Below are 109,392 nucleotides of genomic sequence, written 5' to 3'. Positions count from 1 at the left end.
ATAGCCAACCAGCTGCGTAAACCAAAAACTAAAGGTACAGCTGTCATTCTTGTAAACAAATTATAGTGTTTAAAAAAACATGCTTTTTTTTGGTAAAAATAAATGTAACTGCCAAAAACACTGTCAATGAGGTAATTCCCTTAGTAGGGTGCGTCAGAGGTCTGCATGTGGGAGAACTCAGAGCTCAGAGATGATAGACAAGTTTCCCACTAGTAATTACCAGTTATAGGGCTGTTCAAGACTATTTTTCCCAGTCGTGTGTGGTAAATACCACCTTCCCACTTGAATGCAGCATAAATAAGGCTACAAATACATACACATACAGAGCCTTCAGAAAGTATTTATACCCCTTGACTTATTCCACCATTTGTTGTTGCTTTTTTCTCACCCTCTTACACACATTACCCTGTAATGAAAAAGTGCAAACATGTTTCTTAAAAAAAAAGCTAATTTATTGAAAATGAAATACTGAAATATATTATTTACATGAGTATTCACACCCATTTGCTATGACCCTCAAACCCTCAAAACCCCAAATTGAGCTCAGGTGCATCCAATTTCCTTTGATCATCCTTGAAATGTTGGTACATCTTGATTGAAGTCCATCTGTGGCCAATTCAATGATTTGGACATGTTTTAGAAAGAAACACACCTGTCTATATATGGTCCAAAGGTTGACATTGCAGGTCAGAGCAGAAACTATACCATGAAGTCCAAGGAACCGTCCGCAAATCTCCGAGACATAATTGTGATGAGGCGTATATCTGAGGAAAGGTATAAATCTATTTCTAGAGTGTTGAAAGTTTCCAAGAGCACAGTGGTCTCCATGATTGGGAAACTCTGACTAGAGTTGACCGTCCGACCAAACTGAGCAACAATGCTAGAAGGACCTTGGTCAGGGAGGTGACTAAGAACCCAATGGCAACTCTGACAGAGCTACAGAGTTCCTTCGCTGAGATGGGAGAACCTGCAGCAGTAAAGTTTCTACAGCACTTCACCAAGTTGAGCTTGAGTGGCCAGACGGAAGCCACTCCTGAGAAAAAGGCACATCACAGCATGCCTGAAGTTTGCAAAAAGGCACGTGAAAGACTCTGACATCAAACAAATGTGAATTTGGCCTGAATGCAAAACGCTATGGTTTGGAGAAACCAGGCACCCATCTAACACCATCCCTACCGTGAAGCATGGTGGTGGCAGCATCATGCTATGGGAATGCTTTTCAGTGGCAGGGACTGGAAGACTGGTAAGGATAGAGAGAACAATGAATGGAGCCAAACACAGGTGAATCCTTGATGAGAATCTGCTTCAGAGTGCAAACAACCTTAGGCTGGGGGGCGAAGATTTACGTTCCAACAGTACAATGACCCCAAGTATACAGCCAAACAATGCTGGAATGGCTTCATAACAAGAATGTGAAAGTGCTTGAGTTGCCCAGCCAAAGCCCAGACTTCAATCCCATTGAAAATCTGTGAAAGGACTTGAAGATTGCTGAGAAAATATGCAAGAAAATATTTGAGAAGATTTCCAAAACCAGATGTGCAAAACTGATGCAGACATACCCAAGATGACTCATCGCCGCCAAAGGTGCTTCTGCAAAGTATTGACTCAAGGGTGGAAATCCTTATGTAAATGAGATATTTCTGTATTTAATTTTCAATCAATTTTCAAATATTTCTAAAAACATCTTTTCACTTTATCATTATGGGGTATTGTGTGTAGATGGGTGAGAAAAAATATATAAACGTAATCCATTTTGAATTCAGGGTGTAACATAACAGAATATGGAATAAGTAAAGTGATATGAATACTTTCTGAAGGCACTTAGGCTGTTAGGCGCCGTTAGGTATCAATTGCTTCATAATACCATGAATCCACATTGTTAATAATACATGGTCACTGCCATAATAATCGTTTGAAAGCAAGCAGAAATTTGATCCCAGTGGATGATGTACAGACTTGAAAATTGCTTTTGCAAATTAACAACTCCTTGATGCAGCCTAAAGTAGATACAATACAGTAATCCTATATGTTTCTCAGGAGTAGGCAGAGAGGAAGAGAGGCAGAGAGAGAGAAAGTCAAAGAAAATAGTTAGGTGGAAAGAGAGAAGGGAAAGGAAGAGAGAGAGGTGGGAAGAGAGAGAGAAAAACCAGTGCATGCAGCAGAGGGAAAGAAGCAGAGCTCTGGTGGAAAGAGAAAACATTGATCCCCAATTTAATTGGCTTCACACCACCAGTGTGTCTTATGCCCACAGGCTAATAAATAAACCCTCCAATCTGGCAACCGCTGGCTCTCAGTGTGCAGTGTTCCCCATTTATAATACATAATGTTATTTTTTATTTTAAATACAGATCTCTTCTATAAACTAGAAATAGAAATGTGTTTTCAAACTAGCCTTGACTTCTTTGTGCATAAAAATATCAAAGTCTGGTTTTCAAACATGAAATGTCTCTTAATCTTCTTCATTTGGTTTTCAAAGTAAACCTATTTTAGTATCAATAAAAGGTATTTGATAAATGCATGGAAGTGAAAACAAGAGCTAGTAACATAAGCATTTCACTGCACCTGTGATAAAATCTGCTAAATATCTGTACCTGACAAACATTTTTTTATTTGATTTGTGAAGTAAGACCTTCAACTGGCAATGTCATTTTTATTTCTCTCTCTCTCTCTCTGAATTGTTCTCTCTTTCCCCAAAGGTTGTCATAACAGTTGAGGTTCATGATGTTCTGAGAGAGAACCGAGGTGCTTTTCTACCTTCAGAGTATTCTCATCCTCACCTCTACTGTTAAAATAATTATGCCCTTTCGAAAAGTGCATAAATAAAAATGTTTTCATGTAGGCCTACCAGATCTTGGAATTTTAACAGCAATACTGAGAAAAAATGTCCAGTATTCTGATTTGAAACCCTGTATCCAAGCCATTGGTTGCATCCCAAATGGTACTCCATTCCCTATTTAGTGCACTACGTTTGACCAGGGCCATTGGAACTGGTTAAAAGCAGTGAACTATATGGGGAATAGGGTCCCATTTGTGGCTAATCCATCTTTTAGAATATTCATGCGAGTCATCCCATTCAATCCCTATTTCTTTGGCACACTGATAGTTCAGTAGTTGATATTTGTTAGAAGCGTGTTTCACACATCAAGCTCACAGATAGCAACAGGAGGGAATCAGTGGAGGCCGCTGAGGGAAGGACGGCTCATAGTAATCGCTGGACTGGAGTCACTGAAATGGTATCAACCACAAATAAATCACAAGTCCATTGACTAAATTCCAAACATCATTATGAGCTGTCCTCTCCTCACCAGCCTCCACAGGAGGGGATGCTGTGCATGTGTGTCCTCTGCTTATCCTAATGCCCTAAAATTCAACTCTGGACATCAAAGCTAGTTCCACTGTTTTTTTGTATCGTTCCCCTCTAATCAGGGACTGATTTAGACCTGGGACACCAGGTGGGTGCAATTAATTATCAGGTAGAACAGAAAACCAACAGGCTCTGGACCTCGTAGGGTCAGAGTTGAATACCACCAGTCTATATATTCTAGTCACCCAAACCCTTCTGGCCTGCTATATTGAACACGGTAATGATAGAAAGAGATATTGACCAAATTCAGAGAGAGGGAACTGTTAGATGTAATAAAAGGCTTCCAAACAAAATGCATTTTCTTGGATCGCCTCCCATCTGTCCCAGTCTGATTGGGCTTCATTCATTGCGGTGAAGATGGATAAAAGCACATCTCATTTCCCAGCGCGGAGGACTTGGCCAAGGCCAGCCAAACTGTTCCTTAGAAGCTGTTTCAAAGTGTAAGTCCTGGCCTCTGCACACAATTTAGCGTAATTTAACTTTGATTTAGTTAGTTCAATGGATGGGCTTTGCCAAAACAGAGTCAGATACTGTATGTTCAAATATACTGGATGGAGGGATGAAAAAGGAAGATTGCACATTAGATTGAACCTACTGACTGTGCAGTGCAGTTCTAAAACACATGAACTCTGTAGCCAATATATAAACACTATTATAAACTGGATGGTTTGAGCCCTGAATGCTGATTGACTGACAGCCGTGGAATATCAGACCATATACCACAGGTATGACAAATAATATTCATTTTATTATGTTGGTAATCAATTTATAATAGCAATAAGGCACCTTGGGGTTTGTGGTATATGGCCAATATACCACAGCTAAGGGCTGTATCTGGTGTGGGCTGTGTGTAGTGGTTAGCAGTTCTGATATGAAGGTTTGGCTTGGGAAGGTTTTTTCACCTGGTCACGGACAGCTTATGTGTTTTCCACAAGAGAAGGGAAATGGTGAGAGGAGGAGAGCGTGTAGATGCGAAAAGGAATTATACAATGACCAAAGTGATCAGAGGTGTTTGTATGTGGCTGCTATGAAAGTGTGTTTGCGTGTGATCAGAGGTGTATTCATTCTGCCGATTCTGTTGAAAAACGTTTCTTAAACGGAAGCAAACAGAACGAAAGGGGGATAGCCAAAAGTGCAAATATGTCATTTAATATGCCATTAATAACACATTTTAAAAAATGCAATTACTTTTGTATTAGCTTATTATTTGTTTGATTATATAACTACAGTTAGAAACTTGAGGAAATAACATGTTCACTAGTCTAGTAGTGACGCAGTAGTGGAACAAGATGTTAATAGTGATTTTGGTAACACTTTATTTGGATAGTCCATCTGTAGAACCTTTACAGACTAGCAGTAACATTTAAAAGAGGGACTCCCGAGTGGCGCAGTGGTCTAAAGCACTGCATCGCAGTCCTAGACGCATTACTACAAATCCGGCTTCGCAATCGGGATACCCATGAGGCTACGCACAATTGGCCCAGCATCGTCCAGGTTAGGGGAGGTTTTGGCCGGCTGGGATGTCCTTGTCCCATTGCACTCTAGCGACTCCTTGTGGCAGCTGGGCACATGCACACTGACTTCGATCACCAGCTGTATGGTGTTTCCGCTGACACATTGGTGTGGCTGGCTTCCGGGTTAAGCGAGCAGTGTGTCAAGTAGCAGTGCAGCTTGGCAGGGTCGTGTTTTGGAGGACGCATGGCTCTCGACCTTAGCTTCTCCCGAGTCCGTACAGGGGTTGCAGCGATGGGACAAAACTGTAACTACCAATTGAGGAGAAAAATAGGTAAAAAGTCCCACACAAAAAAAATACATTTAAACAAACTATCTCCTAGCCCTAACCTTAAATTCAATAGAAAGGAGAACCACTTACAATGTAACACACAGCAAATGTATGTTCTTATGGAAAAGTTAATCAAATAGTTACAAGTGACAGAAGTGAGAAACCGTAAAGCAATTCAAATAGCACCCTAAAGTGGTTATCCACTAAGTGGAAAAATCATGTTAATTAACTCATTTAATTTCCATGTAACTTGAAAATGAGACAGAATGTCCACAGTCCATGATTAGGATAAAATTAGAAGGATTGGAAAGGTAGAAGTTTTATGATAGCCAGACATTCTTGGTACCCACATAGCCCATGCACCATCTCTCCCTCAGTGACTGTAGACTAATTTGATAACGTTTTTAGGAAGGTACATTTTTGTTTTTATTGTATTGTTGTCGATTTAATAAATAAAATAAAAATACAAAGTTTGGACACACCTACTCATTCAAGGGTTTTTCTTTATGTCAATATTTACCAGGGTGATTGAGCTTTATGGATAAGAGCCAATTTATGCTTGATCCAAAAATGTGGTAGAGGCGCGGTACGGATAGTGTGACGGAATATTGTGTAGCCTCTGGAGGCACGCGAAGGCTCAATTGAGCTCAGTACCGCCTCACTGTGCTTCTCTTAAATTGTGTAACAATGTGGAGGGCTCCATATAGCTTGTATTGACATGACTGGTTGACGGTAGGTGGGGGCGGGAGGTCCTGTATAAACACAAATTCACTTCCTTGACAACAGCTCTGCACAACTAAGTGCAAGTATGAATGATTGCCCTGACCGCTGCAGAGGCCATATCACCGTAAATTCCGCACGGCCAATGCAGACGTCGGATTGACCATGCAGAGCCTTTTTTGGTGGTGCACATCTGTCTGTGCCTAGATGATGGTTTTGACTAGATGGGATGCTGCTAATGTCACAAGTGACTTTTCCTAGCATGTTTGGATAATTTACGCAGTAGGTTAGAGAATTAACGTAGCAGGTTAGAATAATTAGTTTAAGGTTAGGACAAGGGTTAAGGTTTGCTAAAATTATAGGTGACGTCTAGAAGGGTTGTTGTTAATGTGAAAGTGACGAGACCCTAGATGATGGCGAGGGCTTGCTACCGCAGCCAGCACGGTAGCCTCAAACAGGTGCAAGGTTAGAAATCAAATCGGCGCCGGATTATAGACGGAATGTAGTTTACAATATTTTTACACTATTTTATACAAAATTATCAAGCAAAAGCCTGGCTAGCCAATATTTTAGCAATATACTATATAATGACCAGTGGTGGAAGAAGTACCCACCCAATTGTCATACTTGAGTAAAAGTAAAGATACGTTAATAGAAAATTACTCAAGTAAAAGTGAGTTACCCAGTAAAATACTACGTGAAGTAAAAGTTTTAAAGTATTTGGTTTTAAATATACTTAAGTATCAAATGGAAATGGAATTGATCAAATGTACTTAAGTATCAAAAGTAAAAGTATAAATAATTTCAAATTACTTATATTAAGCAAACCAGACGGCACCATTTCTTGTTTTTTTAATTGTATGGATAACCAGGGGCACACTCCAACAGTCAGACATAATTTACAAACAAAGCATTTGTGTTTAGTGAGTCCGCCAGATCCGAGGCAGGGATGTACTCTTTACATGTGCTTGAATTTGACAATCTTCCTGTCCTTCTAAGCATTCAAAATGTAAGGGGTACTTTAAGGTGTCAGGGGAAATGTATGAAAAATGTACAGTATTTTCTTTGGGAATGTAGTAAAGTAAGTTGTCATGAAATAAAAATAGTAAAGTAAAGTACAGATACCAAAAAAAAACTCCTTAAGTAGTACTTGAAAGTATTTTTACTTAAGTACTTTACATCACTGATGATGACCATGGGTTCTGTTTGCTCTGCTGTTCTGAACTAAGTGTATTTCCAATAGGCCTAGATGAATGTCCTCTTTTTCTTCTCCCAGTAAAATGCTAATTAGGTTTAAGATTAGGCTAATTTGTGAAAATAACGGATATAGTGATGTTTTACTTCTTCGCTAAAAGCAATGGTTTATTAGCAATCTACCATGATTAATCAAATAAACATGCCGCAATTATTTTCCGTCTTAAATCAGATAGGCCTACTAATTTCATCAAGTAAATTGTTTTAGGCCTATTAAAATCCGCATATTAGGAATAACTCGAATAGTTTGATCATAATTTCCAGGTAAATCCCTTTTCATTAGAATGCGCTGGTTTCATTACTTTACTCGATGCGCAGCCGAATTTAATGACTTCTGACAAGTGTGTGCCTCTCTCCAACACTTGGCTCGTGCGTCCGGTTTGCGTCTTTTGTTGGTGATGGCAAACACTGAAAAGAAGAAGCTTTTCCCCTTTTACCCTCCACCGCTAATCCCGTCAGTGAAATTTGGTCTCATTTCTTCTTGTCTTGCTCTGACAGGCATGTATGCGCTCCAATTTACCCTCGTCATGGGGGGGGCTCTAATCTACTCGTCCGGCGGGGTTTGATCGCAGGCCTGCCCCCTCGGTTCAATGAGACGCTTCATTAAATTTAATATGAGGAGTGTGCCAACAACTGTCAGGACCTCCTACCACGTGTTGCTGGAGCTCGCCAACTATCCAACTCTGAGACCACTCTACAATATGTGTGTATTATTCATTTACAGATTTTTGAAGAGGCAGTTGCCAGACTAAGGAAGGCGTGGGTTACCGCAGTGCTGATGTGCGCAGAGAAAATAGGGCCACATCGCTTTAGTGGACAGCGCTAAATCGGAAGAGATTATACACATTGCGTTTGTGGCCTGCCTGTCCGTTATCCTACTGTTCATTTAGCTTTTAACATAAATAAGTATAAATACATGTGACCCAAGGTTTTCCTCTCTCTCTCTTGTGAGCATAAGGCTACACCCTTGAATTAAATGATCCAGCCTACAAATCCATTTGTGACTATGTAAATGAAGGCCTATGATTTCTCCTAAAAGTCTACTATTTCATAAAATCTATATTTTCCCATGGTTGCAATTATGAAAACGTTGATTTTGGAATTGGTGGGGGGGGTATTAGCATATAGGATAAATCTTAATAAAACTTCTAGACAACGAGCTCCAAAAAAGTGGCCTGATCGCTCTTCTGCCCAGAGCCCAGCCAAGCCCCATGCGCACAGCGATCACTCAGATGGACCTAATCCACTTTTGATGACCTTGGTTAATAAGACTTCCTGCTGACATTATCAAAGGGATCTAACTCTATTCATTACGCGCACACGACCCTTGCCACGCCCATAGCATCCTCACAAGCTCTGGCGTTTGTCAATAAATTCTCCCCTCACACCAGAAACTTTTTTAAAACCACGGGTCTAGAAGTTCAGTTACGTCTGCACTGTTGAATCTATACCCTAGTCAGGACAATGCAACGCCGCAAAAGTCTATTTGCGCCATACATCTCCAGAAACGCAGACACTGTTGCGGATTTGAAAGTGCATCCTATAGACCTGCCACATGGAGCTCTTGTGCAGACCAGTTGGATAGAGGAGAGAGTAGAGCGCAGGAGCGAATGTGACACGTGCGCTATTGGGGAACTCAGGTTGCCAGGGCTCGGATCCGTCGAACAGGACAAGAGCACCATCGACAGAGCGCAAAGGCGGCGGCGCATGGCTGCAAACGCCCGGGAGAGAAGGAGGATGCTCGGCCTCAATGTTGCCTTCGACCGGCTCAGGAGCGTTATCCCTAACCTGGAGAGCGACAAGAAGCTGTCCAAATCAGAGACTCTTCAGATGGCGCAGATATACATATCGACGCTCAGCGACTTGTTGCAGGACAGGCCCTCCGTAGCGGAATTCAGCACCACTGAACTTGAGAGCACGGCGAAAGTGGACACGGCCCCAACGGGAAGGTCAACAATGAACTCCACAGAAGACGCAACTGTAAAGCTACCTAGGCCAGGTACATACAATAAATGTAGAGACAGTGGAAACGTGATGCGCGCGCCATTCGAAGAACAGAAGACAGAGCTGCGAGGGTTTATGAACCCGTGGGAGAGAACTAGTGGCACAAAATAACTGATTGTATTTGTTTTTTTAATACAAAACATGTTGATTCTTGTTTGAAACCTTATGTAGATTATCTGGCTGAAGTAAAAACATATGTACGCATCAATATGAGCTTTATCGGCTTCGGCTTCTTTCGCATGTCTGAAAGTTATAGGGGCAGTTTATGGTCTGTAAAAACGGGCAATAGATTATTCCAAAACATGATACAAACGTACAGAAGTGTACAAAAATACAAAAAATATCAGACACGGTATACTGAAAGTAGCAATTTTTATTCTAGTTAAAATTATATACAAGTAACCAAAGACATTCTTGAAATTGGTACAAAGATCATGTTCCTGCATTTGGCTTTGTATACCTTTTTAATCTGACTTTCAAATAACTGAGAAATGCTGTATAAAATAAAAATAGGATTGGATTCAGAAAAGTAGTCTACAGTTTCTAATTTCCAATAGGCAATATTTACAAATGTATTTACATTATTCCATTCATTTCCAGATTTGTGAATAAAGCTCTTGTAAACTTTAGAAGTGTTGAAATAGCTTAGACAGTACTGATGAGGGTGTGTGTCTTAGCACAGCCATGAGAAACAAAACAACACGGAAATACACACCAAATGAGAATAAATGCAACTTTACAAAATTTAAATCTTAGCCTCAACAACCACAACATCCAAGGTAGGATAAAATTATATTAGTTTTATGGGAAAAATCTATGGGAAACAGCATATGACCAATGCAGTAGCTGACACTGTTCTAAAGCCGATAGCAGTCCTAATCTAGCCTGAAATTAACAAAACTGAGAGCACCGGTTATGAAACTTAGATGGCGTATGGGTACAGAAACCACTAGAGGCTCGGTTCATGAATAGTCATCTTATCAGTTCTAGTGCTTAATTTTAAAAGTTTGAAATGCTATAAATATGTTAGGCTTCCAGTCCCGTTGATTTATTATGTTGAAATTAAGAGAACCTCAAAGCAATTGAAACATTGCAGAGAAAAGGGGACTGTTTTTTTATTTATTCAAAGACAGAAGTTGTCCTGGCGAGATTGGAAACCAACAATTTGTGAAGTGTTCTACAGCCTTCAATTGGTAGGTGAAGCACTGTGGTCATTCAGACTAAGAGAGGCTCTCCGGTCCAAATTCAAAGACACAAACATCCATACTTTCCTGTTGGCCATAACTAATAATGATGGGGGTTAGAAGAAGATAAATTATGTAGTTCTCGTATGTTAGTGAACACTACAGATGGGGACCATTTCAGGTCTGTCCTTGAAGAGCTAGAATCTCTGATAATATTGACTTGGACAGACCGAGAGGTGAGGGACTGACCAAACTAACAATTCTGTCTCACCTTCACCTCTTTGTGCACTTTGAAAGAGAACTCAAATTTATTAGAAACTGGACAAAACACTGGTTGAATAAACGTCGTTGCCACATCATTTCAACAACAACAAAATATATGTGATGACGATGAATCAACGTGGGAAACTGATTGGATTTGCAAAAACTCATCAACGTATTTAATCTATTGTTCGCCCAATTTTGAACCTAAATCCAATGACCTAGTGAAATCTTTTTGATTTCACATTAGTTGATAACTCAACCAAATGTAACAGATATCCGTTAACGTCTGTGCCTGGTGGGTTCGACACTCAACTACAAAGAGGTTTTTAGAACACAAAAAAGCAGAACAGTCGTGAAAGCAATACAATGGCATCAGTGCAGCGGGTCAATGGGGCTCTGGAGGCTTTCAGCATTTCAAAGAAGGCTGAGAGCTCTGGCTCCTATTCCAGTTCTGTGGGTCACTGCCCAACTCTTTCTATGGATTCAGAGGGGGGAATTCAGGCACTTCGATGACAATTGAAAGTTAACAGAGGAAGAAGGCAGGGAAAGAGCCATCTTTTACAGCAGACAGAAAACAAAACCCAAAACAAAGGAGGAAATTATGTCACAGTCTGGCCCTTCCACAAAAACATGTCCAGGCAGATAGCTGTAATAAGGAGGGGAAATATTGATTTGGAATACAAGGAGTTTTTATATAAATGTACAACCTGAATAGCACAAGTGGGGAAATCAATTAAAGAAAAAAAATCATATTGAATGAATATCAATGCGTCAATCATAAATTATATTTTCACGAGGGAACAGAAAAACCCAACATTGAGAACAAAGTCAAGAATTTAACGGGAGTTTTTTTAAATTTACTTCTCTGGTTATTCAAAGCAGACGTCATAACAATAGGAGAGGTGGAATGCTGAAACAGTGCTTCAGGCCTCACGTGTGTGTGTGAGGGGAGACCATCACAGTTTGTATAGTGAACGTGGGGATGACAATGATGGGTGGTCGTTATTAGCAGGCTGTGTGGGTGGTCTCTGGAGTAGGGTCCACCCAACTGTCCTGGTCTCTGTGTGAGGCGAGCAGTAAGTCCCCAGTGTGAGCCCTTTCTGCAGAGCCAGGCCTCTAACAGTGCTCTAGATAGTCAATGACCCGAGAGATGGACTTCTGCCCTGCGGTGCCCACATCACACTATGGAGAGGGGGGGGTGAGTGAGAGGGAGAGAGCAGAGGTCAGTTACCACACACTGAAGCACTCTCCACACAACATCCACACAACATTTAAACATAAGGCTAAAGGAACCAGAGAGGGATACTACTCATGAGCCTGTACAAGCTCAATGTCACAAAGAAGAAGCCACAATAAAGACATTTAAAAACAGACATTTTGCCTCCCGAGTGGCACTGCATCGCAGTGCTTGAGGCATCACTACAGACCCGTTACGTCCGGGTTAGGGGAGGGTTTGGCTGGCCGAGATTTCCTTGTCCCATCGCACTCTAGCGGCTCCTTGTGGCAAGCCGGGCACTTGCAAGTCGACTTCGGTCGCCAGCTGGATGGCGTTTCCTCCGACACATTGGTGCGGCTGGCTTCCGGGTGAAACAAGCATTGTGTCAAGAAGCAGTGTGGCTTGGCAGGGTCGTGTTTCGGAGGATACATGGCTCTTGATCTTCGCATCTCCCGAGTGCGTAGGGGAGTTGCAGCAATGGGACAAGACTAACTACATATTGGATATCACGAAATTGGGGAGAAAAAGGAGTTTTAAAAAAGTTATAAAAACTGGCATTTATTTTTTTATGTGAGAGAACTTACTGTAAGATTCATGAAATTGAGGAACTTCTTGAGCATTTCTGTCATTATTGAGAAATCTCCTTTGGGCAGGCTTTCCCTCACAGTAGTCACATTCATCTGAAAGAGAAGACTATGAATCAGCATTGAAACCTTTGTTAGTTCTACTCATGTCCAATCTCTGATGATATTCAATCACAAGACTGGCCACCCGACACTCACTCACAAGACTGGCCACCCGACACTCACTCACAAGACTGGCCACCCGACACTCACTCACTCACAAGACTGGCCACCCGACACTCACTCACTCACTCACAAGACTGGCCACCCGACACTCACTCACTCACTCACAAGACTGGCCACCCGACACTCACTCACTCACTCACTCACTCACTCACAAGACTGGCCACCCGACACTCACTCACTCACTCACAAGACTGGCCACCCGACACTCACTCACTCACTCACTCACTCAAGACTGGCCACCCGACACTCACTCACTCACTCACTCACAAGACTGGCCACCCGACACTCACTCACTCACTCACTCACAAGACTGGCCACCCGACACTCACTCACTCACTCACAAGACTGGCCACCCGACACTCACTCACTCACAAGACTGGCCACCCGACACTCACTCACTCACTCACTCACTCACTCACTCACTCACTCACTCACTCACTCACAAGACTGGCCACCCGACACTCACTCACTCACTCACTCACAAGACTGGCCACCCACACTCACTCACTCACTCACAAGACTGGCCACCCGACACTCACTCACTCACTCACAAGACTGGCCACCCGACACTCACTCACTCACTCACTCACAAGACTGGCCACCACTCACTCACTGGCACTCACCACAAGACTGGCCACCCGACACTCACTCACTCACTCACTCACTCACTCACAAGACTGGCCACCTCACTCACTCACTCACAAGACTGGCCACCCACTCACTCACTCACAAGACTGGCCACCCACTCACTCACTCACTCACAAGACTGGCCACCCACTCACTCACTCACTCACAAGACTGGCCACCCGACACTCACTCACTCACTCACTCACTCACAAGACTGGCCACCCGACACTCACTCACTCACAAGACTGGCCACCCGACACTCACTCACTCACTCACAAGACTGGCCACCCGACACTCACTCACTCACTCACCACTCACTCGCAAGACTGGCCACAGACTGGCCACCCGACACTCACTCACTCAGACTGGCCACCCGACACTCACTCACTCACTCACTCACTCACAAGACTGGCCACCCAACACTCACTCACTCACTCACTCACTCACAAGACTGGCCACCCACTCACTCACTCACAAGACTGGCCACCCACTCACTCACTCACAAGACTGGCCACCCACTCACTCACTCACAAGACTGGCCACCCACTCACTCACAAGACTGGCCACCCACTCACTCACTCACTCACAAGACTGGCCACCCGACACTCACTCACTCACAAGACTGGCCACCCGACACTCACTCACTCACAAGACTGGCCACCCGACACTCACTCACTCACAAGACTGGCCACCCGACACTCACTCACTCACTCACAAGACTGGCCACCCGACACTCACTCACTCACTCACTCACTCACTCACTCACTCACTCACTCACTCAGACTGGCCACCCACTCACTCACTCACTCACAAGACTGGCCACCCACTCACTCACTCACTCACTCACTCACAAGACTGGCCACCCACTCACTCACTCACTCACTCACAAGACTGGCCACCCGACACTCACTCACTCACTGACACACTCACTCACAAGACTGGCCACCCGACACTCACTCACTCACTCACTCACAAGACTGGCCACCCGACACTCACTCACTCACTCACAAGACTGGCCACCCGACACTCACTCACTCACTCACTCAGACTGGCCACCACGACACTCACTCACTCAGACTGGCCACCCGAACTCACTCACATCACTCACCACCACTCACCAGACTGGCACCCACACTCACTCACTCACTCACAAGACTGGCCACCCGACACTCACTCACTCACTCACTCACAAGACTGGCCACCACACTCACTCACTCACTCACAAGACTGGCCACCACTCACTCACTCACAAGACTGGCCACCCACTCACTCACCCACTCACTCACAAGACTGGCCACCCGACACTCACTCACTCACAAGACTGGCCACCCGACACTCACTCACTCACAAGACTGGCCACCCGACACTCACTCACAAGACTGGCCACCACTCACAAGACTCACACTCACTCACTCACAAGACTGGCCACCCGACACTCACTCACTCACAAGACTGGCCACCCGACACACTCACTCACTGGCCACCCGACACTCACTCACTCAGACTGGCCACCCGACACTCACTCACTCACTCACAAGACTGGCCACCCGACACTCACTCACTCACTCACTCACTCACTCACAAGACTGGCCACCCGACACTCACTCACTCACAAGACTGGCCACCCGACTGGCCACTCACTCACTCACAAGACTGGCCACCCGACACTCACTGGCCACCCGACACTCACTCACTCACTCACTCACTCACTCACTCACTCACTCGACTGGCCACCCGACACTCACTCACTCACTGGCCACACTCAGACTGGCCACCCACACTCACTCACTCACTCACTCACAGACTGGCCACCCGACGACACTCACAAGACACTCACTCACTCACTCACAAGACTGGCCACCCGACACTCACTCACTCACTCACACTCACCACAAGACTGGCCACCCGACACTCACTCACTCCACCACTCACTCACTCACTCACTCACTCACAAGACTGGCCACCCGACACTCACTCACTCACTCACAAGACTGGCCACCCGACACTCACTCACTGGCCACCCGACACTCACACTCACTCACTCACTCACAAGACTGACCACCACTCGACACTCACTCACTCACTCACAAGACTGGCCACCACTCACTCACTCACTCACTCACTCACAAGACTGGCCACCCGACACTCACTCACTCACTCACACCAGACTGGCCACCCGACACTCACTCACTCACTCACTCACTCACAGACTGGCCACCCACTCACTCACTCACAAGACTGGCCACCCACTCACTCACTCACAAGACTGGCCACCCACTCACTCACTCACTCACAAGACTGGCCACAACTCAAGCTCACCCACTCACTCACTGGCCACCCGACACTCACAAGACTGGCCACCCGACACTCACTCACTCACTCACTCACTCTGGCCACCCGACACTCACACAAGACTGGCCACCCGACACTCACTCACACCCGACACTCACTCACTCACTCACAAGACTGGCCACCCGACACTCACTCACAAGACTGGCCACCCACTCACTCACAAGACTGGCCACCCACTCACTCACTCACTCACAAGACTGGCCACCCGACACTCACACTCACTCACAAGACTGGCCACCCGACTCACACTCACTCACTGGCACTCTCACTCACAAGACTCACTCACTCACTCACTCACTCACTGGCCACCCGACACTCACTCACTCACAAGACTGGCCACCCGACACTCACTCACTCACTCACAAGACTGGCCACCCGACACTCACTCACTCACTCACTCACTCACTCACCACAAGACTGGCCACCCGACACTCACTCACTCACAAGACTGGCCACCCGACACTCACTCACTCACAGACTCACTCACTCACTCACTCACTCAAGACTGGCCACCCGACACTCACTCACTCACTCACTCACTCACTCACTCACTCACTCACAAGACTGGCCACCCGACACTCACTCACTCACTCACCACCACCACTCACCACAAGACTGGCCACCCGACTCACTCACCAAGACTGGCCACCCGACACTCACTCACTCACTGGCCACCCGACACTCACTCACTCACCAAGACTGGCCACCACACTCACTCACTCACAAGACTGGCCACCCGACACTCACTCACTCACTCAGACTGGCCACCCGACACTCACAAGACTGGCCACCCGACACTCACTCACAAGACTGGCCACCCGACACTCACTCACTCACTCACTGGCACCCACTCACTCACTCACTCACTCACTGGCACTCACTCACTCACAAGACTGGCCACCCACTCACTCACTCACTCACTCACACTCACCACTCACTCACAAGACCCACCCACTCACTCACTCACTCACAAGACTGGCCACCCGACACTCACTCACTCACTCACTCACAAGACTGGCCACCCGACACTCACTCACTCACAAGACTGGCCACCCGACACTCACTGGCCACCAAGACTGGCCACCCGACACTCACTCACTCACTCACTCTCACAAGACTGGCCACCCGACACTCACTCACTCACTCACTCACTGGCACTCACTCACTCACTCACTCACTCAGACTGGCCACCCACTCACTCACTCACACAGACTGGCCACCCACACTCACTCACTCACCACTCACAAGACTGGCCACCCACTCACTCACCACAAGACTGGCCACCCGACTCACTCACTCACCACTCACTCTCACTCACTCACTCACAAGACTGGCCACCCGACACTCACTCACTCACTCACTCACTCACAAGACTGGCCACCCGACACTCACTCACTCACTCACAAGACTGGCCACCCGACACTCACTCACTCACCACTCACTCACTCACAAGACTGGCCACCCGACTCACTCACTCACTCACTCACTCACAAGACTGGCCACCCGACACTCACTCACTCACAAGACTGGCCACCCGACTCACTCACACTCACTCACAGACTGGCCACCCGACACTCACACTCACTCACTCACAAGACTGGCCACCCGACACTCACTCACTCACTCACAAGACTGGCCACCCGACACTCACTCACTCACTCACTCACCACAAGACTGGCTCACACCCGACACTCACTCACTCACTCACAAGACTGGCCACCCGACACTCACTCACTCACTGGCCACCCACACTCACTCACTCACTCACACTCACTCACTCAGACTGGCCACCCGACACTCACTCACTGGCCACCCGACACTCACAAGACTGGCCACCCGACTCACTCACTGGCCACCACTCACTCACAAGACTGGCCACCCGACACTCACTCACTCACTCACTCACTCACAAGACTGGCCACCCGACACTCACTCACTCACTCCACCCGACACTCACTCACTCACAAGACTGGCCACCCGACACTCACTCACTGGCCACCCGACACTCACTCACCACAAGACTGGCCACCCGACACTCACTCACACTGGCCACACTCACTCACTCACTCACTCACTCACCAGACACTCACCCGACACTCACTCACTCACTCACAAGACTGGCCACCCGACACTCACTCACTCACTCACAAGACTGGCCACCCGACACTCACTCACTCACTCACTCACTCAGACTGGCCACCCGACACTCACTCACTCACAAGACTGGCCACCCACTCACTCACTCACTCACCACAGACTGGCCACCCGACACTCACTCACTCACTCACTCACTCCGACACTCACTCACTCACTCACTCACTCACTCACAAGACTGGCCACCCGACACTCACTCACTCACTCACTCACTCACTCACAAGACTGGCCACCCACTCACTCACAAGACTGGCCACCCACTCACTCACTCACTCACTCACAAGACTGGCCACCCGACACTCACTCACTCACTCACAAGACTGGCCACCCGACACTCACTGGCCACCCGACACTCACTCACTCACTCACTCACTCACCACCACTCACTCAAGACTGGCCACCCGACACTCACTCACTCACACAAGACTGGCCACCCGACACTCACTCACTCACTCACTCACTGGCCACCCGACACTCAAGACTCACCCGACACTCACTCACTCACAAGACTGGCCACCCGACACTCACTCACTGGCCACCCACTCACTCACTCACAAGACTGGCCACCCGACACTCACTCCACCCGACAAGACTGGCCACCCGACACTCACTCACTCACTCACAGACTCACCCACTCACTCACAAGACTGGCCACCCCACACACTCACTCACTCACTCACTCACCAACACTCACTGGCCACCCGACACTCACTCACTCACTCACTCACTCACTCACTCACTCACTCACTCACTCACAAGACTGGCCACCCGACACTCACTCACTCACTCACTCACTCACAAGACTGGCCACCCGACACTCACTCACTCACTCACTCACTCACTCACAAGACTGGCCACCCGACACTCACTCACTCACTCACTCACAAGACCTGAGCACCAGAACCATGCACCAGGACTACCTGACATGATGACTCCTTGCTGTCCCCCTGACCGTGCTGCTGCTCCAATTTCAACTGTTCTGCCTTATTATTATTCAACCATGCTGGTCATTTATGAACATTTGAACATCTTGGCCATGTTCTGTTATAATCTCCACCCGGCACAGCCAGAAGAGGACTGGCCACCCCACATAGCCTGGTTCCTCTAGGTTTCTTCCTAGGTTTTGGCCTTTCTAGGGAGTTTTTCCTAGCCACCGTGCTTCTACACCTGCATTGCTTGCTGTTTGGGGTTTTAGGCTGGGTTTCTGTACAGCACTTTGAGATATCAGCTGATGTACGAAGGGCTATATAAATACATTTGATTTGATGTTCTGTGGTCAGAGGCGCTAGAATGGCCGTTCCACTCAGCCATCCATCTCTGATGCGGTTCCTCCATTAAAAGCCGTATTCAGTTAGTTTAGGCTAAAACGTAGGAATTCAGTCATTGGAACTGGTCCAGTCCTTCTAGTGTACCCAACTAGTTATTTTGTTTGATATATGTTTTTGTTTTATTACAGATGACAGAGTTAGCGAGTAAAAGTTGGAGGGCACTGAAAGAACAATGAGCCGGGTTTGGACCCATTCTGGCAGCAGTATGTATTCTACAGGCAGTGCCTTGAACCGCTAGACCAGCCAGGCCACAGTCATTTTGTTTTAAGACAAAAGTCTTGTTTAAAGTCTGAGGCGTGACCTTTACGAGATAGAACACAGAGCCCTGTCCAGATAAAAGCTATAGCCTGGGACTGGTACAGGTTTATCAGAGAGGGATAACGTCCATGGCACATCAATCACAACCTAACTGCCCTATGGGAGACTCAGCGAGAGAGAGTCCATTACTGCAGATGTACTGAGCTCTCAAGGCATCATTGGATCGCTAATAACATCTTCAAAAGAGAAATAGCCATTAAAGCCAGAATAACATTATCACAGCTTTTATTTTCCTTTTCCACAGTCGGGCCGTGAAACCTTTAAGATGGCAATTTTGAAGGAAACCATTGATGGTCCCTGAGAGAGGCTTTAAAATGACACAGATGACGGATGTTTATTGCAGTCGTTCGAACGAGCCATCGCAGATGAGTCAACTTGTCTAAATGGTGATGTGGGTATTTGAAGTGAACGTTGGGTACATGAGGAAACGACAGTCTAGTTTAACATGCATAATGGGGTGACCTCGGCACTAGCTATGCTCTACACAATGGATTAGTTCGCCTTACCTACGTTAAGATAAATGGCCAAAATGTCATGTACAGTGCATTCAGAAAGTGTTCAGACCCCTTGACTTTTTCTTTTCCACATTGTGACATTACAGCATTATTCTAAAATTGATTATTTCCACCCTCAATCTATCGGCAGACTCAGTAGCCTCGGTTTTTCGGATGACTGCCTTGCCTGGTTCTGCAATTACTTTGCAGACAGAGTTCAGTGTGTCAAATCGGAGGGCATGCTGTCCGGTCCTCTGGCAGTCTCTATGGGGGTGCCACAGGGTTCAATCCTCGGGCCGACTCTTTTCTCTGTATATATCAATGATATTGCTATTGCTGCGGGCGATTCCCTGATCCACCTCTACGCAGACGACACCATTCTATATACTTCCGGCCCGTCCTTGGACACTGTGCTATCTAACCTCCAAACGAGCTTCAATGCCATACAACACTACTTCCGTGGCCTCCAACTGCTCTTAAACGCTAGTAAAACCAAATGCATGCTTTTCAACCGTTCGCTGCCTGCACCCGCACGCCTGACCAGCATCACCACCCTGGATGGTTCCGACCTTGAATATGTGGACATCTATAAGTACCTAGGTGTCTGGCAAGACTGTAAACTCTCCTTCCAGACTCATATCAAACATCTCCAATCAAATCAAGAGTCGGCTTTCTATTCCGCAACAAAGCCTCCTTCACTCACACCGCCAAGCTTACCCTAGTAAAACTGACTATCCTACCGATCCTCGACTTCGGCGATGTCATCTACAGAATTGCTTCCAACACTCTACTCAGCAAACTGGATGCAGTTTATCACAGTGACATCCGTTTTGTCACTAAAGCACCTTATACCACCCACCACTGCGACTTGTATGCTCTAGTCGGCTGGCCCTCGCTACATATTCGTCGCCAGACCCACTGGCTCCAGGTCATCTACAAGTTCATGCTAGGTAAAGCTCCGCCCGATCTCAGTTCACTGGTCACGATGGCAACACCCATCCGTAGCACGCGCTCCAGCAGGTGTATCTCACTGATCATCCTTAAAGCCAACACCTCATTTGGCCGCCTTTCGTTCCAATTCTCTGCTGCCTGTGACTGGAACGAATTGCAAAAATCGCTGAAGTTGGAGACTTTTATCTCCCTCACCAACTTTAAACATCTGCTATCTGAGCAGCTAACCGATCGCTGCAGCTGTACATAGTCTATTGGTAAATAGCCCACCCATTTTTACCTACCTCATCCCCATACTGTTTTTATTTATTTACTTTTCTGCTCTTTTGCACACCAGTATCTCTACCTGTACAAGACCATCTGATCATTTATCAATCCAGTGTTAACCTCTTGCTCCTACCCGACACGCAGGCGTCCCATCTAGACATCTGGAAATGCAAATGCGCTACGCTAAATGCTAATAGCACTCGTTAAAACTCAAACGTTCATTAAAATACACATGCAGGGTACTGAATTAAAGCTACACTCGTTGTGAATCCAGGCAACAAGTCAGATTTTTAAAATGCTTTTCGGCGAAAGCATGAGAAGCTATTATCTGATAGCATGTAACACCCCAAAAGACCCGCAGGGGACGTAAACAAAATAATTAGCATAGTCGGCGCTACACAAAACGCACAAATAAAATATAAAACATTCATTACCTTTGACCATCTTCTTTGTTGGCACTCCTAGATGTCCCATAAACATCACTATTGGGTCTTTTTTTCGATTAAATCGGTCCATATATAGCCTAGATATCGATCTATGAAGACTGATCAAAGAAAAAAATAGCGTTTTTTAACGTAACGTCATTTTTTTAAATAAAAAAAGTCGACGATAAACTTTCACAAAACATTTCGAAATACTTTTGTAATGCAACTTTAGGTATTAGTAAACTTTAATAAGCGATCAAATTGATCACGAGGCGATGTATATTCTATAGTTGTACGTCTGGAAATAATGTCCGGGTAAATCTCAACCAAAATATCCGGTCGGAGACCGGAAGAAAGGCGCTACCTTGTGTCCGTTTGACCAAGAAACAAATCGTAGGCAAATGACAAGACTGTTGACATCGTGTGGAAGCTGTAGGTATTGCAACCTCGGCCCCATTTAATGTGGTTCACATTCAACAATGGGTTCCAGTGGCGCATGGATATATTTGAGCATTTTCAGTGATCAGATTTTCCTGCGCTTTTCGATGAAACGCACGTTCTGTTATAGTCACAGCCGTGATTTAACCAGTTTTATAAATGTCTGAGTGTTTTCTATCCACACATACTAATCATATGCATATACTATATTCCTGGCATGAGTAGCAGGGCGCTGAAATGTTGCGCGATTTTTAACACAATGTTCGAAAAAGTAGGGGGTAGGAGTAACAGGTTAATCTGCAAAATTGTAATTATTCGCCTACCTCCTCATGCCTTTTGCACACAATGTATATAGACTCCCTTTTTTTCTACTGTGTTATTGACTTGTTAATTGTTCACTCCATGTGTAACTCTGTGTTGTCTGTTCACACTGCTATGCTTTATCTTGGCCAGGTCGCAGTTGCAAATGAGAACTTGTTCTCAACTAGCCTACCTGGTTAAATAAAGGTGAAAAAAAAAATGTAATTATTTTTAAATACACAATACCCCATAATGACAAAACAAACACCGGTTTTAGACATTTTGGCTAATGTATTAGAATAAAAAAAATATCACAGCACCTTTGGCAGCGATTATAGCATTGTTGCAAGTCTTCTTGGGTATGACGCTACAAGCTTGGCACACCTGTATTTGGGGAGTTGGTCCCATTCTTCTCTGCAAATCCTCTCAAGCTCTGTCAGGTTGGATGGGGAGCATCGCTTCACAGCTATTTTCAGGTCTCTCCAGAGATGTTCAATCGGGTTCAAGTCCAGGACACTCTAGGACCTTGAGACTCGTCCTGAAGCCACTCCTGCGTTGTCTTAGCTGTGTGCTCAGGGTCGTTGTCCTGTTGAAAGGTGAACCTTTGCCTTAGTCTGAGGTCCTGAGCAGTCTCAAGCAGGTTTTCATCAAGGATATCTGTACTTTGCTCCGTTCATCTTTCCCTCAATCCTGACAAGTCTCCCAGTCCCTGGCACTAAAAAATATCCCCACAGCATCATGCCACCACCACGCTTCACTTTAGGGATGGTGCCAGGTTTCTTCCAGACATGACGTTTGGCATTCAGGCCAAAGAGTTCAATCTTGGTTCCATCAGACCAGAGAACCTTGTTTCTTATGGTCTGAGTCCTTTAGGTGCCTTTTGGAAAACTCCAAGCGGACTTGTCATGTGCTTTTTACTGAGGAGTGACTTCCGTCTGGTCACTCTACCATAAAGGCCTGGTTGGTGGAGTGCTGCAGAGATGGTTGTCCTTCTGGAAGGTTCTCCCATCTCCACAAAGGAACTCTGGAGCTCTGTCAGTGACCACCGGGTTCTTGGTCACCTCCCTGACCAAGGCCCTTCTCCCCCGATTGCTCAGTTTAGCCAGGTGGCCAGCTCTAAGAATAGTCTTGGTGGTTCCAAACTTCTTCCATTTAAGAATGATAGAGACCACTATGTTCTTGGGGACCTTTAATGCTGCAGACATGTCTTGGTAACCTTCCCCAGATCTGTGTTCAATCAATAGAATTTATCACTGGTGGACTCCAATCAAGTTGTAGAAAAATCAGAAGGATGATCACCGGAAACAGGATGCTCAGTCATAGCAAGGGTCTGAATACTTATGTAATTAAGTTTTGTTTTGAATTTTTATAAATGTATAAAAATGTATATAAACCTGTTTTCAATGTCATTATGGGATATTGTGTGTAGATTGATGAGGAAAACAAATCATTTAATCCATTTTAGAATAAGGCTCTTAACTTAAAATGTGCAAAAAGGGAAGGGGTCTGAATACTTCCCGAATGCACTGTAAACTGTAGCCTAAAGTCTGCATGTCTAATGAACGAGGCCAAACTAGGTCTATACGACCCATTATGTGATGTGACCTTGTCTCACTGCTTCAACATGAAGTTGCTGCATCGGTTCAGGGTTCGACAGTTGTGTCGAGAACGGATCAATGATTTCACTGTTATTATCGACATTCGTTACGTTTCTTTATTCATCTCTCATCTCGCCTGTTGCTTGTGTTTTTATCATTTAAATTATTTTCTGTAAAGTGTGTTCCCGATTTGAACGGCAATTTAAATAACAGTTTATTTGATTATGTAGAGCAGCCATGCCACTCAGAGCTGGCAGTGTGAGTGTCAGGAGTGCAAGGAGAGTGTCCTTACCGGACTCCCCTGACAGAGACAGCCCAGTAGCAGTGCTGTGTAGGAGGCCACTATGCTGTCCTCCATGTGCTTCCCAGCATGCTGAAGAGCTGCAGCAGGAAGGGATGGAGGGATAAAGTGTCAGCCACCAAAATATTAATAGAATAACCAATACAGCTCATAACCTATAATCCAAACATGGGTTCCTCTGAATCTCTTTTCAGAGTTACCTAGATGCCATTATGCATCTATTACATTACACTCAGTTAGTTATATTTTATTGATTTATTTTGCATTTATTTAACCAAGTAGGTCATTACCTTTGGTAAGGTCTATCTCCTCATTCTCTTCCTCTTTCTTGGCCTTCTCTTTCTCGCTGACGGCATTGGCGTTGTTGTTCTCCGAGGCCACCCATTGGATCTCGCCACCAGACTCCTGCCACTCGCCGCTCTGGTCCAGCTTGGGCTTGGGCACATCATTGATGAAGTCATCCGTCTCCGCCTCTGCCGCTATGGCCGCTTGCTCCCGCTGGAGGAAGAGCTGAGGGCACAAACACAAATCAGGTCAGAAAAGGTCACACGTACATGTAAACCAGTAATCAACCCACCCATAAAAAAAACAATCAAATGTTATGTCACATGCACCAAATACAACAGGTGTAGACGTCACCACAGAATACTTACTTACGAGCACTTTCCCAACAATGCAGAGTTAAAAAGTTTTTAAAAATGTAGAAAAGGGAAATTGTAACAATAATGAGGCTATATACAGTGGGGCAAAAAAGTATTTTGTCAGCCACCATTTGTGCAAGTTCTCCCACATAAAAAGATGAGATGCCTGTAATTTTCATCATAGGTACACTTCAACCATGACAGACAAAATGAGAAAAAAAATCCAGAAAATCACATTGTAGGATTTTTAATGAATTTATTTGCAAATTATGGTGGAAAATAAGTATTTGGTCACCTACAAACAAGCAAGATATCTGGCTCTCACAGACCTGTAACTTCTTCTTTAAGAGGCTCCTCTGTCCTCCACTTGTTACCTGTATTAATGGCACCTGTTTGAACTTGTTACCAGTATAAAAGACACCTGTCCACAATCTCAAACAGTCACACTCCAAACTCTACTATGGCCAAGACCAAAGAGCTGTCAAAGGACACCAGAAACAAAATTGTAGACCTGCACCAGGCTGGGAAGACTGAATCTGCAATAGGTACGCAGCTTGGTTTGAAGAAATCAACTGTGGGAGCAATTATTAGGAAATGGAAGACATATAAGACCACTGATAATCTCCCTCGATCTGGGGCTCCATGCAAGATCTCACCCCGTGGGGTCAAAATTATCACAAGAACGGTGAGCAAAAATCCCAGAACCACGCGGGGGGAGCTAGTGAATGACCTGCAGAGAGCTGGGACCAAAGTAACAAAGCCTACCATCAGTAACACACTACGCCGCCAGGGACTCAAATCCTGCAGTGCCAGACGTGTCCCCCTGCTTAAGCCAGTACATGTCCAGGCCCGTCTGAAGTTTGCTAGAGAGCATTTGGATGATCCAGAAGAAGATTGGGAGAATGTCATATGGTCAGATGAAACAAAAATCTAACTTTTTGGTAAAAACTCAACTCGTCGTGTTTGGAGGACAAAGAATGCTGAATTGCATCCAAAGAACACCATACCTACTGTGAAGCATGGGGGTGGAAACATCATGCTTTGGGGCTGTTTTTCTGCAAAGGGACCAGGTAGACTGATCCGTGTAAAGGAAAGAATGAATGGGGCCATGTATCGTGAGATTTTGAGTGAAAACCTCCTTCCATCAGCAAGGGCATTGAAGATAAACGTGGCTGGGTCTTTCAGCATGACAATGATCCCAAATACACCTCCCGGTCAACTAAGGAGTGGCTTCATAAGAAGCATTTCAAGGTCCTGGAGTGGCCTAGCCTGTCTCCAGATCTCAACCCCATAGAAAATCTTTGGAGGGAGTTGAAAGTCTGTGTTGCCTAGCAACAGCCCCAAAACATCACTGCTCTAGAGGAGATCTGCATGGAGGAATGGGCCAAAATACCAGCAAGTGTGTGAAAACCTTGTGAAGACTTACAGAAAACGTTTGACCTCTGTCATTGCCAACAAAGGGTTTATAACATAGTATTGAGATTAATTATTTGGTCAATAACACAAGTTTTTTTCCACCATAATTTGCAAATAAATTAATTAAAAATCCTACAATGTGCTTTTCTGGATTTCTTTTTTTCTCATTTTGTCTGTCATAGTTGAAGTGCACCTATGATGAAAATTACAGGCCTCATCTTTTTAAGTGGGAGAACTTGCACAATTGGTGGCTGACTAATACTAAATAAAAAATATTTTACCTTTATTTAACTTGACAAGTCAGTTAAGAACAAATTCTTATTTTCAATGACGGCCTAGGAACAGTGGGTTAACTGCCTGTTCAGGGGCAGAACGACAGATTTGTACCTTGTCAGCTCGGGGGTTTGAACTTGCAACCTTCCGGTTACTAGTCCAATGCTCTAACCACTAGGCTATCCTGCCGCAGCAGTGTAGTATCTGAGCGTGGGTAGAGTTCAGTGAGTGTGTATAGAGCCAGTGCAAGAAAGATAAAAAGGGGGTCAAAGCAAATAGTCTATGTAAGGGATAATCAACGAGGGGCTAGGATTTCTCTGGAAAATAATGAACGGTGTGGAAGGTGTGTTCCACGATGAGCTAGCGGAGAGATGCATTATTTTCCAGACAACGCAGAGCCCCAAGCTGATTATCCCTTTTATACCATGGCTATAATTTAACACATTTACTGCTGTTAATGTGTTTATTTTGTTCAACATCCACTGAAGTAGCTAGCAAGTTTACTAGATAGCGACAGTAGTTGCCTAGACAACCAAAACCAGCACTAGCTATTATGAAAATCTAATTCAACAATGTTTTCAATTTGACTTTTGTTTTTCAAAAGCTGCTCAAACAGAGCATAGCCATTGAATTCTACCATGCAAATAAACCATGTGTTATAGGGAAATAATGCACGCTCTAGAATGCACATCAAGCCAATCAATATTCAACAATGCCATGGTATAAATCCATTTATAAACTGGGTGGTTCGAGCCCTGAAGGCTGATTGGCTTACAGCCGTGGTATATCAGGGGTATAACAAAACAATATTTGCGTATGTAACCAGTGTATAATAGTAATAAGGCACTCTGGATCTTCCTGTGGCGGTCCTCAATGAGAGCCAGTTTCATCGTAGCACAGTTGGTTTTGGCGACTGCACTTAAAGACTCTTGAAATGTTCCGGATTGACTGACCATGTCTTAAAGTAATGATGAACCGTCGTTTCTCTTTGCTTATTTGAGCTATTCTTGCCCTAATATGGACTTGGTCTTTTACCAAATAGGGCCATCTTCAGTATTCCACCCCTACCTTGTCACAACAACTGATTGGCTCAAATGTATTAAGGAAATAAATTCCACAAATTAACTTTTAACAAGGCACAACTGTTAATTAAAAAGCATTCCAGTTGACTAACGCATGATGCTGGTTGAGAGAATTCCAAGAGTGTGCAAAGCTGTCATCAAGGCCAAGGGTGGCTACTTAAAAGAATCTCAAATATAAAATATATTTTGACTTGTTTAACACATTTTTGGTTACTACATAATTCCAAATGTGTTATTTCATAGTTGTCATGTCTTCACTATTAATCTACAATGTAAGAAAACAGTACAAATAAAGAAAAACCCTTGAATGAGTAGGTGTGTCAACTTGACTGGTACTGAATATATAACTCCAATAAAATATATTATTCTATATCTATGCCTATGAGATCGCATTATTGCTCATTGAAGTGTATGAGATCTCAATACGACCTATGAGCCCACAAACACCCTTCAGTTCTCTAACCCACCTGCACCAGGGCAGCGATGGCAGTGAGCGATCCTTCTGTCTTGAGCTCCTCTTTGTCAGCCACCAGGACAGAGTTGAAGGGAGCTCCTCCATCCATCGCCATCTCCACCAGGCAGTAGCGGTTCCTGGCACTGTACTCCACCAGGTTGATCAGCAGGCCCAGCCCCTGGAGAATCATCACACGTCAAACTAAAGACATACACACATACCTACACACACACACATACCCCCCCCACACTCATACCCACACTACACCCCCCCCTCACCAGTACTCGGATGTCGAACCTCCTCTCCTGAGGGAGGTACTGTGGGACCCGGAGCACACAGTTCAACGATGTCATCATCATGTCCTCCTGCTCGCCTGTCTTCGTGCTTCCCCATTCTACACACACGGGGTAGGACACAGTCACTATGGGGCCTCATCAACAGTTATGTGCAGAACACATTTTGGAAGCCGAATTTCTTTAGGGGTCAAATTAAAAGCATTAACACACTTCTGTGAATGAGAGGCGAGTGCTGCCCAGTGCCCAAGATGGTGTAGGTATGCTTATGTCCTCAACCATAATCATATACGACCACCACAGTGGCATTGGCACCGTCTGCTCATTCTGTGTCCAGATGATACTGTGTGAGCCACGGAGTGTGTGTGTCTCTATATTCAAGTGTGTGTGTGCGCACGCTTCACCATTGTCGTGGGTGAGGTTTAGCAGCACGCCGATGATGGCCCTCATGCAGTCCTCCACGGCTTTGCCCACATTGCTGTGGCTGGCGAAGGGCAGGGCGGTGCCCGCCAAACACAAGGCGCTGTTCACTCCCATCTCTCGGCTATAGCGCTGGATCATCTCCTCACAGTGCCACAGAGCCCTGTCAATAACCCCACACAGGGAAAATTGATTATTCATTAGTTTATGTACCAAGGACCAAGGAAGCACCACAGTATTGAACCAGAGGTAGTCAGCTATATAGCGCACTTCCATTTACGGCCCCTTACGTCCACTCAAGTTTGAAGATTCTCATATTTCAGCATTGAACTTTTAGCCTTCTGATGTTGTGCTGGGAGATAATAGCCTTAATATTTGATGGGAGGATTGTTTGGCTGACAGACTGGACTGAAAGGGTCTGGAAGACAGCTCTGGAGGGACTTGATACTGAATTAAACACTACCACAACGGCAGTGTGTGTCTGGCAAATAAGCTTCAAAGATTACTTCAGAGCAACAATTCTTCCTATTGGGTTTATGTATTATTCAGACAACGCGGGAAAAGCTAGTGCTTGTAAAACAATGAAAAACTGGTATGAAATTATTTGAATGCAGTAACACACGTTTACATTGTGTCTCTTTACATATATAGTGGGGTCCAAAATGATAGACTCCCTTGATTAAGATGAGACATAATGACTGTATAAAATACACAATTCAAATACTGAGCTATATTACATGCAAAAAAAGGGGGACATTTTGTATACTAATACAATTGCCTAGATAGAGAGGAGAGAATTTATAAAAACATTTTTTTTAATGGTATTGGGTCAAAATTAGACACCCCTACAGATTCTCATCAACTCGTCAAATGTTTTGTATTTGATGTCATATTCCTAGCACCCAATGACTGCATCAAGCTTGTGACTCCACAAACTTGTTGGATGCATTTGCAGTTAGTTTTGATTGTGTTTCAGATTATTTTGTGCCAAATAGAAGTGGTAAATTTGTCATTTTTGATTAACTTATTGTAAATAAGAATAGAATGTTTCTAAATCCTACATTCGTGGATGCTACCATGATTACAGATAATCCTGAACGATTGGTGAATAATGATGAGTGAGCAAGTTAAGAGGGTCAAAGGCCATTACCCGCCAGAAACGCTAACCTCTCACCATTACCAATAACGGGAGGGTTAGCATGTCTTGGTGGTATCACCTTTGACCCTCCTCATGCATAATTCTTCACAATATAGCTCAGTATATTGGGGGTATATATTTATTTTAAATACAGTCATTAATGCTCATCTTTATTAAGGGTGTCAATTTCGGACTCCACTTTAGACATACGCCTACACCATTAGGAAGACAGCATCCCCGACAATACATTTTAAAAAAAGAACGAAGGGTGAATTTAACCATAACGAAAGGTTAGCAACAGACGTGCATGACTGCAGCATGGCTAACCAGCAGCAAAACAGCATCATGCGAAATAAAAACAATAATGAGATTTGAAATAATGGGGGATCATCCGTTAAGGCAGAGAGGAGAGCAGAGGCAGAGTTCATATATTATTTGGGGGGCTGTTAATGAGGGCCTCTGCGCTGCTGTGTACTGCTGTGTGGCTCGACCCCTCCAATATCTCCCCCGGTAATCGAATTAGCGCGGCCGGCTGAATGCGGCTAATGATGCTGCTGTGTGCCATGTCAGAGCAGCTCTTTGTTGACCCAGTCGGAGAGGCCTCCTGAATGGGGGTGCAAGGATATTTCACCAGGGGTGATGCAGGGGTTAGCAACCTGAGCAGAGCGACCAAGGCCCTGGCTGCAGGCAACGAACCCTGCCTGGGACAGGGCTAATTCTGTTATAAAGACAGAGAACAGTGGCTGTGGTGGGACGAGGGATGGAGGGGTTGGGGCACTGGAACGATTGGGGGGTGGCTGAACCATACGAGGGGAGAGGCAGGGTATTGAAAGGGAGATGGTAGGTAAGGCAAACGTATACGGGGCGGAGTTAGCTTTACAGACTGGCATAGGAGCAGGACGAGGGGGGAATGCCGTGATTGACAATGTCAAAACAGAACCCAACACACAGCATAATGAAAACTGACATTTCCCAATACAGCAGCATACAGACACTTTTGCACATTAATTACTCTTGTAACACAATGTAGTGTCGGTGAGTCCGGTGCATTTCTGTACCCAAAGAAGACTGAATTGTGTGGGTGTTAGTGGCCCACTATATGGCATGCATCCAAAATGGCACCGTATTCTTATAAAGCGCAAAACTTTTGACCAGGGCCCCTATGAAGGGAACAGGATGACCCCCCTCAACCTCATGACCAGGGCCCATATGTAGGGAACAGGATGACCCCCTCAACCTCATGACCAGGGCCCCTATGAAGGGAACAGGATGACCCCCTCAACCTCATGACCAGGGCCCCTATGTAGGGAACAGGATGACCCCCTCAACCTCATGACCAGGGCCCATATGTAGGGAACAGGATGACCCCCTCAACCTCATGACCAGGGCCCCTATGTAGGGAACAGGATGACCCCCTCAACCTCATGACCAGGGCCCCTATGTAGGGAACAGGATGACCCCCTCAACCTCATGACCAGGGCCCCTATGTAGGGAACAGGATGACCCCCTCAACCTCATGACCAGGGCCCATATGTAGGGAACAGGATGACCCCTCAACCTCATTTATTTATTTTTTATTTTACCTTTATTTAACTAGGCAAGACAGTTAAGAACAAATTCTTATTTTCAATGACGGCCTAAGAACAGTGGGTTAACTGCCTTGTTCAGGGGCAGAACGACAGATTTGTACCTTGTCGGCTCGGGGATTTAAACTTGCAACCTTCCGGTTACTAGTCCAACGCTCTAACCACTAGGCTACCCTGCCGCCCCTCATGACCAGGGCCCCTATGTAGGGAACAGGGTGACCCCTCAACCTCATGACCAGGGCCCCTATGTAGGGAACAGGATGACCCCTCAACCTCATGACCAGGGCCCCTATGTAGAGAACAGGATGACCCCTCAACCTCAATGAGATGCTGTCTGGCGATACAGGTGATAAATGCAATACACAGTCTGGAGTTTAATGCACAACCCACAATGTGTGTGTGTGCGTGCATCCATACAGACCACTTACTTGGCTGAAGAGCAGATAAGCTGGGAGTCCTTATAAGCGATCAGGTAGCCCTGGTTCTCTGGGTTGTGAACAGTTACCTGCACAGAGCAACAACAGAGTTAGAGGAAATACAACACTTTATCTCAAATCAAGTGAACGCATTACTGCACACAGAGCCCCTTCTAGAAGACTCCCACTGGATTCACTGACTGAGTTGATCAATAAGTGCAGGCTTAGTGCCAGGTTTGCGCACACACACACACACACACTAATCTAGCCTCAGCAGACCTGCAATCTAAACCTTCACTCTGTACTCGGACTGAGATTGAAACCGAGCACAACTGTAGGCTTAGGAGGCATGAGCAGCTGTTACTAAGATCAATATTTTCCATGGATACTTTATAAATGACATTAAATAAGCTCTATGAAGCGCTGAGCGGGGCCCCGATTAGGAATCCAGCCTTCTGGTGGCCAGAAGTGTTGTCCAAGACATTAGTATGTGTACTCACGCTCTCCAACACCCGTAGACACCTCTCAGCTCCCCACAGTGACGCCATCAGCTTCTCCTCATCATCCTCGTGGCGCAGGTTCTCCACACATTCTTTTACTGCAGAAACAAGGAAAGTCGGTTCAACCACAACCACCTAAATCAGGTAAGAGTTCGACCAAAACAATGGAAACGCCACATCATGGCCACGTCCGCCCTTGGAGGATAGATCCAACATCTCATTGCCTGCCATCAAAAGTTGCCTACATTTAGGCTATTCTTTATTAGTGATTTTTAAAAAACAATATTATTTTGGACGATATCATAGCAATACTGTAACTCAATGTAAAAAACAAATTCCTAGGTAGCGTTGGCTAGTGCTAGTCGGTTGTGCCTGCACCAAAACACCGGTATTTATCATCCTATAGCTTGTTCTCAATCTTTTTAAATAGTGAGCCAACATGTTTTCAGCACTTTTATTTCCATGACTGACCAAAATGAAATATATCCTGCCCTCTCATCTCTGCAGCATACATAGTGAGCAATATGTTTGGAACATCAAATCGTAGTATCGAATCGCAACACATATAGAATCATGTGAATCTCAATACATATCGGCATCGAAGTATGGTAATAATATATTGTGAAGTCCCTGGCAACTCCCGGCTCCATTGTTTATATGTGTATTTCACATTACGTTGGGGTAAAAATCTGACTATAATGCTGGTATGGATGGCTCAGTCTCCATAGCAACAGCTCCGCTTGGGCTGCTCTGCTCAATGAAGAGACAGAAGAGAGCAGTTAACGACTTGTCACTCAAAACTCCGACAAAACTCAAGGAACATTTTCTGTGAAATAATCTCCCTCTATATTACACAAGGTTGAAGCACTTATTGCATCATGTTCTGATCTTAATGAGACATGAAGATATCACTTAACCAGAGCAACTTGAACATACCCTACCTGGCCCTAACCTGCTGTATAATGTCAGGGTCCGTTGGGTTCGGGGAGCAGAGCTCTAATGTCAACCCCAATACGTTCATATCATCACCACCAATCAACTGCATTACACCTAAGAACGACTTCCAGTGGTGTAAAGTACTTAAGTAAAAAATTACTACTTAAGTCGTTTTTTGGTGTACCTGTACTTTATATTTGACAACTTTTACTTCACCAAATTCCTAAAGAAAATAATATACCTTTTACTCCATGCATTTTCCCTGACACCCAAAAGTATGTTACATTTTGAATGCTTAGCAGGACAGGAAAATGGTTCAATCCACGCATTTATCAAGAGAACGTCCCTGGTCATCCCTTCTGCCTCTAATCTGGCAGACACACTAAACACACATGCTTTGGTTGTACGTTTTTGGAGTGCGCCCCTGGCTATCCAAAAAAAGAAAATCACTTAATGTAAGAAATGTTTAATTATTTACAATTTTATTTGATTACTTAAGAATATTTAAACCCAAATCATTTCACGCTAGTAATATTGAGTCATTTTCTAATAAAAGGTATCTTTACTTTAAGTACGACAATTGGGTACTTTTTCCACCACTGCCGATGTCTATATCATAGCTATGCCACCAGCTTATCCGAAGAGGAGTTAGCATTTAGCAAAAAATGATAAATCTGAAAATTACAACTTAGAAATATTATGGAGTGAAAACAGCCAAATTGGATTTTAACCAGACTGTGGGCGTCTAACAACACAAATACAGTGGCTTGCGAAAGTATTCACCCCTTTGCCATTTTTCCGATTTTGTTGCCTGGAATTAAAATAGATTTTTGGGGGTTTGTATCATTTGATTTACACAACATGCCTACTACTTTGAAGACGCCAAATATTTTTTTTATTGTGAAACAAACAAGAAATAAGACACCAACACAGAACTTGAGCGTGCATAACTACTCACCCCCGCAAAGGCAATACTGTAGAGCCACCTTTTGCAGCTGAAAATCTCTTGGGGTATGTCTCTAAGCTTGGCACATCTAGCCACTGGTACTTTTGCCCATTCTTCATAGCAAAACTGCTCCAGCCCCTTCAAGTTGGATGGGTTCCGCTGGTTACAGCAATATTTAAGTCATACCACAGATTCTCAATTGGATTGAGGTCTGGGCTTTGACTAGGCCATTCCAAGATATTTCAATGTTGACCCTTAAACCACTTGAGTGATGCTTGAGCAGTATGCTTAGGGCATTGGCCTGCTGGAAGGTGAACGTTCATCCCAGTCTCAATTCTCTAGAATACTGAATCAGGTTTACCTCAAGAAATTCCATGTATAAAGCGCCATCCATCATTGCTTAAATTCTGACTAGTTTCCCAGTCCCAGCCAATTAAAAACATCCCCACCGCATGATGCTGCCACCACCATGCTTCACTGTGGGGATGCTATTCTTGGGGTGATGAGGTGTTGGGTTTGCGCCAGACATAGCGTTTTCCATGATGGCCACAAAGCTCAATTTTAGTCTCATCTGACTAGAGTACCTTCTTCCATGTGTTTGGAGAGTCTCCCACATTCTTTTTGATGAACACCAAATGTGTTTGCTTATTTTCTTCCTTTACGCAATGGCTTTTTTTCTGGCCACTCTGTGGAGTGTACGGCTCAAAGTGGTCTTATGGACAGCTACTCCAATCTCCGCAGTGGAGCTTTGCAGCTCCTTCAGGGTTATCTTTGGTCTGTTGCCTCTCTGAATAATGCCCTCCTTGCCCGGTAAATTAGTTTGTGGGCAGCCCTCTCTTGGCAGGTTTGTTGTGGTGCCATATTCTTTCCATTTTTTAAATAACGTATTTAATGGTGCTCCGTGGGACGTTCAAAGATTCAGATATTTCTTTTTATAACCCAACCCTGATATGTACTTCTCCACAACTTTGTCCCTGACCTGTTTGGAGAGCTCCTTGGTCTTCATGGTGCCGCTTGCTTGGTGGTACCACTTGCTTAGTGGTGTTGCAGACACTGGGGCTTTTCAGAACAGGTGTATATATATACTGAGATCATGTGACAGATTGCACACAGGTGGACTTTATTTAAACTAATTATGTGACTTCTGAAGGTAATTGGTTGCACCAGATCTAATTTAGGGGCTTCATAGCAAAGGGGTGAATACATACGCATGCACCACTTTTCCGTTTTTAAATTTTAATTTTAAAACAAGTTACTTTTTCATTTCACTTCGCCAATTGACTATTTTGTGTATGTCCATTACATGAAATCCAAATAAAAATCTATTTAAATGACAGATTGTTAGTCAATAAAATAGGAAAAACGCCAAGGGGGATGAATACTTTTGCAATGCACTGTAGTGACAGATTTGATTAATATCCACCTCATTTGACCAGCTTTGTTTTGAATAGGCACCAATCACTGCGTCCGTGTTCTATCCTCCAACAGTCTGTGTTCCATTGATCTCTTATCCCCATCCATTCTGGTATCGCTGAGCCAAAATGTCAAACCAGCTACAACTCCTTTTAAGAACATTGTTTCATTGTGTTATGGAATAGGTTAGGTAGATGGCAGACTACAGCTTACTACCACTTCCACACTCCATTCCCCCTGGTGCCAGCAGCAACCATGTCCAGACGTTGATAAGCACTTTAGGTGCTGCCAATTAGGGTGATCGTGACTAAGTGTCCAAGCTGTGGGTTTGTTTGGTGGCCATTTCATTCGATGTTCAGTCATGCATTGCTCTGATTCTGGAAAATGAAGGAAATTCACATGAGCACCACAATGTCTCCTCCACCCATACTCTACCAAGGTTTCCCAGCACACAGCTTTGACCCACTACAGTAGCTATGTTAGTCTATTGTACTTCAAACAATGTGTAGGCAGGTTGTGTAAGATAAACGGTCTCAAACCATTGGTCTCTCAAGTCTCCACCGTTCTCTTCTCCGTAGAAGCAAGACGTGCGCACTCGTGTACACACACACCACACTTCCAGTCTATAGCCACTCAACAAAGCTCTTTTAAGAGCAATGTAATAAGTGAAAATAAGCACAGACCGTGTGTGCACTGGTGTGTGTTGGGGCTGGGAGCAGGGTGTCAAAACTATACACTTAAGTGAATGGTCAAAATGTCTCCTCCGAGAGGCAAACCCAGGACCTTCAGATCTCGGTGACATTAAATGTTACGCTACAAACCCTGTCATGAACGAGTTATCTTGAAACTATTTCAAAAGGACAGTCTGGTAATGACAGGAAGCTTTCTGTTCATTCACGCAGTACTGAATGAATGTTGATTTCTCTTGCTTGGTAAAAAATATATATATATTTTTTTAAAGTCTAAAAACAGTTGTGTTAAAAACAGTCACACAGCCAACCAGGTTACCATGCATGGCATCATCCTTTGAATACGCACCGGTCACGCAAGCAAGCAATGTTTGTGTTGTTTAACCTGGATGCACTCCCACCCCAAGGATACTTTTCACTTCGATGGCAACTTCAGGTTTTAGAGAACACATTGAAAAGTAACTTGACACTGATAGTCAGCGCAACACGTGGATTACAATGACATTAAGAAAATTGCATTGACAGAGGGAGTGTACTGAATCAATGCATAAGGTAAGGGATGTATAACATTAGCTAGCTACATGGCTAAGCAAGCCAAATTGACCAGTGTATGGAGTAACGTTAGCTAACGTAAGATGAACAACACCCTTTGCGTGTTTTATACATTAGCAGCGTGGCAGTTCCCAAAGTTTGGTGTTGACTATGAACTTTACATACTTTAGCTAGCTGGGTTTTGTGGAAGAATGTCAAAATACAGCACGCGTTAGAGCCTTGTTGGTTTCTAGCTAGCTAACGTTCCTGGCTCATGTTAGTTGGCTACCTTACTGGCAATATAGCGAATATCCTTGGCTGCTCTTATTTGTGTTTGTGCTTTGATTACATGCAAGTGTCAAGGCCAACAGTTGAAACAGATGACTTCAGCCATGTGAAAAACCTTCCATAGCGAAATAAAGCTAGCTTCCTTTGCTTGTAGCTTGCCTCTCATCCAACTGGTGTTAGCTAGCTAATAGCACTGTTGCTGCGTAACCCAACTGCTTTCGTCCGGTTTTCGAACTCAGTTTCGGCTGAAAAGACCTTAGCATTGTCAGAAATGCCTTAGCATTGTCAGAAATGCTAAACAAAGGTAGCACCTCAATTGGTTCTTAAAGACAGAAATGAGCACGTAAGGGATAAATTATACATTTAATAAAAACTATTACACCTACAAACTTAGTCAATCTAAAAAAATGAAATCCAATGGTAACTTTACGTACGCTACATTCTCGTTTTAATTCAAAGTCTAGAATTTGAGCTAAGCGAGCGCAGAAAATACTAAATTGCTCCAAGTCTGATGTGTGGTTGTTGGTAACAGCCAGATTGCTCATGACGAGAGGCTGTTGGAAGTGTGTGTTGCGTCACTCCAATTCAATTGATTTGCGAATATTCAACATTGGGTCATATTGGCTTAGATAGGGAGATTTGAATTTGACATGCCATATTGAACATTAGTATACTGCCACAGTGATTCCACCATTTGGGATCTCCTTGATTTCCACACAGGTAGTCATGAGTGAGCTTCAACAGGGCTGTCTGTATCCAGACAAACATAATGAAAAAGTAACACACATCAAATACTAATAATTTTTTGTCATACCAACAATGCATTTTGAATCTAATTGAATTGTCAGCTCCTAGGATCAGGGGAACATCCCTTCGGGGTGTTTAGCCTAGACACAGAACAAACAGTTTCAGGGTAATGTGGTGTAGGTCTAGCTCACCTTTATCCACTATGTGGTCCAGACCTCCCAGAAGCCTTAGCTCCTCTTTAAACCAGTCCCCGGCCCGCTTGGAGGTCAGTGATAACAAGGTCTCCATGGCTAAATGCCCCGTCTGCGTGCTCAAACACAGGGAGTAATGAAAACACATTTACATCACACATACAGGGTATAAAATGGACATTACTGACCGTGATTCAAAGAGGCCAACAATGACAGACAATAACAGGAGGAGAAACAGGAACAAAAATATGACTTCCTTCCTTCCAGTGAAGGAGGGTGCCAGGAGAAGCTAGTTTGCATGCAGGTGGCGTTTGAATCCAACCAAAACAATACTGCCGTCTCTAATTACATTGTCGATAAAAATAAGCTTTCTAACACTATTAAATATTTTAAAGCAAACTGTTGAGCTCAAACGATAAGAGAATCTAATGATTAATTCAACATGGAAGCTAACAGTCAGAAATATAAAGAGTGCTTAAACGAATGAAAATAAGTTTGAGGCATTGAGGTGAATGGTCAGTCTGCTCTCTGAAGAATAGGGGCTGCATCCCAAATGGGACCCTACTTTTGACCGGAGCCCGATGGGCCCTTATCAAAAGTAGTGCACTACATAGGGATTAGGTTGCCATGTGGGACACCGACTACAACATCAGCAGAGAGGATATTTATAGAGGATGGGAGGGGAAAAAGACAGACATCAAAAGGCCCTGTCATTACGTCAGACGTCCAAATTAATCAGATCAAACTGTTTAAACTCTGCAGTTTGCCAGACCCAGTTCAAATACATGATTTCCATTGGCTCTACCGTGCAAAACCATAGTGTCAGAGTCGACTGTTCATCCATTTCCATAAGGGGATAGGTCACCATTTTTAAAAAAAGTATACATACAGTATCAGTCAAAAGTTTGGACACCTACTCATTCAAGAGTTGTTTTTTTAACCATTTTCTATATTGTAGAATAATATTGAAGCCATCAAAACTATGAAATAACACATATGGAATAATGTAGTAGCCAAAAAAGTGTTAAATCAAAATATATTTTAGATTGTTCAAAGTAGCCACACTTTGCCTTGATGACAGCTTTGCACTCTCTTGGCATTCTCTCAACCATCTTCACCTGGAATGCTTTTCCAACAGTCTTGGAGTTCCCACATATGCTGAGCACTTGTTGGCGGCTTTTCCTTCACTCTGCGATCCAACTCATCTAAATTGGGTTGAGTTTGGGTGGTTGTGGAGGCTAGGTCATCTGATGCAGCACTCCATCACTCTCAATCTTGGTCAAATATCCCTTACACAGCCTGGAGGTGTGCTTTGGGTCATTTTCCTGTTGAAAAACAAATTACAACCAATCTGGTTTGCGCTTAGTGGGACTGGTGTGTTGCTGCAGAATGCTGTGGTAGGCGTGCTGGTTATGTGTGTCTGGAATTCTACATAAGTCACAGACAGTGTCACCAGCAAAGCACCCCCACACCATCACACCACCTCCATGCTTCACGGTGAGAACCACATGAGGAGATCATCCATTCACCTACTCTGTATCTCAAAGACAAGGCGGTTGGAACCCAAAAACTCAAATTTGGACTCATCAGAACAAAGGACAGATTTCCACCGGTCCAATGTCCATTGTTTGTGTTTCTTGGTCTAAGCAAGTCTCTTCTTCTTATTGGTGTCCTTTAGTAATGGTTTCTTAGCAGCAGTTCAACCATGAAGGCCTGATTCATGCAGTCTCCTCTGAACAATTCGGCCTGATTGAGTCTCCTCTGAACAGTTGATGTTGAGATGTGTCTGTTACTTTAACTCAGTGAAACACTTATTTGGGCTGCAAATTCTGAGGCTGGTAACTCCAATTAACTTATCCTCTGCAGCACAGGTAACTCTGGGTCTTCATTTCCTGTAGCAGTCCTCATAAGAGCCTGTTTCATCACAGCGATTGATGGTTTCTGCGACTGCACTTGAAGAAACTGGAAATGTTCCGGATTGACTGAACTTCATGTCTTAACGTAATGATGGATTGACATTTCTCTTTGCTTATTTGAGCTGTTTTTGGCATAATATGGACTTTGTCCTTTACCAAATACACTACCGTTCAAAAGTTTGGAGTCACTTAGAAATGTCCTTGTTTTTGAAAAAAGCACATTTTGGTCCATTAAAATAGCATCAAATTGATCAGAAATACAGCGTAGATATTGTTAATGTTGTAGATAATGACTATTGTAGATGGAAACGGTTGATTTGTAACCAAATATCTACATAGGCGTACAGAGGCCCATTATCAGCAACCATCAGTCCTGTGTTCAAATAACACATTGTGTTAGCTAATCGAAGTTTAGCATTTTATAATTGATCATTATAAAACCCTTTTACAAATATGTTACCACAGCTGAAAACAGTTGTTTTGATAAAAGAAGCAATAAAACGGGCCTTCTTTAGACTAGTTGAATATCTGGAGCATCAGCATTTGTGGGTTCGATTACAGGTTCAAAATGGCCAGAAACAAATACCTTTCTTCTGAAACTCAGTCTATTCTTGTTCAGAGAAATTAAGGCTATTCCATGCGAGAAATTGCCAAGAAACTGAAGATCTTGTACAACGCTGTGTACTACTCCCTTCACAAAACAGAGCAAACTGGCTCTAACCAGAATAGAAAGAGGTGCACAACTGAGCAAGAGGACAAGTACATTAGAGTGTCTAGTTTGAGAAACAGACACCTCACAAGTCCTCAACTGACAGCTTCATTAAACAGTACCAGCAAAACACCGGTCTCAAAGTCAACTCTGAAGAAGTGACTCCGGGATGCTGGCCTTCAAGGTAAAGTACCTCTGTCCAGTGTCTGTTCTTTTGCCCATCTTTAATCTTTTATTGACCAGTCTGAGATATGGCATTTTCTTTGCAACTCTGCCTAGAAGGCCAGCATCCCGGAGTCGGCTCTTCACGCCTATGTGAATAATCCATTAAAAATCCTTTGTTTCCAGCTACAATAGTAATTTAAAATATTAACAATGTCTACATTGTATTTCTGATCAATTTGATGTCATTTTAATGGACGAAAAAATAGAAAAATCTGCTTTCCTTTCAAAAACAGAGTCCAACCCTACCTTGTCACAAAACAACTGATTTCCTGAAACGCATTAAGGAAAGAAATTCCACAAATTAACAAGGTATACCTCTTAATTGAAAAGCATTCCAGGTGACTAAGCTGGTTGAGAGAATGCAAAGAGTGTGCAAAGCTGTCATCAAGGCAAAGGGTGGCTACTACAAATATATTTTGATTTGTTTAACACTTTTTTGGTTACAACATGATTTAATATATGTTTCTTCATAGTTTTGATGTCTTCGCTATTATTCTACAATGTAGAAAGTAGTAAAAATAAAAACCCTTGAATGAGTAGGTGTCCAAACATTTGACGGGTACTATCTATATAAAACTGTTATTATAAGTCATGTTTTTTTGTTAACGGTTACAGATACCTCTTGACTGAGGGCCCCCCAACAACGCAAAAGAGACAGGGCGGCAGGTAGCCTAGTGGTTAGAGCGTTGGGCCAGTAACCGAAAGGGGTTGCTAGATCAAATCCCCGAGCTGACAAGTTAAAAATCTGTCGTTCTACCCCTGAACAAGGCAGTTAACCCACTGTTCCTAGGCGGTCATTGTAAATAAGAATTTGTTCTTAACTGACTTGCTTAGTTAAATAAAGGTTAAATAAAAAAACAGGAGGACAGAGGGTTGCAGCTAGCCTCCATCCTCTAAGCAAAAACCAGGGTCGTATTCATTAGGGAACCAAATGGAAAAAGAACAGACAAACCGAGAAGGACCACCTGAACTTGTCTAGTAGGAAACAAAAAAAGTGTGTTTTTCATTACATAACATTTGTAGTTGCCTATGAATATGACCCAAGGAGGACCATCTCTACGGAAGACCCGTACCCTGATGTTCTCCAGGTCCAGGTGCTTGTTGTGCACCGTGTCGCATAGCTTGCGGATCTTCTCCTTGACCTTTGACATCTCCTTGGTGGTGAGCTGGTCGTCCTTGGCCACCGAGTGGTCCCCATCCAGCTCCAGCAGGCGGATCATCAGGTCTAGACTGGCCCGGTCCAGGTCCATGTTGAGTCTGTCTCGGCTCAGTATGTACATCAAACTAGCTGTGCACAGGGACAGGTTCTAGAGGGGGGAGGACAGAGAAAGGATATGTGAACCTGATATCCTGACTTTTTAAAGTGGTGTCCACTGATCTGACAGAAACCAAGTCAAGTCAGCCACCATCTCTGAAGAGGCAGGGGGCTTTACTTACCGGGTGCTGTGGGGCGTCGTTGAGTGTCTTGAAGACCTGGGCCACCTTCCCCCTGGCCCTCAGATGCATCCTGAAGCTGGGCATGGCACACCTGGTGGCCAGGCTAATGACACTGCAGGAGAGGACAGATAAATGCTGTTTTATTGAATTGAACAGAGAGGGAAGGGTCACTGCCACTGCAAGATCATCAAGCTCTTTACTGCCATGAATCATTACCTTAACCATAATGAAGATGCCAAAGAATGTGACCCTGTATCAGCAGTTAGTGGAAACTAGTCTTACCTAAGGCAGCGTGTGTTGAGGGGCTGGCCACTCTTCAGGCCGGTGGCCAGGTACTCGAAGTCGTCGGTGAACTCCTGGTTCTCTCCAAACTCCACCACGTCGTTGAAGTGCTTGACATGCTGGACTACCGTGTATAGCTGGGACAAAGAGTTGTTGGGTTCATCAAATCACATAACGTAGGTACTAGATCGAGCTTAGAGCCCAGTCCTGCTATTCCCAGCATCAGAGCTATGCACCCACCAACCGCCTGCCTTGTTGGTCAGGAGCCAAGACCACAAACACAAGACACAAAATGAAACTGCAGATGGAATTTAAAGATGTGAGATGCCCATTACACTGCTCCTGCCTATGGAACTGCCCACACTGCAGTTCCTGGACGAGCTCACACTGCTTAGCATGCAAGACACCGCTGTAATAAGATAAATAACTACAGATGGTTACATTAACCACTGTTTAGCGATTCAGGGATCCTGCAGTATTGTCTTATAGGAGGTATGGAGTAATCGATACACAGCCTCAGAATTCACTGATTCGTTTCAAGAGGCTATTTCTAAATAAGATGAATTACACCTGACCAAACAAGATATGTCTGATCATTATCCTTTCAGTTGAATTGGTGCTTTTGTTTAACTACATTTTCAACATTGTAAACCAGGTCCCATATTCATTAGGTGATCAAGGATCAGGTCGTCCTGTCCAAAAAAAACTTATTCATTATGATCTGGAAGGCAAAACTGATCATAGATCAGCATGTTTAATCCAAGATGATTGCTACATACAGCCCCAGGACAATCGCTTGTGTTCTTATAGGCTGTACTTCATAGATACTGAGTTCCAGACACAACCTGTGTTCGAATACCCATACTGACATACTTAATGAGTATACACACACACACACACTAACTACGTATGAATTAGTTAATTTTAGTATACTGTAAACAAACGATATCCTTTCAGTTGAGTGTACTAGCGCTACACCTGTCTCCCAGAAGTTGATGCTGTCGCTATGCAACCTCTTGTTAGCATAACAAATTACTAGCTAGACATTTTACAACTTTGGGTGCATTCTTCAATTCAATCTGGAGTGCCAGAGTGCACTCTGGGCATTAGTAAATTCATCAGTTACTCTGAGCTCTGGTACACTCGAGAGTGACGAGAGTGCTTTGAAATCGGAGTAGCTAGCCAGAGCGAATTTACGAAAGCACCCAAATGTCCATTGAGAATACACAACTACACCACTTAAGAATGACTGGAATAATCAATAAACGTTGGGTAGTTAGTTAGATAGCATATAGTTAATATACTGGCAAGTTAAATGCATTAGTAGCAAACTAACGTTAGGTAGCTAGCTAAAATACCGGTACATACTGCTGTAATGATATGCTATGTGGCTAGTAACGATAGCCTAGCTAACAGATTGTTAACAAACATAACGTGTAAGGTCATTTACTTGAAAAGTCATTATTTTATTTGTCAATTATTTACAGCAAAGAATTTGTATCGGCTCTCGTTGGACTTCAGCTGCATATTTTACGCCGTTTTCTGAAGAATTACATTACAGGCCCTAAATACATGGAAATAGTGTCCACTGTTAGTATACTTCCTATTTTGGCAAATTTAATACGACATCCCGGAACTTTTGGCATTCTAACTATATCCATTCTATGACCAATAAGCATACTACATACTAAATTTACCTCAAATAGTATGGTTAGTATGAGTACTCGAACACAGCTACAGTGATGGGTTGCCAGGTAGAACAGAAGCTCACCTCCTTGTGCTCTTTCCTACATTTCAGTGCAGTGACGATGTCCTGGTAGGGCTCAGTGGGGAACAACACAGACTTGATGACTTTGGGAGGCGGGCATGGCGGCGCCTTGAACAGGCCATCGTCTTTGTGAGAGTTAGTAGAGTCCTTGCTGCCCCTGCTTGACTGGCTAGCCTGGTAGATAGAACGAGAAAGAAATGAGAGAGAGAGAAACACGAGAGGATAAGGAAGGTGTGTGTGTATGTGTGTGTGTGAGAGAGAGTGAGAAGGGCAGAAGTAGAGAGTGGGTCAGAGGGAAACAAGCAGAACCACACAGCCACCTGCTCTCAGCTCAGTAGACGGCGCTGCTGCTGATTCATGCTATTGAACACCAGCCAACAGCCTCCTGCCCCTTACATAAGGCCCAGTAAAAAACACTCAGTTTCACACCACACAAAGGCTCCGAGTCTCTTCTAGCAGTTTGAGGGAAGGCAAGGGAAGAGAGAGTTAAAAGGACCTGTAATATATGGCTAACATTACGGATAAGGAGGAGCGTTCAGAGCCGTCCTAACATTATCGGTAAAGAGAGTTCAGAGCTGTGATGCATTTTTAAAAGGATAATGAATTCCAGGAAATGGCACGGTGCCACACATGCATCTAATGACATATGGAAAATGAATCAGACGCATGGTGCACCCTAAAATAGCACCCGAGTGCACTATAAAAAGGGAATAGGGTGCCTATTGGGACACAACGTGAAGTAGAGTGGACTTAAGGTGGTAAACCACAGTGAAGAGGCCAACTGGAGCATCGTTTGTGGTGGAGGGAGGGTGAGAGTGAGGATGGAAAGGGAGTGTCGCATGGAAGTAATAGGTCGAGGGCATGGAAAATTGCATTAGTGTTCACCATGTTGCTGGTACTTGAACAGAGAGAGCAAGAGAGAATGAGACAGAAAATGAGAGTTTGTGGTGCAGTGTTCACCAACTGCAGAAATCTCATACCTCTAGCTAGCTGGATAGGCAGGCTGATGGGAGTGCCAGGTCTAGTATTTGGCGTGACACCCGTAACTAGGGTGGTGATTAGGGGGGGGGTACTCACGGGTGCAGTGGTTGAACGGAGGAAAGGTGGCGGGGGCAGCTCCTCTGGCTCTCTGTTCCAGTGTCTGGCATTGTACACAGCTTTAGTGGGAGACTACAGGTGAAACAGAAAAACACGAGGTAAGTCCATCAGGTTACTTCACATTCCATCACAGTTCAGCCCTTCCTGCTAGAACAGTGTTACTTAGAATACATCAAATGAGTATCATTGATCACCACACACGACAACCCAACTGCAACAATATGCTGTGTTTAAAAACAACTAAGCTGATTCAAAGTATAGTCAATATCTCCTAATTCGAGGTGATCTCTGATACTAGACGTGATCTCAATGTCTTGGAACATAGCACCTCAATTCACTCATCAAAGTAGAGCAGGGGTTCCCAAACTGTGGTGGCCCGTGACCCCATTTTGATAAACATTTCTTCGTGACCCCACCATGTCAAAAGAAGTGATGTAATTTTTTAATTGGGACTATGCCAGTCTATTACAAATCAGTCTGATGGTTCTTCTGACACTACTTTCATTTGAACAAAATATTGTTTGAAGGGACTGAAATGCATCAGAAAGGTATTGGGAAGTACAGAAGATCATCAGCCAATGATGTTGTATGATTTTCTATGTAGAAAACAATATAATTGATTATGTTATTTTTCCCCCAGTCTGATTTAGCACCTGGTCTTGTCCACTCAATTCTAACAGCTTGTGGGCATTGTAGAGGGAAACATTACGCATCAAATCAAATTAAAATTAGTCACGTGCCAAATACAAATGCTTACTTACGAGCCATTAACCAACAGTGCAGTTTCAAAAAAAAAATACAGATTAGAAAGTATGTACGTGTTCATTAGAGTTTTATCTTTCAAAATATTTTGTAGCATAAATTGTTCAAAAGAGAGCCATATTTGTAGGAAGAAAACAGAAACCGCTGTTCACTATAACCGCATCTAGCGGCTACCGGAGGTGACTGATGTAACCCCGGCTCTATGAACCAAGGACAACTTTTGCCTCGCACCCCCATTTAGAGAGAGACGATAGAGAGAGAGAGAATATACAGAGAGCGGATTGGATACAAGACATCAGCCTTTGTTGGTTCTTATAACAAAGAAGCCCCAGGGAGAGAGAGAGAAACTAAATGAATGCCTATTAAACCACCAGAGGCAGTCAGGACTGCTCAAACAGCAGGACTGACTGGAGACACCAGCCAGCGCTGTGTGCATACACACACAGGCATGGGTATGCACACAGTCACACAAACCTCCTCTCTGCTTAAAGGGAGCCTATTGGCTCAGCCTGTTGCTGGGATATTAATAATGAATCAAAGAAAAAGGAGAAATAGAACAGACATTGTTGTCTGAGGACAGAGCACTGCAGGAAACAATGAACGGAGACGTTCATTTAGGCCCTCTACTCTTAACAATGATCCTAATCAAGAGGACACAGACAGGAAGATTCTACGCCCACCCCGCACCCCACCCCCATGGGAGTGTGAGCTCATGACAAAAGGCATTTTCTGTAAACATGGGCAATTATCGGTCACACACACACACACACACACACACACACACACACGAGAAGGTCAGATACAAGGAAATGAACACTTGAGCCCTCCCCAACACTGCCAAATTAAGTCATGTTTGACCAAGGCCCTCTGAGACTAGTGCAAGTAAACACAGACACAGACACTTAGCAGAAGACTGAGGAGCTGTCATTTACAGCTGTAGGTGGGGTTCAATTAAACCATTCAACCAGCCATCAGCTGTTGTGCTCCAGGACCACTCAAGCCAGTAACAGCAGCCCTGCTCTGGTCTTATGAGAGATGGGCAATTCCATGATAACAGAAATATGCTGAGACTCCGATTTGTCACTTTAAAAAAAATGTATACCAATCAAAAAACATTTAAATCAAAGTTTAAACCATAGAACAAGGAGTACTTTTAACAACTTCCACCACTGAATATTTTACAAAAACATTTACAGGAAGAACTGTGCAGATACAAAGTTTGTCAATTGTCCAAAGTAGTCTTTGTGCATGTAGTTGTATGCTTTGTTAAACTGAAATCAATCGTTTTTGTTTGGCATACATTGAAGTGAAAAATCGGAATCCCGGCTTAGTGATTCCGATACCGTGGAACACACCACACGCAAACATACTTGTATGATTCATGACCACACCGTCTCACACACACGCGAATGCCGTTAAACCTCAAATGAGCCTCAGATTTAAAAGCTGTCGTTAAAACACCAAAACAAAGCTGTGAAAGAAAATAGAAAAAAATCCACCTAATGTTCCTGCCAGCCATCAGCCAACCCAACCCTGGAAACCAGTTAGTTTTGTTAAAGACAATCACAGAACGTGTGGAAACAGACAGAGGGCATTACTATGTATTAATCCAACATGACAACCTACACCACACAATACTTGTGACCAGGGCCCCTAATGTACTTCATATGTAAGGGAATAGGGTGCCATTTGGAATGTACACTACCACCAGCAAGGTATCTGACGAGATTATTGCCTTGTTCTCTACCGTATTCAGCCCAGTCTTCTACGCCATGCTGTCGGTGAGCCACTGAAGTCATTAAGCCAGAGTGAGAATGATTATGATGAGGAGTGGGGGAATGCTGGGACTTTAAACACCTGTGCATCTCTACCGAGGAGAGAATTGGGCTTGACACTATAAATAACCTGTGGCGCATTCTTAGGGTTCTCTGCAGGATATTTTAACATGGTGATATGCCGAGAACGGCGTAACTGCCATATCCTGCAATATAGAGCAAAAAGGCCTTAACAAGACAAAAATATATATATATTATTTGGGGAGAATCCTGATTCTAATTGAATTACTTTTAACCGTCTGAAATGAGTCACTACCAACCATCATTAACACCCACAATGTTAAACCCCGTGAGGAGAATAGCGCTCAATGTAGGTAAAAAAAATGTTCTGAGTCTTCCTGCAATCCAATGCTGCTGTTTTAAAATCGGGCCAGCACCACCCACCCAACCAACATGCATCCTGTTACCGACGCCTGGCCTGCAGAAATCATTTTCACGGCGCAACGAGAGCACACAAGCTTTCAGGTTCAAACTGTTGCATGTATAAAAATGCCCAACATCCATCTTGAGCACAAACATTGGAGCTCAAAGCCAATCCAAGAGAAGGCAGGAGCCATAAGCCTCTCCTTAGGCAACAGGCACACAAACAGGAAGAGAGGTTGGTTCAGCAGAACCCGACACAATAACAGATTGAAAACCGGAAGAGGAATCCTAGAAAAATCTATAAAGCAATAATAGCAAGACTTTTAGGAGAGATATGGGCCAAATCACTGCCTGGGGACAACCACCAGGGAGATAGAGAAAAAACAGCCAAGTTAACTAGAGGACAGAGTGAGGAAGATGGACAGACAAAGAGAGTTGAAAAGAGTGTGGGCAAAATGAGAGAGTCAGTAGATGTATCATATCCATGATTAATGTAGGAGAGCCAACCTGGCTCAGAGTCTAGAAGTGTGCTGTGAACAGTGGGGAGGGAAGGGCCCTAACCAGCCTGACAGAGAGCTACTCAATAAACACAACACACTCACTGTTCAGCCACATCCACTCATCCAGACTGGAGCAGTGCTACGTGCCCATATACAGAACTGACATGAATTAGTCAGAGACCACATGATAATGATGGTGGCCATTAAATCAACCTCGAACATCTGACAGCCGACATCAACAGATTGGCATACAGGCAACTCTACGGTAACAGAATGATGCGGAGACGCCGATGTTTCGCTTTAAAACGTACGTCAAACCAAACTCCGGCAGGGTAGCCTAGTGGTTAGAGCGTTGGACTAGTAACCGGAAGATTGCAAGTTCAAACCCCCAGATACAAATCTGTCGTTCTGCCCCTGAACAGGCAGTTAACCCACTGTTCCTAGGCCGTCATTGAAAATAAGAATTTGTTCTTAACTGACTTGCCTGGTTAAATAAAGATTTAAAAAAATAAAAAATGCACAAGGCACACCGAAAATTCGACAAAAACACATTTACTTTAAGCACAGTGCAGATGAAAAGCTTGGTTACAGAATGAAGGCACAAACAGAGAAAACCGTCATTCTGTTACCAAACTTTGCATCTGCACTGTTCTTCAAGTAAATGTGTTTATTTTCAAATTCAGTGGAAATTGTTATAAATCGTCCTTGTGCATAGCATGTTAAACTTTACAATCATTGGTTGTTGTTTGGCATACATTTTAAAGAGACAAATACAGAGGCCCAAAATGTACATACACAAATAATGCATCAAGCACAACTGGTTATGCAGAATGAAAGAGGGAATTGTTGGATTATTATGCAAAACAGCAGCATTTTTTCTGTCATTTGTAAGCAACCCGCATGAGAAGAAGATAGATTGTTATGCATCCAATTCAAATCAGTTTTTTGTAAGGGTTCTTTAGTTACAGGCTATGCCCCAAATGGCACCCTATTACCTACATAGTGCACAACGGGGCCCTGGTCTAAAATAGTGCACTATATAGGGAAGCGTGCGCAATTCAGGACATGTCCATGTAAACTGCATGCGCCAGAGTGCCACTTCACTACCCCTGCAGTTGGGCCAGTCGCAATAGAAAACCCTGCCTTTTGATGACTCATGAATAGCCAGGTCCTTTTGGAGGGCTATTGTTTTTCAAATGAGTTCAGCGCTTTTATTATTTTACTTGCATGGAATACATTACAGGGCTATGTATGAGGAATCTCTGAGCAGAAAACACCTCCAAAGACTTGGAAGGCACCGTGGCACTCCACAGGTTTGTAGTAGCCCGATGAGAATACACCTAAAATGTACAAGTTGCCTTCACAAATAATGACTATATGAACAATTGTATGACCTATAACCTGTACTTAACAACCTCAACACATAAAATGTGTCTGATTTTTCCACAAAATGATTTCACATTCCATTCTAAACATGGCCTTGCTCTTAAAGATCAATAGTGGAGCACTTACAGATGAAGTACATTAAGCGAGATTGGAGAACGGGCATTACTGGTTCTCTGGATGAATAAAAAAATAAAAGAAATGACCGTTGCTAGGTATGCAATTCCAGCTAAATGAGTGGAGTCCCATAGGTGGGGGCACTTCACACCCATTAGTACCTAGGAGCAGAGACTTTCAGTGACAGCTCTCATCGCTCCATTCATCCACATACAAATAATCTAACAAGCCAAGCCGTTTTGGCCTGGCATCTCAGCAGCTCATACAGAGTGTAGTCTACTCATTCTCTGATGAACGTTCTGGGTCTAGTTCATTGGGCACCAAACAGACTGAAACAGGGAGGGAACTACCTGACCATGTCCAATAAAAAGAGCTTTTTTGTTTTCCGCTGGAAAACATTTCACTGAGATGTGTCGCTGTGGCCTGATGAACACGATCCTGGACTTGAGTGCAGGGAGGGTTGCCATAGAACACTTCTTACCTTTTTGGGGCCGCTGAAGATCTTCCTATTGGTCTCCTTGGATTTCTCCACCTGTTTTGCCTGAGGTCTCCTGGGCATCTCTAGGCCCACAGAGGCAGAGTTGTCCTCTGGGAAGTCCATCACATCTACAGGGGACACGCCAAAAGGTGTGTTAGAATAGGACGGGAACATCACAGTTCATTACCAAGTCCATAGAACTACATAAACAGAATCCTACCGTGAATTATAAGATCTGTGACGAAGACATTACTAGCCTAAATTGTTTGAGTATAGTAGATTTACATTTGAGTCATTCAGCAGATGCTCTTATCCAGAGCGACTTACAGGAGCAATTAGGGTTAACTCTCAAGAGTCGATGTTCGTGCCCCGCGGAAATCTAATTAGCGTCATTAAAAAAATCCACATCAAAATCCGTCAGGTTAAGCTAGACGTGTGTTTTTTATTTTTTTAACATGGGCTGCGTCTCAATCCACTGCGCTCGCCTGACGTCGGTACAGATGATTGGCCAACTTCTGTCTGTAGCGTCCGAACAGTTTGGGCTACACACTAATCCCTCTATGGAAAGGTGAGTCTCTCACGAACATGTCGGTTGTTTTGCTCTAGGATGCCCACAAGCCTCTGAAGACAAGTCTAAAAGGTAGCCAGGTATCAGTTTTAAAAAATGAATGGAAGTATATATGGAGATACTTTAGGCACTAAACTAAGGGGTCAATACATGTAGTAAATAAATAAATAAATGAAGTATTTCCCTCAGATATAAGACAAACACTCCCGGACGAACTTCCTTTTGCTTTTTTTGTGACCGTTTGTCCAAATGTACAAAGCAGTTATTCAATGCATTTCTATGGGCTAATAGCAGTAAAGTCAAATTCAAAGGTTCAAAATATTTTGACAATTTTGTATACTTAGAGCAGCCCTAAAATTCGAAATCAAATCACTAAATGATCGTTGGTAACACAATTCCTTGTTGGCTTAGTAGAAACCCATGTTAGCTTTAGCAAGGTGTACACGACACGATTTTGGCCACAATTTATACTCAACAAAATATAAAAACGCAACAAAGTTATGAGTTCATACGGAAACCAGTCAATTGAAATAAATTCATTAGGACCTAATCATTGCATTTCACAACTGGTAATACAGATATGGATCGATTGGTCACAAATACCTTAAAGGTAGGGGAGTGGATCAGAAAAACAGTATCTGGTGTGACCACCATTTGCCGCATAAATCGAAGCGCGACACATCTCCTTCACATAAGAGTTATTCAGGCTGTTGATTGTGGCCTGTGGAATGTTGTCCCACTCCTCTTCAATGGCTGTGCCATGGTGCTGGACATTAGAGGGAACTGGAACACGCTGCTGAACACGTCAATCCAGATCATTCCAAACATGATCAATGGGTGACATGTCTGGTGAATATGCAAGAAATGGAACTGAGACATCTTCAGCTTCCAGGAATTGTGTACAGCAACATGGGGCTGTGCATTATCATGCTGAACATAACGTGATGGAGGCAGATGAATGATACGACAATGGGCCTCAGAGGATCTCGTCAAGGCATCTTTGTGCATTCAAATTGCCATTGATAAAATGCAATTGTGTTCATTGTCTGTAGCTTATGCCTGCCCATAACACCACACCACCGTGGGACAGTCTGTTCACAACGTTGACAGCAGCAAACAGCTGATGCACATAACGCTATAAACATGGTGTGCGGTTGTGAGGCGGGTTGGACATAATGCTAAATGATCTAAAACAAGGTTGGAGGTGGCTTAAGGTAAATAAATAAACATTAAATTATCTGGCAGCAGCTCTGGTGGACCTGCAGTCAGCATGCCAATTGCACACTCCCTCAAAACATGAGACATCTGTGGCATTGTGTTGTGACAAAACTGCACATTTTAGTAGTCTTGTCCCCAGCACAAGGTGCACCTGTGTAATGAGCATGCTGTTTAATCAGCTTCTTGCTTTGCAAGGTGAATGGATTATCTTGGCAAATAAGAAATGCTCACTAACAGGGATGTAAACAAATTTGTGCACAAAATCAGAGAGAAAGCTTTTTGTGCTTAAAGGAACTTTTCAGGGATTCAATTTCAGCTCATGAAACATGGGACCAACACTTGGTGCGTTGATATTTTTGTTCACTGTAGCTGTCCCAGACAAGTGGGATGCTTGTTTAATGCGAGCGGTTCAGAGACGCAATCTGAGGAATACCAATCTCGTCTTCGAGATTACAAGCAATGTTATTCAATTCAAAATGTTTGCTAGATATTTCAACTCCGTATGGCAAGCGTGAATGTCTGAGAATGCTTATGCTACTTGAAAGTTGTGTAGTGTCCACCAGGCTTTAGAAGTGTGTGTGTGTGTGTGTAGAGAAATCCATGTTCTTGAAATTGACCTTGACTGAGTCTGCCCTGTACCGATGCTGGTCTGAGTGTGTGTGTGTGTGTGTTACTACTGGCCTCGTCTGAAGCCCTGTGCCTGACCTGAGTGGCTGCTGGTCCGACTGTCCAGCTCCTCGCTGGCGGACAAGGGGCTGTCCACCCTCATCTCCATGGCAGCAGCGGAGGCAGCATAAGCTGTGGCTGCAGCCGCGGCAGCCCTCTTAGCCTTCCTCCTCTCTTTGGCCTGGGAGCCCTCGTCTTCGTCGCTGTCGCTGCCGCTCATATCGTCAAAACCAAAATACTTGATCTTGTAGTTGGAGCTGCCGGATGCCACAGGATCGGCACTGGCTTCCTCCTGGGTGGCACCACGGCCCGTTTCGTTTTCCTCAAAGCCAAAAAAGTCCAACTTGGTGTCTTTCTTGGTCTTGCTCTGTGTGGGTCTGAACCTGGTAGAGAGAAGCAGAGAGAGAAGTTAGAACAACCTACACATATCCAATGTCTGAGCAGGTGCGAGATATTGAAGGATGCATGTTAATCAGGAAAAAATAAAAATCCAAACACACATTTGACAGCATAGCCTATACTGCAGTGTGCAGATTATTCCCACAGGGGGAGAGAAACATACCTCATTGTTATGACTCAGTGAAGGGAGCAGAAATAGCCAAAACATCATAATCTAACAACAACAGTGATTATCCCAGTCTAGCGGTAAGTAGGTAGGTAGCAGTAGGTCACCTGGTGGGTTTAGCTGGTGCTGGTTCGGTCTTCTTCCTCAGGCGGCCAGTCTCTCCCTGGTCTGTCAGGGGGGCAGCCACGGCGGCAGCGGGGGTGTATTCCTCCATGACCCTGTCCTGAATGGTGACGTTAAACACCGACAAGCAGGACGGGTGAAGCACTGTGAAGTCTCTCGTCCGCCCGCGGCCCGCCGGCTTGCTGCTGTTCTCTGTATTGTTGGTCTCGAGAGGGCCAGATCCGGGCCCACTACTGAAGGCTGTACTGGTGCTCGTACTACTGGTACTGTCAGAGTCCCCGGCCTGCTTGCCTTTGTTGGGCCGGCGGTATGTCCGGCAGTGGGTGCTGACCCTGAGCAGAGACTGGGAGTAGTCCTGGGACTCGGAGGGCTCGATCGGGATCTCGAAGTGCCCCAGGCCCACAACGTCACTGGGAGTGGGCTCTGTGGAGGTCTTGTCCTGCCTGGCCAGACTGAGACCATAGCCCCACATTGACGAAGGGGGGCTTCTGGGGGGCTCTGGGGTGGGGGAGGTGGGCCTCAGACCCATCACTGCGTCCCAGTTGTCGTAAGAGTCCTTGGCCTCGCTCTTTAGGGTGGTGGTCTGCGCAATAGGCTTCTTGTCACTTTCCGAGGCGTTGCAGTACCATGAATAGCTGTGTTTTTCCACAGTCGCACCCTCGCTGGACCAGCAGGGTTGGCTTGGCTTGACTGGGGGGGGAAAGGCAATCTATTAACACAGTGTATTAGCACCACATTTAAAAGTGCAATATGCCGAAATCGCTCCGGCATTTCCTGGTTACTAAAATTCTAATAATAAGAATAATTTCAGTTTGTGACACAAAACAAGTGTTTAGAACCATTGTACCATCTAAAACGCTGTGAAATATATTTTTGTATTATTTAAAAATAAATATAATTCAGATGTTTGAAGGTGGCGTACAAAAACGAAAGTAAAAGACGCAAAAACTAAACATAAGAGAATAATAAAAATAGCACACATACAGTGCATTCAGAAAGTATTCAGACCCCTAGACCTTTTCCACATTTTGTTACGTTACAGCCTTATCCTAAAATTGTTTAAAAGAAATACCTACACACAATACCCCATGAAGAAAAAGCAAAAACTGGTTTATAAATCTGCACAAATGAGTTAAAAAATAAATTAATGACATATACATAAGTATTCAGACCCTTTGTTGACCCTCAGTAGTTTGTTGAAGCACATTTGGCAGCGATTACAGCAGAGTCTTGTGTACGACGCTACAAGCGGGAATTTCACCCATTCTTTTCATTAGATCCTCTAAAGCTCTGTCAGGTTGGATGGGGAGCATCGCTGCACATCTATTTTCAGGTCTCTCCAGAGATGTTCGATCGGGTTCAAGTCCGGACCACTCTAGGACATTCAGAGATGTCCTGAAGCCACTCCTGCTTCTTGCCTGTGTGCTTAGGGTCGTTGTCCTGTTGGAACCGCTCTGGAGCAGGTTTTCATCAAGGATGTCTCTGTACTTTGCTCCGTTCATCTTTCCCTCGATCCTCACTACTCTCCCCCAATCCCTGCCGCTGAAAAACATCCCCACAGCACGATGCTGCCACCACCATGCATCACCATAGGGATGGTGCTAGGTGTCCTCCAGACGTGATGCTTGGAATTCAGGCCAAGAGTTCAATCTTAGTGTCATCAGACCAGAGAATCTTGTTTCTCATGGTCTGGTAAGAAGGGCGGGGGTGTATGCTTCATGATTAACAACTCACGGTGTAATCGTAACATACAGGAACTCAAGAGCTTTTGTTCACATGACCTAGACTTCCTCACAATCAAAAGCCACCCATATCTCCCAAGAGAATTCTCGTCGGTTATTGTCACAGCCGTATATATCCCCCCTCAAGCCGATACCACAACGGCCCTCAAGGAACTTCACTGGACACCATGCAAACTGGAAGGCAACATTTATTAGAGCTAGGGATTTAACAAAGCAGGCGTGAGAACAGGGCCACCTAAAATCTATCAGCATATTGATTGTAGCACTCTTGCGGGCAATAGACTGGATCACTGCTACAATAACTTCCGCGATGCATACAAGACCCTATCCTGCCCGCCCATCAGCAATTCTGACCACGACTCCATTTGGCTCCTCCGGTCCTATAGGCAGACACTCAAACAGGATGTACCTGTGATGAGAACTACTCAACGCTGGTGGGACCAATCGGAATCCACGCTTCAATGTTGTTTTGATCACACGGACTGGGAAATGTTCCGGGCAGAGATTAATATCTATTTAGACTTTGTGAGTGAGATTATAAGGAAGTGCATTGGAGATGTTGTACCCACTGTGACTATTAAAACCACTACCTTCCCGGAAACAGTGGATCGATGGCGGTATTTGCGCAAAACCGAACACACAAACCACCGCATTTAGCCATGGAAAGAGGACTGGGAATATGTCTGAATACAAACACTGTAGTTATTCCCTCCACAAGGCAATCAAAAAAGCTAAATATCTGTATCAGGACAAAGTGGAGTCGCAATTCAATGGCTCAGACCAGAGACGTATGTGGCAGTGTCTACAGGCAAATACGGACTACAAATAGAAAACCAGCCGCATCAATGACACCAACATGACACTTCCAGACAAACTAAACATCGTTGCCCGCTTTGAGGAAAATACAGTGTCCCCGATGCGGTCCGCTACCAAGGAGTGGGCTATCATTCTCCGACGTGAGTAAGACATTTAAACGTGTTAACCCTCGCAAGGCTGCCATCCCAGACGGCATCCCTAGCCACATCCTCAGAGCATGTGCAGACCAGCTGGCTGGTGTGTTTATGGACATATTCAATCTGTCTCTATCCCAGTCTGCTGTCCCCACATGCTTCAAGATGGCCACCATTGTTCCTGTACCCATGAAGGCAAAGGTAACTGAACTAAATGACCATCGCCCCGTAGCACCCACTTATGTCATGAAGTGTTTTGTGAGACTAAGGATCATATCACCTCCACCTTACCTGCCACCCTAGACCCACATCAATTTGCATACCTCCCCAATAGGTCCACAGATGATGCAATCACCATCACACTGCCCTATCTCATCTGGACAACAGCTCAGCAATCAACGTCATAGTACCCTCCAAGCTCATCACTAAGCTTGAGGCCCTGGGTCTCAACCCCGCCCTGCGCAATTGGGTCCTGGACTTCCTGATGGGCCACCCCCAGGTGGTGAAGGCAGAAAACAACATCTCCACTTCGCCGATCCTCAACACTGGGAGCCGACAAGTACTCCCTGTTTACCCATGACTGTGTGGTCATGAACGCCTCCAACTCAATCATCAAGTTTGCAGACGACAACAGTTGTGGGCTTGATTATCAACAACGAGACAGACTACAGGGAGCAGGTGAGGGCACTCGGAGTGTGATGTCAGAAAAACAACCTCTCACTCAACATCAACAAAACAAATTAGATGATCTTAGACTTCAGGAAACCGCAGAGGCAGCACCGCCTATCCACATCGACAGCGCAGGAGAAGGTGGAAAGTTAAGTTCCTTGGTGTACACATCACGGACAAACTGAAATTGTCCACCCACACAGATAGTGTGGTGAAGGCACAACATCACCTCTTCAACCTCAGGAGGCTGAACAAATTTGGCTTGTCACCTAAAACCCTCACAAACTTCCACAGATGCACAACTGGGAGCATCCTGTTGATCTGTATCACCGCCTTGTGCAACTGCACTGCCCACAACCGCAAAGCTCTCCAGTGGGTGGTGCTGTGCACAAAGCATCATTTGGGGAAAACTACCTGCCCTCCATGACACCGACAGCACCCGATGTCACAGGAAGGCCAAAAATATCATCAAGGAAAATAACCACCCAAGCCACCATCTGTTCACCCCACCAGAAGGAGAAGTCTGTACATGTGCATCAAAGTTGGGACACGGAGACTGAAAAACAGCTTCTATCTCAAGGCCATCTGACTGTTACACAGCCACTAACACAGAGCGGCTGCTGCCTTCATACAGACTTGAAATCATTGGCCACTTTAAAAATTGGATCACTTGTCACTTTCATAATGCCACTTTAATCATGTTTACATATCCTACATTACTCATACGTATATATTGTACTTTATACCATCTATTACATCTTGCCTATGTTGCTCGGTCATCGCTCATCCATTTATTTACATATTTTTATTTATCCGTTATTTTACCAGGTAAGTTGACTGAGAACACGTTCTCATTTGCAGCAACGACCTGGGGAATAGTTACAGGGGAGAGGAGGGGGATGAATGAGCCAACTGTAAACTGGGGATTATTAGGTGACTGATGGTTTGAGGGCCAGATTGGGAATTTATATATGTACACATACTTACTCCAACCCTTTACCTAAATTTGTGTGTATTAGGTAGTTGTTGTGGAATTGTTAGATTACTTGTTAACTTCTTCGATATAGGGGGCGCTCTTTTAATTTTGGGATAAAAAAAACGCTCCCGTTTTAAACAAGATATTTTGTCACGAAAAGATGCTCGACTATGCATATAATTGACAGCTTTGGAAAGAAAACACTGACGTTTCCAAAACTGCAAAGATATTATCTGTGAGTGCCACAGTACTGATGCTACAGGCGAAACCAAGATGAAATTTCAAACAGGAAATGCCCCAGATTTTAAAAGCGCTGTGTTCCAATGTCTCCTTATATGGCTGTGAATGCGCCAGGAATGAGCCTACACTTTCTGTCGTTTCCCCAAGGTGTCTGCAGCATTGTGACGTATTTGTAGGCATATCAATGGAAGATTGACCATAAGAGACTACATTTACCAGGTGCCTGCTTGGTGTCCTCCGTCGAAATTATTGCGTAATCTCCAGCTGCGTGCATTTTTCCATTTGCTTCAGAGGAGAAACCCAACTGCCACGAATGATTTATCATCGAATAGATATGTGAAAAACACCTTGAGGATTGATTCTAAACAACGTTTGTCGATATTATGGAGTTAATTTGGGAAAAAGTTCAGCGTTGTAATGACTGAATTTTTTCATAGCCAAACGTGATGAACAAAACGGAGCGATTTCTCCTACACAAATAATCTTTCAGGAAAAACTGAACATTTGCTATCTAACTGAGAGTCTCCTCATTGAAAACATCCGAAGTTCTTCAAAGGTAAATGATTTTATTTGAATGCTTTTCTTGTTTTTGTGAAAATGTTGCCTGCTGAATGCCAGGCTTAATGCTATGCTAGCTATCAATACTCTTACACAAATGCTTGTGTAGCTATGGTTGAAAAGCATATTTTGAAAATCTGAGATGACAGTGTTGTTAACAAAAGGCTAAGCTTGTGAGTGAATATATTTTTCATTTCATTTGCTATTTTCATGAATAGTTAACGTTGCGTTATGGTAATGAGCTTGAGGCTATGATTACGTTCCCGGATACGGGATTACTCGACGCAAGAAGTTAAATATTACTACACTGTCGGAACTAGAAGCACAAGCATTTTGATAAAACTCGCAATAACATCTGCTAACCATGTGCATGTGACCAATAGAATGTGATTTTATTGGATTTGGGTGCCTTCTGGCAAACTCCAAGCAGGGCTGTCATGTGCCTTTTACTAAGGAGTGGCTTCTGTCTGGCCACTCTACCATAAAGGCCTGGTTGGTGGAATGCTGCACAGACGGTTGTCCATCTCCACAGAGAAACTCTGGAGCTCCGTCAGAGTGACCATCGGGTTCTTGGTCACCTCGCCGACCAAAGCCCTTCCCTTCTCCCCCGATTGCTCAGTTTGGCCAGGCAGCCAGCTCAAGGTAAAGTCTTGGTGGTTCCAAACTTCTTCCATTTAAAAAAATGGAGGCCACTGTGTATTTGGGGACCTTCAATGCTGCAGAAAGGTTTTGGTACCCTCCTCAGATCAGTGCCTTGACACAATCCTGTCTCGGAGCTCTACACACAATTCCTTCGACCTCATGACTTGGTTTTTGCTCTGACATGCACTGTCAACTGTGGGACCTTATATAACCAGGCGTGCCTTTCCAAAGCATGTCCAATCTATTGAATTTACCACAAGTGAACTTCAATCAAGTTGTAAAAACATCAAGGATGATCAATGTAAACAGGATGCAACTGAGCTCAATTACGAGTCTTTGAATAGTTATGTAAATAAGGTATCCGGTTTTTTTAATACATTCAGAAAAAGGTCTAAAAACCCATAAAGATTAAGCAAAAACAGGTTATTGTGTATAGATTGATAAGAAAATTATTTAATCCATTTGAGAATATGGCTGTAACAAAATGTGAATACTTTCCTAATGCACTGTAAAACAGATCTACCTCTTTTTAAACTTGCTACCAATGAGAATGACCGATCGATAACTCACATTTTTTTATGTGAATTTGGTAAAGTTGCCCAAAAGTTACATATTGCTGTTTCAAGCATTAAGCAGTTAATGTCTCTGACAGTTGTAGCATACAGCAGATAAATTCAAGCCATCTTGACGCCTGCCACACTACGACATGGGTGCCATTATGAGAGAGTGCTAACTAAGTGCTAGGGCTGTGAGAGGACCAGCACACCCTGGTAAAGCTTTTGGCACAACGCTGAAAAAATGCTGAGTCAGAAAGTGTCTCCAACTCTGTTGGTCTAAGTCACCACAACATCAGGAGACTGGGTTAGCCTACACGTGATGACAGTGTGGACATTGACTACACTGGCTCTTGTAATTATTTACGTGCATTTTAAAACCTACTGGGTGGGACAATAATGGCTTGCTAAACAACTATACTGGCAGTTGAGTTCCAATAGGTTGCTACATACCACTTGCATTCAGATTCTGGTATATACCCCTCCCTAAGGAATGTTTAGGCTCGCTACGCTATATGACTAGGGTAATGGTGCACAAAATATACCTTAGGACAAGGTTCCCCAACTGGCGGCCCGCGGCTGAATCTGGCTGATGATCCTTGCCTTCGTCTCCTCCCTAGGATAATTTTTGACAAGTTCCAAACTAATCCTTCCAAGGCTCGGAATCCCAAAATCAGTTACAGAAGATAGACGGTTCATCACTGACAAGAGCTGACACCTCAGTCCAAAATGTCCATAGAATTCAAAGTTCTTCAACCAAGGGAATTGAAGAGATTCATTCTCCTGCACTTCTGTATACTTTTTAGCCAGTAGTTCTGAAAGTAGCACCCATGAGGCAAAGGTAGTCCTCAAAAATTGCATACGACATTACATATGTGCACCACATGCAAACAAAATTGAAAAGCTGTCTAACAAAAAAAAATCCCGAAAAGAGATACTTTGGCAATGAGGCCATATATCTACTTCCCCAGATTCAGATGAAAATGTGGATACCACAGTGTCCAGTATGAAGAAAGTTAGAGGTAGTTTCACGAGCCAATGCTAACTAGTGTTAATACAATTAATTCCAGCCATTGCGCTAATGCTAGTTAGCAATTGCGCTAGTTAGCAACTTCTTAGTCCTAGCGCAATTATCCACGAGTTAATCTGACTCTGGGGAAGTAGATAAATGGCATTGCCAAAATCCCAATTACCCCTTTAACTGAGCTTGGCATATCAATGAGAAATATCCTATCACAAGAAAGATAGTAAGTAGACATCCTACATCTACACTTTACTTCAAAATAACTTGGGTTTTGTCATTAATTCAGGGTGGTGTGGTTTTTGCTGAGCATGCCAAGACATTTGATGAACAGGTTGTTTTGAATTACCCTTCCACCTCTGTAAATCTAAATATCTTTTTAATGGGAATGTTTGTTTTTTTAGAATCTTTTGCACTAAAAAAATAATCGGACTGAGAAAATGCCTGATTAGATTTCAATCAGAGCCTTAACAGGCCTGGTTTATTATGCAGTTGGTACTTGAGCGATCGCTGTCTGGACACACTCTGAATGCAAAGACAATCACGCCATTGTCGCTAAAGACTGAGCACCTCGGAGTTAAAGTTTTCCAGATCCAACTAAGCTTTTCAATAATTAGCCACATAAAAAAATGGCCGGAATGCTTTGCTTGATGAATCCTTAAACGAGGCTCAATAAGTATTAACATCAGTCTGACCGCAATTCCCAGCTGTGAAAAGTTTCCTTTAACCACGGATCTGCTCATATTGATTTATCCGCAAGACAAACAAGTAGAGTTTCTATGCCTGGACAAGTGAACACTGGGCCTTTGAGGATATCCTGGGTTTGTGTAGGAATGTGGCAGTGCTGTTGCTAAATGTGCCAATGAGTAATACTTTCAGTTCAGTTTTCAGACTGACAGAACTTTTACTCATCATGTGACTAGCGCTAACTTGCATGACAAAGGATATGCTTGTGGCTATTGTTCCATACCTGAGGCTGCAACTTCAATGCCTACAGAAATGTGTCAAACAAGCCCATTCTCTAAGTGACTCAAAGCCTAGACAACTTCCAGGGCCACTGATTTGAATGACAGAGTCACAGAGGGCATACAGCCATATGGAGGAGTGACAAATGATGTGATAGTGTTTTTGCAGTGGACAAGGGCACACAACAGCAGGCAGCATTGCATTGAAACGGGCCCGTAACTAGAGCAATAAGTTGCTGCCTCTGGCAGTAAATAACATTCAGCGTGTCTGCTTGGCAATGCGGAATACAATCAGAACCACCTGCCATAGAGGAGATGGCCTCCTAAAACGAGGCTGTACCCGTCAAGTGGACCGGTTTCGTATTAGAGAAGAGCATCAACATAATGCAGACTGTAAATTTTGATGGGTTTGCTTCTCCCCAGCGAGTGCTTTGGGTGTAATCCACAAGAGCCACCTGCTAGGCTGACAGTTGGTGCCCATTATTCCAGTCCAGAGGGTAAGCTAAACTCACTCCTGGCAGCCTGTTGAAGCCTGCTCCAAAAACACACTGCCAGATTAGATGTTTTTCTGTTCCAAGATTTGGGCTATCAAAGTTTTCCCAAAGTCAAAAGCTTACAACGATGATTGTAGAGTTAAATTGCTGTTCAATTTAAATGACTACTTGTCTGAATCCTAAGGTCAGCTACCAATCTGCTGTCTAAATCAAATGGCTGGATGACATCATATGGTCCGAAATTAACAAGACGAATTGCAAGTGCATCCTAACTTAATTTAGCATTTTCCTTTTGTAGACTCACTAGCACAACTAATTTATTCTTTACAAATCTTTTACTATATTGGATTACTAATATTGGATCACTAAAGACCATCAAAATATTTGGTACTCAGTCCTATAACTACCTTAAAAATAAATGTACATGAAATCAATGACAGGAAATAACCGTTTCAATAATTATAACCGAAGTTGGCTGACACGGCACACAACATTTGATCTTACCAAATGAGTCCGCCACATTGCAAGCAATTTATCCCTTACACCCCCTGGAAGCAAAGGTCTTCTGGCCCAAGATTTGATTCTACATTGGATTAGTAGTCCTACTTTGCAACACGAGGCTCCTCCTACCTGTTGTGGTGGTGGTGGTGTTGAAGAACCTGGCTGTGTCCTCTGTGACCCTCAATTGGCTTCTGTCACTACCCATGCTAGAGGTAGCTTTACTGGGAACAAGGCTGCTCTGCTGGCTGCTCCTGGACTCCAGGCAGAAGCCTGGCCTCCCTGCCTGAGGCGGCTCTGCTGATGCCGGCTTGGCTGGGGAGGCCTTGGCGTGTGGGAAGCGAGAGGTGACCGTCTTGGACTCATCATCGCTGTCAAAGCCAAAGGGATCCTCAGAGATCTCATCTGAGAGTTTGGGCCTCTTGGGCTGCTCTGACACCTCACTCCAATGGCCCGGGCGCTTGGAGCTCACCTTGGCCTTGTATGTCGTTTCGCCCCATTTGGTGCTGAGCGTTGCTCTCTTGTTGGACAGGACCTCATCAAACTTGGATGATGATGATCCATCGCCGCCCTTACGGCTGTAGGTTTTACCAAATCTCGATGTCATTGTGGCATCTGTTTCATATTCTCTGGGACGGACACAAAATATAAAATGCATTAGTTGCCGTCATCATAGGCCATTTCTCATCAACGCAATAACAATATTGTGGTTGAAATGTACTTTTACTGTAATGGAGGGCTAGAAGGGAGCACTCTTTCCTCTTGTCTAAAACAAATATCCTCATGCTCCAAGGCAGTGATTGGGGACATTGCCATGTGTAGGGTGCCCTCTTTCAGACGGGACGTTAAACAGGTGTCCTGCCTGTGGTCACTAAAGTGCCCATGGCACTTATGGTAAGAGTAGGGGTGTTAAACCCAGTGTCCTGGCTAAATTCCCAATCTGTCCACCTAATCATCCCCAGCTTCCAATTGTCTCATTCAGCTTCAAATGGGCATAGAATACAACCTTTGTGTCAACTAAGGACCCCTTACACTTCATGTCATTGTGTTGAGACAGCCTGCAGGACCAAAAATTGTGTGAATAATAACACACAGCTTTAACTAGGGAATCAAATGTTTCCAAGTGAGGTATGCTGCATTTTCTAGTTTAAATATGTAGTTGTGCAGTAAAAGTTAGTGGGATCTTTATTATCAGCCTGAGTAAACTGAGACTACTGCCGCGTTAGCATACTAACCGGAACTAGAAAACTCGGAAATGTCTGACTTTCTGAATCGTTGAACGCAGCACGTGTATGACTACAACCAGTTAACAAGTCGCAGTTTCCTCGTTCCGATTAGCACTTTAATGCAGCATCAACTGCTCTGGATGTGGCTAACGCAAATGTGTGTACAACTAGCTAATGTTAGCAACAATACACCACAATTAGCTTAGCCATTATACAGTTAGCTAGCTAAATCAATCTGCCGACGTTATTGAAGAAAATATAGGGTGTCTAGCAGCAGTACATAGAAGCAACGTTAACGTTATCTAACTAGCCTCGATAATATCATGATATTGACCTAGGGAGTTGTAGTATTAATTTAGTGTTGATACCAAAACAGACCCATATGGCGAGCTAGCTAGTTGCAACGTTAGCTAGCTAACCAACTTAGCCATTAACGTCGTGTGAGAGTGCGCTGGCTAGCTACCGTTAGCTAAATAACGCAAACGCCATCTGCAAAAAGTTAAACGTCCTGTGCGTTGTTCATTAATATAATAATAGGTGGCTAACACTAACATAATTTAGTCATCACATTATCGTTGTGGCTAGAAAGTGAGGAAAAAACAATTTAGCTAGCTAAGTATAGTAACGAAATAGCTACTTGGCTAGTTAGCCATCAGGTTAGTATCAACAGACGAAACATGATTGACGAACATCCACTTTTCACATTGATTTGAAGGTTTAAAGTAGTTTGAAAATCACTGTATATTTCATAAAACGTAAGTGAATACAACCATACAACAGCCTCACTTACTAGGTGCGCGAAAAGACCGAACCACTCAACAACACTCCGAAGGCGTCCGCTTCCCGCAGCAGATTGGGCCTCCCTTACAATATAAACAAGGCTAAATTGCCTGTCGTAATGAAAGCTAGAGGACAGTCAACAACTACACAAAGTCCTGTGTTTTTTGTGTAACTAAGTTATTTTGATAATGTTGGTTTTACGTCTGATATATTCCTTTTTGAAGCTATCTCAAACTCAATTGTCTCCTCTTGTGTTACACCGATGGCTTGCATTCGGGTCCCCCCTCCCTTTCGCTTCCAACCGCACTGTCACCTAGCCGCTAGTACACTGTAGTCCAATCAGGAAGCTACATATTTGGATGTGACAGTGAACTAGCGCTGCGAAGCAGTATTCTTCGTTGTGATTGGTTCAAAAGCCGACAAGCCCAAACACCTTCGCATTTCATTGGACTGTTGGTGAGAGGCGTCCTCTTTGGGGGGTGTCGAAGCCGTTCATATATCGCTCATTCAGTGGTTGAAGCTCCTGGAATGTAAATAAATGTGCAAACTGAAGGCAAGTTGTGTGCTGAAATGAATAATACATCAATCAATAAAATTGCATTTATATTATACATCTGACTAGGTGCTGGCCAATATCCCAAAGGAACAATTAGCCAAGAAAAACAAAAGTTGAAGACCTTGAAATAAATAAATTAGGCCCAAATCTATGGATTTCACATGACTTGGAATACAGTCTGGATGCAGTTTATCACAGTGCCATCCGCTTTGTTACTAAAGCACCTTATACCACCCATCACTGCGACCTGTATGCTTTAGTCGGCTGGCCATCGCTACATATTTGTCGCCAGACCCACTGGCTCCAGGTCATCGACAAGTCCATGCCAGGTAAAGCTCCGCCTTATCTCAGTTCACTGGTCACGATGGCAACACCCATCCATAGCACGCGCTCCAGCAGGTGTATCTCACTGATCACCCCTCAAGCCAACACCTCCTTTGGCCGCCTTTCCTTCCAGTTCTCTGCTGCCTGTGACTGGAACGAATTGCAAAAATCGTTGAAGTTGGAGACTTTTATCTCCCTCACCAACTTTAAACATCTGCTATCTGAGTAGCTAACAGATCGCTGCAGCTGTACATAGTCCATCGGTAAATAGCCCACCCAATTTACCTACCTCATCCCCATACTGTTTTTATTTATTTACTTTTCTGCTCTTTTGCACACCAGTATCTCTACCTGCACATGACCATCTGATCATTTATCACTCCAGTGTTAATCTGCTAAATTGTAATTATTCGCCTACCTCCTTATGCCTTTTGCACACAATGTATATAGACTCTTTAAAAATAAATAAAAATCTGTGTTATTGACTTGTTTATTGTTTACTCCATGTGTAACTCTGTGTTGCTGTCTGTTCACACTGCTATGCTTTATCTTGGCCAGTTGCAATTGTAAATGAGAACTTGTTCTCAACTAGCCTACCTGGTTAAATAAAGATTAAATAAAAAATATAAAAAATAAACAGATATACCTCAGTTGGTCACAGATACCTTAAAAAAATGGCCTCACAATGGGCCTCACGATCTCATCATGGTATTTTTGTGCATTCAAATTGCCACCGATAAAATGCAATTGTGTTCATTGTCCATAGCTAATACCTGCCCATACCCTAACCCCACCACCACCATGGGGCACTCTGTTCAAAATGTTGACATCCGCAAACTGCTCACCCACACAATGCCACACATGTGGTCTGCAGTTGTGAGGCTGGTTTGGACATACTGCCAAATTCTCTAATACAACATGGTAGAGAAATTAACATTCAATTCTCCGACAACAGCTCTGGTGTTGTCAGAGCTTTCCCTCAAAACTTGAGATATCTGTAAGTTCTGTTATTGTAAAGTGTAAACGTCTAGGAGCAACAACAGCTCAGCTGCGAAGTGGTAGGCCACACAAGCTCACAGAACAAAATGACAGAGTGCTTCTACATCTGCATTGCTTTCTGTTTGGGGTTTTAGACTGGGTTTCTGTATAGCACTTTGTGACATCGGCTGATGTAAAAATGGCTTTATAAATCTATGGCATTGTGTTGTGTGACAAAACGGCTAATTTTCAAGAGCCTTTTATTGGCCCCAGCACAAGATGCACCTATGTAGTGATCATGCTGTTTATTCATTATGTCACACCTGTCAGGTGGATGGATTCTCTTGGCAAAGGAGAAAAGCTCACAAACAGGGATGTAAACACATTTGTGCACAAAATTTTACAGAAAATATATTTTTGTGCAAATTAAAAATTTCTGGAATCTTTTATTTCAGCTCATGTTTACATGTTGCGTTTGTATTTTTGCTCAGTGTAAAATGAAAGCCACTGGGATTGTTTGAGTGGTAAGGTGAAAGCAAACGACTGTAGATGAAAGCCGGAGGAGGTGCATCTGCGACAGGCGAAAGTTGGACACTAATGTAGTTTTCCAACAGCAAGGCTTAGGTCAACATGGCAATATTGCCATTGTTCATACAAGTTGTTCTTTATAATGTCTAATTAAAAATGTCTCTAACCTGCATATCACACACTCATGAACTGAAATCATACATGTGTTCATTGTACAATCAACTCCTGGGAGAGAGACTCAAATATTACATTCATTTGTATATAGGCTTTTAACTGTATGAATTACGTAGGTTCCTGTTTCAGTCATGTCTTTGGTGACATTCAATTGGGTCAAACAAAAACTCCCTCACGACTGATTAACAATAGAGCCTCCGACAATGCAAGCAAGGCTGCAGGCGGAAGTTGGTGAAGAGCAACTGCAGAAACTTGGAGTCGACTGCAGTCAAAACTTGATGATCTTTGATCACATCATTTCTGTAAAGTTCATGCAGTCATCATGCAAGTCAGACAATTTTTATCCCCATAATGCAACACACGTTGAAAGGCGGTGACCATCTTGAATAACGTGATATGCACAAATGTGCTCAAAATAGGGAAGACCATAGTCCAAGACCCCTAGAGGGCGGCGTTCTTCCTGATGTGGTATACAGCCCCACAGTGGAGGTGTCATAATACGCATAAAACCTAGCAGTCAAACAGGGAAATAGTTCCAATTGTTTTTCCACCATTCATTTTTCCCATAGGGGATTTATGAAAGACTTAAAATAAGGGCTGTGTTTCTGTAGGCTTACCCTGGCGTGATGTGTTGATAACCATTTTTACTTTCACCTCCAAAACACATAAATTCCCCTTACCTCAACGTTTTGTCATGCTGACATGAATTGACTAGGTGGATGAGTTCTTTCAAATTATTCACAAATGTTAAAGCTTAAAAATTCTACACAGCACCACTTACGTTTGGGAATAATTAGCACTGTGACAACCAACCCTAAAGACAACCAAGCTGGTCCCCCCTAGCCTGAGCATCTGCTAGTGTGCACTATGGATGGATCCTCACTATCATCTGGTATTCATCTGGGATTAATGCGCTCCCGGCGACCAGTTCATACATAAAGCGCCCTCCATTCAGGCTGCAAAGGCGCTGATTTCCTCCTTAACTCAATTTCAATCCAATGGCTTGTCGGTGGAAAATAAATTGGGGAAATATGCATACTGTCTTAATAGAACACAATTTTCCACCACCATTTTGGGATTTTCTGGCAATTTACAGATGTTGCACACCGCATGAGTCTGTTGTTTACCCCCTGTTGTTTACCCCCCACCATCAGGAAGTAGCATTAGCCCTCCTAGCATGGTGGTGGAAAATAGTGTTTTATTAAGACAGTACGCATATTTTCCACTTTTATTTTCCACTGACAAGCCATTAAATCGAGTTAACAAACCGACGCCTTCGCAGCCTTCCTTCTTCTTCTTCATCTTCTTCTATGCGGTTTAACGGAGGTTAGCATCCAATTTGTTGCATTACCACCACCTACAAGACTGGAGTACAACTCCCTTATACTTTGCTTGAAAAGACATCTAACATCTAACACTACACTTAAAATTAATATAAAATGAAATTAACAAAACAAATGAACACTACTCCACTAATCAAATGTATTTATTCCTACCTCATGCCATCATCCTGAAAGGATGGGACATCACCACTTAACACACCCTGTAACTCTTCTGATGTCAAGTCTCACACACCCAAATGCCTCTCTGCAGCTTCCACCACAACCTCAATTTTCTGGGACTTTCATTCCATCCCTGCAGTACAGTTGATAACCATTGCTATAAAAGCTAAAAATCCAATCTTACTGAAACTTATATAACGTTTTGGCCTATCCCTCTACACTGAGATATCGCTACTACTCTCACCACTCTTCCCCCTTAACCCATCGTCCTCTACTTTCCCCACTGCCTCAGCATATGACAACTTCTGCACTACTCTACCTGCCTCTCTCACACAGGACATTTCTGATCCCCAGCTCCATGGGCACCCCTACAATTAACACATTCCACTACATTCCCAAATACTACACATTCCTTTGTCTCATACCCTTCTGCACACTTTTCACACCTTAGACCCTCCCTCCTACACACTGCTGCCACAGGCCCATAAGCTTGACACCTGTCATGTATTCAGCACATACGCTAGTACAGGATAACTTATATAACCAAACTTCACTTTGTCGGTCAAAGACTCTTCAAAACTCAAAAGAACAGACAATGACTCTTCTGTTTCCCTACTCTCGCCACCCTGTTTGCCTCACATCAAACGACGAGCACCACATACACAGGGAATCTTTCCCCTCAGCTGATCAACTGTTAAATTTACTACTACCCCAGTTATCACTCCTTCCATTGGTGCCCTTTTCTTGAGAGCAAAACAATGAACTTTTCTTGCCCCCGTTTGTTTTACTCCGAGCGCCTTCTCCCTCTGACCAACAGAAACACAAACAATTATCACTAGACCACTTCTGGTTACCCTCACCGATTCCACATTACCCAATTATTTTTTCACCCACCACGAAACCACAAATGGATCAGCCAAAAGGCAAGAGTCCACTTTTTCCATAAACTTCACTCCTACTGTCACAGACTCATCTTTTTCCTGACACTCTGTGCATACCTCGGTCCCTGATAACTTCACCACACCTACCACTTCCGATACTTCACCCTCATTCACTTTGTCACGTCTTCTACCGAAGTTGGTCCCTCTCCTTGTTCAGGCAGTGTTCGGTGGTCGACGTAATCCGGTCTTCTAGGCATCACCGATCAATTTATCATGTTCCATTTGTTTTGTCTTGTTTTCACACACACCTGATTTCAATTCCCTAATTACATGTTGTATATTTTCCCTCTGTTTCCCCCATGTTCATGTCAGGAATTGTTTATTGTAAGTACTTGTACTACTGGTGCGCTACGGGTTTTGTAGACATGTGTTTGTTGTTTTGTATGCTGTTAGTTTTATATATTAAACTGCTCCGGCTATTCACCAAGTTCTGCTCTCCAGCGTTTGACTTCCCTGCCACCAGTTACGCACCCCTTACAGAATTCCCGACCACTTATGGAGTCAGCAAGAACAGATGCCCCTGGTATAGGGGTCGAGGAGGGCATCCAGGAGTAAGCGAAAGTAATCCACCATCTCGGCGCCATCATGGATCAAGTTATCCAGACCCTGGACCGTTGGGAGAGACAGGGAGGTCCTCCAGCGCCTTCAACAACGCAATCCGCACCTCCACTACTCACTCCCCCTGCAACCGGTCCCAGTGGGATGCGTCTTGCCCTTCCCGGGGAGTATGATGGGACGGCAGCACGGTGCCAGGGTTTCCTGTTACAGCTGGACCTATACCTGGGCACCATTTACCCAGCTCCCTTGGGAAGGGAGAGGGTGACGGCCCTCATCTCATGCCACTCAGGGAGAGCTCTGGAGTGGGCCAAAGCCGTGTGGGGGAGAAGGAGATGCAGCGTTGGAGGACTTCACAGAGTTCACCTGTCTTCGACCACCCGCCCGAGGGTAGAGAGGCGGTGAGCGCCTCTTCCAGCTGAGGCAGGAGACGAGGAGCACCCAGGAGTTTGCCCTGGAGTATAGGACCCTGGCTGCAGATGTGGGATGGAACGACAGGGCCCTGATCGACCACTACCATTGCAGTCTGCGCGAGGACGTCCGTCGGGAGTTGGCCTGCAGAGACACCACCCTCACGTTGGATCAGCTGGTGGACCTGTCCGTCCGGCTGGACAACCTGCTGACAACCTGCAGGACGACTGCACCGTATTGAAGGGAGGATGACAACGACCCAAAACACACAGCCAGGGCAACTAAGGAGTGGCTCCGTAAGAAGCATCTCAAGGTCCTGGAGTGGCCTAGCCAGTCTCCAGACCTGAACCCAATATAAAATCTTTGGAGGGAGCTGAAAATCCATATTGCCCAGCGACAGCCCCGAAACCTGACGGATCTGGAGAAGGTCTGTATGGAGGAGTGGGCCAAAATCCCTGCTGCAGTGTGCAATCCTGGTCAAGAACTACAGGTAACGTATGATCTCTGTAATTCCAAACAAAGGTTTCTGTACCAAATATTAAGTTCTGCTTTTCTGATGTAACAAATACTTATGTCATGCAATAAAATGCTGATTAATTTCTTAAAAATCATACAATGTGATTTTCTGGATATTTGTTTTAGATTCCGTCTCTCACAGTTGAAGTGTACCTATGATAAAAATTACAGACCTCTACATGCATTGTAAGTAGGAAACACTGCTGATTTTGCAGGTTATCAAATACTTATTCTCCCCACTCTATATACTGTATATACACATACCTATATAGACATACATACTTTTAAAAAATAATATACCTTTATTATTCCTCGCAAACCCTACTGCCGATCCCCCAATTGGAGTAAACTAATAAACACTTCTGCTTTTACCTTCAATTTATGCATCTTATTCACATTTTACAGACACAGTCTACTTTACAATAGTTCTCTCTTGTTTGTTCTTAGTCCTTCCTCTATTTCTGATGTCCATCCAGTTTGATTTCTATTTGTAGCTATGCTATTTCACAAAAGTTCCGAACCTATAGACATTTTACAGATCCCGTGTGCTTTACATAGTTTATCTTGTTATTAGTCCCACCCTTCAGCTCCACTCAACCCCTCCCATCTATCTCTCAACATCATCCATTTCGGATTTCTATTTGCCAATTATTTTTCAAATGTGCTGTGATGCTTCACAAAATAAATGAAACTTCCTATTCTCATAGCTTCTACAGATTATTTTTAATTTACAAACATCTTTGCTAAAATAATGATTATATTATTGATTGATTATGGCTTTTCAAATCACCCAGTATTGCTATTTGTAGCGTTAGTTCTAGGCAAATGTTGCAATTCATCAGCCATTCCTGGACCTGTGACCAAAAACAAGCTACATATGGACAATACCTAAATAAATGATCTAATGACTCTGCCTCCTCACAGCAGAATCTGCAGAGCTGGGAAGGTTGTATCCCCCATACTGTATATATAACATTCTATTAGTTACAATAATTTTGTATAGTCATTTAAATTGAAAAATTGTGAATCCGGCGTTGTTGTAAGTATCAATTCATAAACCATGTGCCATGGTAATGAGTACATCGAAAATCTCTTCCCAACTATTTTGCAATTTATATGGCACAGCTGTCAGTTTTTTGGTCCTTAAATGAAATTGGTATATGTTTTTATTTATCACACTTTTCTTTAACCATTTATGTTATTTAATACAGGGCCGACATACAAGGTCATTACTTTTTTCCCCTTCTACTTGCCTCTTCCATTTTTGTGGTAAAGCTACAATTAATTGGTTGTAATTTTGGGAAGAGCAGACATTTCCATATGTCTGTGTTAGCTGCATGTGTGACATAACTCCACCAGTCCTAATTATGATATCATTCACTAAAATTATACATTTTTAAAAAATGTATTCGATAAATAGTAGTTAGTAGTAATAGTTTTTTTAAATTAATTAGTATATTTGAATTTAACCACAATATTTGTTGTACTATTTGTTCTGTCCTTTCAGGTGGATTAAAGTGAAATTGCAACCAACTTTCTAAGGCTTGTTTAAAAAATAAAGATATTTTGGACATTATTTCCTTTTCAAACAACCGAAAGTGAGCCGGTGTAATCTGAATAAAGGGGAAAAGGCCCTTCCTGAATATAGGATGAGACATTCGTACCAATTGACTAGAGAACCAGTTTGGATTTAAGTATAACTTTTGTATGACTGATGCCTTCAGTGAGAGGTCTAATGCTTTAATATTTAATCATTTCTGCCCACCGAATTCATATTCGTTAAATAAATAGGCCCTTTTAATTTTATCTGGCTTGCCGTTCCAAATAATATTGAATATTTTTTGTTCACATAATTTAACAAGCAGGTCACTAGGTGTAGACAAAACCATAAGCAAATAGGTCAACTGTGATATAACTAAAGCGTTAATCAGGGTGATTTTTCCACAAATAGACAGATATTTTCCTTTCCATGGTAGCAAGATCTTATCGATTTTTGCTAACTTTCTATAAAAATGTATTGCAGTGAGATAATTTCTTTCTTTTGGGATTTGTATACCGAGTATGTCCACATCTCCGTCAGACCATTTCATTGGTAAACTACATGTAAAATGTGCTTTTTTTAGTGATCCAATACGTAATATGGTACATTTATCATAATTTGGTTTTAATCCAGAGAGGATAGCAAAAGTATCTAGATCCTCTAAGAGGCCTTGGAGAGACTCTAATTGTGGTTTTAATCCAGAGAGGATAGCAAAAGTATCTAGATCCTCTATGAGGCCTTGGAGAGACTCTAATTGTGGTTTTAAAAGAAAACATGAATCATCAGCGTACAATGACACCTTAGTTTTTAAGCCATGGATTTCTAATCCCTTAATATTATTGTTTGATCTCATCTTAGCAGCTAACATTTCAATGGCGATAGTGGACAACCTTGTTTTACTCCTCTAGATAGTTTAAAACTTTCTGAGATGTAGCCATTATTCACTATTTTACACCTAGGGTTACTATACATAACCTTAACCCATTTTATAAGAGATTCCCCAAAATTGAAATGTTCTAGGCATTTATATATAAACTCCAGTCGTACTTTATCAAAAGCCTTTTCAAAATCAGCTATGAAAACCAGGCCTGGTGTCCCCGATATTTCATAGTGTTCTATTGTTTCCAGTATTTTTCTTATATTATCTCCAATGTATCATCCATGTAAAAAACCTGTCTGATTCGGATGAATAATATCTGACAATACTTTTTTAATTCTATGTGCCAAGCATTTTGCTAGGATTTTTGCACCACAACACTGAAGTGTAAGAGGTCTCCAATTGTTTAAAATGGACTGGATCTTTATATATACCACTTGGGTCCTGTTTCAGTAATAATGATATCAGACCTTCTTGTTGCGTGTCTGATAATATACCATTTATATAAGAGTGGTTAAAACAAGCCAATAATGGTCCTTTGAGTATACCAAAAAAGTTTTGTATACTTCCACTGGTATGCCATCCATCCCTGGAGTTTTCCCATCCTTAAAGGCCCCAATTGCCTCAAGCAGTTCCTCCTCTGTAATTTGGCCTTCACATGAGTCTTTCTGTACAGATATTAATTTGACATTATTATTAGGAAAAAAATCCATACAATTAGTTTCAGTTAGTGGAGATGGAGGAGCCTGAAATTAAAACAAAATCAAATCAAATCAAATTTTATTTGTCACATACACATGGTTAGCAGATGTTAATGCGAGTGTAGCGAAATGCTTGTGCTTCTAGTTCCGACAATGCAGTGATAACCAACAAGTAATCTAACTAACAATTCCAAAACTACTGTCTTATACACAGTGTAAGGGGATAAAGAATATGTACATAAGGATACATGAATGAGTGATGGTACAGAGCAGCATAGGCAAGATACAGTAGATGGTATCGAGTACAGTATATACATATGAGATGAGTATGTAAACAAGGTGGCATAGTTAAAGTGGCTAGTGATACATGTATTACATAAGGATGCAGTCGATGATATAGAGTACAGTATATACGTATGCATATGAGATGAATAATGTATGATAAGTAACATTATATAAGGTAGCATTGTTTAAAGTGGCTATAGTGATATATTTACATCATTTCCCATCAATTCCCATTATTAAAGTGGCTGGAGTTGAGTCAGTGTCAGTGTCAGTGTGTTGGCATCAGCCACTCAATGTTAGTGGTGGCTGTTTAACAGTCTGATGGCCTTGAGATAGAAGCTGTTTTTCAGTCTCTCGGTCCCAGCTTTGATGCACCTGTACTGACCTCGCCTTCTGGATGATAGCGGGGTGAAAAGGCAGTGGCTCAGGTGGTTGATGTCCTTGATGATCTTTATGGCCTTCCTGTAACATCGGGTGGTGTAGGTGTCCTGGAGGGCCCCGGTGATGCGTTGTGCAGACCTCACTACCCTCTGGAGAGCCTTACGGTTGAGGGCGGAGCAGTTGCCGTACCAGGCGGTGATACAGCCCGCCAGGATGCTCTCGATTGTGCATCTGTAGAAGTTTGTGAGTGCTTTTGGTGACAAGCCGAATTTCTTCAGCCTCCTGCGGTTGAAGAGGCGCTGCTGCGCCTTCTTCAAATCAAATCAAATCAAATCAAATTTATTTATATAGCCCTTCGTACATCAGCTGATATCTCAAAGTGCTGTACAGAAACCCAGCCTAAAACCCCAAACAGCAAACAATGCAGGTGTAAAAGCACGGTGGCTAGGAAAAACTCCCTAGAAAGGCCAAAACCTAGGAAGAAACCTAGAGAGGAACCGGGCTATGTGGGGTGGCCAGTCCTCTTCTGGCTGTGCCGGGTAGAGATTATAACAGAACATGACCAAGATGTTCAAATGTTCATAAATGACCAGCATGGTCGAATAATAATAAGGCAGAACAGTTGAAACTGGAGCAGCAGCACAGTCAGGTGGACTGGGGACAGCAAGGAGCCTTCATGTCAGGTAGTCCTGGGGCACGGTCCTAGGGCTCAGGTCAGTTGAAACTGGAGCAGGAGCATGGCCAGGTGGACTGGGGACAGCAAGGAGTCCTCATGTCAGGTAGTCCTGGGACATGGTCCTAGGGCTCAGGTCCTCCGAGAGAGAGAAAGAAAGAGAGAAGGAGAGAATTAGAGAACGCACACTTAGATTCACACAGGACACCGAATAGGACAGGAGAAGTACTCCAGATATAACAAACTGACCCTAGCCCCCCGACACATAAACTACTGCAGCATAAATACTGGAGGCTGAGACAGGAGGGGTCAGGAGACACTGTGGCCCCATCCGAGGATTCACGATGCTGTTTGTGTGAGTGGACCAATTTAGTTTGTCTGTGATGTTTATGCCGAGGAACTTAAAACTTGCTACCCTCTCCACTACTGTTCCATCGATGTGGATAGGGGGGTGTTCCCTCTGCTGTTTCCTGAAGTCCACAATCATCTCCTTAGTTTTGTTGACGTTGAGTGTGAGGTTATTTTCCTGACACCTCACTCCGAGGGCCCTCACCTCCTCCCTGTAGGCCGTCTCGTCGTTGTTGGTAATCAAGCCTACCACTGTTGTGTCATCTGCAAACTTGATGATTGAGTTGGAGGCATGCGTGGCCACGCAGTAGTGGGTGAACAGGGAGTACAGGAGAGGGCTCAGAACGCACCATTGTGGGGCCCCAGTGTTGAGGATCAGCGGGGAGGAGATGTTGTTGCCTACCCTCACCACCTGGGGGCGGCCCGTCAGGAAGTCCAGTACCCAGTTGCACAGGGCGGGGTCGAGACCCAGGGTCTCGAGCTTGATGACGAGCTTGGAGGGTACTATGGTGTTGAATGCCGAGCTGTAGTCGATGAACAGCATTCTCACATAGGTATTCCTCTTGTCCAGATGGGTTAGGGCAGTGTGCAGTGTGGTTGAGATTGCATCGTCTGTGGACCTATTTGGGCGGTAAGCAAATTGGAGTGGGTCTAGGGTGTCAGGTAGGGTGGAGGTGATATGGTCCTTGACTAGTCTCTCAAAGCACTTCATGATGACGGAAGTGAGTGCTACGGGGCGGTAGTCGTTTAGCTCAGTTACCTTAGCTTTCTTGGGAACAGGAACAATGGTGGCCCTCTTGAAGCATGTGGGAACAGCAGACTGGTATAGGGATTGATTGAATATGTCCGTAAACACACCGGCCAGCTGGTCTGCGCATGCTCTGAGGGCGCGGCTGGGGATGCCGTTTGGGCCTGCAGCCTTGCGAGGGTTAACACGTTTAAATGTCTTACTCACCTCGGCTGCAGTGAAGGAGAGTCTGCATGTTTTCTTGCAGGCCGTGTCAGTGGCACTGTATTGTCCTCAAAGCGGGCAAAAAAGTTATTTAGTCTGCCTGGGAGCAAGACATCCTGGTCCGTGACCGGGCTGGATTTCTTCTTGTAGTCCGTGATTGACTGTAGACCCTGCCACATGCCTCTTGTGTCTGAGCCGTTGAATTGAGATTCTATTTTGTCTCTTTACTGACGCTTAGCTTGTTTGATAGCCTTGCGGAGGGAATAGCTGCACTGTTTGTATTCGGTCATGTTACCAGTCACCTTGCCCTGATTAAAAGCAGTGGTTCGCGCTTTCAGTTTCACGCGAATGCTGCCATCAATCCACGGTTTCTGGTTAGGGAATGTTTTAATCGTTGCTATGGGAACGACATCTTCAACGCACGTTCTAATGAACTCGCACACCGAATCAGCGTATTCGTCAATATTGTTATTTGACGCAATACGAAACATATCCCAGTCCATGTGATGGAAGCAGTCTTGGAGTGTGGAGTCAGCTTGGTCGGAACAGCGTTGGACAGACCTCAGCGTGGGAGCCTCTTGTTTTAGTTTCTGTCTGTAGGCAGGGATCAACAAAATGGAGTCGTGGTCAGCTTTTCCGAAAGGGGGGCGGGGCGGGGCCTTATATGCGTCGCGGAAGTTAGAGTAACAATGATCCAAGGTTTTTCCACCCCTGGTTGCGCAATCGATATGCTGATAAAATTTAGGGAGTCTTGTTTTCAGATTAGCCTTGTTAAAATCCCCAGCTACAATGAATGCAGCCCCCAGATAAATGGATTCCAGTTTGCAAAGAGTCAAATAAAGTTCGTTCAGAGCCATCGATGTGTCTGCTTGGGGGGGGATATATACGGCTGTGATTATAATCGAAGATAATTCTCTTGGTAGATAATGCGGTCTACATTTGATTGTGAGGAATTCTAAATCATGTGAACAGAAGGATTTGAGTTCCTGTATGTTTCTTTCATCACACCATGTCTCGTTAGCCATAAGGCATACGCCCCCGCCCCGGGTACTTCCTCTTTCAAAATATAATTTGTTGAATCATGCGTGACTCCATCATTTGTAACAAGCTTTAATGCCTTTTTTTTGTGGTAGCATTTCTATATTGAAGATTGAAAAATAATTTGGTGCATTTTTCCCCATATTCCATCCAGTTCGCTTTATTTTTATAATATATTACACTGGATCTTTCTTGAATAATTTCCTCCATTTCTTTTTGTTTTTCCTTCTTTTTATTCTGTGCCTCTATAGTACCGTTTTTTATTGCTATCTAACTGTACTGTTAGTCCTTCAATTTCCTTTGTTAATATGGACTCTTTTGATCTAAATTGCTTTTGTTTTATAGATGAGTACTGAATTGCATTGCCTCTAAAAGAACATTCAAGTGTCCCATACAGTAAGGGAATTGTCTGTACCTATGTTATGTCTGAAAAAGTCAGTTATAAATTCTTCTGTCCTAGTTCTAAACAATTTAATCTAGTAGGCTTTGATTAAATTTCCAATGTCCTCGCCCACGTGGAAATTCTGTAAGAATAATATATATGCCAATTATGTGATGATCCGGCCTCATTCTGTCCCCTATCAACACTTTTTAAACTTTTGGTGCGAGAGAGAATGGCATAAGAAAGTAGTCAAGGCGACTAGCCATGTATATCTCACTAGGTCAGGGTATTTAAGTCTGTATATATCCACAAATTCCAATATATCCATGACATTCATGGTTTCCTTAAGTGCCTTAAGGTGATAGTTTGTAGTGTGATTTCCTTTCCGGTCCATAGAGGTATTTAAGACCATATTAAAATCTCCCACCATAATAATAGAGTCTAGTGTTGCTTGTAGAGTTGATAAATTCTTATATATATTTTCAAAGAAGCTTGTATCATCATTATTTGGACCGTATAGGTTAATAAGTCATATCTGTTTATTGTCCAATAACATATTTAAAATAATCCATCTACCTTGAGGGTCTGTTTGGACAATTTTCACATTTGGATCAAAACTGTTAATTTAAACTATCACACCTTTTGAATTTCTTTGCCCATGGGAGAAGTATATTTTGCCCCCCCCAGTTATTTTCCACAAAACTTCATCTACAACTGTTGAATGGGTTTCCTGTAAACAATATATTTTATATTCCTTCTCTTTTAGCCAGGTAAATACTGATTGTCTTTTCTTATTATCTGCTAAGCCATTACAATTGTAACTGGCTATACTTATTTCACCACAACTTTCAATTATTTTTATCAAAATATATGTTTGTAAACGTACCATTAAAAAGTAACATGATGATTGAGTGTCTATATAGCTGTACCATGATCTTTGCATTTCTACTAAGTAAACCTCCAATTGGTCCCTACTATTCCACCCGCTAAAAGCCCTCCTCATCCCGAGTTGGGTTGTCATCCCAATGCCCGGCAGACCACCCTCGACCCCCTATATCCCATAACCGACTGGGATCCATCCTTTGAAAGGATCACACAGTGCCATTTACCGAATTTAAGTAGATTAACTGCGAAATGCATTTCCATCGCCCTCACCTCGATTTGTATTATATATAGCTGTGCATCATCCTCTATTGTCCCTAACATCTTTTACTCCTTCGCAACACTTGTGGGATACACACATACACCCACACACCCACACACCCACACACCCACACACACTCAACCCATACCCCACACAACCATAAGCTCACTTACTCAACAATTGCACCACCCCAGAGCCCAACTCAAGATAGGTCCTGATTTACAAATGCACTTGCAGTTGCAGCTGCATGAGAAGGCCTGCAAAACCGCACAAAAAATAGGCAAAAATTTAGAGATTTTATTTAACATTGTCACATCCTAGATGATGGAAGTCAAATGTACACCTTTCCCTGAAACACCCACAATACGGTCACCCGTATTGACCATATTCCCAAGCATCTCCATGCAGTCCGACTTTGATTCTGTGCCACTAGGGTCACAATAATATACCCCCTCTCTGAATGTCTGAGTGTGACCCCCTCCCCATGGGTTACTGCAGCTAGTGTTGCCATCACTGCCACTGCCTGGGTGGGGGAACCCCACCGGAATCCCCACCGGCTAGGTACAAGGTCGTCAAGGTTCTCATTAGCAGCTTTGAGAATGTCCTTGTGTAGTATGCTCTCCCTTTAGGGGGCTTTGGCTTTGCAGGACCAACCCTGCCTAGCAGGCTCAGAATCTTGAGGGGGCAGTGCTGCTCTTGGTCTCTGACCATCATTTTGGCTGCATACAGACAGCTTACAGCATGCACATAAAACAGTTAGGGACTTCTCCTGAGTCTCTGGGTCATTCAGGTGGGTGTCTAGGGTATAGGGTCATGGACCGTACCATTAAAATAGGATCATAACTAAATAATTAGATATCATTTATTTTAAAAATGTAGTTCCCCATGATAGGACAATAACAAATCAAATGTATCATCTATTTTAAAACTGTTCCACCATGATAGGACAATAAATAAATAAGACGTATAATTCATTATAAAAGTATATCCATCATCTGAACCACATTGAAAGCCCTCTCATACCCCGGCCCACAGCAATTGGCTCTGGGATATGCAACCATTTCATTACTCACTCACTCAACTTTCCAAACATAACAAATAAAAATAAACACACACCACACCATCCACACATATTGTGCCTTCTGTTTACGTAGTTTTTATCTTCACTATGTTGAATTAGTGCATGTGTGTTCAATTAGTTATATGTGAATATACAGTATAAACAGAAAAGCTATATTTGTTTTATTGTATTGTTACAATCCATAACCGGGCTCGAATTGTGTTTATTTTCCTCATCTATGAGAACTTTGTAATTTTTAAAATAACCATGGAGTAGTCTTTGTGTCTCTGAACAACTGGTTATCAATATATAGTTTATCAACGACGAGAGCTACTCGTTTCGCTTTTAATCTATTTTCTTTGAAAATTGGATACAGAACTTCTGCAATTCTGCCGTTCTGCAATTTCCTTCGGAAACTGATCATTCATGACAATTTTGGTCCGAGCAAGTCTTTTACCCAGGCTTTTAACCAATATTTTATCTTTAAATGAAGCAAATTTGGCAAAGATTGGACGTTCATACCTTTGGCCTCTCTGTCCGAAGCAGTGCACACGTTCAAGATGGATTTTGTCGAAAACTTGGCGTGGGATCTGAAGCGCTGTAAGGAGGAACTCTCTAACTACAGATTCAGGGACTTCCCCTTCTTTCTCCTGGATACCTGTAAGTACCAGATTCTCTCTCATTGATCTCGTTTGTATGTCCAGTAAGGCTTCCCTCAGAATGGTGTTCTCCTTTTTAATTTAATTCATTTCGGTTTCAATCTTATTGACTGTCCCTTTTAGCTTGTGTGTTTCCTTCTCCAATGTCTCAGCTTTTTCATCACTCATCTCGAGGCTTGCCTTCAACTATTTTACATCCTGACTAACTAATTCAAGTATACCCAGTTTGTCATTTATTGATTTTAACAGATCGGTTTCGACCTTTACCATTCCCGGTGGTGAAAATATTAAATCGTCTCTGTCTGTAAAAGAGTCACATTTCCGTATTTGAAATCCATTCCCCTGTGTTACTCTCCGTCATGTTTGGGTGTTGCTTGTTTTCCTAATATTTGTCGATAAATGTCTCTAGTCTTAAGATTTGTTATGTGTTATTATCCAGATTGAAGGTTATCATCCACCAGATTATGTAGTGCTAATATTTTAGTCTTCCCTGGTTGGATCGTCATGACCCCACCATTTCATGGCAACAGAGGGCTCTTGCGGGGTGGTCGCAAGAGTGCTCGGGGAGGTGTGTAGGGGTTTCCGTTGGTGCTACTATGGTGGAAAGTCCAGACCAGGTCTCCACTGTGCGATCACCCCCAACTATGCCGATTTGGCTCTTGCCTTCTGAAAAAAGAAGGCGACTCAATTACCCCCCATCGATGGGGGGTTTGTGCGATAAATCTCCTGGTGTCTCCTGAGAAGTGCAGCGTCTACGTGTATCCTCTGTCACAGGAGGAGACGGTGGCTATGGAGACATATGTCTCCGAATCCCTGCATCAGGGGTACATTTGGTCCTCCACTTCACCTGTCTCCTCAAGTTTATTTTTTGTGAAGAAGGATGGAGGTCTGCGCCCGTGCATTGATTATCGAGGTCTCAATCAAATCACAGTGAGGTACAGTTACCCGCTACCTCTTATCGCCATGGCGATTGAGTCAATGCACGGGGGGCGTGCTTCTTCACAAAACTGATCTCAGGAGTGCATACCACCTGGTGCGTATCCGGGAGGGAGACGAGTGAAAGACGACGTTTAGTACCATCCCAGGGCATTATGAGTACCTCGTCATGCAGTACGGGTTAATGAATGCTCTATCAGTCTTCCAATCCTTTGTAGATGAGATTTTCAGATACCTGCAGGGTGTAGTGGTGTATATTGATGACATTCTGATATACTCCGCTACACGCGCCGTACATGTGTCTTTGGTGCGCAGGGTGGATGACTGTTGGAGCATGACCTGTACGTCAAGGCTGAGAAATGCCTATTCTTTCAGCAAGCCGTCTCCTTCCTAGGGTATCGCATTTCCACATCAGGGGTGGAGATGGAGAGTGAACACATTTCAGCCGTGCGTAATTGGCCGACTCCCACCAAGGTAAAGGAGGTGCAGCGATTTTTAGGGTTTGCCAATTACTACCGGAGATGTATCTGGTGTTTTGGTCAGGTGGCTGCTCCCATTACCTCACTGCTGAAGGGGGGTACTGTACGTCTGCAGTGGTCAGTTGAGGCGGGCAGGGCTTTTGGGCAACTACGGGCTCTGTTTACATCGGCACCCGTGCTGGCCCATCCTGATCCCTCTTTGGCGTTCATAGTGGAGGTAGACACATCCGAGGCTGGGATAGGAGCGGTGCTCTCTCAGCGCTCGGGTACGCCACCGAATCTCCGCCCCTGTGCCTTCTTCTTGAAGAAGCTCAGCCCGGCAAAGCAAAACTATGATGTGGGGGACCGGGAGCTGTTGGCTGTCATCAAGGCCTTGAAGACATGGAGACATTGGCTAGAGGGGGCTAAACACCCTTTTCTCATCTGGACTGACCACAGCAATCTGGAGTACATCCGGGCAGCAAGGAGACTGAACCCTCGCCAGGCAAGGTGGGCCATGTTTTCACCTGTTTTGTTTTTACCCTTTCGTACAGACCAGGTTCCCAGAACGTTAAGGCAGACGCACTGTCCCAGCAGTATGACAGAGGAGCGGCCCATGGATCCTACCCCCATACTCCCTGCCTCTTGCTTGGTGGCGCAGGTAGTGTGGGAGCTGGACACAGACATTGAGCGGGCTACACGTGCAGAGCCCGCTCCCCCTCAGTGTCCAGCTGGGCGTCTGTACATTCCGTCTGCTGTATGCGACCGGCTGATCTATTGGGCCCACATGTCACCCTCCTCTGGTCATCCTGGGATCGGTCGGACGGTGCGCTGTCTTAGTGGGAAGTACTGGTGGCCCACTTTGGCTCAGGATGGTTTATGATTCCTTCTGCTCGGTGTGCACCCAGTGTAAGGCTCCTGGGCACCTGCCCAGAGGTAAGTTACAACCCTTACCCATTCCACAACGGCAGTGGTCACACCTGTCGGTGGATTTCATAACCAATCTTCCACCTTCACAGGGTAACACCACGATCCTGGTCGTTATGGATTGTTTATCTAAGTCCTGTCGTCTCCTCCCTTTGCCCGGTCTCCCTACGGCCCTACAGACTGCGGAGGCCCTGTTTACTCACGTCTTCCTGCACTATGGGGTTCCTGAGGATATAGTGTCTGATCGGGCTCCCCAGTTCACGTCGAGGGCCTGGAGGGCGTTCATGGAACGTCTGGGGGTCTCTGTCAGCCTTACCTCAGGTTTTCACCCTGAGAGTTAACCAGGATGTGGGTAGGTTTCTGAGGTTTTACTGCCAGGACCGGCCAGGGGAGTGGGCAGTGTTCGTGCCCTGGTCAGAGATAGCCCAGAACTCACTCCGCCACTCCTCCACTAACCTCTCTCCTTTCCTGTGTGTATTGGGGTATCAGACGGTTCTGGCTCCTTGGCATCAGAGTCATACGGAGGCTCCTGCGGTGGATGACTGGTTCCGGCACGCGGAGGAAACATGGGACGCCGCCCTTGTCCATCTTCAGCGTCACCGCAGTAAGGCCCCGATGTTCGCACCGGGGGACCGGGTGCGAACGAGGTATGTTATAGGTTACAGCTTCCCCTTGATTACCGCATTAACTCCTCATTCCATGTGTCTCTCCTCAGGCCGGTGGTGGCTGGCCCGCTCCAGGAATCTGAGGTGCGAGAGGTTCCTCCGCCCCCTCTGGTCATTGAGGGGGCCCCGACGTACTCCGTTCGATCCATCCTGGATTCGAGACGTCGGGCGAGGGGCCTTCAGTACCTCGTGGACTGGGAGGGGTACGGTCCGGAAGAGAGATGCTGGGTTCTGGAGGAGGACGTGTTGAACCCTTCTATGCTGCGGGATTTCCACCGTCTCCTTACGTATCACCCTGCACCTCGCCCTCCGGGTCGTCACCGAGACCGGTGTCGGCACGCTGCTGGAGCCGCGCGTCAAGAGGGGGTACTGTCACGACCTCTGCCGAAGTCGCTTCCTCTCCTTGTTCGGAGGTCGATCACCGGTCTTCTAGCCAACTCCAATCCAGTTTTCATGTTCCATTTGTTTTGTCTTGTTTTCACACACACCTGGTTTCAATTCCCTAATTACATGTTGTATATTTCCCCCGATGTCCTTGTCGGGAATTGTTTATTTGTAAGTACTCATGCTATGTGTTACTGGTGCGCTACGGGTTTTGTACCCATGTGTTTGTTGTTTTGTATGCCGTTAGTTTTATATATTAAACTGCTCCAGCTATTCACCAAGTTCTGCTCTCCTGCGTTTGACTTCCCTGCCACCAGTTACGCACCCCTTACACACTTTCATTTCTCCTCCAGTCTTCCGCTCCCTCTTCTTACACTTTCTACCATTCTTCTTTAACAAACCATGTGGTAATAGCACAGATAGAACAAGGAGAAAATTATTTCACACAATGGATAAAGCTGAAGCATTCGGTTGGAGTGAGAGTGGAACTGGAGTGAGACGGAACTGGGCCGATATTCAGCATATTTTCTCATCAATGAATTATTTGATCTCAATACAGTTTTCCGTGTCCAAAACAAATAATCTGTTATGAACAGAGTGGATGACATTTTGCAGACTTGACCATTTGCCAAAGTTTCTAAAAAGGGTTTTGTTTAGAAGGAGTGCAAGGGTGAATTGGGTAATTGCACTTCACATAGTAGGTGTTCCCTAACGGAAATATGCAAATACATGCTAGAACGCACCAATACGATCTTGCTAGCTCGTGCTTGGCTCTGCCCACCTCCTTGCTTGTCCTGCCCACCAAGCTTAATGTTCTCCAAATGGAAAGGACAGGCTGTGGTAAATCTTGGGATAGTTATACAATTATTAGAGTATCACAGTATGAGTCATACGTGAGCTGTTGTAACTACTCAAGGGATATGTTCTGTGTTGGACTGTGACATTTTGTTATGTTACAGCCTTATTATAAAATGTATTACGTTTTTTTTCTCTCTCATCAATCTACACACAGTACCCCATAATAACAAACCAAAAATAGGTTTTTAGAAATGTTTGCTAATTTATTTTTAAAAACAACTCATATCACATTTACATAAGTATTCAGACCATTTACTCAGTACTTTGTTGAAGCACCTTTGTCAGCGATTACAGCCTCGAGTCTTCTTGGGTATGACGCTACAAGCTTGGCACACCTGTATTTGGGGAGTTTCTCCCATTCTTCTCTGCAGATCATTTCAAGCTCTGTCAGGTTGGATGGGGAGCGTTGCTGCACAGCTATTTTCAGGTCTCTCCAGAGATGTTCGATCGGGTTCAAGCCCATGCTCTGGCTGGGCCACTATAAGACATTCAGAGACTTGTCCCAAAGCCACTCGTGCCTTGTCTTGGCTGTGTGCTTAGGGTCATTGTCCTGTTGGAAGGTGAAGTAGGGAAGAAGGGAAACTCTGCTTACCCTGGGATTTGTGAGTGCTGCCCCAGTCCCCAAAATCACCCTTTTCTCATTTGTATAAGGAGAACCCTTGTAGCTGGCCCCACAAAACAGGTTTTCTCTGCATTACTTCAAATGATGGCATGACAACTGTGCTTGATTCCATTTGAGAACTAGCCAATGAAGTAGAAAGATTGGGTAATGTTACTGCCACTGAATTGAAAGCATTAACTGCTGAACTTGTAGCTACACATATCATGGTCTTACAAAATAGATTGGCTTTGGATATTCTCCAAACGGATAAGGGGGAGGATTGTGCGGTGGTGGGGACAGAGTGTTGTATTTACATCCCAGATTCCTCCATTGGGGTTGCTAAGTCTGTGGCAACTATCAGGCAGGTGGTAGCTACTGTAAACAAGCGAGATATTGAGTGGGGTTGGGATCTGTTTGCATGGGTGAGAACTAGACTGGGGCACATTGGAACTCTCGTGTTGCAAGGTCTCCTAGGCCTGGTTGGAGTTCTTATGCTATCACTCTGCCTGTTCTCATGCCTGATGACCTTGGTGAGGAGATTGTGTGAAACAGCAGAATCTCTTCCCAACCAGATGGTCATGACCACCGAAGTCAACTTGAATGACCTGGCGGATCTCACCACTGATTCACCCTTTATTGGGAATCCAAATTGCCCTATTGGAGATGATAGTGCCTACTGCCATCTAAATGACCCCGATCCCTACGAACCTCCCTTTTCCCTGGATTGTTATTATTAAATGACCTTTTCGGAGTTTCATTCAGACCACCCTTTCTGTGTAAAATGCCAATTTCCCATCAATCAGAAGGTTTTCAATTCTGTCGGGACAGCTCAGATACTGTATGTTATGTATGATGATGCCTACGGTTTCCATGGCATCAAAGTGGGAATTGTGGAGGCAGAATTTGGGGTGAGCTGTTGTAACTTCCCAAGGAATATGTTCTGTGTTGGACTGTGATCTTATGCCTTTCATAGACTCCTGGTATGTCTGCAACCTAACACAAGGCCATTGTGTTCCGGAACGGTAGCTTCTATTGAAAGTGTGATTGTATTATTACCTCCCACTGTATAAGGGACATATAACCCTTTATTCTTTGAGTTCTTCCCTGTGAAATCAGAGGTGGGTCTCCCCTGCTACTGCTTGTATTAAGGATGTTTCTATTATATCATTCAATTGTCTCTGTCTTAATCTTTCGATGGAATTTTCCACAGCAATACCCATAAAACAGCGAAATGGTTCCAATCGTTTTCCCACCATACATTTTTCCCATATTGGTATTTTCTTTGATAAAGATGGAATCCGCAGTAGGGGGAAACCGTGCCACTGCCCCCCCCCCCCAACATAACTCTATGTTGGGATAAGACAAGAGGATAAAAATTATCCCCATTTCAACCCAATACCTTGGTCTTTCTCCTAATATTGAAACGAGTCCTGTAAGATATACTGGTGCTGAGAAATACACACAAGAGTAAAACGTGTGACAACCAACCCTGGTCTCCCCTTCCATTCTGTAGGCTTGTTGAAAATGTCTTAACCTGTCCTAGAAAAGTCTAGGTCGCCATCAAATAAGCGAAAGTTTGAAGGCACAGTTTGATGGACCAGTTGCATGAAATTATGCCTCCGATCAGAACACGCTCACCAGATACCTCATAGGAGCATCATTCATCAGAAAAAAATGTAGTCAAAAAGTCAATGTCATTTTTTGAATGTCTGGTTGATGGTCATGTGGGCGGGTACGTTTTCAACGTAAATATTTACTGTTGTAGGTTCCCCATGGAAGGCGCTGACTAAACTCAACTCTAACGATGTACTTACAGTACTTCGTACATGAAATACATGTTTACTGTATTTACAATATTTGCTGTTGTAGAGTCCCGTGCACCTTGCTGACTAAACTGAACTCCACTATGTGCTTCCGTTGATGGGAAGTACATCGTGGAATTTACTTGAATCAGCACTCGGCAACCTTCACCCGGACCGAGTTATAACAGTAGATGTTGGTTAACCTTTATTTTATCAGGGAGTCATAAAGTAAAGATATTCTGTGATTCCGTAGCCTCTTCGATGTGGGAGACCTGGAGCTAAGAGGCTGGCTACATGTAGCCTACATATGAGAGTATTGCCTCCATCTGATGTGTGAAGTTGTATTGTATCCACACACATCATGCATGTAACGTTAAATGTAATTTGGTGTGAATTTGGGTATTTGTGCACTTCTATTCTGATTGACTTGACGAAGATCCCGCTAGTTGGTAATTATGTTATTTTCAAATTAATTGATACACAGCGGTGATTGACTTGGACATAATATCTCTCACTCAATTAATTTCTGGACTGACTGGGGTTTTTGGGCACATAGATTGTGACTTTCAATTGAGAGTAAAATTAATTCATTGACATCTACTGGGAAATGCTTTTTAATGTGGGGCCTAACGTATAGGAATAGACGTAATATATCTTGTACAGATTCACTTCTTAACGGCGAAGTGACAATTTCCGCTATAATTGTACTTCTGGGAAACGGATATTAGCCTAGACGTGGTCCCTATGATAATATGGCAGTAAAGATCAATTTCAATGGTCAAGGAATCGGACCGTGTGTGCGTAATAATTAATCACCTGTCACTTTTAGAACATCTTGATTCTATTTCGAATGAAAGATTTTGACAGTTTTTTGCCAACAGAGTCACACTTTCCAAATGGTCCCTTTTCTGTCTTTGGTGTGAGAGGGGATCCCGTGTGGCGACGATGACACATATATTGCCTATGAACAGAGGTGGATGCAGCTCGGGCAACTCTATTGGAAAAATCTTCGGAAACCCTATATTTCATAGGGGTGTGACGTCTGGCTTTCCGCCCGTGTAAGTCAGAAGACATAAAAATACTTAACTCTGTGATTAACCGTTATTAACGACACTTTGCTAAATGCACATTCCCGATCTTGATGTGCATAGATCAGTGTTGAAGGCTCCGGTCAAGGCATTCCGAGGCGATTTGTCCCTAGAGAGAATGGTGAGAGAGACATGTGGAGTTATACTCCCCAGTACTGATAGTTCGACATTTTTATTTTACTTCTAGCAGGGTAGTTGAAGGACTAGAACAGAACCACGATTATTGCTGTGTCAAATTGAGTAGGTTAGAGATACGTCGTAAATGTCCTAATCCTGACAGGCAACCAATGATTTATAGTAATCAGTCTTTACCTGAGAGCTGCATGAGCTGGTGCACGAAGGGACTATAGGGATAAGATGAGCATGAATGTGTACCAAACATTTCTATCTTAACCATATGGTTATATTTTCTATCTTATCTTGTTATTTTGACTGGTTACTATTTGTGTCCAGCTGTCTGCCTCCTCACATGGCCGTCAAAGGACACAGGCAGGCCACACCAACCGCTGGCAGCTGCGCCACCCCCTTGGCAGTGATCTGCTGGGGCAAGCACAAGCTGAGAGAACTATGAGAGTGGCCCTCAACACATCACTCAGGACCATAAGGACAGGTGTGTGTGTGTGTGTGTGCGCGACCTATGTGCTACAGTTTGACAGAAGTTTATTATCCTAAGATAAAGGTCTTGAAGGGTACAGTATTAACAGTATTAAGATTAGTTGAGGTTGGCAGAGGGCCTTGGTTCTTCAAGAGGTACTCCTCCAATGTTACCACAGAGCTCTAAGCCAGCCGAAATCTGTACGTGGCATGCTGTGTCCACAGTGCCAATGTCAGTGTGACCCAACCAAGAGCCTTGCCTACCAGGAGGGGTGCTAGACCCAATTGATGCCAACCACGCCAACCTGGTGTTGAGAAACTGGCAAAGTTATGGGGAGATTGGCACCTGGAGAGATCTGACAGCAGCCGGTTTCCAACTAGACTGGCAGTGCCATCCCAGAGACAATTAGGCCTTTGACATCTTCCAGATACGCTGTGTGCATCTGTGAGAGCAGAGGAGAGTCACAGGGGAAAACAATCGCCGATAAACGAAACTATTATGAATACTTTGTAAAGGTTACATTGGGATGCAAAATGCAGAGTCAAGTTGAACACGAGAGGTTTTTATTCAACACGGATCATTTGGGGGGGCGTTTACAGTATCACAACAATTTCAATGCCAATCCATCATTACACCTCCAAACTTATCGTGAAAGTCTGCCATTGTTACTGTCACAGAGTCGTATGTGTCTACTGTTGAGTCCAAACCCCCCTTGTGTATCACCCCTCTCCTCACCCCTCTCCCGTCTGTTTGTTTTCCAGCTGACTCTCCACAGCCCTGCACTCATGATGAGCCCCCCCTGCCACGGCTTACCCTCCTAGCGAGCACCAGCCTGCCCAGAAGCCCCAGACGCTGGTAGGCTGCCAGGCCCGCAAGGGCACACACTGACAACCATAGAGAAGGAGAGACAGAGGGAGGACAGTTGATCGGACATTTGGGGCCTGCTGCCAGCCGCATGCAACCAGTGTGGAGCAGGCTGCATGCCACATTGGAACATGATTATCTTTCATTTGGTCTGCTTTTGTGTGGAGCACAATGGCCACCATAAAGGGGGCAGACCCACCTGTAGAGTTGGTGAGATGGTCACGCTGGGAGCGTTTGGGCTGGACGGGAGGGGTGACTTCTGATTGGGACAAAATGGTTGTGTTCTGAAGGGCTCACCTTGTGTTAGTTTGCCTTTTCAAGTTGCTGACAAGAGTTAGATGATTTTCCATGAGTTATGTGTTTACCATTTGAGTTTTTGATTTATGTGCTTAGGATGATGTGTTTTTGTGTGTATTTGTTATGTAGTGTGCCAGGTCATCCCAGCAAGGCTACACCAGAGGACCTGTTCTACCTCCTGTCCCGCAGTGTTGTCCATTACAACCAACCAGGTTTTTCTTCGCGCCTGTCCATCTGTTTCTCTCTCTCTTTGTGTCTCTCACTCTCATTCTCTCTCTCATTCTCTCTCTCTCTTCTCTCTCTCTCTCTCTCTCTCTCTCTCTCTCTCTCTCTCTCTCTCTCACACTTTCTCTCCCTCTTCTTCTCCCTCTGTATGCCTTTCTCTCTTGCTCTCTCGCTCTCTGTCTTTGTCTCTCCCTCTTTCTCCCCCCTCTTTCTCTCTCTCTCTCTCTCTCTCAATTTTCAATTAAATATGCTTTATTGGCATGATGTAACAATGTACTAATTGTCAAAGCTTACTTTGGAGATTTACAATATTAACATAATTAAAATAATAATAATCAATCTTGTCAATGTGACAACAGTAACAACAATAATCAAGGGTCAAACTAACCATACATTGAACAATAACTAGAAGCGTAGAGGACATGTTGCAGGTTGGTTGGTCTGTCAGACACTGTCCCTCATCTCATGGCAGGCAGCAATGTAGTGCGCTGCCAACCCACAGCTCTCTGCGTTCTCCCCCAACAGGACGGGTAGCCTATTCTCACCAGAGAGGTCTTTGAAACCTTGAATAAGGGGTTCAAATTTGGGGAAATGACACTCAATTTAAACCATTTAAAAAAAACATTTTGTCAGGAAATGCAGCTCTGTCTCTCTCTCTCTCCGTCTCTCCCTCTTTCTCTGTCTCTCTCTCTTTCCCTCTCTCTCTTTCTCTCTCTCTCTCCATGAATGCTGTTTCCATTTATATTCTCCCCTCTTGCTCTTTTTAATAAGGTGAAATATGTAATGTACCATTTTTAAAGTAAAGTAACAAAATGCTTGGAGGGTGCTGTGTCACTGAAAGGTTGGCGACCCCCAGTTAAAAAACGTGCCATGAAAGGTCACGATACCGTAGCAGTGGGAGCTGTCAGCATACGTAACGTCAACAACAACAAAAGCAAAAACTTGCCTGGCTCAGTGTGTTGTCTGTTTGTTGTCAGACGTGGTGCTGGAGTGCCTGGGAAGCCAGTGGGAGCTGCACTGCCCTAATCTCACCAAGTCAGGCACCCTAAGCAACCTCTACATGTCAACCAAACAGCAGAGGGCAAGGAGCCTTCAGGACAGAGCAGGTGCGCTTCTTAAATGTGTCTCCCAGAGGCCAGAGTTCTGATCTGATTACAGTATCTCTGCATCTCTTACTGACTTTGCTATACTTTTTAGCGTTATCTGTGCTGTGTCCTGGAGATAAGAGTATTACAACCCTAATGTCTCTGCATCCTCTCTCTGGTCTTATGTGTTGTGGGAGACAGACTTCCCAGCTAGCACATTTGGCTCCTTGGAAGTTGTGGAAACGTACATTTTCCGTTTCCCATTGGATCTAGGAACGAATCCATAAGTTTCCTCACCGGAAAAACTGAATGTTTTTTTTAAACGTTCTGAGACCTGAAGTGAAAATGTTGTCTGTTCTGTGAATGTTTATTTTAAGTTGCATGGAGGTTCTGAGAACATTTTACTCAGGTTCCTTTGAAAGTTGTCCTGGGAGGTTTTATGAATGTTCTGAGAATGGAACTTATAGGTTATTTGTAGTTTTTTAATAACTTCCTTAAAACTTTTGTGGACTGTTTCAAGAAGACTTTTACTAACACTGCTAGCTTATTTTGGGGTAACTCCAAGTACAGATATGACACATAGGAATCATTTTCTTTTGGCATTAATTACACAAACACATGTATTTTTTTCATTGTGACACGGCATCAGTGAGATTCAAACCTATAATCTACTGTCCTCTATCCATGGAGTCCACTGTGTCACCAAATGGAGCTGAACACACGAAACAAAGAAAGAGGATCGTGTTTTGTTGATGCTGAGAACATAATGTATATGTTTTAAAATAACATTCTTAGATTCTGACCACACCGCCCACGTCGCGTGCGTTGCGGAATAAATGTACACATACATGTTATTCAATCATTGCACCCACACTGCTCACGCGCGCCAACAAGTGTCTGTGTTGCCAAGCGCTAAAATAGAAGTCAGTTCTATTTGTAACGCTGAACGCGGTGCAAGTCCCTCTCCCATCTTCTCATTGGTTTATAGAAGCATGTACCCACGTGCCATCTCCTCATTGGTTATACCCACATGGGTAACTGAAAGATGAACTGAGGTCGGTCGGTCAGTTGTGGTAAATCACCTCATTATTACATTTACATTTAAGTCATTTAGCAGACGCTCTTATCCAGAGCGACTTACAAATTGGTGCATTCACCTTATGACATCCAGTGGAACAGCCACTTTACAATAGTGCATCTAAATCTTTTAAGGGGGGTGGGGGGGAGAAGGATTACTTTATCCTATCCTAGGTATTCCTTAAAGAGGTGGGGTTTCAGGTGTCTCCCTGGAAGGTGGTGATTGACTCCGCTGTCCTGGCGTCGTGGGGGAGTTTGTTCCACCATTGGGGGGCCAGAGCAGCGAACAGTTTTGACTGGGCTGAGCGGGAACTGTACTTCCTCAGTGGTAGGGAGGCGAGCAGGCCAGAGGTGGATGAACGCAGTGCCCTTGTTTGGGTGTAGGGCCTGATCAGAGCCTGGAGGTACTGAGGTGCCGTTCCCCTCACAGCTCCGTAGGCAAGCACATTATGAAAGTTAGATGCCATTCGCCGTATAAAGTCCAAAGAAGAAAAAGCCTGGAAGGAGGAGAGATGACTAGAAACTATTCAGTTGACCGTTTTATGTGTGGATTATTTGTTGGAGTAGAGGACCTTGTGCATTTCAGGTAAAATAACAACTCAATGTGTATATCCTAGGACAAATTGACTAGCAACAGCAAGCTAGCTAAATAGGACAAATTAGCTAGCAACTGCAAGCTAGCTAGCTAAATTGCCATAAATGTTTATTGCTTTTCGACCTGTCCCCAAATTAATATAATTTGTTCAGAGTTTGTTTTGATATTTCAACCTGCGTGTCGTGATCGCGTTTGGTGTGGGGGGACAAAATCAATTTGTGCACGATGGCGCATGTGATCGCACGCACGCGCCCGTTGTGGGCATGGTGTTAGAACGTTCTCTGAACGTTACTAACGTTTTCTTGTGATTTTATGGAAAGTTTTCTTATAGTTCTTAGAACAATTTGAGAACATGACTTTAACACTTAGAGTCGGTTTCCGTGCAACATGAAAATCAATTAATATTCATGAATATGTTATTCAATGCATTTCTTTGGGCTAATAGCAATACGTATTTTGTGTTTTTTTTCTTTTTCTCAAAGGTATTTTTATTTGGCATTTTTTATGATAATACAGATCATACAAACAGAACAGGTAGAGGACAGAATACACACAGATCCCCTACCAAATCAAACCCACCCTAACCCCCCTTGCGCCAACAGAACACACACAGATCCCCTACCAGATCAAACCCACCCTAAACCCCCCCATTCTCCAACAGAGCCCCACCCCAATAATTTAAATATAATTTTTATAATATAATCAAATAACATAAAAAACTCAAATATAATCAAACAAAAATTAAAGAAGAGTAAAAATAGTGATACAAATTCTAACTTGAGTTGGTTTATGTCCTCCATGTCTAACTGGGTCCATGTCTTCTACAAAGGATAGGAAAGGTTGCCAGATATTATCAAATGTAATTGCAGATCTCCTAACGGAGTAGTGCATTTTGTCTAGTTTGAGATGTTGCATAACTTCCTTTATCCAATGGTTAAAAGTAGTAGGAAACCTATCTTTTCACTTAAATCGTATAAGAAGTCTAGCTAGGAGAGTAGTTAGTACATGTCAGTATGTTGCCCACAGAACTGTTTAGAGGGGCCTCCTGTGGTGCCACTCCGAGTAATGAAAAAAAAAAGCAGATGGTTTATAGGCCTCCACTAAATTAGAAAACGTCAAAAAAATGGATATCCAGAAATCCGTCACTTTTGTCCAAAACATGTGCAATAAAGTAGCAGGAGCCTGCTTACGTTGGTCACACGTGGGATCTATTTCTGATCTAATCTTGGATAATTTTGCCTTTGACCAATGCAGCCAATTCATATTTTTTTTAAAATCTCTGGTAGACAAATAGATGAAGAATGTGTTCTCTGAAGCATATTCTGCCAAATTTCATCTGAAAGTTGCTCACCTAAATCCTCTTCCCATTGGATTTTAAGAGATTATGAAATACTTTAAAATATATATATATTTTTGATACTTACAGGGGTCAATAAATCCCAAATCAAATAGCTAAATGATCGTTGGTATGACCTTCTTAAAACAATTCCATATGTTAGCTTAGTAGAAACCCAGCCCCGGGCCCTTAGATCTTGTGAGGAAACTTGTAGGAAATGTTAGAAACATTGGTCCAATTTGTAAGTCGCTCTGGATAAGAGCGTCTGCTAAATGACTTAAATGTAAATGTAAATGTTTCTTAACGTTCTCTGGAACTTTTGAGAACATTCTCAATGTCAAATCAGTTGGCAAACGTTCCTAGAACATTACCAAAATTGAAATTAAATGTCACCATGTTTGAACGTTTAGTAAACGTTCTGTTAAGTAATGAAATACCAAGAAAATAACATATTTTTTGTCAAGTTCCTTAAATGTGCTGACAATGTTCCAAAGCCAAGCAACTAACCTGCACCATTCCTAGAACGTTGTGGGAAGGTTGTATGCAAAATAACTATAGGACAACCACGCTCTCACCAAGCTCTAAGAAACATATGGTTCTCAGAACAAAATGTGCTAGCTGGGTTGGCCCTATTCACAGAAGTTAGTGCCAAATGCTTGTCCTCTGACGCCATTTTTAGGAAATTTGTGAGGAATTAACACCTCTATATAATGTTTTATAGAGACAATCCGTAATTCAGACAGCTGGTTTCCATTAGTCCCTTCCGCAAAGACATACAGTATGTGATTAGATTATTGTGTTCTCCCCCGGCATATAGGTCTAATTTTTCTCATTCAGTAAATAAAACCAATAAATTGGTCCTTTCAAGTGTTGTGTAGTTGATGTTTTCTTGATGTTTTTCTTTTTCTCACTGCCTTATCATTGCTATATTTGCATCTTAGGTGTATCTTTAAGTGTGTCTTTGTGTACAGTTCTGTAAATATCTTGTTTTTTAACCACTCCACAAATTTCTTGTTAACAAACTATAGTTTTTTCATGTCAGTTAGGACATCTAGTTTGTGCATGACACAAGTAATTTTTCCAACAATTGTTTACAGACAGATTATTTCACTTATAACTCACTGTATCACAATTCCAGTGAGTCAGAAGTTTACACTAACTTGACCATGCCTTTTGAAAAAAGGTTGGGAAATTCCAGAAAACGATGTCATGGCTTTAGAAGCTTCTGATAGGCTAATAGACATAATTTGAGTCAATTGGAGGAGTACCTGTGGATGTATTTCAAGGCGTACCTTCAAACTCATTGCCTCTTTGCTTGACATGGTGGGAAAATCAAAATAAATCAGCCAAGACCTCAGAAAAAAATGGTAGACCTCCACAAGTCTGGTTCATCCTTGGGAGCAACTTCTAAACGCACAAAGGTACCATGTTAATCTGTACAAACAATAGTACGCAAGTATAAACACCATGTGATCATGCAGCTGTTATACTTCTCAGGAATAATGACCTTCGTTATGTTTGGAGGGAAAAAGGGGAGGCTTGCAAGCTGAAGAACACCATCCCAACCGTGAAGCACGGGAGTGGCAGCATCATGTTGTGGGGTGCTTAGCTGCAGGAGGGACTGGTGCACTTCACAAAATAGATGGCATCATGAGGAAGGAAAAGTATGTGGATATATTAAAGTAACATCTCAAGACATCAGTCAGGAAGTTAAAGCTGGGTCTTCCAAATGGACAATGACCCCAATCATACTTCCAAAGTTGTGGCAAAATGGCTTAGGGACAACAAAGTCAAGGTATTGGAGTGGCCATCACAAAGTCCTGATCTCAATCCTATAGAAAATATGTGGGCAGAACTGAAAAAGTGTGTCCGAGCAAGGAGGCCTACAAACCTGACTCAGTTACACCAGCTCTGTCAGGAGGAATGGGCCAAAATTCACCCAACTTATTGTGGGAAGCTTGTGGAAGGCTACCCAAAATGTTTGACCCAAGTTAAACAATTGAAAGGCAATGCTACCAAATACTAATTGAGTGTATGTAAACTTCTGATCCACTCGGAATGTGATGAAAGAAATAGAAGCTGAAATAAATCATTCTCTCTACTATTATTCTGACATTTCACATTCTTAAAATAAAGTGGTGATCCTAACTGACCTAAGACAGGGAATTTTTACAATGATTAAATGTCAGGAATTGTGAAAAACTGAGTTTAAATTTATTTGGCTAAGATGTATGTAAACCTCTGACTTCAACTGTATGTAATCTGATTACTTCAGAAGTACAGTAGTTGTAGCATGTGCCTCTTCTTGCATGGATCAGGAAGTGGTAAGAATGGGAAAGACAAGGCATACAGCCGACCTGGCAGCAGCAACTCCAGCAGAGACAAACAGAATGGGAAGAAACCCGCAGGCCCCCTCGTCCTCCAACTCTCTGTGAAAGAAGCCACCGTCACCAAAGAGGGTAGCTACAAGAATCATACACCCATGACATACATCCAAGACAAATTTCCCCATCGGGGACCAATAAGTAAATCCTAATTCCCATTGACAAACAGTACATTTGGTTCAATGACAGTTCATGTACCCATATCGCTCATAATGTATACTCACGGCTGATGAATGAAATTAATGGTCAGACTGTTAACCCTGTGGTTTCCCCCAGCCCTCTCCTTTGCCCTCAGGACCCTCTATAACCCAGAGGCATGTCCTGAACACTGGGGAGAGGGGGTGCTCTCTACCGCCGCCCTGCTGGGCCTGCCACACCTTTTCCAGAGGTGAGCCGAACTACCACACCGCACTACTAGTCCTGGGGAACCCATAGGAGTGCATATTTGTAACACTAACACACCTGATTGAACTAATCAAGTGCTTGATGAGTAGTTGAATCTGTAATGCTAGTGCTGGGTTAGAACAAGTACGTGCACCCCTGTGGGTCACCAAGTTCCATGTTTGAACGTTGCTACGCAACACTGTCCAGCAACACCGTTGGGAGGATCACTGTGTTGTAAAACAATGCTGTGGCGTGCAACAACAGGCCATCCCTCAGCCAAAACGGGTTAATCCTCTTTTCAACAAAAACAAGGTCAAGGAGGAACAGCAATTCACTTTTCCCTGCTTGTATACATGTATGTCACATTGGATAACTTGTGATACTATGATGCCTCCAGAATACACGCCCATCTCTTGTGGGACCTAATTTGGCCCAGTTGAAGTGGTTGATTCATGTCCATGAAACTGGGTGGGGATGGGTTTGAATGAGATGAATCCATGTCGACATTGGCCGTATTTCCTCAGCTTGTCCTGAATGTACTGTAAGCTTGAAATCACCAACACCCTTACAAGATTCGCACCCGGTCACTTAGTCACCCTGGGTGCCCACATAAAAAAAACACTACAGTTTACAATAGGATACTACACTACTTACTATAGAATTCTGTAGTAAACTGTAGTATACTGTAGAGTACTATACTACACACTGTAGTATCCCTTGTTCAGTACTTACTATTGAATTTTATAGTATACTGTAGAATACTATTGTAAATACTACAGTATTATCCACAAAAAAACACTGAAATTTCAGCAAAAATATTATAGTCCACTATAGTAAATACTACAGTATTTAACTGGCATATACCCATTCCCTTCCCTCATATCCCAATTTGTGCCACCCGTAAGTGAGAAACCTACAAGCCAAGTAAAGACCATATATTGTGTTTCTTATAGCAAACTGTAAACACTACAGTAAAGTCCACAAAAACACTACATTATTCCTACCATAGTATACATAGTATGTTTTCATGTGGGTGTATCGTAAATAAAGCAGAAGTTTATTATGAGGTGACAGACAATATGTCTGTGATTGACAGGTGCCTAACAGAGATGATAAATAAGATCAGCTCCTCCACTGTGTGTATCTTTCATGGCGTGTCCTGCAAGGTAAGCTGCACTAGCTATAGGTGTGTGAAGTAGTACTAAAAGTTACTGCTCAAAAATATACACTAGGGGGAGCCAAATCACCTCAAACACATACATGCACTGCTGTCTGAATATGTCCATCCACGTTTGTCTATGTGACGTTTTGCATGATGGTATATGTTTTTGTGTGTGTGTGTGTGTTTGCCTATTTTTCCGTGTGGTTCAGTTTAAGGAGACCAGTCTTCAGAGAGCGTGTGAGCGCTGGTTGGAGCTTTACCTGGTGACTGAGTTGACATGTTTCATCTACCTGAGAGACTTACCCTTTGAACTCCTCCACAAGACCCTAAGTTCACCCAGGTAGCTGCTAGAGTAAGGTCCAACTTAAACAACACCCTATTCTAGTCATAACTCACAATGTTGGTTTTTAATCGCCTTCTCCAGGGTCTTTGCTGCCTGTGAGTACCAGCTCCTGAAGACAGTGCTATACTGGGTATTCCTACAGTTCAACCCTGCAGCTCAGATCCTTCCCTCTCATCGGTTCATTATGACCTTCTTCTCCAGGTACTGATCACACAGAGCTCAAGGTGGTAGTCATCAGGCGTAAGTTAAATTGTATGTCGTGGAGGGAATTCGTAGACTACTGTCCGTGAGTAACATGTTAGGCCTGTTTGTTTGAACATTGATTCTGGTAGACATATAACAACACTGCCCCACAAGCTTATCTCTCGTTATTTATCTCTCTCACGCTCTCTCACTCTCTTACTCCAGTTGGCCAAGGGCTGGCGTCTTCTTGGAACAGCCTGTGGGACAGAGGTTCACCGTTCTCTTCCGGGCGCTTCGCTTACATGGCATCACTCAGCGTGAGTGACAACGCTAAGTCCATCGACCTTTCAAAGCTCGATGACATAACACTAAAACCTAGAAAACATCAAGTCTGTTTTGCTATTGTTATGTTTATTTGTTAAGTTTGTGCATTAGTTCATGTACACAAGGCCTTTCATAGTACAATGTGTTCATCATTACTATGTTGCAATGGTGTAAAGGGGAAGGACTCTAAACTAAAGCCAGACCTGTTGGCCGTGGCCTCGGTATGTGACTACATCACTCTGGCACCCGTGTCCGAACCATCATGCAGCTGGAGACACATAAAATGTGTTGCTGCCTGTTGCCAGAAGACCAGCGGTCCATAGGAGAGCAGCCAGTTTAAAAAACTGTTTGATATTAAAGAACCACGCAATGTGACTCTAACCAGTATGATTCTGATAAGCAGAACTGATCAAATCATACACAGTACACACCCTGGGCCAAGTGGGCATGTTCCCAAGCAAATAACACGTTTTCATCCTTTGCTTAGATGGAATCTGATTCATTCTGAAACTGCAGATGTCTTTTCCGTTTTTATTGACTTGAGGAACTGATTGTATTCGTTAAAATTAAATGCATCTCAGACGAGTTGCAATAGATTATCATTGGTTATGATTATGTTTAGGTATTAACTGTTTTCACGTAGTTACTTTTGAATTGTTAGGAATTCATTTGTGTTAGTGTAATGAATTTCCTCCTCTTCTTCCGAAGAGGAGAGGCGAAACGGATCAGAGGACCAATACGCGGCGTGTTAATTGTCCATGGTACTTTTTTAATGCGTAAAGGTACACATGAACAAACTAACAAAAAAAAAGAAATGTGAAAACTCAAAAACAGTCCTATCTGGTGCACACACAGAGACAGGAACAATCACCCACAAACACACAGTGAAACCCAGGCTACCTAAGTATGATTCTCAATCAAAGACAACTAATGACACCTGCCTCTGATTGAGAACCATACTAGGCCGAAACATAGAAATAACCAAAACATAGAAAAACAAACATAGACTGCCCACCCAACTCACGCCCTGACCATACTAACTAAATACAAAACACAGAAAATAAAGGTCAGAACGTGACAGTTAGAGTGAAAGGTTAAATGTGAGTGATATTTTGGCGAGTGAGTGTTTGCTTGATGGCGAACCCTAACCTTTGACCCCCCTCCAGGAGCCCATCTAGAGGAGATGCAGCAGATCCATGTCTTTCCTCAGTCCTGGCTGCTCCTCATCTTCTCCAAGCACTACTACACTGTGAGTTCATGTAGACAGGCACACCTAAGAATATAAGAGGATCATTGGTCAAACATACTGTTTGACAATCTGCTCCTGGACTTAGCCCTTTTTCTCCCTCGTTCGCCCCCATCCCAGCTCCACAGTGGAGGAGACATGCAAGTAACAGATTTCTCCCAACAAGCAGTGCGCTTCGGCATGGTCATTGAGAGGGTAAGCCATCTCACTTAACTCTGTAACTGCAAAATGGTGCAAGTTGAAAAGGAATCAGTTGTGTTAGTCATTGGCGATATTGTCTTGGTGTCGTCCTACAGGAGCCTCAATACTGCACGCGAACCATTGGACTGTATGGCTTCTACTTCCTGCTTAAAGCAGCCAGCATGGGAGAGCTGGACTCACATGGCTTCTCTCTGCAGGTCAGGGTGCATCAACGCTGCATCTCAAATCGGGACATTTGCTCTTGAGTGCCTATGGAACGGTTCAGAGGAGGCTGGTGGGAGGAGCTATAGGAGGATGGGCTCATTGTAAAGACTGGAATAGATTACATTATAAGGAATGGAAACCACATTTGACTCCTTTCCATTAATTCCATTCCAGCCATTACAATGATCCCATCCTCCTATAGCTCATCCCACCAGCCTCCTCTGGCAGGGTTATAAGTAATAACCAGCAGATACATTACACCAGTAATTCGAGACGTGTAGTCCACTTGTCATTCCAATCTCCTTGCATTAGCGTAGCCTTTTCTGTAGCCTGTCAACTATGTGTCTGTCTATCCCTGTTCTCTCCTCTCTGCACAGACCATACAAACGCTCCACACCGCGTGGCCGCGACCACCCTAATCTGGTGGTCCCAGCGCGTACGACCCACGTGGAGTTCCAGGTCTCCGGTAGCCTCTGGAACTGCCGATCTGCGGCCAACAAGGCAGAGTTCATCTCAGCCTATGCCTCCCTCCAGTCCCTTGACTTCTTGGCACTGACGGAAACATGGATCACCACAGATAACACTGCTACTCCTACTGCTCTCTCCTCGTCCGCCCACGTGTTCTCGCACACCCCGAGAGCTTCTGGTCAGCGGGGTGGTGGCACCGGGATCCTCATCTCTCCCAAGTGGTCTTTCTCTCTTTCTCCCCTTACCCATCTGTCTATTGCCTCCTTTGAATTCCATGCTGTCACAGTTACCAGCCCTTTCAAGCTTAACATCCTTATCATTTATCGCCCTCCAGGTTCCCTCGGAGAGTTCATCAATGAGCTTGATGCCTTGATAAGCTCCTTTCCTGAGGACGGCTCACCTCTCACAGTTCTGGGCGACTTTAACCTCCCCACGTCTACCTTTGACTCATTCCTCTCTGCCTCCTTCTTTCCACTCCTCTCCTCTTTTGACCTCACCCTCTCACCTTCCCCCTACTCACAAGGCAGGCAATACGCTTGACCTCATCTTTACTAGATGCTGTTCTTCCACTAACCTCATTGCAACTCCCCTCCAAGTCTCCGACCACTACCTTGTATCCTTTTCCCTCTCGCTCTCATCCAACACTTCCCACACTGCCCCTACTCGGATGGTATCGCGCCGTCCCAACCTTCGCTCTCTCTCCCCCGCTACTCTCTCCTCTTCCATCCTATCATCTCTTCCCTCTGCTCAAACTTTCTCCAACCTATCTCCTGATTCTGCCTCCTCAACCCTCCTCTCCTCCCTTACTGCATCCTTTGACTCTCTATGTCCCCTATCCTCCAGGCCGGCTCGGTCCTCCCTCCCGCTCCGTGGCTCGACGACTCATTGCGAGCTCACAGAACAGGGCTCCGGGCAGCCGAGCGGAAATGGAGGAAAACTCGCCTCCTGCGGACCTGGCATCCTTTCACTCCCTCCTCTCTACATTTTCCTCCTCTGTCTCTGCTGCTAAAGCCACTTTCTACCATTCTAAATTCCAAGCATCTGCCTCTAACCCTAGGAAGCTCTTTGCCACCTTCTCCTCCCTCCTGAATCCCCCCCCTCCTCTCTGCAGATGACTTCGTCAACCATTTTGAAAAGAAGGTCGACGACATCCGATCCTCGTTTGCTAAGTCAAACGACACCGCTGGTTCTGCTCACACTGCCCTACCCTATGCTCTGACCTCTTTCTCCCCTCTCTCTCCAGATGAAATCTCGCGTCTTGTGACGGCCGGCCGCCCAACAACCTGCCCGCTTGACCCTATCCCCTCCTCTCTTCTCCAGACCATTTCCGGAGACCTTCTCCCTTACCTCACCTCGCTCATCAACTCATCCCTGACCGCTGGCTACGTCCCTCCCGTCTTCAAGAGAGCGAGAGTTGCACCCCTTCTGAAAAAACCTACACTCGATCCCTCCGATGTCAACAACTACAGACCAGTATCCCTTCTCTCTTTTCTCTCCAAAACTCTTGAGCGTGCCGTCCTTGGCCAGCTCTACCGCTATCTCTCTCAGAATGACCTTCTTGATCCAAATCAGTCAGGTTTCAAGACTAGTCATTCAACTGAGACTGCTCTTCTCTGTATCACGGAGGCGCTCCGCACTGCTAAAGCTAACTCTCTCTCCTCTGCTCTCATCCTTCTAGACCTATCGGCTGCCTTCGATACTGTGAACCATCAGATCCTCCTCTCCACCCTCTCCGAGTTGGGCATCTCCGGCGCGGCCCACGCTTGGATTGCGTCCTACCTGACAGGTCGCTCCTACCAGGTGGCGTGGCGAGAATCTGTCTCCTCACCACGCGCTCTCACCACTGGTGTCCCCCAGGGCTCTGTTCTAGGCCCTCTCTTATTCTCGCTATACACCAAGTCACTTGGCTCTGTCATAACCTCACATGGTCTCTCCTATCATTGCTATGCAGACGACACACAATTAATCTTCTCCTTTCCCCCTTCTGATGACCAGGTGGCGAATCGCATCTCTGCATGTCTGGCAGACATATCAGTGTGGATGACGGATCACCACCTCAAGCTGAACCTCAGCAAGACGGAGCTCCTCTTCCTCCCGGGAAGGACTGCCCGTTCCATGATCTCGCCATCACGGTTGACAACTCCATTGTGTCCTCCTCCCAGAGCGCTAAGAACCTTGGCGTGATCCTGGACAACACCCTGACGTTCTCAACTAACATCAAGGCGGTGTCCCGTTCCTGTAGGTTCATGCTCTACAACATCCGCAGAGTACGACCCTGCCTCACTCAGGAAGCGGCGCAGGTCCTAATCCAGGCACTTGTCATCTCCCGTCTTGATTACTGCAACTCACTGTTGGCTGGGCTCCCTGCCTGTGCCATTAAACCCCTACAACTCATCCAGAACGCCGCAGCCCTTCTGGTGTTCAACCTTCCCAAGTTCTCTCACGTCACCCCGCTCCTCCGCTCTCTCCACTGGCTTCCAGTTGAAGCTCGCATCCGCTACAAGACCATGGTGCTCGCCTACGGAGCTGTGAGGGGAACGGCACCTCAGTACCTCCAGGCTCTGATCAGGCCCTACACCCAAACAAGGGCACTGCGTTCATCCACCTCTGGCCTGCTCGCCTCCCTACCACTGAGGAAGTACAGTTCCCGCTCAGCCCAGTCAAAACTGTTCGCTGCTCTGGCCCCCCAATGGTGGAACAAACTCCCTCACGACGCCAGGACAGCGGAGTCAATCACCACCTTCCGGAGACACCTGAAACCCCACCTCTTTAAGGAATACCTAGGATAGGGTAAGTAAGGGTAAGTAATCCTTCTCACCTTCTCCCCCCCCCCCAAATAAGATTTAGATGCAAGTGGCTGTTCCACTGGATGTCATAAGGTGTATGCACCAATTTGTAAGTCTCTCTGGATAAGAGCGTCTGCTAAATGACTTAAATGTAATGTAAATGTAAACCACTGCAGAGACTGACGGGTGAATGGCTGTGTACCTGTGTATCCACTGCAGAGACTGAGACACTGGGACCCTGCCATGTCTGTGCGGGCGTGTGAGAGGCATCCTTTCAGTATGATGACAGAGCGGGCCTTGTCCTATCAGATCAATGTGCAGGCCCATGTGCACGGCCAGTGGCAGGAGTTCAACAGTGGTCCCATCAACCAGGAGTTTGGCCTGACCAAGCGCACCTGCAAGAGCCAGGTATGGAAGGTTGAGGACGGATTGATGCAGGAACAGGGAGGAGGGAATGGTGGCTGTGTGATTTCAGGACAGGAGATAGGGTCTAGTACTTTAATGATATGAGAATTGCAATGTTGTGATTTTTCACATTCGCTGGATACAAGTAAATTGCTATTTCTGGGGGGAAAATGTAGCTTAAATAAAGAAACTTCACAAGGTTTGACTTGGATACTAGCTAACAGGGCATTGCATTTATGTTGTATTTAGAGGGGTCTACTATCTGAACTTCTGTACCTCTTCCCTCTGTGTGCAGGTGTTTAAAGTGAGGGGCCTCAGCTTGCCCATCTTTGTGACCTTTGCCCTGGCCTTCGCTGCAGTCTGATCCCCTGCCAGACAGTCACCATGGTGCTCGTTATCACACGTAAACATCATACTTCTTGTCTGATTAAAAGTATCCAGGAGGACTTGTCTAAGTGAGGTAGCTTTGATAGCAAAGAAGAAAGCCACTTCAGAGATGATCTGTTAGGCACGCAGCCTGTTTTAACCCAAACCATGCTAAATGCTCTGCCCGTTGACCAAATCCGGTAAAATAGTAGTCTTGGACACTTGCTTCTTCCACTGAGACAGGTATTGGTCTGTCGAGGTACAAGGGACACAATTATAGTAATATGATTCATGCACTTTCACATCACTTGGCAGTATGAGGTTGTGTCCCAAATAGAACCCTATTCCCTATACAGTTTGAACTGGGTCCTATGGGTCCTGGTCAAAAGTAGTGCACTATAAAGGGAAAAGGGTGCCACTTGGGATGCAATCTGTGCCAGCTGTAATGTATCCTAACCACAAGGGGTGTTGCAAACCCTGCACTGGAAGAGAGCTCTTTGAAGGAAGTTGTTGGCCAGTAGGTTGTCTGGAGGCTTTATAACTGTTGCTCCTTGTGGTTCAGGTCTCTACTCAACCAGGAAGCAGAGTGATGAGTCTCTCTGTGTCTGAAAAATGCTGACTGTCAGTGGGCAACATTCTGACCAGTGGAGGTACTGTAGGGTCATGTACAGCTGAGAAAACACACAGGTAGAGTTGCCCAGAAAAGCAGAGGTTTATTGGCGAACTCTAGTGAATGATAAACATGGTTTGTATTTACAGTACCAGTCAAAGGTTTGGACACACCTACTCATTCTTCAAAGTAGCCACCCTTTGCCTTGAAGCTGGTTGAGAGAATGCCAAGAGTGTGCAAAGCTGTCATAAAGCCAGAGGTTGGCTACTTTGAAGAATCTCAAATATAAAATATATTTTGATTTGTTTAACACTTTTTTGGTTACTACATGATTCCATCTGTTATTTCATAGTTTTTATGTCTTTGCTAGTGTTCGTTTAAAAATATATATTTTTTTATTATTTAACCTGAGTAGGTGTGAGTCGGTGTGTCCAAACTTTTGACTGGTTCTGTATATACACCTGGCAGGAGCACATGCTGTGATTGGCTGTTTGTAAGATGTAACGTTTTACACTGTCAGCAGGTCCTTAGCAGGGCCTGCCAAGACTCCGATCTCTCATTTCTGTATTAGTATGAGTGATGCCAGTTCAACTAAAATGCGACACCTACATCTCAATTCCAAATGCTTGTTTGATTCATTTACAAAACGTAAGCAGGAATGGCAAATTGCACCATTCATAAAACACTTATTGTTAAGCTGTCCACTGACCTAAACTTTCTATTGCTCAAAATAGAGTACAGAAACTCAGGCCCTTCAGCTCGCCAACTCAGGAAATACAGTATGTTCCATGCATGGATATTGCTTTCAAGAGCGCTCCAATTGGATGGGGAAAAGGGAAAAGCATGGTTTCTCTGTAGTTTATGTTTTTTCACATGGGCAGACTGCCCTGAAGGAAGCAAGAGTTCAATCCAGTAGCTCCTATCGTGGACCATCCCATCCCTGGTCCAGCACTGAGTAGTTGTTTCAGACCGGACCATTGCAGATTCAGAAGTGGTTACTCTGCTGCTCCATGCTGCCTAAGGCTGTGCAAAATTTCCCCCACCCACTTTGTGGCTCTGGTAACCAACAACTCCACATGAACAAATACAATAGTTTACTATGGTATAAATACTGTGGTATTACTATATTTATATACTGTAGTGTTCCCTGTAGTGTTTTTGCAGACATGACTGTAGTATGCTGTAGTATTTACTATAGTGCTTTTGTTTTATTATTTTTTATATGGAAATGGTGTCTTTGTCCTTGAGGAAACCGACCTGACAAATACAAAAACAGCAAATTGTCCATAACCAGTAGGTAGGTCTGGAGTCTAAACAGGGAGTTTAGCACTTCTGGTCCTTTCAATGATCTTTAGGAACAATATAAAAGATCAGTGTTGTCTATACTTGGCATGTATGTTTCTCATGGGTGGCAGGAATTGGGGGAGGGAATGGGTGGGGTATATGCAAATTAAATACTGTAGCCTTACTATAGTAAAAAAACTGTAGTTTTGATGGAAACTGTACTGTTTTTGCAGACATTTCTGTAGTATTTACTACAGTCTTTTTGTGGATAATACTGTAGTATTTACTATAGTATTCTACAAAATTATGTAGTATGTAGTACTACACATGATTAAGGGACACTACAGTGTGGAGTATAGCATTCTACAGTGTACTACAAAATGATATAGTGAATACCACACATGATATGGTTCACTACAGAATTTGATAGAATTCTATAGTACGTACTATAGTATTTTATAGAAAACTGTAGTATTTCATTTTTCACTCTCAACTACTGTGCAACACCCATCATGTCAGGAATGGATGCTGTGCATAATTTACTGACCACTTCGGTGAGCTAATTGCCATAGAAAAACGGGTGTCTGCAGTCTTTTCCTCAAATCACAAGGGACTGTCATGGACTGCTTAAGCGATGGCTCAAAAAACACATTTCATCTACAGTATATCCAGATCTCTTCTTTTGAACCTGTGATCCCATTTTTAGGTTAGAGAGACTGGAAATGCACTGTAGTGGAAATGCAGTGCACAGCTCCCACAGTGAGTGTGAGTGGGTACGAGAGGGTTGTAGGTCACACTGTCTGCCTGTTTTAGCACGAGTGTGCATTTTGCTCACATCGTTAAACTCTCTTAAACTCACATTTTCACAAAGACCCTACTGTCTAAACGCGGAAATGCTCTCCATCCAAGAGCAACTCGCTGCACATTAAGGACCAATTGAGGGCTAGGAAGTTCCCCTGTGAAATGTAAAATGGTAAACCAGATGTTGTTTTCTTTTTTTGCATTCATCCAGTCCCAGGTTCCACCCCAATTAGTGACAATAGAGAGGGATATATGGCACATATTTCCATCAAAGTGCATGTCCTCATCTGTCAGGAAAGTGTTGATCAGGAAATAACTGGGGTACTCTGGCCAAGGATCAAAGGATTGGATCTCTTGCAGGCATCCTCTTTTACTGGGAGGCTATGTGAAAGAGTTTATTTAGAGGGGATATAAGAGCCTTTAATCGGTTTGAATTCTGCTGGCAAATGACCTTAGTGGCTTTTCAGGGAACATAATAGAATAT

General features: G+C 44.0%; 3 protein-coding genes across 4 annotated transcripts; 2 read left to right on the top strand and 1 right to left on the bottom strand.

Moving 5' to 3' along the window:
• The first annotated feature begins 8,517 nt into the window (after positions 1 to 8,517).
• Positions 8,518 to 9,869, top strand: atoh1c (atonal bHLH transcription factor 1c). The gene has a single exon (XM_035751688.2). It carries the CDS (start codon positions 8,586 to 8,588, stop codon positions 9,234 to 9,236), a length of 651 nt encoding a protein of 216 aa, XP_035607581.1. The 5' UTR covers positions 8,518 to 8,585; the 3' UTR covers positions 9,237 to 9,869.
• On the bottom strand, positions 9,481 to 65,754 carry waplb (WAPL cohesin release factor b). Its single transcript, XM_035751686.2, has 20 exons — positions 65,450 to 65,754; positions 63,566 to 64,062; positions 54,109 to 54,814; positions 53,476 to 53,819; positions 50,988 to 51,112; positions 45,526 to 45,618; positions 44,452 to 44,622; positions 42,681 to 42,817; positions 42,399 to 42,510; positions 42,035 to 42,268; positions 38,112 to 38,223; positions 32,371 to 32,468; positions 31,883 to 31,959; positions 28,715 to 28,893; positions 28,296 to 28,411; positions 28,031 to 28,195; positions 24,442 to 24,661; positions 24,143 to 24,231; positions 12,374 to 12,469; positions 9,481 to 11,755 (listed from the first exon to the last, which is right to left on the bottom strand). The coding sequence occupies exons 2-20, from the start codon at positions 64,038 to 64,040 to the stop codon at positions 11,690 to 11,692; spliced, it is 3,615 nt and encodes a 1,204-aa protein (XP_035607579.1). The 5' UTR covers positions 64,041 to 64,062; positions 65,450 to 65,754; the 3' UTR covers positions 9,481 to 11,689.
• Positions 65,755 to 89,346: 23,592 nt separating this feature from the next.
• Positions 89,347 to 108,129, top strand: btbd16 (BTB (POZ) domain containing 16). 2 transcript variants are annotated; one of them, XM_052491335.1, is made up of 17 exons: positions 89,347 to 89,653; positions 89,747 to 89,804; positions 90,137 to 90,293; positions 91,040 to 91,133; positions 91,569 to 91,651; positions 92,642 to 92,770; positions 98,076 to 98,216; positions 98,418 to 98,529; positions 99,622 to 99,691; positions 99,897 to 100,027; positions 100,112 to 100,231; positions 100,439 to 100,530; positions 101,704 to 101,786; positions 101,904 to 101,978; positions 102,080 to 102,181; positions 105,662 to 105,850; positions 106,143 to 108,129. In XM_052491335.1, exons 1-17 carry the CDS (start codon positions 89,541 to 89,543, stop codon positions 106,209 to 106,211), a joined length of 1,818 nt encoding a protein of 605 aa, XP_052347295.1. In that variant the 5' UTR covers positions 89,347 to 89,540; the 3' UTR covers positions 106,212 to 108,129. The 2 variants fall into 2 exon arrangements, with proteins under 2 accessions (XP_052347295.1, XP_052347299.1); XM_052491339.1 differs by lacking the exons at positions 105,662 to 105,850; positions 106,143 to 108,129 and adding an exon at positions 102,566 to 103,163.
• Positions 108,130 to 109,392: the final 1,263 nt, after the last annotated feature.

Source organism: Oncorhynchus keta, chromosome 3 (assembly GCF_023373465.1).
Source record: "Oncorhynchus keta strain PuntledgeMale-10-30-2019 chromosome 3, Oket_V2, whole genome shotgun sequence".
Lineage (NCBI taxonomy): Eukaryota > Metazoa > Chordata > Actinopteri > Salmoniformes > Salmonidae > Oncorhynchus > Oncorhynchus keta.
The sequence above is the reverse complement of the archived record's forward strand: the minus strand, read 5'-3'. Positions and strand labels throughout refer to the sequence as shown.

Coding starts and splice junctions, on each gene's coding strand:
- atoh1c (XM_035751688.2), top strand. CDS start 8,586: ATGCAACGCCGCAAAAGTCTATTTGCGCCATACATCTCCAGAAACGCA.
- btbd16 (XM_052491335.1), top strand. CDS start 89,541: ATGACACATATATTGCCTATGAACAGAGGTGGATGCAGCTCGGGCAAC. Junction 91,134..91,568: donor CCCAGAAGCCCCAGACGCTG/GTAGGCTGCCAG, acceptor TTTGTTATGTAG/TGTGCCAGGTCATCCCAGCA. Junction 98,530..99,621: donor CTGCCACACCTTTTCCAGAG/GTGAGCCGAACT, acceptor TGTGATTGACAG/GTGCCTAACAGAGATGATAA.
- waplb (XM_035751686.2), bottom strand. CDS start 64,040: ATGACATCGAGATTTGGTAAAACCTACAGCCGTAAGGGCGGCGATGGA. Junction 44,623..45,525: donor TCCGTTCAACCACTGCACCC/GTGAGTACCCCC, acceptor TCTATCTACCAG/GCTAGCCAGTCAAGCAGGGG. Junction 38,224..42,034: donor TGGACCTGGAGAACATCAGG/GTACGGGTCTTC, acceptor TTGAGCACGCAG/ACGGGGCATTTAGCCATGGA.